Here is a 114,510-nt window from a genome sequence, read left to right on the forward strand (position 1 = left end):
GCGGTTGCAACCTCTCTCCATGCATTTTCCAACGCTATTTTATTTGAGTGTAATTGCGATGAACTATCGTATAAATGTGGATGAATACGTATAAGTTCGCATAATTTTTCCTCTTCGCCCGCCATTGTATTTAAACCTTCTTCTTCTGTAAACACTATATACTTGAATTAATGTACAATACTTGCAATGTCGCCCCCACCGACAACGCATAGTATTGCGTGCATGGTCTCGCGAATCCAGCCGCTTCTCTTCTGAAATGCCTCTAGTGTGTTAACACTGTACAGAGGTGGTTCTAGTAAAGGGTATACCTATATATTTTTTTCAAGTTTTTCCCCAGAGCAGTGGCAGATTTATATCCTTGTATATATTGATATAATTGAAATAATATTTTCTGTCGCTGATGTAGGAAATGAGCCAGGAAAGAGCTGAACCAGTGATACTGAAAGATGAGTGTTTCATGGCAGACTGTGTCAAATGCAGATCGAGAAGAATCAAGATGTTTAATAACCCTGAATCCATGGACAGAAGAATATGGAAATGAAATATTAATTGGATGGTTTAAAATGATGCTTTCTTCAGTCAATAATAGTATGTAGGCTACACTTCAGTAAACAATGTAAACACTCATCCACACTGACAGATAAAGTACATCAAATCTCTGACGAGTGAGATCCAATGAGATTTATTCTAGGGTGTCACATGTTTGGGCGTTTGCTATATTTGATGTGCTCAATGAGTGTGACTAATGTTAATTCTGTTAACTGAATTTTAAACTGATCATATCTCTTTAAGACTTGGATTAAACCACCTTTATGACATTTTAGGATCCTCGGGGTTTTTGTTGCAATGAAGGACAGAAAATGCTCATGTTGCATTAAAAATATCTTCATTTGTGTTTTGAAGATATACAAAAATCTTAAGGTTTTGGAATAGCGAATAATTGATGACAAAATGTACATTTTTGGGAAAACTTTCACTTTCAGTTTTCAGTTCATCAAAATATAAAAATATTTGGACACTTAACATTTGCTCAGTTTATACATCAATATAGCTTGTGTGAACTGAAGAGGTTTGATCGGGTTTCCCTGAATGCATGAGAAATTCTCTATCAGTGTTGTTTTGATCAAATTCATACAGAAGTTCACTTAAATGTATTTAACAATTTTTGACAAAAATTTCAGACAGACCGATGAACATAAAATGAACATCTTGATCTTCGTAGACATGGATCAGATTGTGTATCTGTGTTTCATTCATTCAGGAGGAGTTTAATGTGTAACTATAGCAATTTGTAATATAATGATGTATCATTACACCCTTATTTCTTAATGTTTAGGTAGTGCAAAGACTGCACAAGTGTCTTGCAATCCTCAGAGGCGTCTCTATCGCTTTGTTACTGGAGTATTACTGTGTTTTTGTGTCTTTTGTATTTACTCAAAAGTAATGATGATGTAGAAGTGGTGATGATGTAGAAGTGGGCGTGGATCTTCTGCAGAGGCGGTCTTTCATCGCACTATGATTTCATACTGAGACAAAATATGAAATAGTAAAAATAGTAGTTTTTGGCAGCTTAATCTCAATAAAAGCTGTTTTTGGACTAATGAGAAATATTCAAGTTTGACCATCTGGCTTTATTCACAGTACCACAGGTTTCATGGAAACAAACACTTATGATACAATACAAATAACTTTAATTCTCTCATAATAAGGATGGATATTTAAATAAATGTTTGAACTAATCCAATTTTATTCTTTTCTTTCATTTGTAATTTAGTGTTTTTTAATAATAATAAACATATCTATAAGTCCCCAGTGATCACATCTGAATTCTGTGAATCATCTCTTGAGCTCTACAGCACAAAACGGCCAAAACAGTGGATGCTATTGATGCAGCAGAGTGCAATGAACCATCGGAGCCCTGGTTTTAAGGCACAGTAGAAGCGGCTCAGGATGTGTGGGATGTGGAGCTGTTCATGAGACACCAAAATGTAAACTTCAAAATCGACACAGGTGCAAATTTTACAGTCACCCCAGAGTCAACATTCAGAGAGATCACAAAAGGGATAATCACTCTGAAAAATGCAGATAAGCCACTGCTGGGGCCAGGAGGGACGCCTCTGTCTGTAATGGGGATGTCCCATGAGTTGCTTAGCAAATGTGAGCTTACTGTGCAAGAGAATGTGTATGTGGTTAAAGATCTGCACACAGCACTTCTAGATCGGCCAGCAATTTTAAAGCTCAATTTGGTAGCCCGGCTTGACAGTGTGGATGCAGACATGCTCAAAAATATTTACCCCAAGGTGTGTCAAGGCTTAGGTATGGTACCTCAGCCCTACACAATCAAGCTTAAACCGAATGTGACTCCATTCTTCCTAGCAACCCCTAGGAGAGCTCCACTTCCTTTGCTGAGTAAAGTTAAAGAGGAATTAGATTGCATGGGGCAGCTGGGAGTCATAACAAAGGTTGAGGAGCCGACCGACTGGTGTTCAGACATGGTACCTGTTAGGGCTGTCAAAATGGCTGAAAAGTTAAATTCGAAATTCTTTCTGAAATATTTGCAAAATTCGAATTATATTCGAATTCTAAAGGCAATACTTAATGTTAGAGGAAAAAAAGTGCTTTATTGTCTGCTATGCCCACAAGAGAGCGCAAGCGAGCGCAATAAGCAAAATACACCAAATCAAGCATCGCATCACGAATATTTGAAATGAAATGACATTCACTTTTTTTTTCAAACAACTGTTTGCGTAATGTTTGTACTACATGAACACAAAATAGCGACTTGCCATTCAGAAACAATCCGCTCACTACACATACTGCTCGTCAAAACACCAGAAGGTGTTTTTTTTTTTTTTTTTGACAATGTTTCCAGCTGATGAAAACGCGCTCAGCTCTGGGGGGGTGTTTCCCGAAAGCATCGTTAGTCAACTATGGCCGTAAGTCCCACTGAACTCTTGGTAACTTGCGACCATAGTCCGCTTTGGGAAACGCACCCCTGACCGATGTGGCAGGTATGGTCAAATATGTCTTTGCCAGCTGCGCAATATGTGGAAACAAACATACCGCACAGTTTTTGCCAACAACTGAGAGGGTTTTCGTCAGCGGGTAGCGTAGCTTCTCTTTCCATCTGCTCCAAAGGCCTGATGCCTTCTTCAGCACTGCTTAGGGTCTGGCTGCATATGCCGTCGAACTGGTTGGCCATAGCAGACAGCGCAGTCTTTTTTTCTTCACTTTTTCACTCCTCCATTATATTTATCACATTAATGCACCGCGCTATACTGGATAACATAAACAAGCCGCGTCAGTTACGTCATCATGGCTTGCGCTCCTCTTGACACTGCAAAAATTCGAATGCACGGGTTTTACATTCGAATGTGCCTTTTTTCTTTAAATTCGACGAATATTCGAAATTCGAATTTTTTTTTTGACAGCCCTAGTACCTGTACCCAAGAAGAATGGGACAGTGCGTATCTGCATTGACCTCACCAAATTAAATGAGGCTGTATGTAGGGAAAAGTACATTTTGCCTTCTGTAGAGCAGACGCTCGGACTGCTGGGCAACCCAAGGTCTTCAGTAAATTGGACGCAAACATGGGGTTTTGGCAGATTCCACTGTCGGACCAATCAGCCAAATACACAGCATTCATAACCCCCGTTTGTAAGATTTGTTTTCAATAGGCTGCCGTTTGGCATTGCGTCAGCACCAGAACATTTTCTAGAAGGTCCTAGAAGGACTGTCTGGGGTAGTGTGCCACATGGACGATGTGCTCATCTGGGGTGAGTCTCAGCCTCCGCATGATGAAAGACTGCACACAGTGTTGGCTAGGACTGAAAAAAATGGTATCACACTGAGCATGAATAGAAGTGTGAGTTTGGCAGACGGGAGGTCAAGTTTCTGGATCATATAGTTTCAGAAAGCGGAGTGAGACCGGATCCAGATAAGACAAGAGCAGTGCTGGAGATGAAAGAGCCTTCCAACATCAGTGAAACCAATCAGGTAAACCAATTAGGTAAATTCATACCATGCCTTGCAGAAAAGGACAGGCCATTGAGGGACCGTCTGTCAAAAAGAAACCACTGGTGTTGGGGAAGAGCACCTTTTGTGCACTTAGACATGAGCTTTCATCCCCACCTGTACTAGCTTTGTATAACCCAAACAAAGAACTGAAACTATCCACTGATGCATCATCATACGGCTTTGGTGCGGTTCTTATGCAGAAAGAGGAGGAGCAGTGGAAGCCGGTGGCATATGCGTCACGTTCACTTACCCCCACAGAGCAACAGTATGCCCAGGTGAGAAAGGAGGCTTCGGGTCTGACCTGGGGTTGTGAAAGGTTCAAAGACTTCCTCATAGGACATCATTTCCATCTGGAGACAGACCACAAACATCTGGTGAGCCTGCTGGGTATTCAAGAGCTAGCAGAGCTTCCTCCGAGAATCCAGAGTTTCCGCATGAGATTGATGAGGTATAATTACACCATCACATATACATCAGGAAAAATGCTGTTTACAGCTGACACATTGTCTTGTTCACCGGTAACAAACAGCCGAGGTGAATTCAATTCTGATACTGACTTGATGGAAGACACTCATATCTATGTAGAGACTGTCATAGGGTGCATGCCTTCCAGCACTATCTATTTGGACTCAAAGAACAGCTGAAAATGGACTCCACGTGTTCCGAGGTGATGAAGCGATGCCAGGAAGGATGGCCAGACCTCAGCCACATAACAGGAGAAGTAAGGAAATTCTGGCCTGAAAGAGCAGTTCTCACAATCCATGATGGTCTTCTATTAAAGGGCTCCCGGCTGGTGATACCCACAGCTATGCAGAGCACAGTCCTGGCGAAGCTGCACGAAGGGCACCAGGGACTTGCCAGATGTAGACTCTAAATTGACAGATTAATGAGCTCATTCAAAATTGCACAACGTGTATTAAAGGGATAGTTCACCCAAAAATGAAAATTTGATGTTTATCTGCTTACCCCCAGCGCATCCAAGATGTAAGTGACTTTGTTTCCTCAGTAGAACACAAATGATGATTTTTATCTCCAACCACTGCCGTCTGTCAGTCAAATAATAAGAGTGATTGGGAACTTGAACAATAAGAGTCGAAAAAACTCCCATAGACAAATCCAAATTAAACCCTGCGGCTTGTGACGACGCATTGATATCCTAAGACACGAAACGATCGGTTTGTGCAAGAAACCGAACAGTATTTATATCATTTTTTACCTCTAAAACACCACTATGTCCAACTTCGTTCAGCTTCCTGTTAGTGAGGTCAAAAAACGCGTTCTCATGACGGAAGTGATGTCTCGCCCATATACTTCAATGAGAGCGAGACATCACTTCCGTTGTCAGAGCGCGATCAGACCTCACTAACCGGATGCTGAACGAAGTTGGACATAGTGGTGTTTTAGAGGTAAAAAATGATATAAATACTGTTCGGTTTCTCGCACAAACCGATCGTTTCGTGTCTTAGGACATCAATGCGTCGTCACGAGCCGCAGGGTTTAATTTGGATTTGTCTATGGAAGTTTTTTCGACTCTTATTGTTCAAGTTCCCAATCACTCTTATTATTTGACTGACAGACGGCAGCGGTTGGAGTTAAAAATCAGCATTTGTGTTCTACTGAAGAAACAAAGTCACCTACATCTTGGATGCCCTGGGGGTAAGCAGATAAACATCAAATTTTCATTTTTGGGTGAACTATCCCTTTAAAGAATGAGTCAATCCAACTGAGGTTTTAATGCCCTCTGTTTTCCCAGCCAGACCATGGCTTATGCTTGGTGCAGATTTGTTTTCAATGCATGGAAACACTTATCCACTAGTGGTGGATTATTTTTCTAGATTTGTGGAAATAGCCACACTAACCCCTGCAAGATCTGTTGATGTAGTAATGCACTTGAAGTCTATGTTTTCAAGACATTCCAGAATTCCAAAGATCCTTTTCTCGGATAATGGACCTCAATTTTCCAGCCAGTCATTTGCAAGCTTTGACTATGGCTTCAGTCACCAGCAGCACAAGATTTGCTCAAAGCAATGAGCGTCATGTTCAGACAGTAAATCATCTGCTCAGCAAAGCAAACAACCCCTATTTGGCAATGCTAGCTTACAGAACAAAACTGCTGGCAAATGGCTAAAGTCCTGCACAGCTCCTAATGGGACGAAGACTGGGTGAAAAGTTCAGTAAATAAAAGAATGGCAAGAGTTGTGACATGTTCAATGGGCCTGATCCTTTCTGACTAATAACTCGACAGATGTAGGTTCGCAAAGCCATGAGCATCAATAGTAGTGAAATGTCCCTCATTGTTGATGGAAGGCTTGTTTGAGATGCATCGGAGTAGCGCGGACCGATCGGCGGGTGATATCGGAGTGCCGGGGATCCGAGGGAGTGTTTGTAGAGCATATGAATCCTTGTGCTTTTGTATTGTTCTTATGAGATGTATACAGTGACGTAAACCTGGCTCTGTGCTGGCTCTCTAGCCCGTGGAAAGGCAAACTTGTTCTTAGAAGGCTCGACAGTTGAACCAACTCCGAACTAGCGCCCGGTTCGTGCTGGTGGAAAGGGGGTATCAATGTTTTGGGGAAACACAGACCAGAGCAAAGGCCATGCATAGATATTTTAAAGTGCCCCTATTATGGATTTATGAAAATGACCTTTAATGTAGTGTATAGCAGTGTGAATGAAAACATCCTGCAAAGTTTTAAATCTGAAAGTGCACCGTGTGTAAAATTATTGTCTCTCAAAAGTACGAGTCAACTCTTGAGTCAATTAAACGAGTCATTTGTAAAACGAATCCCAAGACGAAACATTAGCATTGTGTGTGCCCACTTATTGTGTGCGCTGACGCCAGGGAAAACTTGACACCCCTCAAACACTGCAGTGGTTAAAGTTCATCTTCACAGCGATACCACAGCAGTATAGCCCAAACCGACTGCTTCTTCAAACTAAATGCGTAAAAATAAGGTATACTAGAACATGTCCAGACCGAGCACCGCTGATACATCGAACAAATTAAGCTGTTTATTGTTTAATGACATACCGAATTTGTGTTCTTACAATTATTACTCTTTTAATTCTGTATTTCACTAAATATTCATCATGCGTTTGTGTAAAAAAATATCCATATTTTAACAGGTTATGAAGTAAATATAATGGCCTGTTTTCACAGACAGGGTTTTAGAATATTTTAGCAGCTTTTATAAAATAAGCCTTAGATAAAAAAACATTACTGATGTTTATCTTGAGATAAAACAATGGCTCTGGCATATTTTAAGATATATCAGACAGCTCACACATGAATTTTAGACTAGTCTTAACCCTGGTCTGTGAAAGCAGGGATATATGCTTTACCAATGAGTGATTCTTTCTGGTGTTGTACAGTAATGGCTCTCCTAATGTAGATGATGCTGCTTCAGCTCCCTCTTGTGACTGAATATGAAAACACATTCTGTGTTTAACCACTCTCACTGTGATATATGATCCATTGAACATTATAATACACGAATGAATCAGTCAGGAGAAGAGGTGATGGTATAATAATCAGTTTATTTAACGACATTAGTTAATGTCTTTGTATATGCTTGATCGGTCAGATGTTCACCTGATCAGCACACATTCAATGAGTGTTATTATATTACAGCAAAGGCAATGGAAAATGACTGCTTTGTCCTGTAACAATTAGAAACCTTGAAATAAGGACTTTGCATTATCATTAACTAATAAAGACAACAGCACAGAAATACAGTAACCGAAAAGGTAATAATACATATACAGATATAAAGTAGTGATAGTGATAGTAGTGTTTTTCAAAGCCACACACAAAGAAAAGAAAAATATTTTTATTGGACCAAAAACTTCCTAATGTGAGATCTTAGAGTGTCTCCTGATGGATGTAGTTATCACTGGATATGTATTTTGCAGCTATAATTACTTGTTCATCAGTGAGTTTAGTGTCTGTAGGAGTTTCTAAGCTTCAGAGCTCGTCTTTGGTGCTTTAAGCATTCACTAGATGGACATGTTTGACCATTGCGCTAAATTCTTGAAACCAAGAAGCCCATTTCACTGCCCACTTCTAGCATTTTTCAAAGCAATAACACATTGTGTGATAATCAGATTGTTACTATCACACAATATCAAAGATCAAGGCAGTATTTTGTTAACAGAGTAACAGGATTGAAGTGTAGCATTATTGAAATGAATAATGTATGAAAGAGTTTCATCAACCACCAACCAAAGAAGCTTTTTACTCTGCAGATTAACAGCTCAACAGAAATGGGTTCTCACATTCACGGGATGGACAGAAATATGGCGCTCATGTTGATGATGTCATAGTGATTGACACGGGTGGGCGTGTCTTATCTCAACCTGGAGTCATGTCCTCCGGCTTATTCTCTCCATCATGTTCTTTTTTTAACAGCGGCGTCACTACAGTGGGATCTGAAATCCAGAGACAATGACTGTTGTTTAAACACATCTACACACACATGATGTTACAGCTACACATTCCCAAACAAGACACGATAATCCATTAAAAATGCTAAAGATAACAGAAAATAATAATCATGTTTTATTTATATAGCATCTTTCCAGGGCTCAATGACGCTTTCCACTGACCATGTGTGTGAACTCCAGCATCTTCACTGCTGTTTTTACGGATTGGAATCCTCTTGCCCTGCTCCTCTATGGATATCTTGACGTCACCTGTCGCTTGACTTATGGCTGTATCATGAACAGTAATGCACCGTTCCTCTCCACCTTTCTCCAAATCTGATCTCATTGTCTCTTGATTTGTGACTTCGGTGCCTAGAAACAGAAATAAAAAGACAAAGAAGACATTAAATCAACATGTGAATATCAGAGACTGAAATCACTACACAAGTGATAATTTTATCTAAACTACAAATTAGTTTACTTTTTAGTGATCACTAAAAATTACTGTAATTTAGTAAATCAGATGTTGTTTGTGATTCAGTAATATCATGCAGCTCAATACTGGACAATCACACAATCACTGCAGTAGAACCTATAAATGTTGAGTATGAAAAATCATATTATGAATTTAAAATCTTCTGTTGCAAAATACAGTTATTGTTTCTCCTCTTGTGTCAGCTGTAATACTTACGCAGTTGCTTTAGATGTTCAGATATCTTCGCTTCATGTCAGCAGCACATGGAAAACATCACAAATTGAGTGATCAGACGAACATTTCAAACACTGATTAATACTGTAACAATTACATTAATGTTATACGTGTGACCAGTAAAACAAACAATAAAAAACACTTTCCACAGCATTCATTGCTTAATGTTAGTTTATGTTCAAATGAGTTATTTCTCCTGCTGTATCAGCAGTAATACTTACGCATTTCTTTCTCAGAGATCTCGGCTTCATGTCACAGCGGCACACAGAAACACAGAAACGAGACAATTACAGTTAACGTTGTATGTGATTATCAGTATATTAACATCATGCAGCTCTATACTGGACAGTCATACACTTCATTAATTACTGCACTTAATTTAAATACAGAAAGGTGCAAAATTAAGAAATATTGTCTATTTTGTACATTTAAACACACTAAAGCTCACTTTCCCTTTTCATCAGCTGTAATACTTACACATTCTCTTTAGTGTTCCAGAGATCTCCACTTCATGTCAGCAGCACAGAAACAGAAACGATGAGATTATAAGTGAATGAACATGACAGACACACACTTCATTAATTATTGCACTAAATTACATGAAGAACTTGTGAATAATTATAAATACTGACTATTAATTTTACACATTTAGAATCTACAATAAAGCTCATTTTCACTGTATCAGTTTTAACACTTACATAATTCTTCTTTAGAGATCTTCGCTTCACGTCACAGCAGCACATAGAAACAAATGAGAAGATTATGAAACACTGAGAAATTTCTGTATAATCGTTTGTGTTTCTAAATCATAACCTGAATGTCTTCATATTAATATCATGTAACAATTACAGTAATGCCGTGTGTGTTATAGTGACCGTAAAATATGACATTTTACTTTTAAGCAATATTGCAGTGTTTATTATAAGTCATTTATCTCATTATTTCAGGAGGCATTAAGGGTTAATCTACAAACACACACAGACAGGTTAAACAGATTCAAGCTCAGTCTCACATGGTTTTCCTTGTAAACAGCCCTGGTCTCTGCATCAGCTGTGATACTTACGCAGTTCTTTTTCACAGGTCTTCGCTTCATGTCACAGCAGCACACAGAGACAGAAACAGAAACACGAGTCAAAAACACTGAGTGAATCTTCATGAGCTACTAATAATCACTTCATCATCTGCATGACTTTATATTAATGGTCCCTAACAATTACAGTAATGTGTGTGTGAACATTGGATAAATCCATCATTAATGTCATTTAACAAAATAAACAATACAGTAACACTTTACAAAACAGCTCAACTAACTAACAATGAAGAAGTGCATACCTAACTTTAACTAATGGGACTATACTCTATTGGTTATATACTGTACACAGCAAAATCTCTAAAGTTAAATCAACTCTTCTTAGATTACATATGGTCCCTCACTATATAGTGTTAAAGCAACACTGAGACAGAGTGAACGTTAATGAGATAATTAAAGTGATTAAGTTACAATTAAGCAGTAGTGATGAACACCTGCTGTTAACAAGCATAATCACTGAAAAGAAACACAATAACTACAAGGACTTCCAGCCACAGCCTTAGATTAAATCAAATGAAGATAAAAGACATTAAATCTCTCAAGATCTGATTAAACAACTCCACAAACAACATGTTATCATCATATTAACTTTAACTCTGCTTCAATGTTATTTTAACTCTGTGTACAGAGGGACCATATGTTCTCTGAGCAGAGTTGATTTTACTGTGTATGTTTTACATTAGATCAGTGAATCATCATATGTTTTGTTTTTATATTCTGCTTTACTATCAAACAATAAATGCTTCATTCTCCTGCTGTATCAGCTGAAATACTTACTCAGTTGCTCTAGCTGTTCAGAGATCCTTCGCTTCATAACAGCAGCACAGGGAAAGAGAAATGAGGAGGTTATGAGTGAGGTTTTTTCTAAATTCAGCATTTCAAACAGAGATTTAGATGCAGCTCAGTACTGAACAATCACACACTTACTGCACTAAATCACTCACAATGAGAACGTTTGGGGAAAATAACAAATACTGACTATCATATTATACATTTTATATAGTACAATAAGATTCATTTTCCTCCTCTTGTATCAGCTGTGATACTTACGCAGTTGCTCTAGTTGTTTTGATATCTTCTCTTCATGTCACAGCAGCACATAGAAACACAAATGAGGACATTATAAGCGAATGATCAGATGAAACACCAACAAGTACTCCATGTGACTTCAGGACTATGTAAACCTTCTGAACGTTTATGATAGCTTTATGTGCCCTTTATCCGAGCGGCCATATCAGTCACCGGCCACCAGGAATTCTCCCAAATGACCACTCCAGAACTGCATAGACTTCTATATAAACTAAATCAGTACAAAATATGTTCTGCAACAAATATTTTCAGAGATTCTAGACTATTTTAAGTTGTAAAGTAAGCCAGAAATAGTAAAATTTAGCATATGGCTTCGGCAGGCAGGTAGGTGATGTAATGATTGTGCGCATTTACAGGTGCTGGTCATATAATTAGAATATCATCAAAAAGTTGATTTATTTCACTAATTCCATTCAAAAAGTGAAACTTGTATATTATATTCATTCATTACACACAGACTGATATATTTCAAATGTTTATTTCGTTTAATTTTGATGATTATACCTGACAACTAAGGAAAATCCCAAATTCAGTATCTCAGAAAATTAGAATATTGTGAAAAGGTTCAATATTGAAGACACCTGGTGCCACACTCTAATCAGCTAATTAACTCAAAACACCTGCAAAGGCCTTTAAATGGTCTCTCAGTCTAGTTCTGTAGGCTACACAATCATGGGGAAGACTGCTGACTTGACAGTTGTCCAAAAGATGACCATTGACACCTTGCACACAAAGGTCATTGCAAAAGAGGCTGGCTGTTCACAGAGCTCTGTGTCCAAGCACATTAATAGAGAGACGAAGGGAAGGAAAAGATGTGGTAGAAAAAAGTGTACAAGCAATAGGGATAACCACACCCTGGAGAGGATTGTGAAACAAAACCCATTCAAAAATGTGGGGGAGATTCACAAAGAGTGGACTGCAGCTGGAGTCAGTGCTTCAAGAACCACTACGCACAGACGTATGCAAGACATGGGTTTCAGCTGTCGCATTCCTTGTGTCAAGCCGCATTGCTGCAGTTATTCAGGCAAAAGGAGCCCCAACTAAGTATTGAGTGCTGTACATGCTCATACTTTTCATGTTCATACTTTTCAGTTGGCCAAGATTTCTAAAAATCCTTTCTTTATATTGGTCTTAAGTAATAATCTAATTTTCTGAGATACTGAATTTGGGATTTTCCTTAGTTGTCAGAACTACATGAACAAACACAAACAGACATGATCAAAAGATCTTAAATTCAGCATTTCAAACAGACAGCGATACAGAGATTCAGTAATTAGTATTAATGTAATTCAGCTCAACTCTGAACAATCACTGATTAAGAACTGCTAAAAAGGTAGAAATATCGATTGTGAAGAAATCCTATTATACATTTAATACTGTACTGTACTACAATAAAGCTCAATGTTTTTCCTCTTGCTCTATCAGCTGTAATACTTACTCGTTTGATTTTGTAGTTCAGAGACTTTGCGACGATGGTAAAAAACACCAGCAGCTGTGACAGCTGAAAATACCAGCAGCAGAACAACAACAACAATCCCTGCTACAGCAGCTGGAGACAGAGCTGAATCTGGAACAGATAAAGAGAGACAGACATTTGTGTGAATAAGTCTATAACAAACACTATAAACATCAACACTATATAACCTGAGTGAAACAGAAAGTCATTATTTATCAGATCTACTGTATTTACAGGTGTCAGACAAGCTGTTTTAGATAATAAGATGTCCTCAGGGTGAGAAGTTTTGAAATATTTACAGAGAGCTGAAAAACAACAACTTCTAAAGTAGTCTTGAGTTACTCACCGCTGACAGTGACAGTGAATCTCTTGTATAAAGTCTGTTTGCTGCTGCTGATCTTCACTGTATAAAGTCCAGAGTCTGTGATTCTGATGTTTGTGATGGTCAGAGATCCAGTTTGATTATCCAGCTTCAGTCTGTCTCTGAGTCTCTCATCAGTATCATATAATGGTGGAGTCTTGGCCTCTAGATCATGTTTAGCTATGAGTTTTCCTTCATCTCCAAACCTCCACACTATCTGCTCATCTTCCGTGTGTTTCAGTATCAGTCTGAAGAGTGACAGATTCTCCCTCCGTCTCTGATACACTCTTCATTTCACCTTTAACCAGCATCAATAACAGCTGGAGACTCTGAGGGAATCAGATTCAAAGTAAACACTGTTAGTGGCCACTAGAATATGATGTCTAACAGATCTTACGTTTATAATTACTTACATAAGGCATATGCAGATTAAGCAATACTGTTAAATATCTGGATATATTATGTATCAAATGTCATTTACTATAAACTTCTTTCCTGCGGCCCAATCACAGCTGTGATGATATTCAGAACAACAGCATGACTGTGAGATTGAGAAACTACTGTTCAACACATTCGTAAGGAATATTTGATGGCTGCACTTTGAAAATCAGTTTAATTCAGTCTAATTTATGAAACAAAAAGCAACTTAAAAGCATTGAATTATCCATGTTATATGTCATTTATAAACGTGTGTGTTCTCACCATAGACGATAACTGTGAATTTCCTATAGGTGGTCCCAGTGTTGTGTATGATTTCTGCTTTATAAAGTCCAGAGTGTTTGATTCTGATGTTTGTGATGGTCAGAGATCCAGTCTGATCCAGCTTCAGTCTGTCTCTGAATCTCTCTTCAGGATCGTACGAGATCTCATTCTCCTCGACTTGAGCAATGGTGAAGCCCGTGTCTCCAAACCTCCACAGGATCATATTAATTCCCTGTATTTGAGTAAGATCAGGGTTTAGAGTGACTGAATCTCCCTCCATCACTGTCTTCACTTCATCTGTTTCAGCACCAAACACTCCTGCAGAACAAACACAAACTCATTAATGCTAGTGAACACATTTAACTGACACAATCTGACTTTATGAGGTGAAAATTCACCAAATTAAATTTGGTATTAGTGGGCATAAAATCTAAGGGTGTGCTACTTTTACATTTAACATGAACTAATATTTAATAAAGAAAAATAAATACATAAATAAAAGAGTGACGAACTTAAGAAATAAGATGTTAATACACATTTTACAGAGATCTTATTTTTTAAGCATACAATTGTTCTGACTTCTGAATGTAAAATTAAAAACAAAGGCTTATTTTCCATAACTTTACATGTATGAATATAACAGATTATCAAAACAACCCCAAAATTATATGATGGGCCCCAGTGCAGGCTATTACAGCTAAAATCAGTATCAAACAATCAAGTAATTAAGATATGTATTCAAGAAATGTATTAAAAACATAAAGACACATTATTTCAGCCTCATTCATTCCACACCCGGTGTTCTTGGTTTTCTTCCTATTTATTAAATCCAGGCAATTGGTTGATGAAACATTGATTTGAGTGAATTTTGGTTTGTATAAATTCTATCTTAATTTTAAAGATTTATACACAAAAAAAAACAAAAAAACTTAAAGGTCAGAATCATGTCTGACCCGACATAGGATATTGCACATATGATGTAGCCTATCTTACTCATGCTGTTCACTTTTCATAATCAACATAGATTACATTAAAATAATATTATAGGCTAATAAATGTAACATATATGAAACTTAATAGGCTACGTTTTCTTTAACCCTCTGTTCGACGAACGCGCCGGCGCAAACTCGCCTCATGACATCAGAAACAACTTTAAATACTTAAGATCATTTTTGGCCATACAGATAAGTACAATACATCATTATAAACTATAAATGGTTTATTTTTATTTGTGTACACTCACAATAACAACAAAACCTTGTGCTTTTATAAAAACAGGGTGCGTTTCTGCCTCTGGAGAATATCTGAAACGTCTGAATAATGAACTGAAACTCAAAGAATAATTATCAAACAAACCTGAAACATGTGTCTAAAGAAAGCTTGAAATGCTGCTTTTAAATCAAACAATTCACATTTAAAGCAAACTAAAGAGGCTAACATTTTCCTCTAAGTACGCTACTATTGTTTAGGCATGTCCCCACGACCCGAACACTTTTTGCAACATCTCGCGGCACAAACGAACGTACCTTTAAAAAAAAACAAAAAAACATTGGTCTGTGTTTAATAAGAGCTGATCTATCGCTGGAATGTGTTGTTTTTTTAAATCACGGCAAGGGCTCGTTTCCGCTGTTTTCAGTTCTCTTGTTTTTCATGTCCGCAGTTTGAAGCGACCCCAACCCAGATAGCACACGTAGTCTGCAAGCTCTGTTAAAGATCACTTCATTGGAAAGCATCTGCGTTTACAAACATCTAATAGACGTCTTTAAAATGTCAGTTTTACATACATTCTAAATCATAAACATCTCAAAGACATCTTCTAAACGTCTATTTGACATTGACAGGATACGTCCTATAGACGTATTCCAGATGAGCAAACACTCTAAATAATACGTCTTCCAGACGTAATCACACACATCAAATAGACGTCTCCGAGATGTACGTGTGCTATCAGGGAATTAACGTGATATTTAGACCCTGGAATACAAATGTCACGGGGGAACCTGGCCAAAAACGCGGATTTGAAAAAAAAAAGAAAGACATTGGGCTAGTTGTGAGTAGCAACTGGGTGGATTTTATTGTGAAGACCTAGCAACCCTGTAAAGTTGGTTTTATATTCGCACATTCGGACTTCTGATAAATTCAGACTTTCCAATAAATGTGCAAGAAATTAATGTTTGCGAATTTTAAGCAGCGACATGATATTGACAACGACAACCAAAGTCCTGCACACTTGAGTAAAGTTGGTTTTATATTCGCACATTCGGACATCCGTATTCAATAGCCTTGTTAATCACACTACATTGGACATTCAGTGGATATTCACAAGTAAATATGCCATTAAAACAATACTTGCCTATTTTGATCGACTGTGAAAAATGTTGTAAGTTGACAATCGTTGGTTGTCAATATCATGTCGCTGCTTAAAATTTGCAAACATTAATTTATTGCACATTTATTGGAAAGTCTGAATTTATCAGAAGCCCGAATGTGCGAATATAAAACCACCTTTACCCAAGTGTCCTGCACCATCTAATGCACGGAAAACACGACTAAAGAATATCCCCGAATGTAATGATGATTATTAATAATACGGGAAAAAGTGAGAAACAGAATATTCATTTTTAATAAGAATATTAATGACTGAATTGACAGAAGATCGAATATAGCCTATGGAAAAGAGACATTGTCATCCCAATGATCAATGAAACCGAAACCGAAAGTGTTCAAAAATAGAGATAAAATCGCTTGAACTTACCACACATTACTAGCAAAAACGAAACTATTTTGAAAGTGATCCACATAATGTTGGCGATTCCAGCTAAATCGGATTTCGATGGATATTATTAATACTCGTTTGTTTGAAAATGGTCGACCAACAGAGAGATTTTCCGACTAGGACTGACTAATTAAACATTATATTTGATATTATATTGCAGAAGACTGCAATTGTGTCAGACGTTAGTGGATTGCTTCATTCATATCGCAAGTCTTCGTCTCAATGTGACGTTAGTTATATTAAATAATATTTAGAGGACGTGGATTTTGGGATGCAGGTAAAGCTTCTTCCTCTTTGTGCTTATCTTCTTCTTCAGTTTTATGGCTGTTTGCAAACCAGCTTAAATGGTGCATTTACCACCACCAACTGGACAGGAGTGTTCTTTGTGCGGTTCGCATTCTCCTGTGGATCAGAAACTTATATCCCGAATCCCAGACCATCTAAATATTAGGTGTAGGATGGGACAGCGAACCTAACCTGCGCGAGAGAGTGAGTGTGTCCGAGAGCAGGGACGGATCTAGAAAAAGGGGTGGCATGAGGTCTATGAAGGGTGGCAACACCAAAGTAAGTGCCCAGGGATAGTTTTTGTGGATTCATGGACTGACATTCACAACTGTGTTCACAAATAGTATTACCACAAAGTAACCATCTATACTGTTTAATAAATAAATAAATAAATAAAATATCCATCATGACTCAATATGAAAAACATCAACAGATTCTAAATGTTTCTGAGCTTGAATCACTAATCAAGACGAACAGTTGTATTAATACTAGAGGCTTGGATGGTATACATCACATGTTTTAGTGCAAGTTAAAGTCCTATAAAACCTTTTAAATGTCCTGACAACCTGAAATAACATAAGATTTTAGTCTGTAGATTTAGTCGACTAAAATCTAATTTAGTTAAATTGTAATGCATTAAGCATTTCTCTAACAATCCTACACACTGATATAGGTACATCTGATATTCTCCAAACTGTTTTTGTTCACCCAGCTGTACTTTGCTCGCCAAAGCGGGTGGTTTTTGACAGTTCAAGTGCAAAAAAGACACGAAAGAGCAAAATTCAGCATATTTAAAAATAAATTGTAAATTCACATACAGTAGTTCAGGGGCAGATCCAGACTTTGTGAACATTCAGGGCTTAGCCCAAATATTTTGCCCAATGAAATTTTAATTTTCTGTTAACTGTCATAAAAGGAGCTTTGTTGTAGTATTGTTGAGTAAAGTTCATAAAATGAACATTATTTCTCAATGGAATTTGTAAAACTATGTTTTGTGTACGTCCTATAGGGGGGTCCGGGGGCATGCCCCCCAGAAGAAAATTTTGTACATTTTAAGGTTAAATGCATCAATCTGGTGCACTTTGAGAGCTCAAAATTAGTACACAGTGTGCACATTGACCAAAGAAACAGCATTGACTTGTACCTGGACATGAAAGATGGTTCAAACATATTTTTAGTTGTGATATTACCTCAGTTTACATTGTGCTTTAGGATGCCAAACAATTATTACAATAATATAAAAATAATAATATAATAAATTTTAGGCCTATATAATTATTCATACGACAGTAATATCCACATATTGTAGCAAATGCACTCTAAAATAAATTTAAAAATAAAAAATATTTTACACAACAGTACACAAAAATTATTTTACACAAAAGTTACTTTACACAACAGTATAGGGAAATTACAATAGCCTACTTTTGTAGTAATTAATACGATAAATCCTTATTTTGATCAGCAGCTGATCTGGTGAGCAAATGTGCACTTCTTTTTAAAACACGCAGCACAAACAGACTGTATATATACTTAATGACTGTAATTTCCTGTTTTATAAAGGCACAAAGCCATATCACAGTTTCGATTTAGTTCGTTGGCAAAATACAACGTTACAGACCATTTTGGCTAAGCGTGTTTTAAATTTCCGGTTCATTATGAAACGGTGGCACAGGGTCATTGATGGGAAACACTGAATGAATGTTTAGCTGACAAATGTGCTAAAGTTGTCATATCAGCCTTCAACCGGACCAAACGAGAGTCTCGAGGCCTGCCGCTGCTCTGAGTGAGTGACAGGAGGCGTTTCTGTGTTCAACTGCGGTGTGCGTGAACTCGCTGTCGGACAGAAGACAAAAAGCGCTCCGGTGTATGGATACTGTAGAGAGCAGTATCTTATAAGCAATCGCTTAGCATAAATGTGCGCTATTCATTAATTGCGAATCTGAAGTGCTGCTGCGCGAGGCCGTAGAGTGCGCAACAGCGCCGCGTTTCCCGCGGTTAGATCAGCACATTACACTTCAAATCTGCGCATCTTCCACACAGGACAGCAGTCCTGACTGGATTTCTTCCCAAATCGCCCCCCTCTTTCATTTTCGTCTTGTTTTTATTAGTTGACGAAAATTAGAGTAGATTTTAGTCATAGTTTTAGTCATTCAAAACGCATTTTTATTTAGTCATCGTGTCGTTTTCGTCCGTGAAAAAATGTCGTTAACGAAAATTATGACGAAAATTATTCGTCAACGAAATTAACACTGTATCTAACTCCGATAGATCCACCTCTGTCCGGGAGCGAGCGATGCGATGATTAGCTATGAATTAAATGGGTTCTGTTTAGAAATAACTAAACGATTGCCTTCTTCTGGGTTTAAAAGCTTCTTTAATGTGATTGTTGATCTCCTTTCTTCTGAAATTCTTCAGTTAGTTTACTTCTTTCCTCTGAATATCTATTGCACTGAATTAGTACATGTTCCACTCTTAAATCCACACCATTCACACAATCCTGTAGGATGTTTTCCTATCATATGCATTGTTGAATAAGGTCCTGTATGTCCCAGTCTTAATCTAGAGATAATACAGTCTTCCTTCCTTCTTGTATTAAATGTCGATGCCTTCCCTTTTGCTTAGTATCACAATAAGATTGCCAGTTTTTATTGATCTGCCTTCTTATTATTGCTGTTTTTATACATTATTTACATAGGCTGCATGCTGATATGTACAACTATAATATATTATTGCTCTTATGATTGTCGAATAAATCATTTTATTTTAGGGTCTTTTAACTAGTTGCTTATTAGTATGCGTATTACTGTGATATTGGCTGTTCATTAGTACTTATTAAGCACATATTAATGTCTTATTCTGAATGAACTTATTCTACATTATTAATCCCAACACCTAAACTTAACAACTACCTTAATAGCAATTAATAATCAGTAAATCAGGAGTTATTGAGGGAAAAAATCGTAGTTAAAAGTGAATATGTGTTGATCATTTTTAATCTCATTACATTTAAAATCTTCTTACATTTAACCTCCGTCTTATTCATGAGTGTGTGTACTCAATGAAACTTTAGTATTGAACCACATTCCTAAAATCTGATCACTTTGACTTGTTCTAACTCTTTATTATATAATTTCATCTCAACCTTTTATTTATAAACAACATATATTTGGTTTTCTCACTGAGAATTTAAAACCCAATTAAAACTCTTTAATCCAGTTATATAATTTTCCATCTGTCCCAATTGTATCTAATTTCATCAACAAACCCTCCTCTTCCCTAATATATCATAAGCTTTCTCCATGTCAAAGAAAACTGCTATTATGCTTTCCTAATATCTGATTCCAGATTCATTATTGAGTCCTTTGTTCCCTTTTCACGTCTAAAACCATTTTGATGTGGGAAAAAAAACAGATTATCTCAATTGATCTGTAACCATTTTTTCCATTAATTTACCTAAATGTGAAGTTAAAGTCGGTCTGTAATTTTAAAGTCCGCCTGTAGTCAATAATTTTGTCTCTTAAAACTCATCTTTGAACAACAAAATTACATATTTAATCGTTTTTTTCATGTGGAAAAAAATTCTTCATGCCTTTAAATAGCTTGAATGTAACTCTACACCCTTGCCTCATTTAATATACACAGATATATAAATATGTTAATTAGCCCCACCTCCACTGGTGTTGATATGCTAAAGCCCGCCGGCACATTGACGTGATTGTCTAGTTTCTGGTTGAGTCTTTTTATATTTAGTCATATTTTCCCAGTTGTGAGTTTTTTTCCCCTTTAACTGCTATTGTACACTTCTCATTCCAGCATGGAGCTGTTTTTCCCTCCTTTTTCCTTTGCTTTTCAGAATTCATTCACTAGCAACACTCTGATACATCAACTCTATATTCTTTCAATTATTCCTACATTCATCTTGATCATTTTCAATCCTTCCTCGCTCATTCTTTTGAATATTTTCCAGTCTGCTTTCCTGTATTTCCTTGTTTTACCTTCCTCATTATTTACAGTTGAACTCAGTATGATCACTACTAGCTGTACAATTTTTTAGTCTCTCCCATTTGCATCTGTTGCTAATCCAAGTATTATGGCACCGATCATCTCTTCCCGCTGTTTCATTTATAGCATCAAATAAACGTGAATGAACATCAGAAGGTATGTTGTTTCCCATACTGCATAGGTCATAATGGCGGGCCTCTCCATGCAAAGTAATAAACATGAGACAAACTAAACAGTACAATTACACATCAAATATGTTTTTCCAAAGATGGTTTCTGTCATTTTAGGCAGTTTTTATCACGCTGATGTTGTTTTAATTAGTTATTGATGCTATAAAAACGCGGGTTTTGACGTCATGATTGACAGCTGAGATTGACAGCTTCTCTGAGTGAAGTAGTCAATGAAGGCCTTTTTTTTCTGGATTTTTGGGAGGAGATCAGAGCTTTAACTTTCATTTCTACATTTCCAGAACTGTTTATTTCAAACCAACATAATGAGATTATTAATCGATTCTGCAGGAGTGTGGGTTGATATCGCGGCTCTACTTCACGTTCACTATGCTCAGACTCCAATCTCAAGACATCAACCATATTGACACACTGGTTGCTTCAGTTACTCCAATGGAAGAGAGTGAAAGTGCGTTGTCCATCTTTTTTTACAGTCTATGCTTGCTCTGAACCCAGACATGCCAGCGTTTGGCTTTCTGGTGTATTTAGGACTTCTACAACTAGAGAGCAGCAAAAGTATTTATCTCCAACATGTTGATGTTGTTGATGCGTGTGAAGACACTCATTGTGCAAGTAGGAATCACATGAGTAAACTGCTTAGCTTTGCATTTGGTGAAAACTCACTATTAGATTCTCTGATTCATTTGATTTCCTGGAGATCTAGTATTTGTATTTTTGGATAATTTTAATTAGTCACCATCCCCCACAGCTTGTCCGGCCTCTCGCGTCACTTCTCTCCGGACAGCACTTCCGCTGCTGGATTACGCAATAAAAACCGAAGCACTGCACCAGAGCTTGAATAACCATGTGATCTGTGACATTGTCATATTTATATTCCCTCTAAACACCCAACTTTCTAAACACACATCTCAACAATCCTTTCAAATCAAAAGATTTGTTCTCACCTTCAGATTGAGAGCGCTGTCCGTTGGTCAGATGTTTCACAGTCCGGTCAAACTCCAGGTTCGAATGCCCTTAAGGCTCGCTGGAAGCAAGTTACTCTGAGACTTTGAGAATCACCAATGGCACATTCTAATAGCAAAAAACACAATGGCATCATTTTAATAGCAAATTTCAGAATAAAAATATCACGAGAGGTCTTCACTACCCTGTTATAAGTTTTACAGTATATATCTGGCAGGGGTTTCACCCACAGCATTTCCTTAACTACACACACCCCCTGCTTCCTGTTAACCATTCGACTGTACCTTTCAATCTCCATTGGATCAATTTCAAGTTGCAAAGCACATCTTTCTGTAGGCGACTAGCCGCTTACATTTGCAAAGTGAGAGATAATTATTTAGGTTGCACGCTTTTACAGAGTTTCGGGTGCAGATTGCACAATCTAACATTGCTAAAGTGAGTGACCCATGCTGTACTTCCCTAAATGACATTTCTAACTGAGACTCGACAGGAAATCGGCTAAACCTCAAGTTCGGTTACAAACAGCATTGGGGCTTGTGGTTAAAGCCCCTCCTCGCTTCGAAGCCTTTCTAATTTTATTCAGAGACACAAACCTGTTGAGCAGATGTTCTTTTATGAGTTCAGTCTATTGTCTAAACGATCCGATCATCTCTTTTCCTTTCAAGCCGATCTTATCCGGTCCAAAGCAAGCTTCGCTCTTCTTCTTCCTCCTTTTCTCTTTTGCCTTTTTTCTTCGCATCTTTGATCTGTGTCATTCGCTGTTTGATAAGAATAAATCATAATACGAATAAATATTTACACGAGTAGTTTTGTGCATGTTGTTTGTATTTATTTGAAGTGCTTCAACCGACCATTCAGTGATAATCTTCATTTATTTTTGATCATATGACTACATTTTTATTGTTTTATACACTTTTCAAAGCACAAACTTTTTATTACATGAAACAGTCCAAAAATGTCTGTCGTCCGGGATGCAAAGGCAGCTTTTTCCACCTTTTGACCAGAAGATGTCGTTAGCGTGCACCGTTTTTAAAAGCTTCGAGTAATGAACCTTTTCATGGCACAGTTGACATTGATTAGCATTGATCAGGTGCTTGATTAGGGTTAAATCTACATTTTAATATGCTCCTGATCATGTGACTCGGATTTATTCTCAAAAGGATTGACATTACAGGCTAAATAGCACAAAAATCAAATCAAGTGATTGGAACGCCAACAAATGTGGCCAACAATTGGCTTACAACAAATGTTTGTGATGAACTGGGGGCAGCAATAATTTTTAATGAATTAATAAAACATAAAATGGTTCAAAAACTGCTGTATGTTATTTCCCCAAACATCTGTCAGCAGATATAAACAATAGCCGAACGATAGAATGATTTGTATTGTGAAAGTGCTGCAAATACCATTGAAATGAATAAAAACAATGTTTTATATATATAATGCCTCCAGTTATGCAAGAAGAGTTCGATGTTTACTCCTGCACACTTTTCTTCTGTTGAAGACTTCCGCATCTGATCTCATAAACCAGAACAGCCACAGTAGCCACGCCCACCACAGCAGAGAGAGCCAATCGGATCACAGCTTCAGTGAAGCCACAACAGTGGATACGGTCTTCTGAGACAAGAAATGAGCAATGTTAAAACTAGAAATATAGTTTAGTTTGTGAAAGAATATAGTGCTGCTGATATACCTGCACATGTGTGACAGAGCTGAGTGTTGTTGAGGTGTTGAGTCTGGTTTCTGATGGGATTGTTCAGCACACAGCTGTAGGAATCATCCACACACTCCAGATGGAGAAGAAGATCAGACCGGCTGCTGAGATCAGACACTCTGATGATGGACAATACACTGTTTCCTTTGAACCAGGAGAGAGTCACATGACACATTCACCACAGCTGAACACACCAATGAACATGATGATGATGATGATGATGATGATGAAGAGTCTCTGCTGATGACAGGAACAGGCAGACGAGCTGGAAATATTGGAGAATAAAATAATCAAGTCCATAAGAGTGCTGTAATATTTATGATTTCATATATATTTAAACTTGATTTTAAGAATGAAATAAACAATTATATTAAAATGTTGATCATTAATATAATTAGAAGGCATGAAATGCAAACAAATGAATATGTACAATTATAAAATCTTTAATATCACAATAATATAACAGTGATTAATGCAAAGACACCCCTAGTAAAAAAAAAAAAGTAATATATTTAAAATACATTAATGTCATATTAACATATTTACTGACATATCTCTTTAGACTTACTGATAAAAAAAAATTATAATTAAACTTTATTTGGAGTACACAATGCACATTTCTTAATATTAGGCCTAAAATGTGTTTTAATGTCAATATTGATGAGGATTGTATGATATTTGAATAATATCGGTCTTTCAAAGCATAATATTTAAAGTGTGCCTAAAGTATACTTGTGATAGTTTCACTTTTGCACAATCAGATATACTTCAGTACATGTTCAGTTGGACCTCAGCACTACTTCTGCACGATTAAAGTGCAAAATGAGTTGTTCCAGTTTAGCAGACTTTAAGTATACCAGTTTAGTATACTAAAAAAGGTATTTTTATTAAGTACATAATATGCAACTATATTTTTAGTATACTTAGCATGAAATAAATGTATTTCAGATACATTTTAGTATATTTATTTTTTCTCTAGGGACATAATCATCAAACAGAAGTAACTTCTCCTCACCATAGACAGTGAGATTGAACATGTTGATCGTGTCTGTTCTGATGCTGGAGACTTTATAAAGTCCAGAGTCTGTGGTTCTGCTGTTGATGATGGTCAGAGATCCAGTCTGATGATCCAGTTTCAGTCTGTCTCTGAATCTCCCTGCAGCGCTATCATTATATAACCTGATTTATTGTTCTGTCTGTTGATTTTAGCTATGAGAATGTTTTCAAATTTCCACATTGGATCATTTCTCTGTAGTTCAGAAGGATCAGGGTTTAGAGTGACTGATTCTCCTTCAGTCACTTCCATCTTCACTTCAACACCAAACACACCTGATCAACAAACATTTCAAATGTGTTTAAAAGTTTCACCACTGAGAAATATCTCTTCATTCTGCACAAAAGTGTTTGGGTATATTAGTCTGATACATCTTGAAAATATTATAAATCAAGGAAATAATAAAGAGCAGAATGATGCACAAATGACGCCATAAAAACACTTACCAGCTCGACTCCAGGAGCACAAACACAAGAGAATAAAAGTCTCGAGCATTTTCCCAGCAGTTCACTGAACTGTTATAATAATATAATCAGGTCCTGCTCTCTTGAAATCATCGGTCTGAAGTGAAGCGGTTCAGTCGGTGTGAATACACTCCTCCTAGCTCCTCCCTCACTCACAGAACGACATTCAACATCATTTGTGTCCTGACAACATCTGAATCAGTTTACATGGTTTTCTTTCTCAAATCCAGATTATTTCAATAGGTTGAATGTATTATTACTCTTGATACACATTTAAACACTTAAATATTGAAACTTCATGTTATGTTCTTTCTCTTCACTCGTAAGACTTTAGTTTAGTTAGGGCCTATGGCATATCTGTGACGCTCAGTTCATGAATATTTATGAACAGCTACTGGACTTATTCGTATTTGTAGGTTCATATAACAGAAAATGTTCAAATGACACCTTCATATAGGCTTCATGTGTCCAGTTCGAGAAGGCACATGCTGTGGAGTCTCTGAAGGGAGGAGTTTGTTCACACTTCACTTCAGAGACGTCTGCTCTGTTTCAAACATGACAGGATCTGATCATGCGAACAGCTCTGAGATGAAGATGCTCACTCTCATCTGTTTGTGCTCGTGCAGTCTGGCCGGTGAGTAGCTTTAAGGCTGTTATTCCCATCGTTACTCAAATACTGGTGTGTTCACGCTGCTAGAATGAGTTTTCATTGAAATTAGTGCGGGTTTTGAACATGGTGATTTATAAATAGTTTGAAAATTACTAAAACTGTCAGAAAGACTTTTAATTGAGTAAATATTTCTGTTTGTTGATCAGGTGTGTTTGGTGTTGATGAACTGAAGATGGAAGTGTCAGTGACTGAAGGAGAATCAGTCACTCTGAACCCTGATCTTACTGAACTACAGAGAGATAATCCAATGTGGAAATTTGAAAACATTCTCATAGCTAAAATCAACAGACAGAACAATACAATCAGGTTTTATAATGATAATGCTGATGGGAGATTCAGAGACAGACTGAAACTGGATCATCAGACTGGATCTCTGACCATCACCAACAGCAGAACCACAGACTCTGGACTTTATACAGTCACCAGAACCAGCAATGAGACGCCACTCAACACATTCAATCTCACTGTCTATGGTGAGTTAAACACTTTTACACTCTCATTAGTTTAATCTACTGTACTACAGTATATCCAGTAAAAAAGTTAAAATTATTGTCCTTTTTCATAAATGGTTGCAAATAAAAATAATTATATAAAAATTCCACCAGTATATAAACAAGATTGCTGAATTTAGTAATTTTTGTCTTTTCTCTGAAAGTCATGAACATTTCCACCACATATTATTTTGTTTGATGATCCTGTGATGACATCATTTTGCTTTTCATTTAATTTCAAAGATGAGTGGTTTATAAATGTTGATAGTGTCAGCAATGACCTGTGTGTGTGATGAACTTTTACTTGAGAGAGAAAGTGGACAGATAGAAAATAAAACACACACACACACAAAATCACATTTATTCTCTTTTTTTCCAGCTCGTCTGCCTGTTCCTGTCATCAGCAGAGACTCTTCACTAAACTCTTCATCATCATCATGTTCATTGGTGTGTTCAGCTGTGGTGAATGTGAGTCATGTGACTCTCTCCTGGTTCAAAGGAAACAGTGTATTGTCCAACATCAGTGTTTCTAATCTCAGCCGGTCTGATCTTCTTCTCCATCTGGAGTGTGTGGATGATTCCTACAGCTGTGTGCTGAACAATCCCATCAGAAACCAGACTCAACACCTCAACACTCGACTCTGTCACACATGTGCTGCAGGTACTTCACTGATGATATCTGGTGTTTCTGCACACATTATTTTAGCACTAATGACCGTCTCTTTCAGATCTTCCGGTCTCGTGGACAGTGCTGATCTCTGCTGCTGCTGCTGCTGCCGCCGGATCTCTGTTGATTGTTATTGCTCTCGGGATCTTCTGCATCTGCAGGAAACACAGAAAAACTGAACCACAAGGCAAGAATTACTTAAAACTTCTGTATTTGTAAAATTTGTGAGCCATGCTGAAAAAATGAGTCACAATGGTCAATAGAATCAGAAAAGTCAATTTTTAAAGGATTAGTCCACTTTTAGATACATTTTTCCTGATAATTTACTCACCCCCATGTCATCCAAGATGTTCATGTCCTTCTTTCTTCAGTCGAAAAGAAGAATGCAGAAACCGGAAGTACGTTCAAGGCGATATTTTGTGTTCATAAAGTATATACAGTTGCAATTTTTCCGAAAATGAGCGATGGTTTCTCTAGATAAGACTCTTATTCCTCGTCTGGTATCGTTTAAATCTCTTTGAAGCTGCACAGAAACTGTAAATTTTGACCTTCAACCGTCTGGAGGACATTGATGTCTATTATAAGGAGAATAATCCTGGAATGTTTTCCTTCATTTCTTTTCGACTGAAGAATGAAAGACATGAACATCTTGGATGACATGGGGGTGAGTATATTATCAGGAAAAGTTTATTTAAAAGTGAACTAATCCTTTAAGAAAACAAAACAAAACAAACAAGTTAAAGTTTGCCAAGCAACCATACCTTAAATCCCTGGTAATAACACCAAATTTGTCACAAACCAAGTCAAAACCCATTTGAAAATCACATTTCATTGGCTCAGACTCACGCCATTGAGAATTCACTATGAATATCCACAAAGTTAGAAGTGCTTTAAAGCGATACCAAACTTCCAGTCGTCCAGAAGTGAGCAGAAAAACAGCATTTTTCACAGTCAAAGGAAAGGTACTCCTCTCAGAAAACGAACAAATAAAGACACTTTTAGGTGTTTAATTTCTCTTTGGAGCATTGGGATCTCTAGACGAGGGCTTAATGAACTTATTTTTGTGAAAACCTCAAATTCGACCAACATTTTGTTTTGCCTTTTGCCAGAGCTCATTCTGACTCCTTTCTCCAGCACAGGTCACACATTGTTTCAGTAAGTGTTTTGTTTCTGTCACTTTTGTAGAAGCAGTTGAGACTCAGACAGACATCATTTATGCTAGACCGACGTTCTACAAAGGAAAGACACATAAACCGGTAAGATGTTTAATTTCTGTATTGCTTCAGCAGCGAATTACACACATTACTGTACACAAATGATGTTTTATTACACATTTCACATCATCTACCCAATCAGAATCTCAATAGTTTGTAAGAGCAAAACTGTAAGCATATCAAGGCTGTAAAATCAGTCTGTTCGCCGTGATGACATTTAAAGTTGCCGACTGCCTCTGTAGTCCGCTTTAACCACTTGATAGCAACCGTCTTTTTCAAGATGCGTAATAGCTTTGAAAACTTATAGGGTAATTCTGATGTATTTTATTTTGTAGAATAAAAGCTTGTGTTAACCAAAAACCATCTGACTTCTGGACGATGGAAATAGAAATACTAAAATCTTAACTCGGTTCTGGGTTTTGGCCTAGAAGAATGTGCACCGTTAATTATAAGCAACCCTTAGAACAACTTAACAAGTGTTTTTGTGCTTGCTTTGGCTTGGTCTTGGACTGACAAAAAAAGTTTGTCAGTTTGAGCAAGGTGACATTACTCAGCTAAACCGCAACCATTTAAACAACAGCAACTGAAAAACACTTACATCATCACAAACACACAGTCAAGAGCAGTCCTGCAAAAAGAGCTGCAGAAATACCATATCAATAGAGTAAGAGTAAAATAACAACTATGGTAGAGCTTTGTCTTAGATTAGGCAGTATTTTCAGTCGACGAGGCAGACAACAGCTGCTCCGAAAGTTACGAAGCTCAGCTAACGTTACTAATCTGAGTTGAATTTACTCTAATCCACGACACTATAATTTCTCTGGTTGATGATAATAATTTTTTCTTAGAAATGATGCTCCAAAATAACCTAATACGGTACCTTTAACACAACTGTTCATTTCTTGTTTAAAAAAGTTGCACGCTCAAACCTACATGAGTAGTTAACCACTAACAACATGACAACAGAACCTACAACTAACTACTTTTAAATAACATGCACCACCACATAAAAACAAACAAACTTTAAAACGAGTCATTTAACTCGGTGGCCATCTTTGAAACGCCTCTCGGGCATGCAAGTGCAGCTCTCTTTGAATGGGGAAACATCAAATTCTCCAAAGCTGTTCGCCAAGCTTTCATATTTGAAATCACCAATGAAATCTGACAACAACTGTCTCATAAATTTTGTTTCTAAATGCTCAAATCATGACAAAAAACGGTATTTTTCAGGTTGCATGCACAGACATAAGCGCGCATCAGACTGTTTCTATAGGAACCGGAGCTTCTAACGGCCGCTACAGTGATGCGTTAACTTTAACAATCGGTGATTGGCTCTTATTTAGAAGGCGGGACTTATTCCGCCATATTGCACGTTGAACTATCTAAAACAATAGAGTGACGCGTCGTAGTTGCATCCCAAATGGCGCACTATTTATTGTGAAATATCACAGTTAGAGCCAGTGAAGGGGTAATAAATCAATTTATTGTGAAATATTACAGTTACATTCTGTGAAATGCTGAAAATAATTTACAGTGTAACTTAAAATTTTGAGGGTATTTCATGATACTATGCAATATTTATAAAATTTTTAGTAGCTATTTTTCCCCATTGAAAATATAACACAATTTTGTTCTAATATATTTTTAAAGACATCCACGAAAGTAGATTAGTGCCATCAGGTCAGAGTAAAAACTTGTAATGTCACTAGATTTCCATTTAGTTCTATAGAAAGTGGCTTATAAAATCTCTAGTGGTTTTAGACAAATACTTGTTAGGCTTTTTGTCAAAGTTTAGATTTTCTTTTGTTTGAAATGTTGATTTGAAGTGTCGGTTTTTGCATCATTTTTACTACAGTCAAACCTGAACACAGGAGGAAATTATGTTACACATAACAGCAAAATTCAATAAAACTATAGCTATGCTTTATCACAGCTTAGTAAATTTGGATCTGATCTGATTTCAACCTCTTATTTGAGTCTTTTGACTCAATTTTACCATATTGTTACAGCCACACTGGTTCATTTGTGTGTGTATAATGGTGTATTGTGTAAGTAAGAGTGTGTAAGTGAGTGTGTGTATCTGTGTTGCACTCTCAATGATTTAGAGTGTAACCTCTTCCTGGCTGTTCTTGTTTTTGTTGCTTGTGGCTGAAGTAATGTTTTTATTTCACACTTTTGCAAGAACCTGCTCTGTGTTGCAGTCAGGCCAGTGTGAGTTGGGGGAGGATGTGTCTGTGTTGCTCTCTTGACATTTAGACTGTCATTGCTCTGCACTTTGTAGTTTGTACCACCATAAGAGTTTCTCTGAGATTCTCTGAGATTTGAGTTCATATTTCCCATTCATTTACTATGTTGGTCTTTTTTGACCATGAAGAAGCCAAGTTTTTTTAACAAGAATAAATACATTTTAAAGTGTTCGTGGCAGAAGGCACTTTAAAAATAAACAGGCTACATTAGTGAACATGTATTTGTGTTTTCTTTCAGAGGGCTGAAGAGCAGGAAAATGTGTTGTACGCAGAAGTCTCAAAACGTTGATCAGTTCTTCATCAAACTGGGATTCTGTTTTTGGGGTTTCTAACGTTCTACAGCCCAAATTCTGGGAAGGAATTTTATATGAACACAAATATATACACATTTAAATTTCATTTCTCTCTTTCATTTGATTCCCAAATGAAGTAAATTACAGTTTCCCACACAAAATGATGAATTTTGTTTGTAAAGTGAAGGAAGATGTCTTGTATAATCCGTTAATTACTGTATTAGAAAAACATGCCATATCTTCCTCTGAGCTAGCTGTTAATTCTCAACCAGTTTTCACCTGTATTCTGATGACATTATTGCATGCCTAATCTTGATTTTTAACGTTGAAATTATGTACAGTAACAGGAGAAAATGCAAATATGAGGGTGCTTTACAACATCCAAATAATCACAGAAAATTACAGATGTTATGAAAACATTTATGCGCTTATGAAAATGTTAATATTTTATATTTTAATAAATTAAATTATAAATTTTGAATATTTCAGAAATGTTTTTGTTATATTTTTGAACTCAGTAGAACCAGTTCTTTTTTATTATTATTATTGTTTTAAAGGGGTCATGACATGAGAAATCAAATTTTGGCATATAAGAGGTCTTTGTTTCATTAAAATGTCATTTTTACTTAATAAAAAAAAAACATTTATATAATCATGCTATAAAAATAGTCAAATTTGTTTTACACAAATGCATCGATTCGCTTCAGAAGGCCTTTATTAGCTCACTGGAGTCGTATGGATGGATTTTTTTTTTTTTTTTTTTTTTTTTTTTTGTCGTCTTCAAAATTTGGGAAGCCATTCACAACCATTATAAACCATGGAGGACTAAGGATATTTTTTTAAATATAACTGTGTTTGTCTGAAAGAAGATAGTCATATACACCTAGGATGACTTGAGGGTGAGTAAATCATGGGATAATTTTAATTTTTGGGTGAACTAACCCTATAATCAACCAAATTTGTTAATTTGTTAAAAGTGTCCGAGAGGGTTCCACATGTAATGAAAAGATGTCAGCCAATCACAGCAGTGGGCGTTTACACTGAAGTCTCACAGCAGACACGCCCCTTAAAACAGAGTGTTCAAACCAGAGGACTAGAATCAGGGTAGAAAATGCCTTTTATTTCTATATTATGACAATTTTTGATGTAAAAATCATACTAACATTATAAAATAATAAGAAAATCCTCTTCATGACCCCTTTAAGATGCATGGCTGAGTAATAAATGAAATCAACTTCATTAATTCATCCTTTGACAGTATCACTGTTGTTCCAAATGTCCTGTTATTTATGTGTTGTTTCATTTAATGGATTTTTGTGAGTTAATGAATGTGGCATTCAGTCAAGATCAAAAAGTCAAATATTATAACATGAATTAAAAATGTGGTGTTAATGGATCTTAAGCACTTTTGCCTTTGAGCAGTGCTTCTGTTGTATGTTTGTGTTGTTTTCAGTAAGTTTGTTATAGTGCTGTAGTGTACAAACAGTCTTGTGTGTCTCATTCTGCTGCACAGGGCCTAAAATCACGGATCACCAAAGTGCCAAATGCGAGTATGGGGAGTATAAGAAGTATATGGTGCTTGGTCGGTAACACTTTATGACGTTTTATTAACAAAGCTCGGGAGGAGCAGGTTCAGATAATTAACCTAAATAACACCACCGGCGAGAATTCCAGCTTCCTCCCCGACGTCCTCCTATAGTTTGGCCGTTCCAACGATCCCGCCTATTGGGAAGTGGACAGTACAGTCTTGCAACAACTTCAACATCGGCACATACACCAGACAGCATAGTCGGTACTTGCACATATGATAGGCGCCAAGTCTATTTTAGACCGTGTCCAAGTAGCACAGCTCAAATACAAAATAAAGTGAAAACAATCACTCTGTGTAGACTCGAGCTCATATTTCACATCACTAGAAGGCCAGAAATTGATGACAAGATATTCGAAGTTGAAAAACTTAAAAATCTTTTGGACTTTTAAGTATATCAACTTCGTCTTTAGGCTACAGCAAAACAAAGTAGGGCACAGCAATAAACGCAGTTTAACCGGACAAAATATTGCCATTTAGCAATTAAAATCAAGGAAAATGTAGAAGACGGAATAAATCCTCGCCTGATCTGTAATGCATCGCAGACGTGCTGTGTAAATAAGGGGTAAACCTCACTCCCATCCGGGTCACAGCACCAATGCAACCCCTACAGTTCGAACCGCCAGCTCTAAGCGGGACTCGAAGCCGGGTCTGCCAGCATGGGAGTTGGGCCTCTAACAATGAGGCTAAAGGCCGCAGTCAGTCACTAGAGCACCTCTTGAGATCAGGGGAGTGTATTACAATCACTACCAGGCCATTAAAAAATATATTTAAAGGATTAATTCATTAATTCATCATTTAACATCACATCTTATGCATACTTTTTTAAAGGTGACAGACACAGATCTCATCATCTCTGCAGGTGTTTCTGCTGAAAACACACCGTTAAACACTTCTGGGAGGATGTGGAAAAAAAACTACGTTGAGTGTGAAATATGAAGGTGAGAAGAAAAAAAATCTGACCACAGTGTCACAGTCAAAAAAAAAAAAAAAAAAAAAATAAAGAAGTGAGCTTTAGTTAGTTTCTCATCATTTACATTCAACCCATCTCTCACCATGACTATATTAACCCATTATATATAAATTTCATGATCCACAGATGTTTAGCCTGATCGGTCTTTTTTCATCTGGTGAAATATTGAGTTGTGTCATTTGGTTCAGATCAGTCCACACAAACCACTGCCAGTCAACTGATTTGCATCAAACTACCACAAATGAGATAATTACAGATTTTTCACGTTAAAAGAACATGATTTTTTGTGCATTAGAAGCAAGTGGTCAAATGAGAGCAGGTGACTTCAACCAAGAGGCGCTTTAACAACAACAAAAAAAAAATATGCTGTGGTTTAATGTGCTTCTGTCAAATCACACTGACGTGCTCAGGAGCCAAAGGTGACAAAACGTGCAGACATTTCTGCTTATGCATGAAAATGTGAGAGAGACAGATGAAGAGTGAAGAATAGAGCAGAAAATGAGCAGTGCATTGGAAAGTTTGTTTTTAAAACTAAACAATGACATTCAGATCTGCTTTATATATAACATATGCATTTTATTTTAAAATGATGCTTTTATTGTGTTCTGAATGTCAGCGGGTGAATGATTTACACCAGCATTGGTTCTGCAGATTTTAGCCACTTTCCTCAACACACCTGCCTGATAGTGTCTAGTATGCCTATTGAGAGTTTGATCAGATGGTTCATGTGTGTTTAACTGTTATATTGTGCTTTAAAATGCACAGACATTCATAATTCTTGTGTTTTTGAGTATGCATAGTATATGCATTTTCAGTAATGCATTTGAATGAATTTCACTAACACTGTTGTAGTTACACAAAAAGGCCACATACAGACCAAACTGCACAGCAGTGAAAAACTCTTTCCACACACAGAACATGAATGTGGCTTCTCCTTCATATGAACTGTCATGAACTGTTTCCTCATTGATCACATGTTCACAAGTTCATTACAGAAGAGTCAAGTAGTTTCAGATATTTGTCTTTATTGAATAGAAAAGACACAGAAAACAATTATAAGCTTCTTTGCAGATTTTAACCTAAAATTATTCCTGATTCAAGCAGACTCAGCAGAAAAAAAGAAATAAAAAAAAAACGGACAATAACAAGATGTTGATGAAACAAGTTTAATCAATCACTACTTGAACCAAATACAAACATTAAGTAAAAGTGACACCAAATGAGACAGATCTCTCTTTAATGACTTATAAGAGCCAAAGCATCTCAAGAGAAGAAGAGAAGCAAAGTGTCCAGTTTCAAAGATACATGAAAGAATATCTTGCATTTGCATGCAAGAGTAGAACACGTATTCTTTCAAAAAAAACTTCTACTTGAACTCTACTTGAACATTAACACAAACCCCCGAAGATGAACTTTGACGACTGTGGATGATGTTTCTTTATCGTGTCTCTCGCTGCAGCTGATCAGGACAGATTTCTATGGAAGAGATGCTTCATCGTGTCATGTTCAGTGTCGACACACAGATGATCTAGTTACTGTGATCATGACCGTAGACTAGATCATTGATCAAACTCTGATTTGTTTCTCTCCGGAGTGAATCCTTTCATGCATTTCCAAGGTTTCAACATATAGCGCTGTGTCTATTCTGCTGTAATATGAATATAACAATGAAGAATAAACAACAACCTCTTTGTTCTTCAGCATCATGAATGAATGAAGAATAAACACCAACCTCTTTGTTCTTCAGTATCTTCAGTGTGATTCATTCTGCAGGGTTCTGGATCACTCATGTTCTCATTGTCCTCTCCTTCCAGATCCATTCTGGTAGTTCTGACAAAAAAACAAACACATTTAATTTCCAACAGGCATGATACAGGCTACAGGGCAGTGCACAACACATGTACACTCTGCTTATTACACACACAGGGACACGCAGCAGCACACAAACATGCTGGAGAAGCATTCAGTTTTTCCACCTGCTAATTTCACCATGTAAACAGCGAATCCGCTATTTTTAAGGGTAATGGGAGATGAGACTCTTACTGGTTTATTGCATGTTACACCCAAAACACACCCATTACTCATTAAGAGACTAGGTACAACCCTTTTAGACCATGCACCGGGTGCTCCGACCAGTTTTTGCATTGTTGAACTAGCAAACATGGATTCGGACACGCCCTAAGTGCACATGTGCACTTTCCACAATAATGTGAAAAATTTGAAGCAGATAACAAGCAACCACCAAAATGTGTGTAATTAGGAAACTGCACTATATTGCCAAAAGTTTTGGGACGCCTGCCTTTACGTGCACATGAACATTAATGACATCCCATTCTTAATCCGTAGGGTTTAATATGGAGTTGTCCCACCCTTTGTAGCTATAACAGCCTTAACTCTTCTGGGAAGGCTTTCCACAAGGTTTGGGAGTGCGTTTATAGGGATTTTTGACCATTCTTCTATTAGCACATTTGTGAGGTCAGGCCGAGAAGGCCTGGCTCACAGTCTCCGCTCTAATTCATGCCAAAGGTGTTCAATCGGGTTGAGGTCAGGACTCTGTGCAGGCCAGTCAAGTTCCTCCACACCAAACTCGCTCATCCGTGTCTTTATTGACCCTTCTTTGTGCACTGGAGCGCAGTCATGTTGGAACAGGAACATCCCCAAACTGATCCAACAAAGTTGGGATAATGAAATTGTCCAAAATGTCTTGGTATGCTGAAGCATTAAGAGTTCCTTTCACTGGAACTAAGGGGTCAAGCCCAATCCCTGAAAAACCCCACACCGTAATCCTCCTCCACCAAACTTTACACTTGGCACAATGCAGTCAGACAAGTACCGTTCTCCTGGCAACCGCCAAACCCAGACTCGTCCATCGGATTGCCAGACAGAGAAGCGTGATTGGTCACTCCAGAGAACACGTCTCCACTGCTCTAGAGTCCAGTGATGGCGTGCTTTACACCACTGCATCCGATGCTTTGCATTGCACTTGGTGATGTAAGGCTTGGATGCAGCTGCTCAGCCATGGAAACCCATTCCATGAAGTTCTCTATACACTGTTCTTTCACAAATATTTGTAGAAGCAGTCTGCATGCCTAGTGCTTGATTTTATACACCTGTGGCCATGGAAGTGATTGGAACACCTGAATTCAATGATTTGGAGGGGTGTCCCAATACTTTTGGCAATATACTGCAACTTACACAGAGGACACTTTACTGCTCATAAAGATGAACCACTTACTGTGATTTCAGACTGTGAATGTTTTTCATATGAGTGAATAAAGATAACTGAACGAACCTCTTCCCGCATGGATCGAGGAGTTTCTCCACTGCATGGATCTTCATGTGAAGCGTCACGTGACTTTTCATAGTGAAATTCTTTCCACACTGACCACACGTGTACGGCTTCTCTCTGCAGTGCATCCTCTCATGTGTTTTCAGATATGATGACTGCCTGAATCTCTTGTCACAGTGTGAACACTTGTAAGGTTTTTCTCCAGTGTGGATCATCTGATGCCGTTTTAAATTGTTCACAAAAGTAAAGGTCTTCCCACACTCAAAGCACATGTACTCTCTCACACCAGTATGAATTTTCAGATGTGTTTGTAAAGTTTGCAGCACTGAAAAACTCTTTCTACACACAAAACATGAATGTGGCTTCTCCTTCGTATGAACTCTCAGGTGTGCCTTCAGGATTGATGGCCAAATAAATGTTTTGCCACATTGATCACATGTGTACGGCTTCTCTTTCGTGTGGTTCTTCATGTGAACATTAAGGTATGATGATTGTGCGAAGCTCTTTCCACACTGATCACATGCGTACAGCTTTTCTCCAGTGTGCATCCTCATGTGAACATTAAGGTGTATTTTTTGTGTGAAGCTCTTCCCACACTGATCGCATGTAAACGGCTTCTCTCCAGTATGAATTCTCATGTGAACATCATAACTTTGCTTTTTTATGAAACTCTTTCCACAGTCATTGCATATGAAAGATGTCTTGGCTCTTTTTTCCTTTATAAATGTATTTTTAGGTTTTTCTCCAGGATTGGACATGTTGTTCCTCCTCTACTTCAATCAGTTCTTCACTCTCCTTCTTCACTTCCATCAGCTCTGAAATTAAAGAAGAAAAAAGTTTATATTGAAAAAAAAATTGGCTAATCTGGATAGAGAATCACCCTGAGCCTTTCCTCAAGTCCCCAAATCAAGACACACATTCTCCAAACAGAGGCATGAAATAACAACTGGAGTTTTCCTTGACTGGGATCAGACTTGGGGAGTTCACACCTTGTTGAGGAACAGGAGATCATTTAGATGGAGACTGTGAGAAAGGACACACCCACTGCAGTAAGCAAAGTATCTCTAGACGCTCTAACTTGTATTACATTTGGTCTGTTTCTTTGGACACAAGCACTTTGTACCAGTCGCACTGAGACATTTCAAATGGTACCAAATCCAGGTTTGCTAGTTTAATGATGGGAAAAATGGTCAGCGCGCCCCGTGCATGGTCTAAAAGGGTTGTCCCTACGGGTGTGTTTTGGGCATAACGTGCAATTAACCAATCAGACTTTCATCTCCCATTCCCTTTAAAAGCCAGTTGCGCTCAAGCCATGGCGTAATTCGCTATTTACATGGCAGAATTTGCAAGCAGAAAAATTAAACACTTCTCTAGTGAGAAAACGGATTTGTGCAAAGTTCAAGCAAAACCATCTACGGAGCAGACCTAAAAGCCGGTTTCCACCAAAGCATTTATCATTATGAACACAATAATAATCTTTTACATTTAATATTTGTGTAATAAGCATGTAATAAGTACAGTGTAAGCGCATAACACTAAAACACTCTTTAAATAACAAAAAAAATAATATTTTGCACAATTGACTTTAGACCAGGTTGTAGTTTGTCAATGGCGCAGTCTATTTCAGTTGCCTCAAAATAGCAACACGCCAACAACGCACCTGACCGCACCTCGTTTGCAAATGCATTTGCTATTTCATCAGTCATTCTGGAAAGATCATTTACATGATACTAGGGATGCTCATATTTATCTGCTTCATATCGATACTGGCCAATCTCAAGAAGAGATTTTGATTTGATGACGATGAACTTTAGCACTGCCCTCATGTCTTCAACAGAAAAACTCAACATTTGCCATGTATGTGTTCTGAAGAACATGGAGGAAGAGAGGCTAAAGAGTACAGCGAACCTGATTCAATGCTTCTGTCATCTCGTCTGCTCTCGGTGTCTGAGGCGGGACTATAATATAATACAGTCCAGGACATCAGTTGATATTTTTGACATAGTATCCTTTAAAGGTTTAAGGGGATTTTAGGGGATTGGTGTCAGCACTGGTCAATGCATTGAAAGGATAAAATAATTTAAACACATTGTTTCATTCAGGAATAAATCAGTGTTTTAAGCATATTATTTGAATGGATGGTTTAATGCTGGTAAGGACGGTCTAAATGACAGCATGTAATTGCGTTCAGTTTGACATTTAAGTCTTGTCGACTCTTTAATAAGCCAAAGTATCCTAATATGGCTAGTGTTTTGTGACAGCTCTGTTCCATAGACTGTAAAAAAAGATGGACGCGACGCCGCTTCTTTCCATTGTATTGAACTGAAGCCATAACGGACGCCGATGGGCGCTGACACGTTACGCAAAAACGTCAGTTTGGAACCTGGGCATGCGCAGAAGGAATCGTCAGTGGAGCCCGGAGGCGGAGTCGCGGTATCAAACTTCCGCCCAGACGGCTGCGTCATCATTGATGTATTTTAAATAGGCTATATAAATTGTACGTAATTTAAAATTCTACCTATAAAATAATAGGCTATTCTGTTTCTAGAGCAATAATATTTTTGAAACAGCAAATTCAGTAGATAAACTCAATATAATATGCCACTAGAAACAACTCTAAAATGTCAGAAACGGTCCTGCCATTTTAAATAAAAGGTTTAAACTAACGTTACAGGAGATCGATTGCTGTAGACAGTGCTCTATAATTAATTAGAGTAGGCTATCATTAGTTTTATCCTGCTAATTATTATTTTATACCCATAAAAATAATTAGTAACTGCCAGATAACGATCACCTGCTTTTTTTCCTGTCATTGCTAACTTTAGGCGTGTTATCTTAACTAATAACGTTTATTAATTATCTTATGAAGTCCACATTTAACATTACGAGAAAAGCTCAGATATCCGTCAGATCCTGTAGGTCAGTCAGTACAGTTTACTGCTGAACAGCTCAATTTGTCGGTGTGGAATAACACAGAAACTGAAAATTAATAGTTATTTATTTATCTTCACTCTCCCCTCGAAGCCCCGACAGTCCTCAGACAAGCTGTCAATCAACTGTGAGTCACGACGACACGCCCCGTTTCTATAGCACCAAATTGCTAGCTAAAATCAAACTTATCACAAAAACGAACAATTGAATATAAATCAGCTTGATAACAACTACCTTAAATGACCAGAACCATCTTTCGGAAAATTTTATTTGAAGCATAATTTATTTTTATGTTTTAACTTAAGTCTCATTCGTCTGCATTGGGCGGGCGGGGTTTATGACCTGTACTGCATCCAGCCAGTAAATAATATAACCAGGCCAACATTTGTGGTATTACTTTATCAGAAAAAAAGGTTAACCAACAACAGAGAGCTTTCATGTCACTTATGCTGTGTTCACACCAAACGCGAATAGAGCTTGGCGCGAATGATTTCAATTTAAGTCAATGTAAAGACGCGTTTACGCGCGTCTGGAGGTCTCGCGGCGCGAATGAGGCGTTTAGCGCGGCGCGGACGTCTAGTTTGCGCGAATGACGCGAATTGAGCGTTTCGCGTGTTACGCGCGAATGGTGCTTTTTGTGCATTTAGCGTTTGACGCGAATTCGCGTCTGACGCCCGAGTTGAAAAATTTGAACTTTGGCGTAAATTCGCGCCGCGTTGACCAATCAGGAGACTGCTTGCTGCTGTGGCGACAGGCCCGCCTGGAGTCACTCATTCAAAATGGAGGAATGACTGATATTATCAGTGAGCAGTCATCCAGAGATTTATGACACAAGTTCATACTTCAGACAGGAATAAAAAGGACCTCGCTTGGAAGAGTGTCGGTGAGGAGATTGGGCTACCTGGTAAGTTGTAAATACAATTTCACTTTTGAGTCACGTACACGTTTATCGACCCGCGGCCTTCCCGCGACGCTGACCCCTACGCCGCTGTTCTGCTCTCCAGAGCAAATAAAGCGGTAGCTCTCTCGATGAACGCACGATCAACATCAGCCATCTTGCAAACAGACAACCGCCTAGCACTTGCCCCTCCCACAAGAAGCGGATTTTGCCTCGGACGCGCGTCAATTTCGCTTCAAACGCTTGTTTTTTACTATTTCGCTCTAGACGCGCGAGCATTCAAAATGTTCAAGCGGCAAACAGACGCGGTAGACGCGAATTTGACGCTCTATTCGCATTTCATGAACGCACTTGAAGGATTAGTCCACTTTTAAATAAACTTTTCCTGATCATTTACTCACCCCCATGTCATCCAAGATGTTCACGTCTTTCTTTCTTCAGTCGAAAAGAAATTAAAGTTTTTGATGACAACAGGATTTTTCTCCTTATAGTAGACTTCAATGGTTGAAGGTCAAAATTAGTTTCACTACAGCTTCAAATTGTTCTACACGATTCCAGATGAGAAATAAGGGTCTTATCTAGTGAAACCATTGCTCATTTTCTGAAAAAAAAAATGAAAATTATATAGGTTTTAAACTTAAATGCTTATCTTGAAAAAGCTCTCTTCTTCTTCTCCTCCATTAGAATTCCAGCAGTGTAGACGCTGCTAAGCGTAATACTGCCCTCCACAGGCCAAAGTTTGAACTAAGTGTTATATAATATTGCACTAGCATATTGCATATAAAAATGAGTTCAAACTTTGACCTGTGGAGGGCAGTATAACGCTTAGCAGTGTCTACACTGCTGGAATTCTAATAGAGGAGAAGAAGAGAGTTAGTTCAAGATGAGCATTTCTGACTAAAACTTTTCAATTTTTTCAGAAAATGAGCGATGGTTTCACTAGATAAGACCCTTATTTCTCATCTGGGATCGTGTAGAACAATTTGAAGCTGCAGTGAAACTAATTATGACCTTCAACCGTTTGGTGCCCACTGAAGTCTACTATATGGAGAAAAATCCTGGAATGTTTTCATCAAAAACTTTAATTTCTTTTCGACTAAAGAAAGAAAGACATGGACATCTTGGATGACATGGGGATGAGTAAATTATCAGGAAAAGTTTATTTAAAAGTGGACTAAACCTTTAAGATCAGGGTTGGTATCGGCCGTTGATGATGATGAGAAATTGGTATCGGCTGCAAAAAATCTGATGATTTACCAGATTATTAAATTATTCTTAGTTTGCCCTCATACTTATAAATGAATATGAAAGTTTCTCAAATATCCCTATACTGAACATTTGTTAACAGTTCAGTACCTATTCACTAACTGGGCAGAAGTGCTTGAATCTTTGTAACATGAATGTTGTTCAGCAGCATCATGAATGAATGAAGAATAGACACCAACCTCTTTGTTCTTCAGTATCTTCAGTGTGTTTCATTCTGCAGGGTTCTGGATCACTCATGTTCTCACTGTCCTCTTTAATAAACTCAGTCTTTGCAGATTTCAGCTCTTCCTGATGCTCTGATGCTCGTCTGATGGGAATATTCCAACATTTATTGATGAACTGATGTGGGAGGAGCTTCACTGATGACGTGAGTGATATGGGAGGAGCCTTACTGATGATGTTGGTGTTTATGGAGGAGCTTCACTGATGATGTGCCTGATGTGGGAGGAGCTTAATTGAGTGAATCGAAGTGGGTGGGCTTCATTGACTGAACTGCAGATTGGTTGGTGGAGCTGATCTGCCAAAATCAAAAATATGTCAGATACTGTGTTTGTTTTAGGTTAAAGACAAGAAAGCATCAAATTAAACGTACAAAAATGAAAACCAAAAACCAATTAAATGCAAGTGTCTATTTTAATGTTTCAAATTACTACTAAAAAAGTCAAAATATAGGTGAAATAATGTTCCATCATTCAGTGTAACAGATAAAAGGAAACAACAGTTATTTTGACCTCTACTTAATAAAGTATATAAAAGAATAAGAGAGATCACACTCAATTTAATTATATTTTAAATTATTAAAAACGTATTGCTGACAAATGAGAGAAATCTAGTGGTTTGAAGGAAAGTGGCAAAGTATAAAGATTTAAAATGACAATTAAAGAGTATTTTGGGCTCCACTGTGATCCTTAAATACAGTGTTTGAATGTCAGCAAATGATTCTTGTTCTAAATAAAAAAACATTTTTTCTATATTAACCCCTTTTATATTTGACCCTTAAACTAATTGCATTAATCATTGATATCCATCTATCGTAAAACAACTGATGCTAATTTAGAACTTTTTGTTTCTAATTCTAACTTTATTCTGCTTTTTCATTTAAAATAATGGCAGATATCTAGAAAAGTAGTAATGAACTGTAAGAGAAACAGAAATAAATGTAGATATTTGTAGTCATCAAATCCCCTCAGTCTGTTGACAGCAATTAAATGAGCTTTAAGTGTCAATTTACAGCAGATCTGAAGACATCAGCATAATAAATGAGGTGAAAACAGGAACTATTGACATGAAATAAAGAGTGTTTACAGCAGTTTCTCTGTTAATATTGATGATCTTCAGACTATTACTCTATATATAAGATAAGACTATAAAACTGCTCTATTGAAAGACAATTATTTCTCACAACATCGAAACAATCACACAAACGAACACAAAATCGCTCAGGTCTGAATGAATTCATCATATTTTCCTCACAGATCTCAAACTTTGACATTCAGTAACAGTTATTATCACTATAAAACATGAAACAATCACACAAACGAACACAAAATCGCTCAGGTCTGAATGAATTCATCATATTTTCCTCACATGCTGCACTATATGTTTATTTCAGCAAGAAGACGACAGAAAAGACGCACAAGTATCGCTGTGCTCGATGAAAACAACACAGAAATGAGCCTGTCGCTTGATCAAACTGTATAAAGTGTGTTTGATGATCGTGTAAATATGAGAAATACCGTGAACTGCTCGACTCTCCTCAGAAGACTCGACGCTGACTGAAATGACGAGCTGTGACGTCATCGTCCAGAGACGCGCCAGAGTCAGATGATCAAAACATCATTAAACAAACAATCACACAAAAATAGCAAGGATTAAACGCCTCTTATCTTTCTCCTTTTGCCGTTTGTGTAAAGCTGTGGTTAAATGAACAGTAATCATTTCAGTTTATTTTGTAAAAACTGCGTGTTTAAAGTTCGTAATTGTTCTCAAACTGACTAGAAAAAACTTTCAAATGTATATAGCCTATGATATTGGATATCAAGGGTGAAACTGTTAATAATGTAGGCAGACAACAATCTCATTCATTCATGTGTGGGTGAAATATGATTTATTAAACATTTAAAATCTCTATTGGCAAAATGAAAACATAAAGCCCAAAAAAACAATCATAACTTCTTGCGTTTCAGAACTAAAATGATTCCTGATACAAGCATATGCATAGAATAAAAGTTTATTCAATCATTACTTGAAGCAAATACAAAAAAATATATATATATAATAATAAAAATAAGTAAAAGTGAGAATAAATGAGACCATTAAGTCTGCTCGACAACTGCCGTGTCACGATTATGATCTATTTTAATGTCATGAAGATGATTTGTGTTATAAATCACTTGTTTGGTCATGAAACTCTAGATGGAGCAGGCTTGTAATCTGTAAGATATCACATCGACTCAAGCTGATTGGTCAATGCTGCTTCTGCAGCCAATGAGATGCTTGCTCAATATTTAAATAGTTTCAGGGCTGAAAACTGGAAAATGTTGCCTTCAGAGGACACATTTCAAGATAGGAAGGCATCAAGGCATGTCCAAATCCATTGTTAGCTTTACTTATCATCTCCTGTTCATGTGATCGATTTTTGAAGACAGCATAGCTGTAACCTTTACTGCCTTTAATATCCCACAATCCTGTGCTTTCCATTCTGTGAGAGTTGAGCTAGAAAAATAAAGATGGCATCCGAAAGTTGCATTTGCTGGTCAGTTTGTGTGTAAATGTACGTTTTTGACCAACATTTTCCAATTTTGATGTCATTTCTAGCGAGGAATTACTACTGCATCAATTAAAGGGGCTCTATGTAAGAATAACGGCTAGTGGTTAAAATGGGTATTGCAGTTCAAATTCAAAATATTGTTCGCCCCGCCCCCTCCACCTCAAGCCCCGGGTATACTTCGGCCATCCACGTTCGTGCACCACCCGGATGATGTAATTTTCGTGGCCGGCTGCACACCCTGTCCGGGTGCAGCCCAAATTTCAAGACCGCGCAGACAGTCCGCGTGCAACAGCACATGCGCAAGCAGTAAAGAGTCCACTAGGTGGCAATACGCACAGTACTGAGCACAGTGTTCAGCTGTCGAAGAAGAGTGTGAAAAGACCGGTTTAAAAACAACACGCTTGAAAAAAAGAAGAAAACATGACAATGGACGGCGAACTTGACGAGCGTTTGTGCAAAGAGATTAGAAAGTACCCACATTTGTACAATTCATGTTTGAAAGAGTACAAAGACATGTTTAGAATGACAAATTCATGGAGGGAGATAAGTAAAAATATGGGAAAGGATGCACTACTTTTCTTCTCCGATCATGCCCAGCGAATGTCCCATTGATGACACGACTCAGTGCTGCCCTCCGATGTCTGGTAGAGCATAGAAAAAAACTGTATAGTATAATGCAATGCAAAGTCGCTTTGGATAAAAGCGTTTGCCAAATGCATAAAGGGAAACTGTACTGCGCATGTGTCGAACGCAGTCATCCGCGCGCATCCGTGGTGTAGTATACTTTGAAAGTTTGGCAAGGGAACTGCATGCGGAAAGTGAAGTATACCCGGGGCTTCATACTTGACGCTCTCGCGGGTTGCCAGTTTGAAGACGCACTGGGAGCGACTTAGGAAGGTGAGGTGACTTACACACTGTAAAATAATTAGTTGATTTATGGATTTATGATGAGTTGATATCGTGTTTTAATATGGTCATGTTCATAGAGATTACTTTATAGAAAATACTTTTCCTTCACAGCATGCGATTTTAAATATTTTAAGATGATATGTATTCACTGGTTATTGTTGTATACTGCAACTAATTAAGCACTTTAACTCTTCAAACTTTTATTTTTATAAAAGCAAGTTACGATTAAGTTACGATTGAGCATTAGTGATGAACACCTGCTGTTAACAAGCATAATCACTGAAAAGAAACACAATAACTACAAGGAATTACAGCCACAGCCTTAGATGAAATCAAATGAAGATAAAAGACGTTAAATGTCTCAAATTCTGATTAAACAACTCCACAAACAGCATATTATCTCATTAACTTTAACTCTGCTTCAGTGTTATTTTTTTCTCCAGTGTGGATCCTCTCATGTGTTTTCAGATTTGATGACTGACTGAATCTCTTGTCACAGTGTGAACACTTGTAAGTTTTTTCTCCAGTGTGGATCTTCATGTGTTTCTTCAGGTTACTTTTACAAGAGAAACTCTTTCCACACTGATCACACGTGTGCGGCTTCTCTCCAGTGTGGATCTTCATGTGTTTCTTCAGGTGACTTTTAATAGAGAAACTCTTTCCACACTGATCACACGTGTGCGGCTTCTCTCCAGTGTGGATCCTCTCGTGTGTTTTCAAATGTCCTGACTGATTGAATGTCTTGTGACAGTATGAACACATGTAAGGTTTTTCTCCAGTGTGAATCATCATATGTATCTTCAGGTGACTTTTAATAGAGAAACTCTTTCCACACTGATCACACGTGTGCGGCTTCTCTCCAGTGTGGATCTTCTCATGTCTTTTCAGATGTGATGACACACTGAATCTCTTGTCACAGTGTGAACACTTGTAGGGTTTTTCTCCAGTGTGGATCCTCTCATGTCTTTTCAGAGGTCCTGATTCACTGAATCTCTTGTCACAGTGTGAACACTTGTAAGGTTTTTCTCCAGTGTGGATCTTCATGTGTATCTTCAGGTAACTTTTATTGCAGAAACTCTTTCCACACTGATCACACGTGTGCGGCTTCTCTATGCTGTGGATCCTCTCATGTGTTTTCTGATATGATGACTGACTGAATCTCTTGTCACAGTGTGAACACTTGTAAGTTTTTTCTCCAGTGTGGATCATCTCATGTCTTTTCAGATTTGATGACTGATTGAATCTGTTGTCACAGTGTGAACACTTGTAAGGTTTTTCTCCAGTGTGGATCCTCTCATGTGTTTTCAGAGATGATGACTGATTGAATCTCATGTCACAGTGTGAACACTTGTAAGGTTTCTCTCCAGAGTGAATTCTCTGGTGCAGTTTTAAACAGTTTGCTGTAGTAAACATCTTCTCACACTCAAAGCACATGTACTCTCTCACACCAGTGTGTATTTTCTGATGTGCATTTAAAATTGTCAGCAGTGAAAAACTCTTTCCACACACAGAACATGAATGTGGCTTCTCCTTCGTATGAACTTTCAGGTGTCTCTTCAGAGCTGATTCCCCATGAAATGTTTTGCCACACTGATGACATGTGAATGGCTTCTCTCCGGTGTGGATCCTCATGTGCTCTTTAAGGAGTGATGATCGCGTGAAATTCTTCCCACATTGATCACATGTGAACAGTCTCTCTCCAGTGTGGATCATCATGTGAAGCTTGAGACTTTGTTTGGTTATGAAACTCTTTCCACACTGAGTGCAGGTTGTAGATTTCTTGGCTCTTCTTTCCTTTAAAAATGTCTTTTTAGTCTTTGAGCGACTCAAAGGTTTTTCTCCAGGTTTGTCATGATGTTTCTCCTCCACTTCATTCAGTTCTTCACTCTCCTTGCTCTCTTCCATCAGGACTGAAATGAAAGAAACAAAAGTTTAATTTAATTTTCAGTATATCAAAACAAAATCATTCAAAGCATTGCAATAAATATAAAGTGAAATTTCATAAAATTGAGACTTGCTGTAATAGACAACTACTATAAAATATTCCAATCATTTAGATTTATTTTTATAAATGAACTGCATGTGTCCATTAGGCATGGGACGGTATCAAATTTTCATGTTGCGATAACTGCTTAAGCTTTTATCACAGTATACAGTATTATCACGATATTGAAACAAGTTGCAAAAAAGGTGTTGTCATACTAAAACAGGTTTAAGAACTCTTTCTTATACCAAAAAGAACTCTGTATATTTAAATACAATAACGAAATACACAAAAAAATAAAGTTAAATGTTTCAAACAGATTAAAACGCAAAATAATTATAAAGAACAACAGGTAACACTTTACAATAAGATCTCATTATTTAACATTAGTTAATGCATTAACTAAGATTAAGAATGAGCAATAGCAACATTTGTTACAGAAAGCATTATTTTTTCTAAGTGAAAAAAATACAACTGATCATTGTTAGTTTTAGCTCAGGTTCATAATGAGTTAACATGTTAACTAATGAAGCCTTATGTCACTAAGTTTTACTGAACAATAACAAATTATCAGAACATTTTCAATCACTATAGGGGAGGTTGTAGTCCATATTAAAATATAAAAATGTTTAAGTTTATGAAAATAATTAGCCTATTAAGTATTAATTATTTGGTGCTGTGATGAACAACATTGTGAATAAAAAAACAAAAAACAAATAAAAAAAAACTTCACTAGCACAGCTGCTTTGTTTCCAGGGTTTCCGGGGTAACCGCTGCATTTCTGCTATTCCATTTACTGCCAGAAAGTGAATGTGCACTTTCATTCAGTGTGTCTCTTCTCTCATTTGTTTACATCCGAGTATGCATCTTTTTGACGCAGCATACAGCAGTGTTGTGCATTTTATATGGTTGATGGGGAAAGTATTCTTAAAATGGATTATAACATTTCAATTGATTGATTGATTACTTTATTTCGAGCCATAGAAATAAAAATATTGTACACAGAGAGATGAATATATTGTACAGTATTATACATTATACCCACATTGGGTAAAGAAAAAAAAACAAAAAAAAAAACAACAACAAAAGAAAATAATTGAAATAATAGTATCTATAATATATTTCAGAGATGTTCACAGTTTATATATAATATAGCTCGAAAAGGAGTGGGAAGAAGACGAACTTATTTAACCCCACCCCCTATTCATCCTAATGAATAGTTACAATATCTGACCTATGTCGTACATTATACACTAAAAATTACATCTTAATATTATACATTACACACATATGCAATGTAGATACTTCTTTCTATACTTTTACTTGTCACTATAAATATTACTCATATTACCATCGTATATCATCATATATCAATATATTCATTAAGAATTGTGAAAATACTTCCAATTATATATAATATACTATAACTTACTATTTCACGACAATGTATTAAATATTTAAATATTTATGATGGCTTAATGGTGTTGATGTTAATAATAATTAAATTAGATTGTGTATGTTGTTCATTAACGGAGGCCAGGTGTTCATGTGAAACTGCTGTCAGAGAGAAGCAAACCCCTAACAACAGGACCACCCTTTACCTGTTTGTCTATGCTGTGCATTAAAAGAGACAAGATTTTGGCGAGTCAGCTGCGAGAAGGGGGCGCTCTCCAAGCAACAGAGCCACCACTTGCCAGCCCTGATCTAAGAATTATGTTGTATGCAAAGATATTTATAATTGTTTTTCCATGTAATTATCTCTATATTTATTACCATCAACACTGTCACCATTTTCTTAAAAAATTGATTTAATTCATGCTCCTGATCACAAATTGTTATATATTGATATAATAATAATAACGATGATAATCATAACAGCAGCAATTATCAAACCTAGACATTATTTAGATAATATATTGATCATATACCATATACCACACTACATACTTAAGCCTACACTGGAGGATATAACATTATCTTATTATCAAATCCAACTACTATAATAACCTGATAACCGTTATAATATAATCATGATAAACAGTGAGCTAATATCACAATATGCTTTCAGAGACCAATATTATATTATAGTCATATTCATTCATCGTATAATGTATACACACATACCTATACATATATATACACACCTACATACATGCATACATACACATTATATATACATATATATATATATACACACATACATACATACACTACATCCATATATATATATATAAATTAATCATATTATATATATATATATATATATATATATATACATATCCATACATATATATATATATATATATATATATATATATATATATATACACACATACATACATACACATACACATCAATATCTTATCTAATTTATTATTCATAATGCATTATATATTTAAATCAAATGCAATTATATATGACCTTTCTATAATTATAATTATATTAATACATAACCATTGTATTAATGAATGACTGATTCCATTATGTTTTATAACAGTCAAACACCACCTTCCTCATTCATGTAATGTGACAAAACCATTTCCTTATATCTAATTTTAAACAGATGAATATTTGGGCATTTCTTCAGCTGTAACCCCAATCGATTCCAAAGTTTAACTCCACATATAGACACACACATACTTTTCCTCGTGGTTCTCACTGCCTTAACTTTAAAGTTACCAAACCCCCTCAGATTATAACTCCCTTCTCTCTGTGAAAAGAGCTTTTGAATATTCATAGGAAGTGTACTTTTACTGGCTTTGTATAACAATTGCACAGTATAAAACTCAACTAAATCAAAGAATTTTAACATTTTAGATTGCAGAAATAAACTATTCGTGTGATCACAAAATCCTACCTTATGGATAACTCTTACTGCACGTTTTTGGAGTCTAAAGAGGGGATGTAGTAAACTTTTGTAGTTATTGCCCCACACTTCTATACAGTAAGTTAAATAAGGCAACACTAATGTGCAATACAACATATATAATGCATTGTATTGTAAAAAATATTTAGTTTTATTAATAATTGAGACACTTTTTGAAACTTTGCTTTGTATGTGTCTGATATGTGGTTTCCAACTTAGTTTACTATCAATAGTTGCTCCTAAGAATTTAATTTCGGAGACTGCATCTATGACAATACCATCTATATTTATTCCTAGGTTTAAATTTCCATTATAATTTCCGAAAAACATTACTTTAGTTTTATCTAAATTCAGGGATAATTTATTAATGTCCATCCATGATTTTAGTTTCATTAATTCATTATTTATATGATATATTAAATTATCATAATTATCACTAGAATAAAATATATTAGTATCATCTGCAAATAGAATTAGTTTCAATAATTTAGATACATTAAATATGTCATTTATATATAAATTGAACAACTTTGGTCCCAAAATAGAACCTTGTGGAACCCCACAAACAATGTCCAATAATCCGGATTTGAACTCACCCATCTGCACATACTGATGTCTCTCAGTTAAATAGCTTTGGATCCAGTTCAAAGCCACTCCCCTAATACCATATCTTTCCAGTTTTTTTAATAATATGGAATGATTAATAGTATCAAAGGCTTTTTTTAAGTCAATGAATATTCCAGCTGCATACTTTTTTTTATCTAAGCTATTTGTAATTTCCTCCACTGCATCGATTATGGCCATTGATGTTGACCTTGCTGACCTAAACCCATACTGACTTTCATTAATTATACTATATTTATCTATAAACTTCTCTAATCTACTATTAAAAAGATTCTCCAGAATTTTAGAAAACTGAGGAAGCAGAGAGACAGGTCTATAGTTTGTAAAGATGTGTTTGTCTCCATTTTTATGTAGAGGGATTACTTTCGCAATTTTCATATTATTGGGAAATGATCCTGTTTGAAATGATAAATTACATATGTAAGTTAAAGGTTTGGATATACTATATATGATTTTTTTAATTAATGTCATATCTATATCAAAACAATCTGTAGATGACTTATTTTTACATTTATTAACTATATCCACTAATTCAGCTTCAGTTACACCAGACAAAAATATTGTCTTTGAATTTATCTCAATCTGAATGTGATCCAATTCATTATCTTTAATAGGGATCTTTTCTGCCAAATCCGGCCCAACATTCACAAAAAACTTATTCATACTATCAACAATTTCATTCATATTATAATTATCACTGTTTTTATCAATAAAATAGTCTGGATATGACTGCTTTATTGAGTCCCTTTTAATTATATTATTTAATATACCCCATACCCTTTTAGTGTCGTTCTTATTTTTATTCAATAGGTTGGTATAATATAATTTCTTACTGGTTCTTATTATATCAGTCAGTTTATTTTTATACATTTTATACCTATGTTCAGATTCTTCAGTCCTTAATCTAATGAATTGTCTATATAAAGTATTTTTCTTTTTACAAGCATTTTGTAAACTCTTTGTTAACCATGGGGATTTTGTAGTTAAGTTCTTTATACTAATGTGATGAATTGGACAGTTTTTATTATATGCTGAACTGAAAATTCCTAAGAAATTATCAAAAGCACAATCTACATTTTCTTCTATATATACATTATTCCAGTCTTGCTCTGTTAAGTCATGATAAAGTGAGTTAATTGCTTCCTCAGTTCTAAGTCGTTTATACATTGTTTTTTGGAATGATTTCTTATAGTCAAATTTCTCATCATACAGTGTGAAGACGGGAAGATGGTCAGTTATGTCACAAATCATTAAGCCACTAACATTTATAGACTCCATATTGTTTGTGAAGATATTGTCAATAAGGGTAGCGCTATGCGATGTAATTCTACTCGGTCTTGTAATAGTTGGGTATAAACTCATACTGTACATTCTATTAATAAATTCATCAGTTGATGTATGTTTATTCGGATTAATCAAATCAATATTGTAGTCCCCACAAATGAACATTTTCTTATTACTTATTACAGAGAATGTTTTCTCCATCCAGTTTACAAATATTTCCAAACTTGAGCCTGGTGTTCTATATATACAACTTACTATAAAATTTTTCTTTTTCTCATTGATAATTTCTATTGATACACATTCAAGTATATCATTTATTACTAATGTCATATTTTCAATTACTTTAAATTTAAATTTTTTATGAACATATAACGCAACTCCTCCTCCTGATTTGTTTGTTCTGTTTACATAATTTAGATTATAATCCTTTACCTCAAAATCAACACCATTGTCATCATTAAACCATGTCTCAGAAAGCGCAATAATACTAAATGGCTGTACAAAATGTTGTAAATACTCTTTGATAGCATTAAAGTTTGCATACATGCTTCTACTATTGAAGTGAATAATTGAAAATTTACCTTCAGACTTAACAGTGTTATTATAATCATCTTCAAGATAGTAGTTGCAATTAATATTGTTAGACGATAGAAACAAATTTTCAGGGTCTAATTGATCTTCCAAGTCTAGTGTTTTATGTTCAGTGTATTCTATCGATTTCAGTTCCAAGTGCTTATAATCCAGAATCCTTTGTTGTAACCCTATATCTTTATCATCTGTAGTAGACGAATTATAATTGGATGTCATTGTATGAGTATACACAGAAGCACTTTTTTCCCCTCATTAAACAAATATTATCTTTATTCATATTTTTTCAAGTCCTCTATGTCTTTAACTACCAACACTTTAGCCTCTTCAGGAGAACCCTTCAGTCTGATGTATATTTTACAGTTCATAACCCAAGTATTCTGAATTTTGTTTTGTTTCCTTAAGTATCTAGCTTTTTTAGCAATATCTGCATTTCTCTTAGTTAAGTGATCGTTCAAGTATACATTGGTACCTTTCAGCTTTTTTCCCTGTTTCATAAGTGCGATCTTATTTTTCCGATTGACAAACCTCAGAATCACAGCCGGTGTGTTATTATAATTCATAATAAATATTTATGTTGTTTTAAAAGTGCCCATGATAACAATATTGTGCATATTCATTATCGTGATATATCGTATTACCGAATATCGGCACACGTCTAATGTTCCTGAAACTTTCCATGAATAAGGTACAATAATCTTCCAATTGTAAGGAACCACCTGGCAGCCAAACAGCGTGAATTAAGGTGTATGTCTTTTCAGTGCTCCTGTGAAGTTCTTTATTTAGTTTGAATTTTACTTAAGCTCCACACTTAATCTGACTCTTTAGCCGTAGTTCACTGACAAGCTATGCAATATCGCGTTCATTATCGAAGGCGATTAATCTACGATAATGAACGCGATATTGCGTAGCTTGTCAGTAATCTACGGTTCTGTCTATTAAATGCCGCTCCATTTGAAAGCAGGTGATGGCGATTTCACGGTAATCAGGGAACCGCTTTACTGACGAAATGCACGTGACAATCGCATGCAATATATTGCGCAGCCCTAAACGCTACCTCAGAATGGATGACCAGTCTTCACGCGCTTGAGCCTATGGTTGTTTTTCTTCAGAAAGAGATCGCTTTGCTGCAAGCCAAGTGCCTCGATTTAGAGTGATGTTCCGGTAGATCTAATCTTCGCCTGGCAGGAATTCCGGAAGGATTGGAAAGCCCGCAACCAACTTTCATGGTGGATGCTTTGGCCGAAATATCTGATCTGCCTGAACCCCCACTCCTTGCTCGCGCTCACCACACTCTTGCACAGAAACCTGCAGAGGGTAGCCATTCACGAACCTTTGTTGTTTGCTTTCATCGCTACGATGTTAAAGAGTATATTTGGCGGACAGTGAGCCGGGGTGGGCAGCTCAAATTCAGAGACAAAACTGCGTTCATCTTTCCGGACATTCCGCCTGAGATTGCCAAGAAGCGGGCCGCTTACTATGAGGTGAAACATCTTCTGAGGTCCATGCCAGATGTTAAGTACGGACTTAAAGGTCTTACCGGTTTCAGAATCACAAAGAACGGCGATGAACACACATTTGATGCTCCAGCTGTGGCAATGGCTTTTGTGAAACAACACCTGTTACCTGCTTGAATAGGTACAAAGTAGTCTGCTGGAACTGAATTTCTCATTTTCGACTGAAAGCACTTTTCTTGTGGTTTAATGTGTTTATATATATTTTAGTATTTGTTTATTTGTATTAGATTGTATTCGCTGTATTTATTTATTTGTTTGTTTGCGGAGATGCATCTGGGTGGTGGAGCTAATGAAGACCGGTTGGTGAGATAATAAGTAATAAGGTTCTGAAAGGAACTGAAAGCCAAATTTGTTTTTCTTCAAGAAACTCATCTTTGTTCATCTGACCATTATAGATTGAAAAAAGACTGGGTGGGTCAAGTTTATCATTCACATTTTCAGTTCAAGTCTAGGGGCTATAGCATTCTGATACATAAATCTACTCCATTTGTTGTTTCACAAGTTATAGCAGATCATAAAGGCAGATGTAACAGGAACTTTGTTTTCAACTCCCCTAATTATGATGATGTTACTTTTATCACTTCATTTTTGTCATCTATACCAGACCTTCACTCTCATTCATGAGGATTTTAATTGTGTGATGTGTCCACAACTTGATAGGTCTTCAAAAACAGTTATCTTTCAAAATGTGCTACAATTATTCAATCTTTCCTGCATAACTATGGTATTTGTGATGCTTTCCGCTTTTTAAACTCTTCGACAAGGAAATATTCTTTTTTTTCCAAAGTACATCAGTCCTATTCATGAATTTACTATTTTTTTCTAGACAAAAAACTCATTCCTTATCTTAAAGATTGCTTATATGAAAGCATAGTAATATCTGATCATGCACCAGTCATTCTGGGACTTAGCTTTCCAAAAGCACCCCCAAAGCATCATCAGTGGTCCTTTAACCCTGGTCTACTAAGCGAGAAGGAATTTGTAAAATGTATATCCTCAAATATATCTTCTTTTCTTGATCTTAATAGTACTCAGAGTATGGCTTATTCTACTATTTGGGAGACTCTAAAATGTTATTTGCATGGCTTAATAACTTCATACATATCCTATAAAAATAGAGAGCGAAAGAAGCAGCTTGAGGAATTATCTAGTCCTATAACAGCAATTGATGCCCAGTACTCACTGAATCCCTCTCCCAACCTTTATAAAGAATGTCAGATTTTGCAAAAAAAAAAAAAAAAAAAATGATTTGTTATCGACTGAAGATGTAGAAAATTTGTTTTTACACGCTCAGCAGAGGGTTTATGAGTTTGGTGATAAAATTGTTAGCTTATCATATTCATAAATCACAGGCATCATACACTGAAAAAAATGATACTTTGGACCAACTTTAAAAAATTGCAGCTAAATTTATTAGTTTTTCTCAAACTATATTTTTAATTTGGTTAAAACTTTAAATTTTATTTTAATATCAATCAAAATAGTTCTTCAGCCCAAGGTAAAAAAAAATACATTGAAAGTTAAAATATTGGTTTTTATGGAGACCAAATCATTATTTTTAGTACAGCTTAAAATTTATACTTTGGAAAAACTTACTTTTTACCATAACATCCAAGTATAATTTTTACTTTGGACTAAACTAAAAAAATTGCTGTAATTTTGTTACAAGGAATTTTATTAAGTTTACTCAAGTTAAATTTCTGATTCAGTACAAACTAGATTTTTAATAACACCTAAATCAATTTATTCTCTTTAGTCACAAGACAAAATGTTACTTAAATAAAGACATGAATATTCTCTTCAATAGACCTGTGTTTATTGTGATGTCTTTAAAATATGCATGTTTCTCAGTCAAAAATAAATAAATAATAAAAATAAATAAATAATAAAAACATACAAAAATACAAAAATAAAAATAAATAAAGCCAAATGACTTTTGCTGCCAGTTAGACTAGCCTTTATAGCCTTTATCAACAATAGATGGAAAAACATTAAAATAAAATGGTTTTAAAAAGGTTTTTGAATACAAGATCTAACACAATAAAACATCCTGTATCCAAATTTCTCCAATATTTAGAGCTTCACACTTAGACTAAACACAATAAAGCACAATAAAACATCTAACATCAGATATTGGGATGACCTTGACAGTTGTCAAATCCTCAAGTTCCACAGTAGATGTCAAGTTCACTAGTGCATCTCCAAAGTCTCTGTCTTGGTACTGCAGTCTGAAATTGCCATTTAACCCACACACTTTCCTAACTTCATCCATAAGCTGCTCCATTGACTCTGGAATTCCACCAGGCAAAACTAGCTTCCTGGTGTCATCAGGATTCAGAATATCACGCAACTTGGCTGGCCTTTTGACTGCCATGTCTGCCCATCCAAAAGGATCTAGTCAAAACAAGAAAACAATAGTATTAGTTGCAGTACCAAATTGGTCATAACTTACATTAAATTCATATTCACAAATTAAATGATTAACAACATTGTCTTTTGACAATTCTGGTTAAAAAAACAGAAAAGAAATTTCACAGTCAATATTATTTAGTAAATTCTGAATATTTGTTTAAGTCAAATTGATAAGGCCTTATGCTGTCTTAGCAGTTTTTTTAACCAGAATTGTCAAAATAGAGTTGTTAATGAATTTGTGAATATGAATTTAAATTTGTTTAAAATAAACACGCACGTCTTTTACCCCTGTTGAAAAAACGAGCATATGCTGGTAAAGTAGGTTTTGAAGCTGGTATGCTGGTTTGAGCTGGTTTATGCTGGTCCAGGACCAGCTTAGGACTAGTATGGACCAGCAGGACCAGTTTAGGACCAGCGTTTGACCAGCATACAGCTTCAAAACCTACCTTACCAGCATATGCTGTTTTTTTCAACAGTACACAATGGATGTTTGAGCATTTAATTATTTATTTATTTTTATATTACAAAATTTATTTCATTGAGGTAGCCTATATATACACACACAAACACACACACACACACTCCAAATCATATTTAATGTTTTTAAAATAGGCTATATAAAATGGTAAAATAGTTCCAATAGATTTTACTGTGGTACCGAAATTGGTACCGAGAACCATACAATTTTCATGGTATCGGTACCGACTACTGGAATTTTGGTACCGTGACAACACTACTCTGTGGTAATTTAAAAGCTATTCTCTAGTGTTAGTGATTCCTATTTAAAACATAAAAATAATGTTCACAGATGTTTATGTTGGTACTCACCAAATTCAGCAATTAGGGCAAAATTCTGGAATTTCCAGGGAACAAAATCCAACCTGTAAAACAAAGGAAAAGGTGAGATTTCACATCTTAGTTTTTTGTTGGGGCAATTAGCACTATCCATAATCACTAGACTGTAATTATTAATTAGTCCCTACTTTTGTAGTGATATTGTACTAAACTGCATTATGCTGACAGGAGAAACAATGGAATATGAATTCTTCCTTGTCAATCAGAACTCATTTTCTAATTCAGTAAGTTTTATTAATAACTTTCATTTTTCTTAGTCATTTTGCTTTCCAGATTCAATCTCTTAACGTTACTTGCGTACTAGAGCACGTACACACATGCGCACTCTTCAAAAACGGTGCTTAAAATCTCTTGACAAACTAAAATATGTAAATGACATTTGTATATATTCAAAATAAAAGATATACATTGTACTTAATGAGAGCTTGCTTATTTTGCTCAAGATAATGATTAAGTCCACATGTCGTAAAAAACAAGAAAGCTGTCGTTCCAACCACACAAGTTTGCGATGCTTTTTGTGAATGTTCGTTTGAACTATGGTTTCGGGAAACACCGAATCATTTAACTATGTTAGTAACGACAGAACTTGCGATGTTAGTTGGATAACGATGTTTTTGGGAAACGCACCTCCAACAACTGGCACCGCTTCAGCCGTTTGCCTATGTGAAATCCGAATAATTGTTGTCCGTTTTAAAAAAAACAATTACCGACTCTATACACAAATAGGCTCAAACGAACATTAACTGATTCTGACATTACCATTAACGTCTCATATAACTTTACAGCTCCCGCGGTCAATGTTTAACCAACGTTAGATTATTTGAGGCTGCAGTGTATATGAGAAAGCCGTTGTAGTTTATTCGAGCACTAACTTTGTTAGAGACAAACGAGCCTTATCACACTAAATTACCATTATATTTTCCTTACATCACAGTGAAATAACAACTAAATTAACCTTGTATTTGTCACACTGAGGCAACATGCGTATTGCGATAGCATGGTTTGGTTTGGCTAGCTTTAGCTAACATGTGCACAAACACAGTTGTCTGTAAAGTAATAACCTAATTGTCCATCCTGCCACTAACCATAAATGTGAATGAAAAACACTTATTTTCCTTAAAATAACACATTTTCGAATGCTTACCTTGTCTAAAAAGATTTCCTGGGCAACGGACCATCTTCACACTCAAAGCGATAATGGCGGATGGCAAAATGCTGGCTGGTAGCGCGAGCAGTTAGTTGATGTGACGTCATGTGGTCACGTGACATGAAAACATCTGGTTTAAAGTAAAAATACTACTTAAGTCAAATTGTTGTTTTCGTTATTTGCTTTAAGGCAAACTGAAAAAAACAGGTTTAAACCAGAAACCATGATTTTCACTTAGTCCAATGTAAAAATGCACTTTAAATGAACAACACAGTAGTTTCACTTTTTTCAGTGCACTTGATATCCCAACTTAATTTATCTTCAGGCATTACTACCATGGACTATAAAGAAATATATCTTTTAGATCTGTATCTTTTTAGATAGATTAGATTTCCCCACTGTGGAGAAGGCTCTATGTGATGTTTTGGAGGAGGATATACAAATTGACGAAATAGCTGATGCGATTGCTTCCTTGAAAACAGGCAAGGCCCCAGGTCCTGATGGTTTTTGACTTTTATAAAGCATTCTCCAAATTACTATGTCCGCTGTTGCTTTCAGTTTTCTCAGAGAGTCTTCAAAATTCTAAGTTACCCCCAACCTCATTAATTCTTAAGAAAGATAAATCCCCCCTAGACTGTAGTTCTTATCATCCCATATCACTTTTAAACTGTGATTACAAGATACTAGCAATAAATATTATCTATTTGGCTTGAAAAAACTATGCATAAAGTAATTTCACCTGATCAAACTAGTTTTGTTTGAGACAGACACACTTTTTTTAATATTCAACATCTTTTTAATGTTTTGTACTCACCTCACTCCAGTAATGCTAAAGTCGTGGTTTCACTGGATGCTGAAAAAGCATTTGACTGCATCGAGTGGAACTACAGTATTTGATAAATGTTTTGGAGAGGTTTGGGTTTGGTTTAAAATTCATCTCTTGGATAAAACTTCTTTATGCCACTCCCAAAGCATCTGTATGCTCAAATAATATTATTTCAGATTCTTTTCCATTGTGTCGGGGCACAAGGCAGGGATCTCCCCTTTCCCCCCTTTTATTTGCCATTGCCATTGAACCCCTGGCAATTGCACTACGTGCTGACTCAGAGGTGACGGGTATTTTCCATGCTGATCTAGAACAGAAGGTTTATTTTTATGCTGACGATCTTATTTTATTTATAGCCAACCCTCTAGTGCCAACTCCTCAAGTACTTTTAATATTGGACTCGTTTAGTACTTTTTCGGGTTATAAGCTGAATTTTTCCCAGTGAATTCTGCCGTCTTTATTAGAATTCCAGCAGTGTAGACGCTGCTAAGCATATTACTGCCCTCCACAGGCCAAAGTTTTAACTAATTGTTATATACTATTGAACTAGCATATTGCATATAAAAATGAGTTCAAGCTTTGACCTGTTGAGGGCAGTAATATGCTACAATGCTGGAATTCAAATAGAGGAGAAGAAGAGAGCTAGTTCAAGATGAGGATTTAAGGTTAAAACGTATATAATTTTCAATTTTTTTCAGAAAATGAGCAATGATTTCACTAGATAAGACCCTTATTTCTCATCTGGAATCGTGTAGAACAATTTGAAGCTGCAGTGAAACTAATTTTGACCTTCAACTGTTTGGTGCCCATTGAAGTCTACTATATGGAGAAAAATCCTGGAATGTTTTCATCAAAAACTTTAATTTCTTTTCGACTGAAGAAAGAAAGACATGGACATCTTGGATGACATGGGGGTGAGTAAATTACTAGGAAAAGTTTATTTAAAAGTGAACTAATCCTTTAAGGTGGTACATCGTATTCATTGGTCTAAGGTGCAACTCTGTAAAATATTTCCTGATGTTGACCCCTCCTGTCCACGCTGCAGTGTAGAGCCAGCCTCTCTTTTTCATTCATTTTGGGCCTGTTCTAAGTTATAAAGGTTCTGGGGAGAATTTTTAGTTGTTTTTCAGACATTTTTACCACAGTAATAGACCCCAACCCTTTAACAGCTTTATTCTGGATTCTTTCTGGACAATGTTAACATGCCTTTGTTTTACATAGACCTATTGTTAAAAAAAAAAAAAAAAAAACAGCTTTGTATTTAGATTTATTTATTTTATTTTTTTTTTAATTTTTGAGCTAAATCTCAACTGTCCTATGGTGCGACTGTGTCAAGCATGGTTCAATACATTACAACTTTATTAATTAAAAGGAAAAGCATACAAATGTTAATAAATACCTCAGGCATAATTTTTTAGTAAATGGCAATCCTTTTTTTTTCATCCATACATTTCTAAAAGCGTACTATCTTGATACATTTTGTCACAGAACATGATGTCCTCTGGTGTGACGCCATATCCTGATATTAAATCAGGCGATTTCATGGACAAATTTAAAGGACCCAATTCAACATCATGTTACTGTTCCTCTTGTGAAGCCCATGTCATGTGCACATGGTTAGTTTTTGTCTCAGAATTGTTCAAATATTTAACTTTTTTTGAACCACTATAAAAGTGTTAAGTTTTGTTGTCCTTTGGTGTGACACCCCTAAATTATATTTTTTTTTAATTAAAAAATATATGTTAAACTACATAATCATGGAAAATTATGCAAATGTGTCTTGCTAACTGCTAATGACAAGTTAGCTATGAATAGCAAGGTCAACTCAAAAAGCTGAAATATCCTATGGTGTGACAGATAATGTCCACTGATTTGACACCTTTTCTGTCACACCTGAGGACAAGGTCTCTTTAAAAACATTATAAATAATTAAATAAGATTGTTTAACTCCTTTTTTTTTTTTTCCAACAGTTGAGTATTGCAGTAGGGGAGATATAATCTTCACTTATCTTAAAATTGTATAATTTTCAGCTGTTTTGAAAGGATGACGGCAAAGTTTGTCTTGTATTTACTGAAAATGTCCAACGAGTCATGGGGAAAAAATATTGTAAATAACTCTTACTAATATGGAGGCAACTTACTACACCAACATCATCATTCACAGTTTCAGTTTCTTCTCCTTAACCCAATAACATGGGTCTTGAACTACATTACCCAAATGCACTGCTTATTACTAGGACAAACCACTCGTGTCATCAAAAAGAAATGAACTTAAACTCAGATTAACATTTACAAGCCTCCTCAAACTCATTAAAATGAACATAGGACATAACAGATACTTCAGATGTTGTACTGTTCATAGAAATATGACACAATCGCACGTTTAAAGCCATAACATTTAACATTTAATTTAACACACAGCAGGGTTAACAGCAGTATTAACACCACATTTTGTTCTGATTTTATCAGGTCGTAACTTCTATTTAATATGTTCCAAGAGCTTGTTTGAGCTGTCCATTAACACAAACACATAACATTACCTCTCTTCAGAGTGTTTATCCCGCCAGCTGAAGAAGAGCGCGCAACACTGGGGAATATACCATTGATCGAAGAGAGGGGGTTATGCTGCATCGGTAGCGCAACAGAACAAAACACATCTTTCTAATCAAACACATGCAGGGTAGGGCAGTGTTGCAGTTATAATGTTTGATATGCACCAAGACTAAATGACATGTAAAACAATTACAATTTCCATACTATGTAAGTTTAATATCCCAACCCCCTTCCCCCACCTTAATGAAATATGGATCATCCCTTACTTACTCTCTCTGCACCCGACCCGATTGAGAAGCAACTATTTTACAAAGTTTGAGAATAAGAACATGTTCGCACCATAACTCCAATTTCAAATGGTTATTAAATTTAGATTGTTTTTCTAATTAGGAGCTAAATATAAAAAGCACAAAATATGGTAGCGTTATCATTTAACAATATAACAAGTTTATGGATTTATAAATGAATTAAAAGCAAAAAAAAAAAAAGCAAAACACACCTGATGCTCTTCTATGTTTTCTAGAAGTAGTGCTGTATTTTTATGTAATTCATTTTAAAAAGGTACACCTCCATCTACTCCGACGAAAGGGTCTTGAAAGCACCTGCCATCGTGACTTCCCACCTCGTAAATACGGACCGTTTTTATTCTTACATAATTTTTAAATTTATTTTTAAAATCAATATTATTATACATATTAAAAATCAAGAGAGAATGAGAATTAATAAAGGTATGTGTTTGTTATCCCCATCAATCTCCAATTAATCAAACACACATCTCTACAATCCTCTACTGCAGCAAAAGATTTGTTCTTACCTTGGGTTGAGAGCATTGTACAATGATAAAAGATTTCAAGGTTGATGCAGAAACTTGGGAAAATTAGATCCAGGCAGTAGATAAAGTTGATGAAAAGTTATTTATTCATTACAATTAAATTTAGCCTCACACGCAAACTTTAATCGATAATGAAAATACTTAATAAACCAAAAGGTAAAATAACAACCATAAAGAAGCAGTCAATAGTTAATAATAAAATTTAGAGTATTGTAAAATCCAGAGTATTGTATCTAATAGATGAAGGTCAAAAAGAGCAATAACATTAAGACATTTGCAGATGCAGAAGCCCAGGAGAGTAAAGGAGAGAAAAGCTGAATTATCAACGACTCAGTCCATATTATACCATAAGCATACAGGGAAATTCCCAACCCACACAAACTGATGTTTTTGTTAAAATGAAAAAGGTTAATTTCACCCATTACGTCATCCACTGGTCCAGTGTCAAAAATAGTTGTTTTAACCCTTAGGGAATTTTGCAGATCTTGCACTATTAAATGTCAGCAAACATTAATTCTGAAAAACATAACTTCTGCAGAACTTGGCAGGCGTCCAGTGTCTAACCACAAACGTGTCAGCATGACCTGTCACACTGGAACACTTTAAAGACAACTGAACATAACAATCATACTCTTAAATATAAAATAAAAATAACCATAAAGGTACAATAACAAGTAAATACTTGAAAATATGATAGGAATTAATATATAAAGTAGGAGTACATGAATATATGAAAGCAAAAGTAAAACTGATGAATCATCAGCCATAAATGATTAAAAATAAATATCAATAAAAATGCATGAATATGAATATTGACCATTTCGGATCCACTAAAGGTGCAGTCCACACCATAAATCCAAACATGAAGGGCATACACACGCATAAAACTGACGAGACCAGACAAAGAACAACAGAAAGGAAGGAACTTAAGTAGTGAGGAGAACAGGAAACCAAGTGGTGAGAAAAACAGGAACCAGTGAAAACTCAAACAAAGAGTTCAAAACAAACAGACATGTGACATTTTTAATTGTAAAATATGCTTATTAGGGCACCAATGGTGTGAGGACCCTATTGTAATTGCTCAGTCAATTATTTTTCTCCAAAACGAATCACATTTTTGATGGCCTAAACATGCTTGAAAACTTTGAAAACTCATCAGAAGTGGTGAAAATTTACGTGTGATATGGGTTTCAGAATTAGGTGTGGCAAAATTGTTATATTTAATATTTCTTTTACTTTGGTCAAAAAATAAATAATTCCAGTATGTACAGACAGCCAAAACCTAAATATGTGGTGACTTTGGTGACACCTGGTGACATACACTCACCTAAAGGATTATTAGGAACACCTGTTCAATTTCTCATTAATGCAATTACCTAATCAACCAATCACATGGCAGTTGCTTCAATGCATTTAGGGGTGTGGTCCTGGTCAAGACAATCTCCTGAACTCCAAACTGAATGTCAGAATGGGAAAGAAAGGTGATTTAAGCAAGTTTGAGCGTGGCATGGTTGTTGGTGCCAGACGGGCCGGTCTGAATATTTCACAATCTGCTCAGTTACTGGGATTTTCACGCACAACCATTTCTAGGGTTTACAAAGAATGGTGTGAAAAGGGAAGAACATCCAGTATGCGGCAGTCCTGTGGGCGAAAATGCCTTGTTGATGCTAGAGGTCAGAGGAGAATGGGCTGACTGATTCAAGCTGATAGAAGAGCAACTTTGACTGAAATAACCACTCGTTACAACCAAGGTATGCAGCAAAGCATTTGTGAAGCCACAACACACACAACCTTGAGGCGGATGGGCTACAACAGCAGAAGACCCCACCGGGTACCACTCATCTCCACTACAAATAGGAAAAAGAGGCTACAATTTGCACGAGCTCACCAAAATTGGAGAGTTGAAGACTGGAAAAATGTTGCCTGGTCTGATGAGTCTGGATTTCTGTTGAGACATTCAAATGGTAGAGTCAGAATTTGGCGTAAACAGAATGAGAACATGGATCCATCATGCCTTGTTACCACTGTGCAGGCTGGTGGTGGTGGTGTAATGGTGTGGGGGATGTTTTCTTGGCACACTTTAGGCCCCTTAGTGCCAATTGGGCATCGTTTAAATGCCACGGCCTACCTGAGCATTGTTTCTGACCATGTCCATCCCTTTATGACCACCATCCTCTGATGGCTACTCCAGCAGGATAATGCACCATGTCACAAAGCTCGAATCATTTCAAATTGGTTTCTTGAACATGACAATGAGTTCACTGTACTAAAATGGCCCCCACAGTCACCAGATCTCAACCCAATAGAGCATCTTTGGGATGTGGTGGAACGGGAGCTTCGTGCTCTGGATGTGCATCCCACAAATCTCCATCAATTGCAAGATGCTATCCTTTCAATATGGGCCAACATTTCTAAAGAATGCTTTCAGCACCTTGTTGAATCAATGCCACGTAGAATTAAGGCAGTTCTGAAGGCGAAAGGGGGTCAAACACAGTATTAGTATGGTGTTCCTAATAATCCTTTAGGTGAAGTGTATGATGGTATTAAAAATATCAAAAATATCAATAGCCACTATATGGCTGTAGTCCTCAATGGCTGCATATAGGCTGACATCTATAAACCATTGTTGTAATGAACTTTACCTCTTTAGTTTTAGATTTTATCACAAGTTCGAATTTTTTAAAAACCATTTGTGTTGGGTGAGAGACTATACAAATATGCCAATATACGCTTACAGACAAATATGACCATGCTTTAAGAAAAAGACAAAGTAGGAGACAAGTAAATGGTAACAACAGAGAAGAATAAACAATGTACAACATGTTTTGTTTGGAAGCATCAACAAATCTTGCAGTAGGACTTTGATCTGAAGCGTGTGTGTGTCTCCTCAGAAGACTCGACGCTGACTGAAATGATGGAGCGGTGACGTCATTGGTCAGAGACTGCTGTCCGGGGAGAGGGCGCTGAGCTCTGAATATTGGCCCGAACCCAGAGTACTGCCCCTGGTGTGGTAAAAGTAGATAGAACTAGAAGTGAGGAGATGGGGTGGAGGAGGGATGCTGATAAACTCTCAGATGAACAGAGGTAAGTCTGATGAATTTATTCCTTGATTAACTGAATGCTCTCCACCTGTGCTAATTAGGTTAATTATCTGAACTTGCTCCTCCCGAACTTTGTTAATAAAACATCATTTGGTAAAAACTATGTATTGTTTAAAGTTCATAGTAATTGTTCTGACTTCATGAAGCCTCATGGTGTGAATGAACATCAAACTGACTAGAAAAAACTCTTTCAAATGTATATATGATATTGGATATCAAGGGTGAAACTGTTAATAATGTTGACAGACAACAATTTCATTCAATGACAGTCATGTGTGGGTGAAATTATTTATTATACAAAAAATATAAATGAAAACATGTAAAGCCCCAAAAACAATCATGACTTCATCACTTTCAGAACTAAAATGATTCCTGACACAAGCAGTATATGCATAGAATAAAAACAATAACAAGTTTAATCAATCATTACTTGAAGCAAAAAAAAAAAAAAAAAAAAAAATAAGTAAAAAAATAAGTAAAAGTGAGAATAAATGAGACAGATCTCTCTTTATACTGATTTATAAGAGAGCCAGAGTATTTCAAGAGAAGAAGAGAAGCAAAGTGTCCAGTTTCTTAATTATGTGAAATAATATCTTGGATTTCCATGGAAGAGCAGCAGTGGAAGAGAAACTAGATGTTCAAATGAAAAACAATGAAGAATGAGATTAAAAAAATAAATTCAAATTCATGGCCTTCAAAGCTTTTTTCCAGTGTGAATTTTCTGGTGCTCTTTCATTTCATCATCTTTAGTAAAGGACTTCCTGCTCCTAAACACACACCGCCGTGTCTTTTCTACTGTAATATTATTTTTTCGGTTTTTCTTTTCTTGTTCATGTCCATCAGATCTAAAAGAAACATTAATTCATGTGAGATTTCAAATGAGAGACAAACTTGAAATGAAAAGCGAAGCTCAAAGATCATGGACAGTTCAATAGTCATTTTAATCCCATCAAATCTGCTCGACAACTGCTGTGTCACGATTATGATCTATTTTAATGTCATCAAGATGATTTGTGTTATAAATCACTAGTTTGGTCATGAAACTCTAGATGGCGCAGGCTTGTAATCTGTAAAATATCACATCATTTCCTACATGACTCAAGCTGATTGGTCAATGCTGCTTCTGCAGCCAATGAGATGCTTGCGCAATATTTAAATAGTTTCAGGGCTGCGTCTGAAAACTGGAAAATCCTGCCTTCAGAGGACACATTTCAAGATAGGAAGGCATCAAGGCATGTTCAAATCCATTGTTAGCTTTACTTATCATCTCCTGAGATACCTTCATATGATCGATTTTTGAAGAAGGCATATATGTATCCTTCACTGCCTTTAATATCCCACAATCCTGTGCTTTCCATTCTGTCAGAGTTGAGCTAGAAAAATAAAGATGGCATCCTAAAGCTGTGTTTGCTGGTCAGTTTGTGTGTAAATGTACGTTTTTGACCAACATTTTCCAATTTTGATGTCATTTCTAGCGAGGAATTACTACTGCATCAATTAAAGGGGCTCTATGTAAGAATGACAACTAGTGGTTAAAATGGGTACTGCAGTTCAAATTCAAAATATTGTTCGCCCCGCCCCCTCCACCTCAGACTTGACGCTCTCACGGGTTGCCAGTTTGAAGACACGCGACAGGAGCGACTTTGGAAGGCAAGGTGACTTACACACTGTGAAATAATTAGTTGATTTATGGATTTATGATGAGTTGATATCATGTTTAATATGCTCCCGTTCATAGAGATTTTTAGATGGATGCTCAGGCTTTTTAGGTCCGGTAGAATCTGCGATCTCTGACACAGTTTGTTCACTGGCTTCCATGGCTGCAATTTGCTGCATGTGTTTTTCGACTACTGCCAACTCGGGGTGGCGAAATACTATTAGGTAAATTAGCAATGTGCGGTCTTGCACAGAAGGAAACAAAAAACAGAAATTCTGACACGGAAAGCAAATTTCAAAGTACAATAACTGGCTGTAGCAATGGTTTTCAGAGAAATGAGAATGTGAACTGAGCACGTTTAATAAATATCTGCAAACACATTATGGTATTTTTATGCTTTAATACAGTCAAAAACGTATTTGTCGTGAGACAGGCGGGAAGAGTTGTCTCGACAAAGAAGACCTTTTCCTTCACAGCATGCGATTTTAAATATTTTAAGATGATATGTATTCACTGGTTATTGTTGTATACTGCAACTAATTAAGCACTTTAACTATACAAACTTTTATTTTTATAAAAGCACAATGTGTTACTGTGATTTTACTGGTGTAGCTATAATTGTACTTTGTTCACTGATGAAATATGGTTAACATGTTGGTAAATCTGTACACAGCAAAATCCTCAGAGTTAAATCAACTCTGCTCAGAGTACATATGGTCCCTCTCTATATAGTGTTAAAGTAACACTGAAGCAGAGTGAAAGTTAATGAGATAATTAAATGATTAAGTTACGATTGAGCAGTAGTGATGAACACCTGCTGTTAACAAGCATAATCACTGAAAAGAAACACAATAACTACAAAGGACTTCCAGCCACAGCCTTAGATGAAATCAAATGAAGATAAAAGACGTTAAATGTCTCAAATTCTGATTAAACAACTCCACAAACAGCATTATCTCATTAACTTTAACTCTGCTTCAGTGTTTTTTTCTCCAGTGTGGATCTTCATGTGTTTCTTCAGGTTACTTTTACAAGAGAAACTCTTTCCACACTGATCACACGTGTGCGGCTTCTCTCCAGTGTGGATCCTCTCATGTCTTTTCAGATTTGATGACACACTGAATCTGTTGTCACAGTGTGAACACTTGTAAGGCTTTTCTCCAGTGTGAATCTTAATGTGCATCTTCAGGTAACTTTTATTAGAGAAACTCTTTCCACACTGATCACACGTGTGCGGCTTCTCTCTGCTGTGGATCCTCTCATGTTTTTTCAGATGTAATGACTGATTGAATCACTTGTCACAGTGTGAACACTTGTAAGGTTTTTCTCCAGTGTGGATCATCTCATGTGTTTTCAGATTTGATGACACACTGAATCTCATGTCACAGTGTGAACACTTGTAAGGTTTTTCTCCAGTGTGAATTCTCTCATGTAGTTTTAAACAAGTTGCTGAAATAAAAGTCTTCTCACACTCAAAGCACATGTACTCTCTCACACCAGTGTGTATTTTCTGATGTGCATTTAAAATTTTCAGCAGTGAAAAACTCTTTCCACACACAGAACATGAATGTGGCTTCTCCTTCGTATGAACTTTCAGGTGTTCCTTCAGAGCTGATTCCCCATGAAATGTTTTGCCACACTGATCACATGTGAACGGTCTCACTCCGGTGTGGATCCTCTTGTGTTCTTTAAGGAGTGATGATTGTGTGAAACTCTTCCCACATTGATCACATGTGAACGGCTTCTCTCCAGTGTGAACTCTCATGTGAAGCTTGAGACTTTGTTTGGTTATGAAACTCTTTCCACACTGAGTGCAGGTTGTAGATTTCTTGGCTCTTCTTTTCTTTAAAAATGTCTTTTTAGTCTTTGAGTGACTCAAAGATTTTTCTCCAGGTTTGTCATGATGTTTCTCCTCCACTTCACTCAGTTCTTCACTCTCCTCCTTCACTTCCATCAGCTCTGAAATGAAAGAAACAAAAGTTTAATTTAATTTTCAGTATATCAAAACAAAATTATTCAAAGCAATAAATATTAAGTGAAAGTTCATAAAATTGAGACTTGCTGTGATAGACGACTACTATAAAATATTCCAATCATTTAGATTTATTTTTATAAATGAACTGCATATGTCCATTAGGCATGTGACGGTATCAAATTTTCATGTTGCGATAATTGCTTAAGCTTTATCACGGTATACAGTATTATCAAGGTATTGAAACAAGTTGCAAAGAAAGTGTTGTCATACTAAATCAGGTTTACGAACTCTTTCTTATAGCAAAAAGAACTATGCAAGTTTAAATACTATAACAAAATACACAAAAAATAAAGTTAAATGTTTCAAACAGATTAAAACGCAAAATAATTATAAAGAACAACAGGTAACACTTTACAATAAGATCTCATTATTTAACATTAGTTAATGCATTAACTAAGATTAAGAATGAGCGATAGCAACATTTGTTACAGAAAGCATTATTTTCTCTTAGTTAAAAAAATACAATTGATCATTGTTAGTTTTAGCTCAGGTTCATAATGAGTTAACATGTTAACTAATGAAGCCTTATGTCACTAAGTTTTACTGAAAAATAACAAATTATCAGAACATTTTCATTCACTATAGGGCAGGTTGTAGTCCAGATTAAAATATAAAAATGTTTAAGTTTATGAAAATAATTAGCCTATTAAGTCTTTAAGTGTTAAATAGTTGGTGCTGTGATGAACAACATTGTGAATACAAAAAAAAAAAAAAAAAAAGATTGACTGTTTGAAGCATTTTAAAAACTTCACTAGCACAGCTGGTTTGTTTCCAGGCTTTCCGGGGTAACCGCTGCATTTCTGCTGTTCCATCTGCTGTCAGAAAGTAAATGTGTACTTTCATTCAGTGCGTCTCTTCTCTCATTTGTTTACATCTGAGTATGCCTCTTTTCAGACATGGGGACTTGTGACTTGGTGACTTGGACTCGAGTCGACTCGAGTTGCTATTTTTATGACTTGTGACTTGACAAAAAATAAAATACTTGAGACTTGACTCGGACTTGGAAGTTAAAGACTCTGGACTTGACTTGACTTGAGACACGATGACTTGAATGACTTGAGTGTTAAATCACATCATGTTTTCAGTTTGAATATAAAATATACATATACTGCATACAGGCATCCATACACCGGCAGCGCTTTCTCTCTCTTCTCTCCAACAGCGAGTTCACGCACACCGCAGTTAAACACAGACACGCCTCCTGTCACTCACTCAGCGCAGCGGTCCGAAGGGTTTTTTGTTATGATATGAAATGTTAATATCAATATTATAACACGCAGTGACGCAGCGACATCTCTGCATCGGGACCCCTCTCTCGTTACGCTGTTTATGCTTTTGCCGCCGCATTCAAACTGGCGCAGCGCTTACTTACAATAAAATGCCTAATTCAATTTATTAAACATGAAGAGGACATATACGTCTGTCAGGCAAAAGCGAAAAAAAAAAAAGCATGAAGAAGCATGAAGATTAAACAAAAAGCGCCGTTTTTTCCAGATATTATCATTGATTTTATTCAGCGTACAGTTTAATGAACAAGAACTAAATATCAAGTGACTTACATTTTAGACACCAAATCGCTTATTTCGCTCTATTTCACCAACGAAAATAGTTCCAAAGTCCAACTAGTTCCAAAGCACAATTAACATCCAAATTGTGCATGTTAAAAAGGTATCAATGTCTGAGAGATATTACCGAATATAGGCACACGTCTAATGTTCCTGACACTTTCTATGAATAAGGGACATTAATCTTCCAATTGTAAGGAACCACCTGGCAGCCCAACAGCGTGGACGAAGGTATAATGCATGTATGTCTTTTCAGTGCTCCTGTGAAGTTCTTTATTTAGTTTCAATTTTACTTTAGCTCCACACTTAATCTGATTCTTTAGTGGAACACTGGACTCACCACAGGATCAGGCCCAAATATAGAGAAACACCAGCAGTGCCTTTCCTCAAGTGTTTACTGTAGGCAAAAAATGGGACAGTGTTACAACAATCATCTTTTCTGGTTTCACAAACCGAGAACCGGTTCTCATCCGAAACCGGTAGTGTTTTTTGAAAAGAACTGAAACCGTGCAAGATTTCCAAGTTTCGGTTCTGAAAACGGTTCTGGTGTGACGGATGGGCGAAGTGCGGGGAGCATATCCTTTAATAGAGATGTCTCACCTCATGAATATTATAGCAATGAATGCACTGAAAAGCCCTCACGCAACTCATATACGTCAGATTTCAATGCAGAGAGCGATAGAGAGAGGTGCCCAAAGCTGCATGATTAATCTTTAAAAGATCACATTCTTAATTTCAACATCCACATGATCTAATTCCTAAATGACGATTCACCCATGTATATTATACCTTTAACTAAAATTGTGACATTCAAATCTGTGTTTTCGCTGCCGTTGATCTGAAGAGAGCTGGCATGTGTAGATATAAACAGCTTCACAAACAATCTTTTCAAACGTACAGTATCATTATTTATGTGTGATGAATATTCAAATTATAACAGAAATATACAAAATTTTATTATTCAGATAGAAACACTGATGCTACTGATCAAAATGTAATAAATTATTTACCTTCTGAAAGTAACTGGACTTCAGATAAGTACTGTAATGATTGCACTGTTACGCCACTAGGTGGAAAATATATGTTAAACTACATAATCATGGAAAATTATGCAAATGTGTCTTGCTAACTGCTAATGACAGGTTAGCTATGAATAGCAAGGTCATTAACTGACTCAAAAGGCTGAAATATCCTATGGTTTGACACCTTTTCTGTCACACCAGAGGACAAGGTCTCTTTAAAAAGCATTATAAATAATTAAATAAGATTGTTCAACTCCTTTTTATTCTTTTTTTTTTTTTTTTATCATTTTCAGTGTTCTTAAGTGCAATAATTACATTGAATAACAAATACAGAAAATGTATACTGTTAAAAAGTGTCATGAAAATAAGCATAACATGTGATACTACTTTGTTTTTGAGAGAAAGAATTGAGTGAGAGAAATGAGTGGGAGGAAGAGGACATGGAATTATAGCAAGAAAATTAACAGGGATCCACATTTAGAAGGGAAAAGATCCTAGAGAAAGACGCAAAGTACAAAAACAAAACAAAATGACGCCTTAAAAAGAGCAGCCATATACTTTACATTTTTTATTTATTTATTTTATTTTTTTAAATGGTTGATGTAACAAAATGAAATGTTATTTCTTCTTAAACAAATGAATTACATAAAAAAATGTTTGGGGGTTAAAGTTTCAAAGATATTTGCTCTGTCAAGGAGTCACCGCTCATTTTGTTGATTTAGAAAAAAAAAAAAACATGTTGGTATTGTTTGTATCAAAATTAAGTTCTTTCTTCTTTGACACATTCAAGGTTAAATAAAAATACTTTAATGTAATATCCCTCACTCTATTTAATGAAATAACTACCATTTCTGCCCTTTAATGTGACAATGTCCTATGGTGCAGATTTATCTTTATCTCAAAATATCTTAAAACAACCGTTGAGGATTGCAGTAGGGCAGATAAAATAATCACTCATCTTAAAATGGTATAATTTTCAGCTGTTTTGAAAGGATGACAGCAAAGTTTGTCTTGTATTTACTGAAAATGTCCAACAAGTCCATCAAGTCATGGGGAAAAAAATAATGTAAATAACTCTTACTAATATGGAGGCAACTTACTACACCAACATCACCATTCACAGTTTCAGTTTCTTCCCCTTAACCCAATAACATGGGTCTTGAACTACATTACCCAAAATGCACCACTGATTACTAGGACAAACCACTCCTGTCATCAAAAAGGACTGAAATGAAACTCAGATTAACATTAACAAGCCTCCTCATACTCATTAAAATGAACAAAGGACATAACAGATACTTCAGATGTTGTACCATTCATAGAAATATGACACAATTGCACGTTTAAAGCTATAACATTTAACATTTAATTTAACACAAAGCAGTATTAACACCACATTTTGTTCTGATTTTATCAGGTCGTAACTTCTATTTAATATGTTCTAAGAGCTTGTTTGAGCTGTCCATTGACACAAACACATAACATTACCTCTCTTCAGAGTGTTTATCCCGCCAGCTGAAGAAGAGCGCGCAACACTGGGGAATATACCATTGATCGAAGAGAGGGGGTTATGCTGCATCGGTAGCGCAACAGAACAAAACACATCTTTCTAATCAAACACATGCAGGGTAGGGCAGTGTTGCACTTATAATGTTTGATATGCACCAAGACTAAATGATATGTAAAACAATTACAATTTCCATACTGTGTAAGTTTAATATCCCAACTCCCTTCCCCGACCTTAATGAAATATGGATCATCCCTTACTCAATCTCTCTGCACCCGATTGAGAAGCAACTTATCTATTTTACAAAGTTTGAGAATAAGAACATGTTCGCACCATTACTCCAGTTTCAAATGGTTATTAAATTTAGATTGTTTTACTAATTAGGAGCTAAATATAAAAAGCACAAAATATGGTAGCGTTATCATTTAACAATATAACAAGTTTATGGATTTATAAATGAATTAAAAGCATAAAAAAAGCAAAACACACCTGATGCTCTTCTATGTTCATTTTCTATAAGTAGAAGTGCTGTATATTTTTGTGTAATTCATTTTAAAAAGGTACACCTCCATCTACTCCGATGAAAGGGACTTGAAAGCACCTGCCATCGTGACTTCCCACCTCGTAAATACGGACCGTTTTTATTCTTACATAATTTTTAAATTTATTATTAAAATCAATATTATTATACATATTAAAAATCAAGAGAGAATGAGAATTAATAAAGGTATGTGTTTGTTATCCCCATCAATCTCCAATTAATCAAACACACATCTCTACAATCCTCTACTGCAGCAAAAGATTTGTTCTTACCTTGGGTTGAGAGCATTGTACGATGATTAGAGATTTCAAAGTGGAGTCCACACCATAAATCCAAACATGAAGGGCATAAAACTGACGAGACCAGACAAAGAACAACAGAGAGGAAGGAACTTAAGTAGTGAGGAGAACACGAAACCGAGTGGTGATAAAAACAGGAACCAATGAAAACTCAAACAAAGAGTTCAAAACAAACAGACATGTGACATTTTTTTTATTGTAAAATATGCTTATTAGGGCACCGATGGTGTGAGGACCCTATTGTAATTGCTCAGTCAATTATTGTAATTGCTTAGTAATTGCTTAGTCAATTATTCTTCTCCAAAACGAATCACATTTTTGATGGCCTAAACATGGTTGGAAACTCTGAAAATTCATCAGAAGTGGTGAAAATGTACGTGTGATATGGGTTTCAGAATCAGGTGTGGCAAAATTGTGTTATATTTAATATTTCTTTTACTTTGGTTAAAAAAATAAATAATTCCAGTAAGTTCAGACAGCCAAAACCTAAATATGTGGTGACTTTGGTGACATCTGGTGACATATGATGGTATTAAAAATATCAAAAATATCAATAGCCACTATATGGCTGTATAGTACTAAATGGCTGTATATAAGCTGAAATCTATATAAACCATTGTTGTAATGAACTTTACCTCTTTAGTTTTAGATTTTATCACAAGTTAAAAATGTTTAAAAAAAACATTTGTGTTGGGTGAGACTATACAAATATGTCAAAATACGCTTACAGACAAATATGACCACGCTATAAGAAAAAGACAAAGAAGGAGACAAGTAAATGGTAACGACAGAGAAGAATAAACAATGTACAACATGTTTTGTTTGGAAGCATCAACAAATCTTGCAGAAGGACTTTGATCTGACTTTGAAGTGTGTGTGTGTAGCCTTCATGAAGCCTCATGGTGTGAATGAACATCAAACTGACCAGAACAAACTCTTTGATATGTATATATGATATTGGATATGTTGTATTTGTTATCCCCCTCAACCTACAGTTAATCAAATACACATCTCTATAATCCTTAACTGCATCAAAAGATTTGGTCTTACCTTGGATTGAGAGCGTTGTATGACGATCAAAGGTTTCAAGGTGGAGTCCACACCAGCTCAGTCAGGATCCGGTGCTCTTGAGGCTCGATGAAGTAAATCAATTACAGGTATCGATAATAGTTCTATGTAAAAGTAATTTCACTCTGAGACTTGTTTAGAAAGGTTTACGAATCGCCAAATACAATGGCTTCGGTTTAATAACAAGATACAGAATAAATATACAAGAACATAAAAGCGAGCAAAGTCTTCTGTTGTACAACTTCCAATATAGTCTGATCACATACTTTTTCCTGACATAAAACATGTCAATTTGTCAAAGTATAAGATACACAGGTCATCTACGGGCTACACCCGTTCAACGACTTTTAACACATTTTACTAACTCGAACTTTATGACCTTCACACTGGCTCCCTCTAACGATTCTAGTTCGGCAAATAAGGAATACAGTTTGTTTAGCTTGCATTAAAAAACACACATATTCTTTAGCTTGCGGTAAAAACATACATCTACCAGTTCTCCTTAATACTTCTTGTTTCAGCAACTGAAACACACATTGTGGTTAGCTTGGTTATTACTAGTTCCCCTTAAGGCTTCTTGCTCAGCAACTGAATTGTGGTTAGCTTGCCTCAACACTTCTAGATAAAAACAAACATCTTGGCTAGTTTGCATTTTTGACCTTTTTGGCCTTTACACACAATATTCAGACTCAACTGGCGCTGAAGCTTTTGTAGTCAAAGCTTCAACCTTGTTTGTAATCTGTATTCAACATACATGATTGTTTAATAAGCATAATCAACTTCAAATTAATTCTTTGAGGAGTTTAATAGTCATTTTAATCTCATCAAATCTGCTCGACAACTGCTGTGTCATGATTATGATCTATTTTAATGTCATGAAGATGATTTGTGTTATAATTCACTAGTTTGGTCATGAAACTCTAGATGGAGCAGGCTTGTAATCTGTAAGATATCACATTGACCCAAGCTGACTGGCCAATGCTGCTTCTGCAGCCAATGAGATGCTTGCTAAATATTTAAATAGTTTCAGGGCTGCGTCTGAAAACTGGAAAATGTTGCCTTCGGAGGACACATTTCAAGATAGGAAGGCATCAAAGCACGTCCAAATCCATTGTTAGCTTTACTTATCATCTCCTGAGATACCTTCATATGATCAATTTTTGAAGACAGCATAGATGTATCCTTCACTGCCTTTAATATCCCACAATCCTGTGCTTTCCATTCTGTCAGAGTTGAGCTAGAAAAATAAAGATGGCATCCTAAAGTTGCATTTGCTGGTCAGTTTGTGTGTAAATGTATGTTTTTGACCAACATTTTCCAATTTTGATGTCATTTCTAGCGAGGAATTACTACTGTATTAATTAAAGGGGCTCTATGCAAGAATGACAGCTAGTGGTTAAAATGGGTACTGCAGTTCAAATTCAAAATATTGTTCGCCCCACCCCCTCCACCTCAGACCTGATGCTCTCGCGGGTTGCCAGTTTGAAGACACGGGACAGGAGCGACTTTGGAAGGCTTACACACTGTGAAATAATTAGTTGATTTATGGATTTATGATGAGTTGATATCGTGTTTTAATATGCTCCTGTTCATAGAGATTTTTAGATGAATGCTGAGGCTTTTTAGGTCGGGTAGAATCTGCAATCTCTGACCTAGTTTGTTCACTGGCTTCCATGGCTGCAATTTGCTGCATGTGTTTTTCGACAACTGGCAACTCGGGGTGGCGAAATACAAACCCGATTCCAAAAAAGTTGGGACACTGTACAAATTGTGAATAAAAAAGGAATGCAATAATTTACAAATCTCATAAACTTATATTTTATTCACAATAGATTATAGATAACATATCAAATGTTGAAAGTGAGACATTTTGAAATGTCATGCCAAATATTGGCTCATTTTGGATTTCATGAGAGCTGCACATTCCAAAAAAGTTGGGACAGGTAGCAATAAGAGGCCGGAAAGGTTAAATGTACATAAAAGGAACAGCTGGAGGACCAATTTGCAACTTATTAGGTCAAATGGCAACATGATTGGGTATAAAAAGAGCCTCTCAGAGTGGCAGTGTCTCTCAGAAGTCAAGATGGGCAGAGGATCACCAATTCCCCCAATGCTGTGGCGAAAAATAGTGGAGCAATATCAGAAAGGAGTTTCTCAGAGAAAATTGCAAAGAGTTTGAAGTTATCATCATCTACAGTGCATAATATCATCCAAAGATTCAGAGAATCTGGAACAATCTCTGTGCGTAAGGGTCAAGGCTGGAAAACCATACTGGATGCCCGTGATCTTCGGGCCCTTAGACGGCACTGCATCACATACAGGAATGCTACTGTAATGGAAATCACAACATGGGCTCAGGAATACTTCCAGAAAACATTGTCGGTGAACACAATCCACCGTGCCATTCGCCGTTGCCGGTTAAAACTCTATAGGTCAAAAAAGAAGCCATATCTAATCATGATCCAGAAGCGCAGGCGTTTTCTCTGGGCCAAGGCTCATTTAAAATCGACTGTGGCAAAGCGGAAAACTGTTCTGTTGTTAGACAAATCAAAATTTTAAGTTCTTTTTGGAAAACTGGGACGCCATGTCATCCGGACTAAAGAGGACAAGGACAACCCAAGTTGTTATCAGCGCTCAGTTCAGAAGCCTGCATCTCTGATGGTATGGGGTTGCATGAGTGCGTGTGGCATGGGCAGCTTACACATCTGGAAAGGCACCATCAATGCTGAAAGGTATATCCAAGTTCTAGAACAACATATGCTCCCATCCAGACGTCGTCTCTTTCAGGGAAGACCTTGCATTTTCCAACATGACAATGCCAGACCACATACTGCATCAATTACAACATCATGGCTGCGTAGAAGAAGGATCCGGGTACTGAAATGGCCAGTACCCATAGAAAACATTTGGCGCATCATAAAGAGGAAGATGCGACAAAGAAGACCTAAGACAGTTGAGCAACTAGAAGCCTGTATTAGACAAGAATGGGACAACATTCCTATTCCTAAATTCCTAAACTTGAGTTTGCAGACTGTTATAAAAAGAAGAGGGGATGCCACACAGTGGTAAACATGGCCTTGTCCCAACTTTTTTGAGATGTGTTGATGCCATGAAATTTAAAATCAACTTATTTTTCCCTTAAAATGATACATTTTCTCAGTTTAAACATTTGATATGTCATCTATGTTGTATTCTGAATAAAATATTGAAATTTGAAACTTCCACATCATTGCATTCTGTTTTTATTCACAATTTGTACAGTGTCCCAACTTTTTTGGAATCGGGTTTGTACTATTAGGTAAATTAGCAACATGCGGTCTTGCACAGACGGAAACAAAAACAGAAATTCTGACACGGAACGCAAATTTCAAAGTAAAATAACTGGCTGTAGCAATGGTTTTCAGAGAAATGAGTATGTAAACTGAGCATGTTTAATAAATATCTGCAAACATAGTGGTATTTTTATGCTTTAATACAGTCAAAAACTTACATAGAGCCCCTTTAAATATTTGTCGTGAGACAGGCGGGAAGAGTTGTCTCGACAAAGAAGAACTTTTCCTTTACAGTATGTAATTTTAAATATTTTATGATATGTATTCACTGGTTATTGTTGTATACTGCAACTAATTAAGCACTTTAACTCTTCAAACTTTTACTTTTTATAAAAGCACAATGTGTTACTGTGATTTTACTGCTGTGGCTATAATTGTATTTTGTTCACTGATGAAATATGGTTAATATGCTGGTAAATCTGTACACAGCAATCAACTCTGCTCAGATTACATGTGGTCCCTCTCTATATAGTGTTAAAGTAACTCTGAAGCAGAGTGAAAGTTAGTGAGGTAATTAAATGATTGAGTTACAATTGAGCAGTAGTGATGAACACCTGCTGTTAACAAGCATAATCACTGAAAAGAAACACAATAACTACAAGGACTTCCAGCCACAGCCTTAGATAAACTGAAGATAAAAGACACTAAATGTCTCAAATTCTGATTAAACAACTCCACAACAGCATTACCTCATTGACTTTAACTCTGCTTCAGTGTTATTTTTTTCTCCAGTGTGGATCCTCTCATGTGTTTTCAGAGATGATGACACACTGAATCTCTTGTCACAGTATGAACACGTGTAAGGTTTTTCTCCAGTGTGGATCTTCATGTGTTTCTTCAGGTTAGTTTTACAAGAGAAACTCTTTCCACACTGATCACACGTGTGCGGCTTCTCTCCAGTGTGGATCATCTCATGTGTTTTCAAATGTCCTGACTGATTGAATGTCTTGTGACAGTATGAACACATGTAAGGTTTTTCTCCAGTGTGGATCTTCATGTGTATCTTCAGCTTACTTTTACAAGAGAAACTCTTTCCACACTGATCACACGTGTACGGCTTCTCTCCAGTGTGGATCCTCGTATGTCTTTTCAGATTTGATGACAGACTGAATCTCTTGTCACAGTGTAAACACTTGTAGGGTTTTTCTCCAGTGTGGATCCTTTCATGTGTTTTCAGATGTCCTGATTCACTGAATGTCTTGTGACAGTATGAACATGTGAAAGGTTTTTCTCCAGTGTGGATCTTCATGTGTATCTTCAGGTCACTTTTATTAGAGAAACTCTTTCCACACTGATCACACATGTGCGGCTTCTCTCCAGTGTGGATCCTCTCATGTGTATTCAGATTTGATGACAGACTGAATCTCTTGTCACAGTGTGAACACTTGTAAGGTTTTTCTCCAGTGTGAATTCTCTGGTGCAGTTTTAAACAGGTTGCTGATATAAAAGTCTTCTCACACTCAAAGCACATGTACTCTCTTACAGCAGTATGAATTTTCTGATGTTTATGTAAATGTTGCCGCAGTGAAAAACTCTTTCCACACACAGAACATGAATGAGGCTTCTCCTTTGTATGAACTTTCAGGTGTTCCTTCAGAGCTGATTCCCCATGAAATGTTTTGCCACATTGATGACACGTGAACGGTCTCACTCCGGTGTGGATCCTCTTGTGTTCTTTAAGGTATGATGGTCGTGTGAAACTCTTCCCACATTGATCACATGTGAACGGTTTCTCTCCAGTGTGGATCATCATGTGTATCTTAAGGCCAGATGATTGTCTGAAACTTTTCCCACATTGATCGCATGTGTGTGGCTTCTCTCCAGTGTGGACTGTCATGTGTTTCTTAAAACTTCCTTTGCGTGAGAATCTCTTTCCACACTGATCACATGTGAACGGCTTCTCTCCGGTGTGGATACTCAAGTGACGTTTAAGATTTTGTTTGTTTGTGAAACTCTTTCCACACTGATCACATGTAAACGGCTTCTCTCCGGTGTGGATTCTCATGTGATACTCAAGACGTTGCTTTGTTGAGAAACTCTTTCCACACTGAGTGCAGGTTGTAGATTTCTTAGCTCTTCTTTTCTTTAAAAATGTCTTTTTAGTCTTTGAGCGACTCAAAGGTTTTTCTCCAGGTTTGTCATGATGTTCCTCCTCCACTTCACTCAGTTTTTCACTCTCCTCGCACTCTTCCATCAGGACTGAAATGAAAGAAACAAAAGTGTCATTTAATTTTGAGTATATCAAAACAAAATTATTCAAAGCAATAAATGTTAAGTGAAAGTTCATAAAATTGAGACTTGCTGTGATAGACGACTACTATAAAATATGCCAATCATTTAGATTTATTTTTATAAATGAACTGCATATTAGGCATGTGACGGTGTCAAATTTTCATGTTGTGATAATTGCTTAAGCTTTATCACGGTATACGGTATTATCACGGTATTGAAACAAGTTGCAAAAAAAGTGTTGTCAAACTAAAATAGGTTTAAGAACTCTTTCTTATAACAAAAAGAAGAATTGTATTTAAATACAGTAACAAAATACACAAAAAATTAAGTTAAATGTTTCAAACAGATTAAAACGCAAAAGAATTATAAAGAACATCAGGTAACACTGTACAATAAGATCTCATTATTTATCATTAGTTAATGCATTAACTAAGATTAAGAATGAGCAATAGCAACATTTGTTACAGAAAACATTATTTTCTCTTGGTTAAAAAAATACAACTGATCATTGTTAGTTTTGGCTCAGGCTCATAAAGCCTTATGTCACTAAGTTTTACTGAACAATAACAAATTATCAGAACATTTTCAATCACTTTACCTAGCCCTATCACCTAACGACTACATTTTCAATCACTTTACCTAGCCCTATCACCTAACGACTACAGCCCCATTGACTCCCTGTGCCAATGCATTGATGAAATTAAAAATTGGATGTGCCTAAACTTCCTTCAGTTAAACAAAGACAAAACTGAAGTCATTGCATTTGGAAACAAAGATGAAGTTCTCAAAGTGAACACATACCTTCACTCTAGGGGTCAAACAACTAAAAATCAAGTCAGGAATCTTGGTGTGATTTTGGAGTCAGACCTGAGTTTCAGTAGCCATGTAAAGACAGTAACTAAATCAGCATATTATCATCTCAAAAATATTGCAAGAATTAGAAGCTTTGTCTCCAGTCAAGATTTAGAGAAACTTGTTCATGCTTTCATCACCAGCAGGGTGGATTATTGTAATGGGCTCCTCACTGGTCTTCCCAAAAAAGACCATAAGACAGCTGCAGCTCGTACAGAACGCTGCTGCCAGGATTCTGAGCAGAACCAGAAAACATGAACACATCACACCAGTCCTCAGGTCCTTGCACTGGCTTCCAGTTGCATTTAGAATTGATTTTAAAGTACTGTTACTTGTTTATAAATCACTCAATGGCCTAGGACCTCAATACATTGCAGATATGCTCATAGAATATAAACCTAACAGATCACTCAGATCATCAGGATCAAGTCATTTAGAAATACCAAGGGTTCACTCAAAGCAAGGAGAGTCTGCTTTTAGCTGTTATGCCAGCCGCAGCTGGAACCAGCTTCCAGAACAGATCAGGTGTGCTCCAACAGTAGCCATATTCAAATCCAGACTCAAAACACATCTTTTTACCTATGCATTTGCTGATTGAGCACTGTGCTATGTCCGAACTGTTTGCATTTTATTTTATACGTATTATCTTTTTATTCTTTTAAATTCCTTTTCCTGTTTTTATTTAATTTTTAATGTATTTTATATCTTTTACGTATCATCTTGTTTTCTGACTTTTAATGCATTTTAAATATTGCTGTCTGGTTGAAAGAGCTGGGAGAATTAGGAAGAAAGCATTTGTGATTAGGTTCAAATTTGGTACAAACCATGGGAAATTTGAGCTGTGGTGCATTGTTAAGATATCTCTGGATTACAGTCAGGACACTTTCCAAAGGGGGAAATTTCCAAAGGGGAAATTTGAACTGTGTTGCATAGATAAGATATCTCTGGAAGGGGGGATTAGGGCTGTGTGGTGCAGTTTGAGGTGTCTTGGCAAAAGGGGAGATTGAAACTTTGTGTATCAGTTTGAAGTGCCTTAACAGGTAGCAGTCCTGTCGTGTGAGGAAGATCCATTCAGATCTGCTCTGATGGATAGATCCGTTTAGATCCACTCTGATGGACATGGACAACAACAACAACAACAACAACAAAAAACTCCCTGAGACTTCCTAGCTCATCCATCCAGATAGCAAAATTCTCTGTTTTTACTGTTATTTCAATTCCTTATGTTCTATTTTTATTCTTCTTCTTTATGTAAAGCACTTTGAATTACCATTGTGTATGAAATGTGCTATACAAATAAAATTGCCATTGCCATTGCCACTAGGGCAAGATGTAGTCCAGATTAAAATATAAAAATGTTTAAGTTTATGAAAATAATTAGCCTATTAAGTATTAAGTATTTGGTGCTGTGATGAACAACATTGTGAATAAAAAAATAAAAAAATAAATAAATAAAAAAAACGATTGACTGTTTGAAGCATTTTAAAAATTTCACTAGCACAGCTGCTTTGTTTCCGGGGTAACCGCTGCATTTCTGCTGTTCCATCTGCTGTCAGAAAGTGAATGTGTACTTTCATTCAGTGCGTCTCTTTTCTCGTTTGTTTACATCTGAGCTGAATCACGGACTTCTGACATGGCTCTTTTTTCATACAGATTACATAAACAGAATATTTGTTTTCGATTTGATTTTTGATTTTCACGATTTAACACCTGACATTTCAACGTTTCTTTAGACATAAGTCTAATTTTTTTCACTAAGTTACAGTTCATTTTCTGAGAACTATCAGATTGGACTTCGTTCAGAGGGAGAGGAGAGATCACGCATCACGTTAGTTTTCTTTTATTTTGCAAAAAGCACAACATTTTGTTTTTACTCTGAGTGTACACAAACAAAAGAAGACATTCTATAGTTTCAATTGATATATTACTTCTGTCTCTATGACAAAAAATTACAGAGTATTTTAAGTCTGTTTTGCTGCAATGTGAAAAAAAATCCTGCAAAACGCACTGGCGCGCTTCCCAACTCCAGAGAGTTAAACTGAGAAAATGTATCATTTTAAGGGAAAAATAAGTTGATTTTAAATTTCACGGCATCAACACATCTCAAAAAAGTTGGGACAAGGCCATGTTTATCACGGTGTGGCATCCCCTCTTCTTTCTATAACAGTCTGCAAACGTCTGGGGACTGAGGAGACAAGTTGCTCAAGTTTAGGAATTTAGGAATAGGAATGTTGTCCCATTCTTGTCTAATACAGGCTTCTAGTTGCTCAACTGTCTTAGGTCTTCTTTGTCGCATCTTCCTCTTTATGATGCGCCAAATGTTTTCTATGGGTGAAAGATCTGGACTGCAGGCTGGCCATTTCAGAACCCGGATCCTTCTTCTACACAGCCATGATGTTGTAATTGATGCAGTATGAGGTCTGGCATTGTCATGTTGGAAAATGCAAGGTCTTTCCTGAAAGAGATGACGTCTGGATAGTAGTATCTGTTGTTCTAGAACTTGGATATACCTTTCAGCATTGATGGTGCCTTTCCAGATGTGTAAGCTGCCCATGCCACACGCACTCATGCAACCCCATACCATCAGAGATGCAGGCTTCTGAACTGAGCGCTGATAACAACTTGGGTTGTCCTTGTCCTCTTTAGTCTGGATGACATGGCATCCCAGTTTTCCAAAATGGCCCAGAGAAAACGCCTACGCTTCTGGATCATGTTTAGATATGGCTTCTTGTTTGACCTATAGAGTTTTAGCCGGCAACGGCGAATGGCGCGGTGGATTGTGTTCACCGACAATGTTTTCTGGAAGTATTCCTGAGCCCATGTTGTGATTTCCATTACAGTAGCATTCCTGTATGTGATGCAGTGCTGTCTAAGGGCCCGAAGATAATGGGCATCCAGTATGGTTTAACGACCTTGAATATTTGGCATGACATTTCAAAATGTCACACTTTCAACATTTGATATGTTATCTATATTCTATTGTGAATAAAATATAAGTTTATGAGATTTGTAAATTATTGCATTCCTTTTTTATCCACAATTTCTACAGTGTTCCAACTTTTTTGGAATGGGGTTTGTACTTTATGACTTACTGAAACGCACCTTGCGTAATCGCTCAATTAGTGTTTCAACCGCAGAAAGACATCAATAAAACAACTTGTAAACACCGTCATGTAGCATTTACCTCAGAAATGCCTATCCCAGTGGGTGTTTTAATTTCAGCTTTTGTCTTAGCAGGAAAATCAAGTCTTACACAGTTATTATATTTAAAACATTAGAGGCATTTTTCTGAAGTGAGAACTATTAAATATATTTGATCAATGACTAAATTATCAAACGTGATATTAACAGCCATATTTTGACATCAACTTTTCCTTTCATACAGGTGTGAATGTGGGACACCAGAAACACAATATCAAGTGAAGTTTGCAGTAAAGTCGAGTAGATTGTATATTTTGAAATTATTATTATTTGTTATTTATGTTTTTAAAGAGATTCACAGAGTGTGATATCATATCATGACAGTTTCAGCGTCTGTAGAAAGTTCACATGCTCAAAGTCTAGACTGACTGCATCTTTAAATGTGTTATTATCAGTGTCCTTCACGATTCACTCAACCCTGTTACTTCTGACATGATTTTCCTGCTTTCAAAAACAACCAGGAAGTGACATCATCTGGGCTCTCTCGACAGCATGATGGGAGGACAAGAAAATAATCTCAATCCATTGTCTCAGTTTTTACACAAATGAATGACTGCATTCATCAACCCTGTTACCAAAGTTACTGTAAGAAGAGATTTTGCTCAAGTTACACTTACAACCCTGTCAGCCATTCTGGAAAGTTCATTTACTTCAAACATTTTGGTGTTTACAGTTTATTCCTAAAAATAACAATGTTGTAAACTATATTGAAAATGCCTAAATTCTGGAAACACTCCTGCAAACTGTGAAGCAGATATAAAATAAATGTAAAATAAATATTTAGTTTGATCTGATGTTGACAATCAATATGAAAGTTTCTCAAACTTCCCTTTACTGAGCTTTTGTTAGAAAAGAACATTATGTCTCATTTCATAGTTTGACTGTTTCTCTAAATGTGCAGAAGTGCTTGAATCTTTCTATCATGAATGATGTTCAGCGTCATGAATGAATGAAGAATAAACACCAACCTCTTTGTTCTTCAGTATCTTCAGTGTGTTTCATTCTGCAGGGTTCTGGATCACTCATGTTCTCACTGTCCTCTTTAATAAACTCAGTCTTTGCAGATTTCAGCTCTTCCTGATGCTCTGATGCTCGTCTGATGGGAATATTCCAGCATTTATTGAATTTGAAATGAGCTTTACAAGTTTTAACTGAAGAGACAATGTATTAAACAGAATACGTATAAAATTCTATAAAATCATATGAAAACTATAAATATACAAAAACAAGCAATGAACTTCATACAAATTGAACGTTGCATGTCTTTGATATCAGAACATGAGGACGATCATCAGAGATCTCTGTCAAGGTACAATGTGGAAACCCAACTCAGATGATGTAGACAATGCTCACGGTCCCTCCAGTCTACTGGAGACGTTGATTTACCCTTATCAGCTGATAATTCTGATTATGTTCAAGATTTCTACCATAGCTCTCCTCTGAGAAAACCTCTACTGTAGATAACTAAGTTCATAGTGCAGACACACATATTGTTGTATTTATATTCACCCTAAATAACTAAGTACTCCAACACATCTCCACAATCCGTTCAAATCAAAAGATTTGTCCTTACCTTCAGTTTGAGAGCACTGTCCGTTGATTAGGGATTTCAGAGGGAGTCCATGCCAAGCTCAGTTCTGGTCCAAAAGCTCTTAACATTACCCTTAACCTTTAGATAAACCCTTTATTTGCAAAGCACAAGATAGATGTTTTGGTTGCAGATGCAATTTACAAAGTGAGAGGTACACCACCTTTGCTCTATATCTGATTTCACTAACTGCAACAGGAGACATCTGTTTTCCTCGCGCCTCATTTATTACAAACTGACAGGATGTCTGTTGCTCCAGTTTTTACTTACAAGCAGCGCTGAAGCTCCTCTGTGGTCAGAGCATCAAACTGTTCTGTCAAACACTTTATTTGTTCTTTATACTTGCTTAAAACCACACTTCATGCATGCTTCTCATGTGGATGCAGTAATATTTGACCACAAAAGATGAGGTAAGATTGGAAATCATGTACAGTATTTGGTAACACTTTATTTTAGTGCCGTATTTAGACGTTACTGCATGTACTTACTATAGTAATAACAGTAAATTATGCATAATTACAAGTAACTTACCCTAAACCAAACCGTACCCTACTAAGTACATGTAGTTAATATAATAGTACTCAGTACTTATTTGAGTAATTACAATGTAACCACGGCACTGTAAAATAAAGTGTAACCATATATTTGACCATATAAAGCTACATTTGTCTGTTAGAAATACATCTGTTTTTATTTTTTTTTTAAGTTGAGGAAGAATGAAATTAATGGGAAAAGAGGGGTACCCCATCTGTCACTCACATGCTCAGGTTTGATAATCATTTATCTAGATTTCATATTTCATATGGCTCAAAAGCTCAATGTAAAGTATGTAGCAGTAACTGTTCCAGTAAAGTAACTAACAAATTTGGTGTAAAAAGGGGAAAAATAAATGAGATCGATTCCCATCAATTCCCCTCACAGATCTGAAACTTTGACTTTTGACTTGACATTCAGTAACAGTTCTCACTATAAAACACTGAAACAGTCCCACAAAAGCACATAAAATCGCTCTGCTTTGAATGAATTCAACATATTTTCCTCATATGATGCTGCTGCACTAATGTTTATTTCAGCAGGAAGACAACAGAAAAGACATGTCTGACATCCAACTCCACCCACATCCAAGTGTGATGTCAGAAGCCAATATTTAAATGTAAAAGGTATGCACAAATTGGTAAAGAGGAAAGCTATTTATTTATTTATTATTATTAATATTATTATTATTATTTTTGTTAAAGCTGCGAAACTGATTTGATTTTCCATCAGGAAACACATTCTTGTGAGGGGTAATTTAATTTATTGTAGCCATGGTTCTAATCACTCTGCTGGGGTTTCAGTTCTTTCACACAAATTTAAGGGTCAAATTCTGGAGGCAATACCTTCAAGTGAAGCAGATGAATTGTTATCCCGGATAGCATGGTGACAATGATACAATGAATGTTGAGTTTTGATCCAAACCATCATTTTGGTTGAGATTGACATTTCAATGTTAAAAGCCAACAGCACACATGGGTGGAGACGGTGACATTGAACTAACAGTGATTTGTAGTTGAGGACCACATGATCATACAGGTGTGTATCTCTGCAGAACACTAGTATTTATTTTTAAAAAGTTATGAAAGTGTTTGAATAAACCATTCATTTTCTAAATTCTTAAAAAGTGCATTCATCTTGTGTTAGTAATATTAAATTTGTATTGAATTGTACGGAGCCCTGGACATGACATGCAGGAAAATATAGTAGGCTATATTGTGCGAACAATTTACTAATTCGTTCCCTCAATTTACTACAACATGCACAAAATTTACTAATTCTTTCCCTCAATTTACTACAACATGCGCAAAATTTACTAATTCGTTCCCTCAATTTACTACAACATGCACAAAATTTACTAATTCATTCCCTCAATTTACCAAAACGTGCACATGATTTACTGTTTCGTTCCCTCAATTTACCATTTCGTTCCCTTGATTTACTGTATCATTCCCTTGATTTAGTAAAATGTGTGCACGATTTACTAAAATGTGTGCATGATTTACTATTTCATTCCCTCAATTTACCATTTCGTTCCCTTTATTTACTAAAACTTGTGCATGATTTACTGTTTCGTTCCCTCGATTTACTAAAGTGTGTGCACAATTTACTATTTCGTTCCAGTTGATTTACTACAACTTGTGCACAATTTACTTTTTTGTTCCCTCGATTTACCAAAACATGCGCACAATTTACTATTTCGTTCCCTCGATTTACTAAAACTTGTGCACAATTTACTTTTTTGTTCCCTCGATTTACCAAAACATGCGCACAATTTACTATTTCGTTCCCTCGATTTACCAAAATGTGCACAATTTACTATTTCGTTCCCTTGATTTACTAAAACATGCGCACAATTTACTATTTCGTTCCCTCGATTTACCAAAAATGTGCACAATTTACTATTTCGTTCCCTTGATTTACTAAAACATGCGCACAATTTACTATTTCGTTCCCTCGATTTACCAAAATGTGCACAATTTACTATTTTGTTCCCTCGATTTACTAAAACTTTTGCATGATTTACTATTTCATTCCCTCAATTAACTAAAGCGTACGTGCAATTTGCTATTTAGTTCCCTCAATTTACTATTTCGCTCCCTCAATTTACCAAAACCTGTGCATGATTTACTATTTCGTTCCCTCGATTTACTAAAACTTGTGCACAATTTACTTTTTTGTTCCCTCGATTTACCAAAACATGCGCACAATTTACTATTTCGTTCCCTCGATTTACCAAAATGTGCACAATTTACTATTTCGTTCCCTTGATTTACTAAAACATGCGCACAATTTACTATTTCGTTCCCTCGATTTACCAAAATGTGCACAATTTACTATTTTGTTCCCTCGATTTACTAAAACTTTTGCATGATTTACTATTTCATTCCCTCAATTAACTAAAGCGTACGTGCAATTTGCTATTTAGTTCCCTCAATTTACTATTTCGCTCCCTCAATTTACCAAAACCTGTGCATGATTTACTATTTTGTTCCCTCGATTTACTAAAACTTTTGCACGATTTACTATATTGTTCCCTCAAATTACTTAAACGTATGTACAATTTACTATTTCGTTCTCTCGATTTACTAAAACGTACGTGCAATTTACTATTTCATTCCCTCGATTTACCAAAATGTGCGCACGGTTTACCATTATGCTCCCTCAATTTGCTATTTCATTCCCTCGATTTACTATTATATTTTATATAATTTATAAATGAGTGCGAGAACCCACAACCTCATGGCCAAACATATCGTGCCTCAACCCGCTACACCAACTCGCAGTATGCCTTAAATTGTCGTTTAAAGTTTAATTTATATTATCATAATATATTTGTTAAAGTGTCTTCTACTCCTGATTGACCAGCAGCTGCATCACATTATTGGTGTAAATCACTCATTTCTGTAATTGGATAACCTACTCAAAAGCGCAACACGCAAAACATATATTCAGCAGCTACTATGGCAGAAAAAAACAGAGAAAGAGAAGAGCCCCCAGCTTTACTCAAACCGAAATGGCCATTCTTTTAGATGAGGTGGTACTCCACAAAGACACACTTTTTTTTAATTTTCGGACAACAGTTACTAACAAAACAAATAAAGATATATGAGAAAGCATAGCCATGAAAATGGCAGCATCAAGTTCCCACCCACAGCGAGAGTGGGAAGTTGTGCGTAAAAAGTGGCACAATTTAGCCAGTGTCGCCAAAGCGCGAGGTGCTGCACTCCGGAGAGACCGGGCAAGAACAGGTTGTGGGCCCAGTTCTGTGCCTGCACTCAGCCCCCATGAGGAAAATGCCCTGGCAATACTCTGAGAAGCAGCTTCACAGGGTATCTCAGAGGGTATATATCTGAGAGCAGGTGTTGATACGACTCCATGCTCTCAGAGCAGGCCATCCTTGCCCTCTTCCCCTGCCAGCCGCGGCTGGGCTTCTCTGGCACCGGCGTCACCACAGCTGTCTGCACCTTCATCAGCCTCCACTGTGGTCGCCCAGCACCAGCAATCCAGCAGTGGTTCCAGAAAGCATCCCTCTGAACGATGCGACTGCAGTCAAGAGCTGGTAAAGCTCGAAAAGGAGAAGCTGGAAGTGCGGAGGGGGATCGAGCGGAGTTTACAAGAGGCCAGGGCTACGCTGGAGATGAAGGAGGTGAAGGAGTGTGAAGGTGAAGCTTCAGATTCTGGAGAAACAGTATGCTTTGTCAGAAGCAAAATTTCAATCTCCGTGCCAATCATAATGCCAGGTCAAGGTAAGCGTGATTATGATACTCAGTAGAGTCGAGTGTTGTGTGTTATCTTTTTATTTTTAAAAAAATGTGATTACATTACAGATGAACCATCACCAACCCAGTGACTGCGGGCTCCAGGAAAGCTGACTTTTTCTTTTTAATTATGTTTTTTTTTTTTTTTCAATTATGTGCATTATCAGTGTTTGTTCTAATAAACGTCAATTTCATTAAACACAAATTTGCTGTCATTGATGAATTTATTGCGTAATGATCAATGGCACATAATATTGAAGGATGCTTTATCTTATTGAGCATGTCCAATGGGGAATACGTTAATGAAACAAGTGTTGAGTCATATTACTCATGAACTAAATTTCTGACAAACAATACATTAACTGACAAAAAAAATACATTAACAAAAAATACATTAACCAAAAACAGTGAGAATGATTTGCTGCCTCGTTTGTACACCAGCAGCATGTAGGGCATCTCTTAGTTGAGGAGGGTTGTGGACACCTTCTTCCTCCTCTTCTGGCAAAGCTGCACCTCCACTGACTGTAATGTTGTGTAGCATGGCTGTAACAACTGCTACTGCACCACATCTTTCTGGCTTCATACGCAACCCTCCAGCTGATTTACGCATCTTCCAGCGCCCAACCGAGTGCTCCACCAAGCTGCAGGTACGGATGTGTGCAGTGTTGTAATTGTGCTCAGCCTGCGTGGTTGGATTGGTGACTGGACTTAGAAGATAGGTTCGGAGGGGGTAGCTGCTGTCACCTAAAAAAATGCTCTGCCCAAAAACCCCTCTTTCGGTGTCTTGACCCACCACTGAATTGGCCCACACAAAGCTGTCGTGTGTGCTACCAGGCCACTTTGCCACCACATCTGCAAACATTCCCCTGTGGTCCACCACCACCTGGACATCGATGGCCGTGAAGCCCTTATGACAAACGAAGGCCTGGCCGAGCGCTGATGGGTTGGCGATGGGGATAAGTGTCCCGTCGACAAGGCCTATTATCCGCGGGATACAAGCAATGGCATGGAAGCCTTGATGCACCTCCATTTCGTGCCTGGCGGAAGGCATATGGATATAATCTGTGGCATGACGGAGCAGGATGTCCATGACTGAGTGAACGCACCGCCACACCAAGGTGTTACTCAGCCCATAACCACCTCCAGAAAACTCCCCACTGCATAAAAACGGAGAGCCGCCAGCAGCTGAATTTGCAGCTCCGTCGAGTTTGTCTTAACAAGGTAGGACCAACAAGATCTAAAAGCTGCTGTATTTGCTGCCGTGGCAGGTGAAATTTTGTTAGAATTGAAGCTCCTGACATGGTATCCAGAGGACTAAAGTTTTCACGTATGCAATAGTGCACATACTAAATGGCTCTGCGGACGCTGTATTCGCTGTATCGGTGCCATAGGTTAAACTCCCCACTAAAATCATTGCCTTTAAATATACTCCTTAGCCTTTCCTGCCTAATGGCTTGCCAGGTGATGTACCTTTGGATAATATTATTAAAAATCTAACAACTATCAGTGTAATGACAATTTTATTGTTTTTATAAAAACACTTCAGTTAGCCTAATTTAACAATGGATGTATGCTATTACAGCTTCAGAATTATATTAATATAGACGGAGATGTAAAAAAGCTTTTTGCACAGTGGTGGCCACTAGTGGAGTGAACTGTCAACAGTGATAAGGCATAGCTAAGAGTAGTCCAGACCAACCTTACGAAAGTAAGACTTACAGAAGGTATACTTAACTAAGAAAGTTTTGGGAAACACATATTAACGTTAAGGTACAGCTTAAGGTTTTATTTTTAGAACGACATAGAGTTAAGAAGGCTTTGGGAAACCCAGCCCTGAACATGACATGCAGGAAAAAATAGTGACAATATCGTGCGCACGATTTACTACTTTGTTCCCTCAATTTACTACAACGTGCGCAAAATTTACTAACTTGTTCCCTCGACTTAATAAAACGTGCACACAATTTACTATTCCGTTTCCTCATTTTACCAAAACGTGCACACAATTTACTATTTCGTTCCCTCAATTTACCAAAACGTGCACAATTTTACTATTCGTTTCCTAGATTTACCAAAACATGCGAACGATTTACTATTTCCTTGCCTCGATTTACTACTAAGTGCGCACGATTTACTGTTTCGTTCCCTTGATTTACCAAAATGTACACAAAATTTACTATTTCGTTCCCTAGATTTACCAAAACGTGCGCATGATTTACTATTTTGTTGTCTCGAGAAACTGAAAACGAACAGGAACTTATATACACAAAGGAAGATGAACTAATTACGTGCAGCTGTGAAGATAATTAGTGTCCATAGGTGAGGAGCAGGAGGGATGCTGGGAAATGGAGTGCTAGTGCTGGTGACTGTGACAGTATTAACATTGATCAAACAATATTACTAATGATTATTTTTGTCCGTTTCAATATTGATGTAGAATCAACATCATAGTGTAACGTTGATTCACTGACATTACGATTGATTATTTTTAATAATTTCAATATGGATTCAGCATCAGTGATGTAGAATCAGTCATAGTGTAATGTTGATTCAATAGCATTACCATTGAATTTCTGTTAATTGTTTCAACATTAAATGCAGGTGCAAACGTGCAAATGAACCAACATTAAGTGAAGCATATTAATCATTTACATTCAAAATTCCCTCTGCTGGTGTAATTTGCAGTGGTGATTTTAATATTAATACAGTGTTTGATGGAAAACAGGATTGATGGCCACAATAAGGCAAGTGATTTAAGCCATATTTGTTTACGACTGAACATAATTAACATATGGAGATACAGTACAGACAAAAAGTTTGGAACCACTAAGATTTTTAATGTTTTTAAAAGAAGTTTCGTCTGCTCACCAAGGCTACATTTATTTAATTAAAAATACAGTAAAAAAACAGTAATATTGTGAAATATTATTCCAATTTAAAATAACTGTGTACTGTTTAAATATATTTGACAAAGTAATTTATTCCTGTGATGCAAAGCTGAATTTTCAGCATCGTTACTCCAGTCTTCAGTGTCACATGATCCTTCAGAAATCATTCTAATATGCTGATCTGCTGCTCAATAAACATTTATGATTATTTTCAATGTTGAAAACAGTTCTGTACTTTTTTTTTCAGGATTACTTGATGAATAGAAAGTTCAAAAGAACAGCATTTATCTGAAATACAAAGCTTCTGTAGCATTATACACTACCGTTCAAAAGTTTGGGGTCAGTAAGAATTTTTATTTTTATTTTTTTGAAAAGAAATTAAAGAAATGAATACTTTTATTCAGCAAGGATGCATTAAATCAATCAAAAGTGGCAGTAAAGACATTTATAATGTTACAAAAGATTAGATTTCAGATAAACACTGTTCTTTTGAACTTTCTATTCATCAAATAATCCTGAAAAAAAATATTGTACACAAATATTTTGTACAATTGTACACATTACAGTTTTTCTCAGTCGCTTTGGTGCATTTCTCACATCACTCTTTACATTTGCACAACAGTTAGTTCAATCTCCACAACATTTAGTCATTTGTGCACATCATAGTAGCAGTTTCTCATTCCTTCGAACAAATTGCAAATGCTTTTGGACATGCATCAATTGCTTTCATACAACTCTCTGCTATTTACAACATTATCATTTGCTTATGTCATGTCAGTCAAAATTAACTATACTTGTGAATGCTGAATAGTCATTCCATATAAAACTAATAGTCCTCATTTCATTGCTTGAGTCATTACATACAAAAATGTTGAACTAGTTGTCAAAATCTGTCAAGCAAATTTTACACATTTTTTTGAAATCTTTTTTTCCTGAAAATGTCTCCTAAATTGAACAATTTCTCTCAAGTGAATCTCAACTTTCACTGATGAGAAGGGGAGTGTGAAGCATTAGTTGCAACCAATGATAAGCCACTTCTCTACAATCCCATAAACCCCCACTTTACAATATACGAACCAAGCAGGACATAGTGTGTATCATTTCTACAATACTGTGACACAGAAGTGGAAGGTCAGCCTCATGGAAGAGGGGTAAGGGTGCGGGGAAGAAGGGGAAGGGGACAAAACAGGGGAAGAGGAAGAAGAGGCAATAGGCAGATCCCTGATGAAATCAGGGCTACAATTGTGGATCATGTTGTCAATCACAGCCTCACAATGGCTGAGGCTGGTCGAAGGGTGCAGCCAAATGTTGGGAGAACCACTGTAAATTCAATTATTCAAACATTTCGTTGGAAGAACATGTGTGTATAAATGGACAGTAATTCAGCACTAAACAATCTGCACTGCACTACTGTCATCGTGTCATACATGAAGCTTGCAGTGGGACAAGATCTCGTCACTGTACAATTTACATTTAGACGTACAGCTTTACTGCATCACACATTAGTGTATTGTAGTGTACAGTAGTGTTACAGTAAAGATTTGCCATATGTACTGCAATATTGTTTACAGTTGTGCACAGCTCTACCCAAAGGGAGTTTATGTTTGTTGAAATAAGGGTGCATTTTTTCTTTTGCACAATGCTGTGAACAAATTAGAATTGCAAAGAGCATATGCAGTAAAAATGTGAAACATACATATTCAGTGTCTTGTACTCAGTTACCTCACTAAATACAGTAATGTGTAACTTTACTGTATTTTTCAAATGGCTGTGCAAATAGTATATAGTGCTGTCTTGAGCATTTTCAGGTAGTGTCACCAAGATCTGACTTTTTTGCATTGGAAAACATTGACAGAGTAAACTGTCATAATGAAAACATGACAAAGCCATTTGACTATCTTGTTCATAAACAATGGTGTCTGGACTTTTCATCTTGATGACACTGACACTTTCATTGACATAAATACTTGCTTTTGAGGAATGACTTATCCATTTTGAGCAAGTGACACGCTTTTGCAGGTTATCAACTAGATTTTGCAGTTTGTACTAATTGTTTTGAGAACTGCATTAACTGTTGTGCAAATGTGAATAGTGATGTGAGAAATGCACCAAAGCGACTGAGAAAAACTGTAAGCACTGTGTGACCCCTCCTTGTCTGTGAGAGGCGCTATATAAATTAACTTTACTTACTTACTAAACTTAACATATCAAAAAAGCAAGTTTTCAAGGAATTTCAGTGTTTGGTAAAGAGATTAAACTTAGCCGATTAGCAGATGATACCACACATTTTGTCAAAAACAGTGACGAAATGTATGAAGTTATTAAATAATCTTTGCATTAAAGATGGATAATAAGTCCATGTTATTCTCTCTTAAAAACTGTGTCCTGAAGTGAATTTGTGGGATACCAATTAAAGACCATGTCACATACCTTGGGAAACCAGTTCAATTTTACCCCTGGCATGAATTATTCACTGCAAAAAAATGCTTGTTCTTAGTTTTTGTCTTGTTTCTAGTCAAAATATCTTAAAGTTCTTGAATCAAGAAGCACTTTATTGACAAGTAAAAAATATTTTCTTGTTTTCAGGAAAAATAAGTCAAAATTGAGTGAGTTTTTCCTTAAAACAAGCAAAATAATCTGCCAATGGGGTAATAATCTTATTTCAAACCAAAAATAAGATATATAATCTTGTTTTCAGTTTGGATTAAGATTATTTTGCTTACCCCATTGGCAGATTATTTTGCTTGTTTTAAGGAAAAACTCACTTGATTTTCACTTATTTTTCCTAAAAACAAGAAAATAATTTTTACTTGTCAAGAAAATACTTCTTGATCTAAGAATTTTTAGATATTTGGACTGGAAACAAGACAAAAACTCTAAGTAAGAACAGCATTTTTTTGCAGTGTTTGTATGTTTATTTGTTTTGTACTTGTTGTGAGTTGTATATGCTTATAGAAATCTCTGTATATTTTTTGAATTAACAAATAATAATAATAAACGTTTATTACATTAGATAGCGAGGGCGGGGTTTGTGACCTATACTGCACTCAGCCACCTGGGGGCGATCGAGACGCTTTGGCTTCACTTTCTGATAAAGAGCAGAGGAGATCAACATCTGAGGAAGATCGGGTACATCATCAACGGTGTTGAAGGTAAAATAACTCGCCTATCGTTATTAATAAACATTATTTAACATAACAGTAATTAGCACAAATGGGATATTGTTACATAAATGCTTGATAGGCTATGTAGTTTAAACGTCGTGCTAAGAAATACAGACGAAATCACGGAGTCACCCGTCATGCCCCAATAAAGATGCTAACTTTGAATTAATTAAACAATACACGAATGAGTTCATGTTGAAATAAATCTATTGAGTTTGTCTCGTGAAATCACATTCTGTTCCCGCATGACAACAATATCCACTCATTTAAAAATCCTAAATTATATTGTGTATAATCTTTATTTCGCTATTAAACATATACAATTATTATAGCCGTGTAGAGATTATAATCTCGCGAGAGAAGCTAAGTGTAAACGCGTTATCCCGCGGTTTTTGCGAGGATGAATTCATTGTTTTGATGATTTTTATTCCAGTAAATCCTCCATTCTTCTTCACTCTCTAATAGGGTTGCCAGCTTCAGCAAAGGAAAATAAGGGACAATCTTTGTTCTTTATAGGAAAATAAATGACAATATAAGGGACACTCAAAATATTTGTACTGTACCACAATGTTGTATAAAAAGTCTCTTTTTTTTGCCTGGGTTAAATGCTAAAATGAATCTCAGACATAAACACATTTTGCTTAAGCTATACAATTAAAATATCACGCCCATTACATACAAACCACCTGCCCGAGCACATAAAGCTTGCAGTCATAAAGAATATGTTCTTTTTAAGTGTCATTTTAAATATACTTTATGTGACAGTTGAGTTGTAAAATTTTGTCTTTTATGTTTCACATTTTTATGAACGGTGCAAACAAACGTGCAAAAAATCAAAAGATTAAAGTGCAAAAAAAAATTATTTTTTTCTTCTCAGAACCTCTCATTTTTTCACAGCCAGTATGTTTGGAAGATCTGCTGTTTGAAGCGCTGTCATCCACTTTTCAGCTGTGCTGCCACTGGTCATGTTCTCTCAGTTTCTGCTAAATGGAATTGGCAGTGACACACTCATTGTGAAGTGCATCCATGTTGATTTGTAGCTTTTGAATGAGCTTAAGTGTCTCTGCAACCTTCTCCATATCACCAGTTTTTTCCTTCTTTTTGCAGAGCTTGAGAAGAATGCATAGATTTTGAGAACAATGTTCTCTACATCAACTGATCCACTGCATGTTTTACTGTATTGTGGACAATGTGGGCATGACAGTTGCCTGTTAGGAGGTAGCTGTTCTTCTTCTTCAACTTTGTGTAAACTGAGTTGTGAACACCATAATTCACATTTGTATTGTCTGCACTAAATGTAGACACTTGATCCAGTTTTTCAAGACTGTTCTCAATACATGCCACAATGCCATCAGCAGACTCGTCAGGATTCATCATTTTTTTGGGTTACTCTCAGGAGTGAAGTACTGAATAGACAGGAAACATCTTTTGATTGCCCTTGTTAGATGAATCTGTTTGAAGGGAAAATGGGATGGGTTTCGAGCCCTTCAAAGTATTAACCACTTCAGCAACTGACTTACGGGCAAGGATGTTTTTGAGAATGGTCTCTGCTTTTGTGCGTCCACAGGACATTTTCTTCACTATCTTTGAGTCACTGACTGTCCAATGCAGTACACAGCAAAATCCCCAGAGTTAAATCATCTCTGCTCAGATTACATATGCACCCTCTCTATATAGTGTTAAAGTAACACTGAAGCAGAGTGAAAGTTAATGAGATATTTAAGTGATTAAAGGGTTAGTTCACCCAAAAATGAAAATTATGTCATTAATGACTCACCCTCATTAATGTCGTTTCAAACCCGTAAGACCTCCGTTCATCTTCAGAACACAGTTTAAGATATTTTAGATTTAGTCCGAGAGCTTTCTGTCCCTCCATTGAAAGTGTTTGTACGGTAGACTGTCCATGTCCAGAAAGGTAATAAAAACATCATCAAAGTAGTCCATGTGACATAAGTGGGTTGTTCGAAAATACATTTTGGTCCAAAAATAACAAAAACTACGACTTTATTCAGCATTGTCTTCTCTTCCGGGTCTGTTCACGACTCCTCAGTGACGCTCCAGGAGACTCCGTTATCCACTGCAGCTAAGCCAGGACACCAAGTCAGAAGGCAAGCAGCTACACCTTCTACCAGTCTGCTTCCAGTAGCAGCTGAGAAAGAGGAATTTGTAACCACAGTTTTAACTGGTGTTCCCCAGTCAACCCCACTGAAATCCTACGACAGACAAAGTTCTGTGCGAGAAGCTAAGGATTCTGTGTCAAAACTTCGGTTGGTGCTATCAACTCCAGAGTCAGCGAAGGACCCATCCCGTCTGTCAACATCAAGGACATACTATGCCATGCCTGTCATAAAGTCCTTTCAATCTGTAAGTATATATGTCAGAACAATATTTTGTTTACAAAATAACTATGCAAGCTATTGTTTCACATGTAAAGTTTTTTTGTTCTGTTGTTGTATTGTTATGGTATACTTGTGTTCAACTTATGCTATTTTTTTTACTGAAGCACTACAATCAGTGTTTTTCTTTCCATTTTTTCTAATTGTAGGATGAACAAGCATTAGCTGAAAATCTTTCTGAAGAGCTTTCTTTGGATGTCAGCATGCTTTCTCTGGATCCTCCATCAGATAAGAAGGACTTGAGTTTCGCTCCACTAAGTTCCACTACGTCTACATCAACTCCAAATACAGAGGAAGAAGAAGGAAGTGGTACATACAAAGAAAGAAAATGGATAGTCAATGAGTCAAATTTGATGCAGTTGTTTACCAGATGAACTCAGTGTGGACAAACTGTCATTGACACTAAAAAGTTTTCATTTGGTAGCCTCCTTCGTGTCAGTTGGGAATGAATAAACGGCCATGAAGGGTCTTGGAACTCCAATGCAACGAAACTCGTGGAATGGCAGACAACCTTCTTGTGGCAGCGTCTACTCTATTCACTGGTGCTACTTATGTTGACATCGCAGATTGGGCTGCCTGCCTCAATGTACAAATCCCACAGAAAACCACCTTCTATGCGATCCAGTCCTCGTATTTAATCCCTGTTATCGATATTTTCTTCAAGGAGCAACAGGCAAAACTACTTGAAGACTTGAGGTTGCAGAACGTTTTGCAAGAAGGTGCAAATTTATCAGGGGATGGAAGATCTGATAGGTAAGCAAAAATAAAAAATGCTTAAAAGTTCAACACTGTTAAAATACTGTGAGATTTCTAAGATTGCATCTTCATTTGATTGTCTTTTCAGTCCTGGATTCTCTGCCAAATACTGCACATACAGTGTGATGGACGTTGTCCACTTCGAGTTGGTGCAGGTTAGTGAGCACATGCGTTTTCCCCCTCTTTATGACATGGTGACTTTACTGAAATTTGTTAAAATTTATTTAAGGAGATTTTAACATTATTTTTTTGTACCTATTCCCCAAATATAATCTGTCAAAAGTAGTAAAAACTATTGATTACTACTTTATTACAGGTTACTGAAGCAACAAGCTCTGTTGCCATGGAACCAGTAGCCTTCAAAAGGTGTGTAGACTTTCTTTTGGACAGTGGATTAAAAATAGACGTGATCATCAAGAAAGACTATGAGGGTCGATTACCCTCGTATACAACACGAGTTTGACATCTGGCATGTAGTAAAGGGTATGTATAGCTTGCTTTATAAGATATTATTGTTCTTCTAGAGCAGTGTTTCTCAAACTGGGGTACGCGTACCCCTGGGGGGTACGTGAGGTGACAAAAGGGTGTACGCGAACAAAATGCGGAGTAGTTAATTTAACTCTATTATACCTTAAATTAATATGAAAGGTAATGGATTTACGGCATTTTGCCAGTTAGAAATACATGCTCGGTTTTAATCAAATTACCTCATGTTTTGCAGTCTAAAATGACTGTATCCACACAAGCAACATGCATATGATAGATTGCGTGCCGAATCTGCCGCCTTAAATCGCGCTAAATTACTGCTGTTCTCGTCAATGCACCTTTGTAAAAGTGGGGATTTAGCACTTGCATGAAGAACAAATATAGACACAGATAGTGGATTTATATCAATTTAAGACTCAAACTTTCTTCAATACAAAAACATACCTTGTGTGAGTTCTTGTATTTAATGTTGATAACGAGGAAGAATGCAATTGTACCCAAATATCCACATGACTGCAAACGTGCATTATTATACAACAGGTCAAAAAACAAAACGTACATTTTAAACACAGTACTGTCAGTATTTACTTTATTTTGCAACGAAAAAATATTTCTAATGAAAACCAGAGCAGAACTACAACACACGAATGCGGCTTTGAACGAATCGTAAGAGTCAATGATTCAATGATTCATTCACAGCCACTTGCTTCGTTACTGATTGAATGATTCAATGACTCACTCATAAAAACAGTGACTTGCTGCCACCTACTGGCAGTTTTAGTTTAATATTTAAAAGTTTTACTTAGTTTTACCATCATTGCATGTTTCTCTATTAAACATTTTTTATTTAAAACATTATTTATTTTATAAAGTTATTCATAAACGTACAAATATGCACTGGAAAATCAATTTAGGGGGCAAATATTGTCCCTTAATGGAAAAGGTGTGACTGCAGTCAAGGTGGAAGAGAGGGGGTACGCAGAAGGATGGGAATCCCTTCAGGGGGTACTCCACGCTAAAAAGTTTGAGAACCACTGTTCTAGAATAGTATTACCTGAATGTTACATATACTATTTTAAATGCAGCTTAGATTTGTGGTGTTGTGGAAACAACAGGTTCACAGTATTATTGAAGTACTGAAGGTAGTGTCTGCATGCTCTGTTTTGACCCCAAAACCTATTGATCTGAAATAATAAAAATGTAAATTTTTTTGGAAAGGGTTCTTCTGAAAAAATGCTGTCAATTGCAAAAAAAAAGTCAAGACCTCCAGCCTTGGATAAAAACTATATGCAACCATTTGTGGTATGCATGTGCATCCTGTGGCGGTAACCCCCATGTACAGGTCCTTCTCAAAAAATTAGCATATTGTGACTTTATATAAACCATATAAACTTTCATATATTTTAGATTCATTGCACACCAACTGAAATATTTCAGGTCTTTTATTGTTTTAATACTGATGATTTTGGCATACAGCTCATGAAAACCCAAAATTCCTATCTCAAAAAATTAGCATATCATGAAAAGGTTCTCTAAACGAGCTATTAACCTAATCATCTGAATCAACTAATTAACTCTAAACACCTGCAAAAGATTCCTGAGGCTTTTAAAAACTCCCAGCCTGGTTCATTACTCAAAACCGCAATCATGGGTAAGACTGCTGTCCAGAAGGCCATCATTGACACCCTCAAGCGAGAGGGTAAGACACAGAAAGAAATTTCTGAACGAATAGGCTGTTCCCAGAGTGCTGTATCAAGGCACCTCAGTGGGAAGTCTGTGGGAAGGAAAAAGTGTGGCAAAAAACGCTGCACAACGAGAAGAGGTGACCGGACCCTGAGGAAGATTGTGGAGAAGGACCGATTCCAGACCTTGGGGGACCTGCGGAAGCAGTGGACTGAGTCTGGAGTAGAAACATCCAGAGCCACCGTGCACAGGCGTGTGCAGGAAATGGGCTACAGGTGCCGCATTCCCCAGGTCAAGCCACTTTTGAACCAGAAACGGCGGCAGAAGCGCCTGACCTGGGCTACAGAGAAGCAGCACTGGACTGTTGCTCAGTGGTCCAAAGTACTTTTTTCGGATGAAAGCAAATTTTGCATGTCATTCGGAAATCAAGGTGCCAGAGTCTGGAGGAAGACTGGGGAGAAGGAAATGCCAAAATGCCTGAAGTCCAGTGTCAAGTACCCACAGTCAGTGATGGTCTGGGGTGCCATGTCAGTTGCTGGTGTTGGTCCACTGTGTTTTATCAAGGGCAGGGTCAATGCAGCTAGCTATCAGGAGATTTTGGAGCACTTCATGCTTCCATCTGCTGAAAAGCTTTATGGAGATGAAGATTTCGTTTTTTCAGCACGACCTGGCACCTGCTCACAGTGCCAAAACCACTGGTAAATGGTTTACTGACCATGGTATTACTGTGCTCAATTGGCCTGCCAACTCTCCTGACCTGAACCCCATAGAGAATCTGTGGGATATTGTGAAGAGAAAGTTGAGAGACGCAAGACCCAACACTCTGGATGAGCTTAAGGCCGCTATCGAAGCATCCTGGGCCTCCATAACACCTCAGCAGTGCCACAGGCTGATTGCCTCCATGCCACGCCGCATTGAAGCAGTCATTTCTGCAAAAGGATTCCCGACCAAGTATTGAGTGCATAAATGAACATAATTATTTGAAGGTTGACTTTTTTTTGTATTAAAAACACTTTTCTTTTATTGGTCGGATGAAATATGCTAATTTTTTGAGATAGGAATTTTGGGTTTTCATGAGCTGTATGCCAAAATCATCAGTATTAAAACAATAAAAGACCTGAAATATTTCAGTTGGTGTGCAATGAATCTAAAATATATGAAAGTTTAATTTTTATCATTACATTATGGAAAATAATGAACTTTATCACAATATGCTAATTTTTTGAGAAGGACCTGTATGTTATCTGCAATATTTCACAGTAAATAAATGTATGTAATCATTTTTTTTTCCAGCTTTTAACTGAAAAATGGAAATCCCTTCTCCACCACATTTGTGGTGTACACAGATGGACGGCGAAAAGAATGTGATCACGATGACCTAAGTCCTGACCAACAGCGACGAAAAAGGAATCTCCTTCATTTCGCACTCTGTCAACGCTAGTATTAAATCCAAGTCTCCTGAAGGACCTGAGACAAATGGCCTTATTCAAGCATACAGGCAAGTTGCTTGTAAACAACACATTTTAATATTTGCTATGTAATTGTTCATTGTACATTGTTTATTGTGGTTTCTCAGGCAGTCTTGAAGTGTACCACTCTGTTCTCCTGAAGTACTGTCAGAAGAACCTCCACTTTCACTACTCCTCAATGGCTGCTCGCACACAACTGGCTGTCCTTGATCACAATGAAAATGTGAACCGTGAACAGGCCACAACCTCATCAGGCAAGTACACAGCATAAAAAACATGTTCTACAAGTAATTTCATATTTTAAAGTACACGTACATATAGACATATTTCTGAAGTAGGTGAAATGGACAGATACACAGAGGTATGCTTGGTTATTATTTCTTGCAGTAAGTACTAATTTTTGACTTTTTTTGCACTGTTTTAGGTGTTCCACGATACAATGTGGTTTTTCCCAAGCATTCTAAGGAATGGGTGGCTAGGAAAATTTACGAACCCACAACCCAGAACTTTAGGAAGGAACTTCTGGTAAAAGTTATGGAGCGGCGCACTGTTGTTTTCAAGGACCCAACCTCGCAAGTTGTTGTTCCGGAATTACCACCGAACATTGCTACAAAACCCAAAATGAACAAAGCAGCAGCAATTGAAAAGCATGTTTCAAGGTTTCAAAAGTAGACGGCCTTGTTCTACATCATTTCTTTTGAACTTTTTTCCCTGTTTGCTACAATTTTGCAGCACATACGTTTTGAGGTATTTTGTAGGATACATTTCACAATGTAAAAAAAGTGCCGAGAGCACCAGAGAACTGCATGTAAATATCTATATACATATCATAAATAAAACTTTTACTATGGATTGACTCTGACTGAAGTTGAATGTGCTACTGTAACAAAAGATTTTGATTTATAGCCTCTAGGTAACAAACTGTACAACATATAAATGTTTTTTTCTTTTTTATTTAAATATTACAAAAATAAACTGTCCACATAAAGGGTTAGTCTTCAGTAACAAGAAAAATATAAAAATTATTCTAAAAAAATCAAATCAGTCCAAAAGCTTCTTCAGCTTCTTTGAAACCCACATACGTTCCAGATGATGATGGGTATCTTTCACATATGCTCCGCACCACACACGATGGCAGAACTTTCCTGTTGTGTCTTCCCAGTTTTTCTCATTTGAGTATCCACGCCAGTACAACACGGTATGCCACCAGTCTACACTGACTGTAAATGATAATGAAGATACATTGTTACTACAATGGCTGTATGTGTAACAAGTCATTGTAAAAAAAAAATAATAATAATAACATTAAATAAATACTTACTCTGCAGTTAGTGTGCCACCTGGTCCTTCAGGCCTCGGTCGTCGCTTCCAATTAACTTTAGGTAAGTGAAAAAACACTGCGGCTCAGCAGGGGTGGAAAGCCGGTATCCTCCGTTATACAGTGCAATGCAGATGTCATCTCAGATGCGGCATTACTATGTCCCACTCGGTGCAGCACAAGCTCTCCAGTTCTGTAGGCATCGTATGGCAATGAAGACATTTACACCACCAGGTCTCCATTGCTCTTTGCCTTTCCGAATCTTGTGACACCGGTTGCTGCTGTGTAGGAGCTTCTTCCATCGCTCTTAGTTCTTCGTCCGTGTATTCGGGTTCAAATAAATATGGCTGAGCAAAAAATGCAAGTCTTCCTCTGTGTCGAAATCCTTAGACATGTTTGTGAAGGTTGTTTTGTTGTTCACCAGATAACACGTCAGCAACGTCTTACGTTAAGTCGTGAACGTGGCTTGACAACAGACCCGGAAGAGAAGGCAATGTTGAATAAAGTTGTAGTTTTTGTTATTTTTGGACCAAAATGTATTTTCGATGCTTCAACAAATTCTAACTGACCCACTGATGTCACATGGACTACTTTGATGATGTTTTTATTACCTTTCTGGACATGGACAGTATACCGTACATACATTTTCAATGGAGGGACAGAAAGCTCTCGGACTAAATCTAAAATATATTAAACTGTGTTCCGAAGATGAACGGAGGTCTTACAGGTTTGGAATGACATTAATGAGGGTGAGTCATTAATGACATAATTTTCATTTTTGGGTGAACTAACCCTTTAAGTTACGATTGAGCATTAGTGATGAACACCTGCTGTTAACAAGCATAATCACTGAAAAGAAACACAATAACTACAAAGGACTTCCAGCCACAGCCTTAGATGAAGTCAACTGAAGATAAAAGACATTAAATCTCTCAAGATCTGATTAAACAACTCCACAAACAGCATATTATCTCATTAACTTTAACATTACCTTTTAGCTTCAGTGTTATTTTAACTCTATGTAGAGAGGGACCATATGTTCTCTGAGCAGAGTTGATTTAACTCTGGGGATTTTGCTGTGTAATTTATTAGAACAGTCAGAACTGACATAGCTAATTTTGCGGTAACCTGCAGTAACCTAAAAGTAAAAATGACCAAGAGGATCAAGATCACAGTTATTAGCATCAAAGTGAACAGTACAATAATAACCGTGATGTGGTTTCAGTCCTACAGCACCACATCAGCCTCCTGGGTCCTTTGCTGCCGTTCGTTCCGTCGATGGGTCTCTGTGGACGCATGTTGTTTGACGTCGCAAACACCGCCATGACTTACAGAAAAATCCCTCTTACACAATTTACAATTAGCTTGATGCATATTTCCCTGGACTTCGCCAAGCCATGGTTTCTCGGTTCTGTTTTATATTTTTGTAAACGTTTTTTTCCTTTTACAAGTTGGACTAGTAAGACTTGCCATAATAAGCTACTCGGTGTAAACCTCCCGCCACTGTCAGCTAGCATTCAGCCTGGATGAGCCCGGTAACGTAGCAACAACCAATGACAGAGAGCTGTCACTCTCACGTGAGCGTGAACACACACACACTCATGCACAAACACATCTCATGTATGTGAGTTCACTCTTTAATTCTGTAAATGTTATGTACGTACCACTACTTTGCAAAGAATTTATCAATTGGACATTTACATACGCCTCTCTAATCTACATATGGCCAATACGGAACAAACTGTGTTCCGTATGGGTTTTATACGGAATGCTACTTTGATGTCTTAAATACAGAATGATTCTGTATTATACGGAACGGTTGGCAACCCTACTCTTTAACCACTTTAACAGCTTGAAACCATTTAAAACTGTAAAAACATTTATGCAAAATTAATAGACATGCATTTTATTTATTTATTTGCACTGTTTTACAGAAATAAAACAATAAATAAATAAGTATTGGTTCTGTGAATCAGTTATATAGCAGTCTGAGATGGTGAGAGTTTTCATGTTAAAGATCTAATTACTTTACAACAATCAATGTTATAAAATCAAACCATGTTTAATAGTTATAGTTAATTCATAGTTATTTAGCAGTAGATGTTGAAGATGAGTGTCATTAGTGTTTGTTTTTGTGTTATGTCATATTGTGAGAAATATCAGTATTGTCTTTCAGTAGAGCAGTTTTATAGTATTTTCTCATTGTGACTCAAATAATCAGTTTCTAACAGTAAACACTCATAATATGCTTTTGACTGTTTTTTGGCTATTATTTATATTTAGAATATTTACATTATTTGTATTCTTCTATATAGACATCAATATAAAACATACATTTTATTATTTTTTAAGATCAGCTCCTCCAACACTGGAATTCATCATCAGTAAAGCTCCTCCCACTGCAATCACATCATCAGTGAGGCTCCTCCCACAGCAGTTCATCAATAAATGCAGGAATATGAGCATCAGAGGAGCATCAGAGCATCAGGAAGAGCTGAAATCTGCAAAGACTGAGTTTATTAAAGAGGACAGTGAGAACATGAGTGATCCAGAACCCTGCAGAATGAAACACACTGAAGATACTGAAGAACAAAGAGGTTGGTGTTTATTCTTCATTCATTCATTCTAAAATAAAAGAATACACAATCATGTTTTCTTTCTTTCTTTTTTTTTCATTCTGCAATGTAAAAAAACAAAAAAATCAGCATGCAACCTCTAGTACAGCTTCAAATGCACATTCTGTATGTATTATGTTATGTAGTAATGTACAGGTCCAGAGTAGCCATTCGGAGGATTTGGGAGAATTCCTGGTGGGCCACTCATGAATTGGGGAAATTGGTGGTAGTTCTTGTAGCAGCGAAGCAACGGTTTGCTTATACACCTGAAATCTGAAGCTTGCACATGCACAGCTCTTCATAGTGGTTATGCTACTAGGCACTACTTACTAGGTAGAATGAAGGAAAATAATGTAAATTTAGAATAATTAATGGGGTGACAACTTGTAAATATAAGTGTAATAATTCAAAACAAATGTCCAAAAAAATCTCTTTCTTGCTGCCCTAGACCTATAGGCACACGCCGGCCCTTTATATAGCAAATGACAATAATTCTAAAATGTAAGAATATACAACCCACTCCACTTGACTGCATAAAGTTAATGGAATGAAAAGTTGAGAATCAAACCCTCAACCTTCAGGATACTAGTCTGACTGTCTCACCATTAGGCCACGACTGCCCCACAATTATCTACATTAGATAATTAGATCATTGTGTCAATGATCAAATATATTTAATAGTTCTCACTACAGAAACACAGGATTTGTGCCTATAATGTTTAAAAATTAATAATGGGAAGATCAGTAGTCCTAATTAATTAATCAAAAGGCATCAAGATGATCATAATATTTTATAGAAGTTGTCTATGTTATACTATTACATCAGGGCTCACTTTTATCTCCATTCACTCCATATTTCTCTCTTAGAATTGTTTTGATACACTGAAAATTAAATATTTTTTCCCCCTTTAATTTCAGACCTTATGGAAGTGAAGGAGGAGAGTGAAGAACTAAGTGAAGTGGAGGAGGAACATCATGACAAACCTGGAGAAAAACCTTTGAGTCGCTCAAAGACTAAAAAGACATTTTTAAAGAAAAGAAGAGCTGAGAAATCTACAACCTGCACTCAGTGTGGAAAGAGTTTAACAACTAAATATAGTCTTAATGTTCACATGAGAATCCACACCAGAGAGAAGCCGTTCACATGTGATCAGTGTGGGAAGAGTTTCACACAATCATCACACCTTAAGTTTCACATGAGAATTCACACTGGAGAGAAGCCAGTCACATGTGATCAGTGTGGAAAAACATTTGTTAAGACATCAAATCTAAAGACACACCTGACAGTTCATACAAAGGAGAAGCCACATTCATGTTCTGTGTGTGGAAAGAGTTTTTCACTGCTGTGTAGTTTAAAAGAACATCAAAAAATTCACACTGGTGTGAGAGAGTTCATGTGCTTTGAGTGTGGGAAGACTTTTAATACAGCAAACTGTTTAAGACGGCACCAGAGGATCCACACTGGAGAAAAACCTTACAAGTGTTCACAATGTGATAAGAGATTCAGTCAGCCATCATCGCTGAAAAAACACAAGAGGATCCACACTGGAGAAAAACCTTACAAGTGTTCACAATGTGATAAGAGATTCAAACAGTCTTCATGTCTGAAAAAACATGAGAGGATCCACACTGGAGAGAAGCCACACACGTGTGATCAGTGCAGAAAGAGTTTTTCTAGAAAAAGCCACCTGAAGCGACACATGAAGATCCATGTAGTGGAGAAACCACATCAGCACAGTCTGAAATAAGTAGTGCATCTGTATGTAATATGTATCTACAATTCTGCATTATGCCAAACAAGTAATTTGGTGATATCACTTTGTAAAAAAGACCAAGCGTCTGTGCACATACACACTCAAACATGCAAACCAATTCTGCTTTATTTCTTTGTAATAAAGTTTATCTTCTGGCATCAAAACCCCAAGACTTCAAGAGTGATTTTTCACAGAGGAGACAGAAGCCACCACACATGCTATCAAATGGAGTATACCAAACTAATCTTCCAATCTTAACCACCCTGCTCCGAGTTGGTCTTGAAACCCCGGCCTGTTTGCTGCTGGCAGGTTATGCAAGTACACTAACAAGAACGCTAAACACAGCATTCACAACATACTTTCACCTGGCTCCGCACCATGAGCCTCCGCTGACTGCGTACGCATCTTCCCAAATGGACAAGGCGTTTATACTTGACATGCTCACGGTTGTTCAATTTTTTTGGAAGAAAACTCAAAGAAACTGTTCTCTCAAAATCAGCAGGAAGCAGCGGTGAGAAGAAGTAAGGTACACTTGACGATGTTTATTCTAGTAGTTTACACTTCACCAAAACCAAACTGCAAAAAAATCATGTAAAATCCAGTAAACCATCTAGGTTATGTATGTAATCCTTGTTTCATAAGGGAGAGAATAGAGATGTACGTCAGAACTGAACCGACGAATTGGGATATCGGGGGTCACACGCACCGCCCCCCAAAGCTGGTATAAATGTGGAAGCGGATGCACTTGCACTTTGTTTTTTTGTTGAGGAGGCAAGCATGTAGATGAGCATGTAGCCCACAGCAGCATCTGACGTGACAGCAGAGCGGACTCTGCAGAGGGAAAGACATTGCTCACCGTAGGGAGTTTAACCATGGAATATACACAAATGGGACCACTGTAGGGGTCACAACATATGGCACCAAGCCAAACACAGGCGAGTAACTAGTGCTTGGCCTTGCATCAAACACTCCACAATGTCCAAGCTGCTATGATGGGGAACTCACTGGAGTAATGACCACACATATCCGTCCCAGAGGACGGGAGTGGCATTGCAAGCCGAACAGGTTCTTCGTGCTACCAGCCAGAAGGGGCGAGTGCATGGGAAGATACCAGTTCTACCGACTCTACATATATCTGTAAGAGGCAACTTCTCTAGTGGTGTGAGCACTCAACCCGAGTAAGCAAGGCATGCCTTGGGACTGGTATGCGAAGGCGATGGCATCCACTATCCAGTGGACAGATGAAGAGCTGGTCTGAGGTCGTAAAGCTTTGGGTTCTGTCCATGTGAAGGCACAAAGTGTGGACAGGACAGAGCAAAGCCAGTGCTGGGTCTGCCTCCTCCGAGGGCAGCGCTTGCAGGTCCACTACCTGATCTCTAAATGGAGTGGTAGGAACCTTGGGCACATATCCGGGACAAGGTCTCAAGATAACTTGAGTGTCACCTGGCCTGAACTCCAGGCACAATTCGTCAACTGAAAATGCATGCGGGTCCCCTACCTTCTTGATGGAGACCAATGCAATCAGGAGTACTGTCTTAAGGGACAGCTCTTTTAATTCACCTGCAACTCAATTGACTGCAAAAGCTCAAAGAGAGGTCCCCGTAGAGAGGTAAGAACCAGGGACAAGTCCCAATAGGGTATAGGGGTAGGGTGAGGCAGATTTAGTCTCCTTGCCCCCCTCAGGAACTTGACGATCAGGTCATGTTTCCCCAAAGATTTACCATCAACAACGTTGTAATGTCCAGCAATGGCAGCAACATACACCTAGAGGGTGGAGGGAGACAGCCTTTGGTCCAAACCTTCTTGCAGGAAGGAAAGCACTGACCTGATCGAACATGCTCGGGTGTCCTCCCACCATTCCACGAATAGGTTTCACTTCAGGGCATAGAGGTTCCTCGTAGAGAACCCTCAGCGTCCCATCCAGGGACCAGACATGGAGTTTCCAGAGGTCCGGACATGGGTGCCATAGACATCAGAAGGTCCTTCCTCAGAGGAATGGGCCAAGGAGGTGCTGTCACGAGGAGCATCAGTTCTGGAAACCAGGTCCGAGTGGGCCAATAGGGTGCCACTAACAGGACCTGCTCCTCTTCCTCCCTGACTTTGCACAGAAGCTGTGCAAGCAGGCTCACTGGGTGGAAACGCATACTTGCGAAGGTCCCGGGGCCAGCTGTGTGCCAGTTCATCCAAACTGAGAGTGCCCTCGGTCAGGAAATAAAACAACTGGCAATATGTTATGTCTGGAGAGGCAACAGATCTATCTGTGTGGCCCCGAAATGTTGCCAAATCAGCTGGGCCATCTAGGGATGAAGTGTCCATTCTTCTAGAGCAGAGGCTGCCGTGAGAGCTTGTCGGCTGCACGGAATGCCACGAATTGACCTCAGATGCTTCTGACTCCATAAGAGGAGATGTACGCAATGGTCACCGTGCTGTCCGTATGGACCAGCATGTGCTTGCCTAGTAACAGCTGTTTGAAGCGGCTCAGCACAAGATGTACTGCCAGCAACTCAAGGCAATTGATATACCACTGGAGTTGAGGCCCCGTCCACAGACGGGAGGATGCATGCCTGTTGTACGTGGCTCCCCACCGGGTGGTGGAATCTTCTGTGGTGACCACAATATGCCTGGACACTTGTTCCAGGGGAACTCTGCCCGCATAAACGAAGGGTCCAACCACTGAGTGAGGGAACGACGACAGCTCGATGTGATGGACACACGGAATGTGCCATGTTGCCAGGGCCATCTCAGGACTCGGCCGTGGAACCAGTACTGAAGCACTCGATCCGGGCAACATGAATGTGGCTACGGAAGCCATATGCCCCAGGAGCCTCTGAAATAATTTCAGTGGGGCCACTGTCCAGCTCTTGAGTGAGCAGGCAGTTCAACACATAGACTGGTTGCACTCTTCGATGAGGTGCGCTGTCTGGTTGACTGAGTCCAGTTCCATACTGAGGTAAGAGAACCTCTGCCTGGGGGCGAGTTTGTTCTTGTCCCAGTTGACCCGAAGACCCAACTGGCTGAGGTGAGTTAACACCAGATCTCAGACAGACAAGCACAGTATCATCTTTTAAATATGTCCTCAAGACTATCACAAGCTATCCAGCATTTAGTAATAAGATATTCTTATATTGATCGAGCTTACTGCAGCGTGCAGCACGTGTCTCATAGCAGCTGCCGAAACGCAGAGTAATGTTATAACATAATTTTCAACACACTCTAATCAATAAAAAAAAATAATAAAGAACGCATGATGAAAACTATAAAAATGACACTTTGGGGAAAAAATTATTTGAAGTGTAATTTTATTGTTTAGTTTGTCCCATGTCCCATTTTCATGCAGCGGGGTTCATGACCTATACTGGGACCAACCACCTGAGGAGCGATCAAGACACAGTGGATTCACTTTTCAGGACTTGTGCGGCACACTTTCAGGACTTGTGTCGTTTCTCAATACCAAGTACGCAAACTTCAGACTTAGTTCAGACTTGACAAGTTCGACTCCGGAGAACGGACTCCCAAGGACGGGAGGACACAGAGCCAGCTCGCTCTGGCTACTCCGGTTATCTGCGTATGTATATTTTAGGCAACAATAAAATGAAATATGTTATAAAACACCACTCTGTCTCTTTCATTATCATTTAAAAAATCTTAAAGGTGCCATAGAATGGAAAATTGAATTTACCTTGGATAGTTGAATAACAAGAGTTCAGTACATGGAAATGACATACAGTGAGTCTCAAACTCCATTGTTTCCTCCTTCTTATGTAAATCTCATTTGTTTAAAAGACCTCAGAAGAACAGGCAAATCTCAACATAACACCAACTGTTACGTAACAGTCGGGATCATTAATATGTACGCCCCCAATATTTGCATATGCCAGCCCATGTTCAAGGCATTACACAAGGGCAGTATTAACGTCTGGATCTGTGCACAGCTGAATCATCAGACTAGGTAAGCAAGCAAGGACAATAGTGAAAAATGGCAGATGGAGCAATAATAACTGACATGATCCATGATAACTTAATATTTTTAGTGATATTTGTCTTTCTAAATGTTTCGTTAGCATGTTGCTAATGTACTGTTAAATGTGGTTAAAGTTACCATCATTTCTTATTGCATTCACGGAGACCAGAGCCGTCGCTATTTTCATTTTTAAACACTTGCAGTCTGTATAATTCATAAACACAACTTAATTCTTTATAAATCTCTCCAACAGTGTGTAATGTTAGCTTTAGCCATGGAGCACAGCCTCAAACTCATTCAGAATCAAATGTAAACATCCAAATAAATACTAAATACTCACATGATTCGATGCATGCATGCAGCATGAATGTCGAACACTTTGTAAAGATCCATTTTGAGGGTTATATTAGCTGTGTGAACTTTGTTTATGCTGTTTAAGGCAGTCGCAAGCTCGGGGGCGGGGAGCGTGAGGATTTAAAGGGGCAGCAGCCTGAATTGGCGCATATTTAATTATGCCCCAAAATAGGTAGTTAAAAAAATTAATTTAAAAAAATCTATGGGGTATTTTGAGCTGAAACTTCATAGACACATTCAGGGGACACCTTAGACTTATATTACATCTTGTGAAAACATGTTCTATGGCACCTTTAAACATATTAATAGCCATGCATGTAGTTTAAGCAAACAAACTATAAAACACAGCTCTTCCTCTTTTCATTTACATTTTAAAATATTA

At 36.9% G+C, this 114,510-nt stretch overlaps 3 protein-coding genes, 3 long non-coding RNA genes and 1 pseudogene across 11 annotated transcripts; 2 read left to right on the forward strand and 5 right to left on the reverse strand.

Moving 5' to 3' along the window:
• Positions 1 to 7,535: 7,535 nt before the first annotated feature.
• Positions 7,536 to 23,938, reverse strand: LOC125248755. Of its 6 annotated transcripts, none has more exons than XR_007180371.1 (15): positions 23,758 to 23,938; positions 22,658 to 23,681; positions 22,046 to 22,125; positions 13,848 to 14,165; positions 13,131 to 13,474; positions 12,767 to 12,895; positions 11,290 to 11,319; positions 11,017 to 11,047; positions 10,213 to 10,236; positions 9,848 to 9,871; positions 9,627 to 9,656; positions 9,371 to 9,394; positions 9,132 to 9,161; positions 8,624 to 8,812; positions 7,536 to 8,446 (listed from the first exon to the last, which is right to left on the reverse strand). It is a non-coding gene; the product is annotated as an uncharacterized LOC125248755 (long non-coding RNA). The 6 variants fall into 6 exon arrangements; XR_007180369.1 differs by having other exon boundaries at positions 22,046 to 22,147; XR_007180368.1 differs by lacking the exon at positions 23,758 to 23,938 and having other exon boundaries at positions 22,046 to 22,172; positions 22,658 to 22,747.
• A 1,416-nt stretch (positions 23,939 to 25,354) lies between these two features.
• On the forward strand, positions 25,355 to 27,343 carry LOC125279489 (hepatocyte cell adhesion molecule-like). Its single transcript, XM_048209266.1, has 4 exons — positions 25,355 to 25,930; positions 26,113 to 26,439; positions 26,837 to 27,118; positions 27,186 to 27,343. The coding sequence occupies exons 1-4, from the start codon at positions 25,759 to 25,761 to the stop codon at positions 27,341 to 27,343; spliced, it is 939 nt and encodes a 312-aa protein (XP_048065223.1). The 5' UTR covers positions 25,355 to 25,758.
• Positions 27,344 to 34,443: 7,100 nt separating this feature from the next.
• Positions 34,444 to 81,321, reverse strand: LOC125248630 (annotated as a pseudogene).
• LOC125248827 lies at positions 56,288 to 58,906 on the reverse strand. The gene is made up of 3 exons (XR_007180393.1): positions 58,776 to 58,906; positions 57,605 to 57,657; positions 56,288 to 56,758 (listed from the first exon to the last, which is right to left on the reverse strand). It is a non-coding gene; the product is annotated as an uncharacterized LOC125248827 (long non-coding RNA).
• LOC125249015 lies at positions 69,660 to 74,821 on the reverse strand. The gene is made up of 3 exons (XR_007180474.1): positions 74,690 to 74,821; positions 71,688 to 71,744; positions 69,660 to 69,706 (listed from the first exon to the last, which is right to left on the reverse strand). It is a non-coding gene; the product is annotated as an uncharacterized LOC125249015 (long non-coding RNA).
• Positions 81,322 to 91,678: 10,357 nt separating the features above from the next.
• On the reverse strand, positions 91,679 to 92,374 carry LOC125279554 (putative nuclease HARBI1). The gene has a single exon (XM_048209397.1). It carries the CDS (start codon positions 92,372 to 92,374, stop codon positions 91,679 to 91,681), a length of 696 nt encoding a protein of 231 aa, XP_048065354.1.
• A 15,439-nt stretch (positions 92,375 to 107,813) lies between these two features.
• LOC125248685 (gastrula zinc finger protein XlCGF7.1-like) lies at positions 107,814 to 113,480 on the forward strand. The gene is made up of 2 exons (XM_048160806.1): positions 107,814 to 108,041; positions 108,978 to 113,480. The coding sequence occupies exons 1-2, from the start codon at positions 107,903 to 107,905 to the stop codon at positions 109,805 to 109,807; spliced, it is 969 nt and encodes a 322-aa protein (XP_048016763.1). The 5' UTR covers positions 107,814 to 107,902; the 3' UTR covers positions 109,808 to 113,480.
• Positions 113,481 to 114,510: the final 1,030 nt, after the last annotated feature.

The sequence above is a fragment of the Megalobrama amblycephala genome, linkage group LG1 (genome assembly GCF_018812025.1).
Source record: "Megalobrama amblycephala isolate DHTTF-2021 linkage group LG1, ASM1881202v1, whole genome shotgun sequence".
Lineage (NCBI taxonomy): Eukaryota > Metazoa > Chordata > Actinopteri > Cypriniformes > Xenocyprididae > Megalobrama > Megalobrama amblycephala.

Coding starts and splice junctions, on each gene's coding strand:
- LOC125248685 (XM_048160806.1), top strand. CDS start 107,903: ATGAGCATCAGAGGAGCATCAGAGCATCAGGAAGAGCTGAAATCTGCA. Junction 108,042..108,977: donor AGATACTGAAGAACAAAGAG/GTTGGTGTTTAT, acceptor CTTTAATTTCAG/ACCTTATGGAAGTGAAGGAG.
- LOC125279554 (XM_048209397.1), bottom strand. CDS start 92,374: ATGGACATCCTGCTCCGTCATGCCACAGATTATATCCATATGCCTTCC.
- LOC125279489 (XM_048209266.1), top strand. CDS start 25,759: ATGTGTCCAGTTCGAGAAGGCACATGCTGTGGAGTCTCTGAAGGGAGG. Junction 25,931..26,112: donor GTGCTCGTGCAGTCTGGCCG/GTGAGTAGCTTT, acceptor TTTGTTGATCAG/GTGTGTTTGGTGTTGATGAA. Junction 26,440..26,836: donor ATTCAATCTCACTGTCTATG/GTGAGTTAAACA, acceptor CTTTTTTTCCAG/CTCGTCTGCCTGTTCCTGTC.